General features: G+C 38.3%; 2 protein-coding genes and 1 non-coding gene across 7 annotated transcripts; 2 read left to right on the forward strand and 1 right to left on the reverse strand.

Annotated features, from left to right (window-relative positions):
- The first annotated feature begins 1,103 nt into the window (after positions 1–1,103).
- MTFR1 (mitochondrial fission regulator 1) lies at positions 1,104–25,312 on the forward strand. Of its 3 annotated transcripts, none has more exons than XM_066563582.1 (8): positions 1,104–1,119; positions 7,446–7,588; positions 10,799–10,897; positions 16,094–16,212; positions 19,475–19,716; positions 21,490–21,751; positions 21,847–22,015; positions 23,629–25,312. In XM_066563582.1, exons 2-8 carry the CDS (start codon positions 7,523–7,525, stop codon positions 23,686–23,688), a joined length of 1,017 nt encoding a protein of 338 aa, XP_066419679.1. In that variant the 5' UTR covers positions 1,104–1,119; positions 7,446–7,522; the 3' UTR covers positions 23,689–25,312. The 3 variants fall into 3 exon arrangements, with proteins under 3 accessions (XP_066419679.1, XP_066419688.1, XP_066419674.1); XM_066563591.1 differs by lacking the exon at positions 1,104–1,119 and adding an exon at positions 1,175–1,427; XM_066563577.1 differs by lacking the exon at positions 1,104–1,119 and having other exon boundaries at positions 7,349–7,588.
- Positions 13,381–13,453, forward strand: TRNAV-AAC (transfer RNA valine (anticodon AAC)). The gene has a single exon. It is a non-coding gene; the product is annotated as a tRNA-Val (tRNA).
- Positions 25,313–27,837: 2,525 nt separating the features above from the next.
- On the reverse strand, positions 27,838–102,247 carry PDE7A (phosphodiesterase 7A). Of its 3 annotated transcripts, XM_066563565.1 has the most exons (13): positions 102,110–102,247; positions 62,493–62,553; positions 55,265–55,348; positions 42,503–42,654; positions 40,779–40,842; positions 38,424–38,519; positions 35,866–35,966; positions 33,550–33,681; positions 33,154–33,245; positions 32,393–32,537; positions 31,451–31,547; positions 30,380–30,460; positions 27,838–29,057 (listed from the first exon to the last, which is right to left on the reverse strand). In XM_066563565.1, exons 1-13 carry the CDS (start codon positions 102,245–102,247, stop codon positions 28,846–28,848), a joined length of 1,455 nt encoding a protein of 484 aa, XP_066419662.1. In that variant the 3' UTR covers positions 27,838–28,845. The 3 variants fall into 3 exon arrangements, with proteins under 3 accessions (XP_066419662.1, XP_066419647.1, XP_066419654.1); XM_066563550.1 differs by lacking the exon at positions 55,265–55,348; XM_066563557.1 differs by lacking the exons at positions 38,424–38,519; positions 55,265–55,348.
- Between the last annotated feature and the right edge of the window lie 17,175 nt (positions 102,248–119,422).

Here is a 119,422-nt window from a genome sequence, read left to right on the forward strand (position 1 = left end):
ACAAGACATCGAAATTAGATTTGGTTTCATATCGAATCAAGGCATGGTTAAGGCTGAAAAAAACCTCTAAAAGCACCAGGTGCTGCATCTTGATCTTTTACGATGGTTTGGGTCCCCATCAAGGCAAAGGTTTTCTGTTTCCTCGTTCCTCCACATGACCCTCACACCATATTTTAAAATGCTTGAGGTAAAGTTCTCGGTAGTTTCTAAAGCTGAAAACACCCGCTAAGTAATGCTTAAATCAATTCAGCCCGAAGAAACTCTGAGCTCCCCTTTATCACGCCGCTGCCCCACAGCGATCCCGACTTTCCGCCCGGTTCCACAGGGGTCCCGGCCCTCCTTTCCACAAGGTCGTAATGGGACACAGCCAGCCCAGGAGCCACCGGCGGTACGCAGCCGACAGCCGCACCTCAGAGAGCCGCAGGCCGCCGGCAGCCACAGCCGGGGCTGTGGTGGAGTCAGAGCCACCCCGCAGGCACCACACGAGGCGAACACGGCAGCGCTGGCCCAGCGGTGACAGGGCAGGGCCGCTGCCCTTCCCCACCGCCTCAGAATGAGGGAATCAGCGAGGCTATCGAGTCCAACCTGTGGCCGAGCACCACCACCCTGTCACCTAGACCAGGGCATTGAGTGCCACTTCCAGCCTTTCTTAAACACCTCTGGGCATGGTGACTCCACCGCCTCCAAGGACAGCCCATTGCAACATTTAATCACTCTTTTCGTGAACAAATTGCTCCTGACGCCCAACCTGAACCTCCCCCGGCACAGCCTGAAGCCGTGTCCTTTATCCACTTCGCTAATTGCCCGGGGACCGGGACCGGGACCGGGACCGCGACCGCCCGGCGTCCCGCCCCTATTGGCGGGTCCCGCTCACGTGACCGCGCGGGGGGCGGGGCGGGGCGGGGCGGGGCGGGGCGGCTCCCCCGCCCGCTGCCGGCTCGGCGCCTGCCGGGTAGCGCCTCACCCTCGCTGCGCGCGCCACGTCCCGCCTCCCGCGCCCGCCGCCGGGCCCGCGATTGGCCGGGGCGGCGCCGAGCCGGCCGCCGATTGGCTGCCGGGGCAGGGTCGCGAGCGGCCGCGCGAGCAGCGGGTGAGGCAGCGCGTCGGCCGCGGCGGCGGGTGAGGCGAGGGGGGGGGTGGTGGCAGCGGTGGCAGCGGTGGCAGCGGTAGTGGCGGCGGCCGCGGCCGAGATTCTCCCCTTGCTCTTGGGCAGCCCCTTCCTCCCTCCTGGGCACCCCCTTTTCTTCCCCCTGGTCAGCCCCTCTTGGCGTGGCCGATCCCGGGCGAGGGGCGGTGCGTGAGGGGAAGCTCGCCTGGAAACCGCGTACAGGCCGCTCGGGGCGGCTTCGTCGTCCCCGGGCAGGGCAGGTGCCGGCAGGAGCGTGGAAGCGCCTCGGGGTGCTGGGCCGAAGCTTTTGTTCGTGCAGGTGAACTGCTGTGATGAGAAGGTGACAGGTCACGGGGAATAATGTAAATACAAGATCATGTGGAGATAATATGGAAAGTTTTTTTTGAGGACGCTTTAAAATAGAGAGTTGGCATATAAGAGGAAAAATGAACCCTAAGGGGCATGGTGGTTTAATTTCTCTTTTCTGTAAACTTACACTGCTTGCTGTGTGCACCTTTAGTGATACTGGTGCCGTGCTCAAGTTCTTCTGTAGTGGTCATAAATAAGTAACTTGCTGGGTGCGTCTTTTCCTTTTGTTTAACGAGCTGTTGAAATTCCAAATACTGAGGGTGAGTAGAGTTTGAATGCTGAAATCAATCGTAGTGCATTGATCTCTGCCTGACAGCGTCAGCAGTACTTCATTAGTATTAACATGCTGTCCTCAGAGTGCTCTGCAGCTCTTGTGAAAGCAAGACTTAACAAAGATTAAATGAATCGGAATTATGTCTTCTCATCCCCACTGGCTTTTACCTAGGTGATTAAAATGAGTCAGTCGAGTTATCTGCACATCAGGTCTAAAAGTTCTGGTTGCTTGTTGCTGAATGCAAATAATGTGCTTTGTAGGGGTCACTAGGTAAAACATGATTACTATGTGTAGGAACTCTGCCTTGTTACACAGAGAGATATCTGGGGGGAAAATTGGACATTTTAAAATGTTTTTTCAGACAAACACACCGTTTTGTTTGTAAGACTTACCTGCTGTTGTCTCTCAAAGCTGTAGCAGAAAGACTGACATTCACAGCAGCTGGTGGGGAGGTCTGTCTGTCTGTCCGGCAGGGAAGTGCAGGTGTCTGGTTGTCTCTGTCACATAATACCTTGTGGTCTGTAGGTGTTGAAGGGTTTCACTTACCTCTCAGTGGTATCACAGTGCACTGTGCAGGTATAATCATTGCTGAGCAAAGGCTTTTGATTAAGCTAGTGCTGAAACATAGATTTTTTTTCTCTGTCCTAAGTTGACAAGATGGGATAGCATGAATGAAATCTGATTAACAGGGCTTTGCGTGTTCAGGTAAATACAATGGGGCTATATTTTTAAGAAAGCTTTAGCAACTTCTGTTGCAAATATGTATGATTTTCAATTCCTGCTTTAAATTTCATACCAGTACTAGCTTAGATTATCCCTGTAGTATTTACTGACTTTTATCTCTCCATATCTTTCCAAACAGGTGTTTCTGTTAGTACTGGGCTGCTCCATTATTTATTGCTTCCACACCAAAGAACAGACTCCTGTTTCTGGCTATATGACCTCTGCCAAATTCATATTTACTTTGCTTGTAGCTGGTCTGTGTCAGTTTGGGACAGAGTCTGGTCCTTTATCCAGAGATTATTCTGCCCATTTGGCTGTTGTGATAATGTTTTTTTTTTTTTTTTGCTTTATCTTCCTTTATTACTTTTTAAATAATGTTTCCTTGTGGATGTAATTTTATTAGATGGACTTGGGTCATGTGGTAGCCTAAAAGACTGAGGAGGTATGCTTGCCCTAGTTCTTGCTAAAATAAGGAGGAGACTGGTCTCTTTGCATTTCATTTTTATGTGGCTGGTATTCCTTTGAACCTATGCTTCTTTGAAAATTGCAAACTTCTTCAAGTTATGCCTTTTGAATTTAGAGACTACACCTTTCATTTTTCAGATTTCATACCTTTGTTTATTCTTTGTTGAGACTAATCTGCTCCATCAATCCCATCAAGTCATTCTCTTTTATGTTTGTATGGACCTTAAGTGAATGAGAGAAACCTTCAGTAAAAAAAATATGAATATCGTATTTCTTTTAAAGAGCAAGAACTCATGCTCTGAAGGGGACCTGGATAAATGCAACATTGAAAAACTCATAGAAGAATTTCAGTTTGAAAGCAATTGCATCTGCTTTTCTTTTAATCTTTTGTGTGTAGGACTCACTAAAAAGCCTGGCAAAGGGCTTCTGTTCATATTTACTGGATATTATACCTTATGTGCAGAGATTCCAGAGCTTTTATATTTATTTAATTAACTTTTTGTCATTTATCAGTGGTACTATCTCTCAGCTTTGTTGGCTTGCTATTTGATATGAGAGTATTGCACAGAGCCTGCAAAAGTGGTTGGGAAAAGTAGGGGCAAACAAGCTCCAGGGGGCTTGGAAATGTAGATTTCCTCATTTCTAAACCAAGGAATTCCTCTATAGTTCCATATCAGTAAGAAAGTTCTTCAGCACTGCTAATTTCTGGGTTTCATTGAAATGAACCCGTGAAATTCCAACCCCTCATGCTTTATGCAGTGAAATGTAATTCTTTATGTTACAGCTCCTTGGACATCTTGGTAATCTTGTCCACAAGTGCTGCTCATCCTTGTAATACTTTTGCTGAGGCAGAGCAGAAGGACTTGTTTCTTTATGGCAATATTACTATCACTCAGGGCTCTTCATTTTAGTAATTGGATTATGGAAATTTTTGGGAAATTAAACTATTTTTACTGTAGGTAGCACCAAGAAGAGAGAGGATAAATACCACAAAGGTCAATATTTTAAAAGAGGTATTATTCTGTTTACTAAAAGCCATAAACATTTAGCTTCTGCTTCTGAAAATGCTACGTATACAGGGCACGAGAGGTGAATTTGCTAATGATTTCATTCTTGCTGTCCAGCAGTTTCTTTTGGAATGAACCCTGTCTGTTCTTGGCACATAAACCAATTGTGAAATAGTTGAGTTTTGTGAAGAAAGGTATAGTGCAACATAGTTGGAAAGAAACAAGTATGAAGTTTGCCTGGAGATAGTCCTGTAAACTCATAATCTGATAAAAATACACTAAGAAGCATTTTTCATTTAGATAACAGATTAACTGGAGGTTGTTCAAACCTGGTGGTTTTCCTTAGAGCCACAAACTAAGGAAGCTAGTCCAGGAACTGGGTGGTACTCGTGCTCTTACAGATTGATTTCAGTCACTTTCTTCTGCAACAACACACAGGTCATTGAAAAGAGCAAGATGTTGATGACCCCAGTCTCAAATACTTGAAGTATTTAGGCTACAGAGGAAACAATAACTTATAAAGTGTACTATAAATATTCATTTTACTGAAGTAGTTGTGTTGTTGAATGAATGCTCTTTTGTGTTCAGTCATCAAAGTCTTGGAACCTGGAATTATAAAGGGTCACCGTAATATTTTAGGGCAGGATAAGTGTTTTGGACTATTTCCGGTGCTTTGTGTCGTCATGCTCCTTCTTTGATTCCTGGGGTTTTGAATCCTATTGACCAAGTTTCTGAAATTAATTATCAATATTTCAAAAATTACTTTGACAAGTTTCTGAACTTTGCAAGGTTCACTAGAAATTCACTAGATACTGTTGTCCTGGATGCTTATAACTTCTCAGCACTGTCTGTATTCCATGTTAAAACCTGTCTTGCCTGCCACTGTCAGGTGAAAACACTGAATACATACTGACTATCCAAATCACACACTGTTCTCTTTCCTGTTGCATCATGGTTGTCTCTCTTGCCTCTTACTGCTAATACATGTAGGACTGTTTTATGCCTGTGAGATGAAACCCATTTTGTAGCTTGCCTTTTTTAGCTTACTACTTCATATTTATACTATTCTGTCATCCTCATGTTGTGCTACTTTTTTTCTACATCTGGTTTTGTGCTTTTAATTGGTTATCTTGTCAGTTTTTGTGTTGTTCTTTTATCTGTTTGCCTTTAAGTTTCTTAAATTCTTAGAAACTTTCTAGACCTGCTCTGATTTCTTTGGAGGAAGTTCTAACACTCACTTTTCACTTCTGTCCAGATTGTCTTTATTGTTAGACTTGGACCTCTCATTTAATCAGGAACAAAATCATACATTTTCTTCTCTGCCTGGAAGAAAACATGACTGACTTCCTTTAAACCTATGAGCTGGCTGAGAGACCAGTGTATCAGGATACAGTCATTCCTTTTAGTCCTATCACTTGCCTTTCTCAGCCAGCCCTGTCTTTGCAGTTGCTCAGCAAAACTATTACAAGTTTTGTACTTCTTTGTACCCTAGCTTTTTCTTTCGTTTGAATTTGTCTTGATGAAGCTTTCTTTTTTTTTTTTTTTTTTTTTTCTTTTGATTTCCACACTGCTTGTTGAACAAGTCTGGACTTTGGAATGAGGTGGAGTAGATCACATGTAATCACACCTTTGGAACAGGTTTCCCCTTTTAAAGGAGCATTCCTCTCCTTTGTGTAACTGCATGCTACAGTGGCAGATAGGATGCCAAATCCAGTGTGGGGCATTGTATTCTTCCTGTTTTAAGAGCACTGCAGGTGCAATGAGATCCAAGGTCTAAAGAGTGGGTTGTGTAATGGAAGAATAACAGATACCTAAAGGAATAATAGATCAAGTAGATGGTGATGCTTCTCTAATAGACTTCTCAAGCATTCTATAAAGAAGTCCATGACTTATTTATTTACTATGAATGAGTGTAGCTTGTATTCATGGCTGTTTGGTAGCTAGCCCATTATTCTTCCCTATTGTTTTTCCTATAACAGTTGTCATTTTCATTCTAATCTCCTGGTGTAGATTAACAGTTTCTTCTGAGCTTAGTCACAAACAAAACAAAATCCTGTGATGATGATGAGAAACTAATATCAACCGTCTTTTAAGCCTGTCTAAAAAAAGATAACTGTAAGATTGTACTGTTTCTGCCAAGTTTCCACAAGAGGTACGTTATTACTAAGGAACTGTAAACTGTTGAAAAAAATCTGTAATGGAAACAATGATGGTTTAACTGAAGGGCTTGTTTGGCTTCTCCAAACAGCAGAGCTTTTCCATCTCCTGACTTTCCATCTTCCCAAGTACCAGTTCCTTGCTGCTGCATTGCTTTAGTCATCCCTGTCTGTATATAGAGTGACTACAGCAACACCATTGTCATACTACAAATATGTTGCTCGGGATGCATCAACAGAGTGTTGTTTCCAGCCTGCTACACAAAAGAAATGTAAACACAAGTCTGTGGCTTCTTTTCCTGGTTTTGGTGGCATACACTTCTCAGTGGTGTCCAGGTTATGACTGGTGTAGAACACAGTTAAAGAAAAAGTACACTATTTTTGCTAGAGGAGCAATAAAACCATCTTGAGTCAGGGGAATGGAAGTGTGTATAAATAGACAAAATTTGAAATCTGTCTAATCTTATAAACTGCTTGAATATTTTCATGTCCTACATCTACAGTATTTAATGTAATTTTCCTGCATTAGTCATTTTTCCATGTTTCCTTTCTCTCCTTAGTTGTAGGAAAAAGGAAGGAGCAACAAAGCTGTCAGAGAATGTGAATCAGGAGAGGTGATCATCTTTCTGCAGTCTGTTCCTGCATAGAAATGAGTTTTAGATATGAGTATGGCACTTCAATCTTGGTGCTAATCCCCATCTGCAGGCGTTCCATAGGGCTTGATGCTCACTTAGAGTTGTTGAACGCCATCATCTGTCCAAGCTCAAGTGAGCAGTCATTTCCTCAACTTTTTAATTGTTAACTTTACAACAGCTTAGATTTCTTCCCAGTACCTGAAGGGGACTACAGGAGAGCTAGAGAGGGACTTTTTGAAGGGTATGTAGTGATAGGACAAGGGGCAGTGACTTTAAACTGAGAGAGGCTAGGTTTGGATTAGATATGTACCACCATGAGGGTGCTGATGCACAGAAACAGGTTGTCAGAAAAAATGGTGGATGCCCCATTCCTGGAAGTTTTCATGGCCAGGCTGGATGGGGCCCTGAGCCAACCTGATAGTGGAAGGTGTCCCTGCACATGGCAGGAGGGTTGGAACTGGATGACTTTTGAGCTCCCTTCCAACTCAGACAATTCTATGAGCCTATAAAAACGACACTACTAAAAAGTCATTGTTACCTGTATTAAGTAGATGCCTTCTTCTATTAAGTAGAACACCTTTGCTTTACAGTACAAGGTATTGGTGTCATCTGTGTTGTATCTAAAACTTGTCTTTTTAGGAATCTAGCAGTTTACTTCTGTACATGTTCCACAACATGCATCTAAAATTCTTATGTGTCTCATTTCAGAACTACTATGGAACCTTGGCAGCCTTGTAGGTTTGGAAGGCTTAAATCCAAGTTCGGAAAGGCCTTTTCCAGTCCTGATGATTTGCTGGCTGAAGCGCTTAATTAGGATGGCTTTTGAACAAATTGGATTGAACATGGAATCAGTAAGTGTTTCAAACTTCCGTTATGTTTTCAGAAAATAAGGTATAGAAAGCATTTCATGTGGTTTAGTTTGTGCTGATCTAAAAGAACACTTTAGGTACACTCAATACTGGGATGATTCTGCATTGCTGAAAAGTCATCAAGTTTATGACTTGAGCACTGAAATATTGAGTAATAAATGTGTTAAAAGTGCTACGCAGTTCCTTGTGGTTCCAATAAACTGTTTACTTTTTAAACATTGCTGTTCATGCTGGACTTCTGTGTGTGTTTTGAAGCTGAAGGAGAATTCAATCTTATTTTTAACAGTGATTAAAAAAAAATCTTATTGCTTGTTCTTACCTTGGAGATACAAAAGCCCCATGAAACTGAGATGATTATTATTGTGCTACATTTACCTCTTCTGTGCTATAGTTACCTCTTCTGGAGGTGTAACAGTACCTTTGCTGCGTAAACAGAGGAACAGGCCTGCATAGCTCTCCTCTCGGAGAAGACTATATAGAGAGTTTTCTTTGAATGCTTAGCAGAGAGAGACAGAACTGCTACACATCAGCTGCTCTGTCACTGATATTTAGGAAGCTATTTTGAGTACAAATGTTGACCTCGGTGCAGTAATCCCTGTAAGTGAAGTATTTTAATGTTTTAAGAATGGGGAAATCCTTAAAAGCTATGTGTGGTATTTAGTCAGTATTATTGTGGTAGAACCTTTTATCAGTCTTGGGAATCTATGGAGAACAAATTGTTTATACAGTGTAAATAAAGATTGACAACCAGAATCTGTATTTTAGGATTTTATTTGAATTTTGATCTGAGATTCCTTGTAACTTTGAAAATTCAAAGAATGTATTGCATTATAACACTAGTAATTCAGCAATTTCAGCCTAAATAGGGAGAGAAACAAGTTTTTAGTCTTTTTCTCCCCATTCTCTACTTGTATGAAGCTTGTGATAATGCAGTTACATTTCCAAATGTCACAGTGAAGAACTGATGCAATAGCAGTGTATGACTAAGTAGCATTTTGCAGACTTGCTCAGCCAGTGCTTCAAGTCAACAAGACGTTGTGTGAACTTGGTTAGAGCAGTGCTGAGACCTCAGCTCAGCTGAGCAGGGAACTGATTTTACTTGAATCCCTTGTGGCACAGTTTGCATGCAGTATTCTGACAATAATGTCCTGCCATATCTTGTGGTACCAAAACTGAGTCACTCAGCATTTTGGTGCACCAAACCACTGTTGTTGAAGGGCCCCAAGGGCATTTGGAAACCAAATATTTTTGACTGCTAGTCAACAACTTGTCTGTGGTGTGAGCAATATCTGAACAAGTTTTGCTGCTTGTTTAAAATGCATTGCATTGTGTTGGTAATAGAGCGTGTAGTCTAGACTGTCTTGCTGTTGTGGAATTACTTCTGCAACTTATTAAGCCTTCCTTTGACTGGCATTATTTGTTCCAATGCCCCATCACTTTGAGTCTCTTGCCAACAGTTCTGCTTTAATCAGAATCAGTTGTTAATAATGAGACTGTATTACTGTGGTGCTGTTTGTCAGTGACTTGTTCTTGAAGGCCACTGATCTACCTGCTGTTTGCTCAGACATGTAAACAAACAGGTGATAGGCACAAATGTGAGGTCTTGGTTGAGGCAACCAAAATGCAGCATCAATAGACTACTCTGCATTGAAAAATTTGTGTTCAGCTTAGCAGTGTATTAAGCAAGATAATGTTTTTTTATAGAATGGAAAAAAATAGATCTGAGTGGATTCGTGGCAAAGTTGCAGCTCTGTTGTAAGGATGTAGCATATGTGCAGTGCACATTTATTATGTCAAAAATTTTACATTCCAGTAAAGCCAGAGGAAGGAAGGATAGAAATTAGAAATAGGCATGTTTGTGAAATAATCTGGGGATCAATACCATGGAACATAAACTTTCCTTTTTAATAGAACCTTCAATATCTACAAGTAGTGAAGTGATCTTTGCTTAGTATATTAAAATATTCAGCTGTGTGTTATACACCTCCCACAGCACCACTACAGTTATCATACAAGCAATATTGCCATTGCCAATTAGAATAGCCTGGATTTTTCCTGTTTTCTTTGTTGGGCAACCTTCTACCAGGATGTCAAGTTTGCTTGAAGCTATGATATTTTAAAAACTAAAGTCTGATTAGTAAATTCATATTTACAGCCATAATTAAACATTGGCCCAAGTTTTTTAAATTACCATCCAATGTTCTAATTGTTTACTAACAATTTACCCTGTGTTAGAGTCCTCTCATTATTCTTTTTCTCGTTTGCATTGTTTTTGTTGCCTTTGCCTGTGCTGAAATCTTTCCTACTTCTCTCCGGGGTGTTTGCTTCTGTTCTGGCTCATTTTGTAGTGTTCTCCTAGGATTAAACTCCCATTTTATTTCCTTTATAAAGCTGTTGTAAATACTAAATACAACAAAAAGAAGCAAATTTAATCCCTGTTGAAACAACATAGAAAAAATGTAAATTGAAGTAGAAACAGTTATAATGAAGCCTGGTGTGTTGAGCTGCTGTGGGCAGTTTTCTCTAGGTGAATCTATTTTTTTGGGGCAGGAGACAAAGTTCCTTTCGTACAAAAATTTTGTCTTATTTTCTTCATTTTACTTTCCTTTGCTCCTTAATTTCACAGTTACATTTTCATATTTATTGTAGCTGATACTTACTTTCATTAAGAAGGGTAGATGCTATTCCTGTTAGAAGAGCTCTTAAAAAAGAAAAAAAATATTTTGAGAAATGAAGAACTATGTGACTTCAAGGATTTTTAATGATGGAGTGGCTTTTCTTGAAACCCTATAAAAAGAGGTGTCTCTCTGAATGTAGGTTCTTTATTGTCTCAAAAATTTGAATTTTGTGTTTTTGAAGGTACTTTCAGCTCCTGGAGTCTTCTGCATTACCTATTTTATTGTTTTGGCTTTAGACTTAATCCAGAGTCTGTCTTGACCTTAAGCAGCCTGTACAGTACTGTACTGTACTGTACTGATGATGTGTAATGTGTTTGTGCCAGTTTGGGGATAGAATGTAAGGAGTTCACTGGGACAGAATTCAGTGTATAAACATTATATCCTATTCCAGCATGAAAGAAATTAGTAAATATGTTTGGCAAAAGCGTGGTACAGAAGAATAAGGGAAAGCTATTACAATATGATACAAAACTCAGTTCCCTTAACAGCTGGCTTCTCTATTTTTCCCATGCAGGTGCTTTGGTCAAGCAAGCCTTATGGTTCATCTCGAAGTATTGTAAGAAAAATTGGTACTAACCTCTCTCTTATACAGTGTCCAAGAGTTCACTTTCAGGTAGGTGTCCTCAGCAATTTAGAATCTGTTTCTCACTATACTGATAAAGAGATTTGCTCATTACTAGAAGGTTTGTAAAAGTAGAATATGATAAACTAGATATAGGAGAATTACTTAACTTCTCTCTGCTTCCAGTTCAGATTTTTTCCAAATAGGAAAGTTGAAAGAAAAGTCATAAAAGAGAAAAATGATTGAAACTTATTTATATAAACAGAACTTATAAGCTAGGCTTAAGAGGCCTGTAAAGATGAACAGTATTAAAAATACTTGGGAAAATAAACAACTTTATCAGAAATCAAAAAATTAGTTACAAGATAACATGAGTATCCTGTTTGCTTCTGTTTAAAATACAAGGCTAGCACTGTGTAGGTGAAAGGGTAGGGTAAAGAGCAAGTGTAAAAGCTTAAGGAAGAGAAAACCCATGCTTTCTATAATGAGTCTTTCAGGAACAGATGGGAAAGTGGAAGCTGTTACACATAATCTCTTCAACTCTGGTGTTAGGGGTAGGGGGTGGGTATAGAATTGGAGAAATTTAGTGTTTGAAATTCAAGCTGAGAGAGGAATGTTCCGTGGGCTGAGCAGGGGTGGGGAGTGTAAAGATGAATGGAGGGAATCAGCTGCCACACTTAAAATATAATAATTTCCACAGTGCTAAATTTTTCAATGTTTAAATTAATTTCTTTATCATAAATGAAATGTATGAACAATATTTAGACTTGAAATTACAGTAGCAAAACTAGATAGTTCAGATAACCATAGAAGCCTTATTGGTGTGATAGTAAAGGCCATGCTAACATTTTGCCTCTCTTAATTGAGAAATGGGACAGCCATCTCACATTTCTACTGGCTTGTTGAAAAAAAAATAAAGGAATGTGGAGTTTTGTGCAGGTGAGGACAACAAATGGCATGCTGGATTAAACTTTTGAATATATAATTAGTAGGTATTTTGCCAGCAAGAAGGCTCCCTGTGCCTCAGATTTAAAATGTAGTGAAGTCTCTTGTGTGTCTGATTTTCTGTGCTGTGAAGGCCATACAAGGGAAGATGATGCTCGTTTGCAGATAGTTAGCCTAATACTGACTTCTCTTAATATGGTACATAAAAGAGGACATGTCTGGTTTATGTTCTTGCAAGGAATGGTAAGATATATCTGAGGAATCTGTTCCTGATTATTTTTAGTATTTAAGCAAATAAATAACTAAATAAATACATACATAAATATGTTTTGGTCTGGATTCTGTTAAAATAAATATAATATTTGACTTTTTAGTCCTCTTAAAGAGACATTCATTCAGCTTTGTGTGTACACTAAGTATAAGCATTCACCTTCGATGAGATGAAAGGATCCTGAAAACAGAAGTACAGTTGTGAGAGTTGATTTAATTAAAAATAGGAATTCCAAAATTTGAGCCTTGAAACACCTTAAAATGTATATGGTTTGTGTGGACTCTATTTTAAACTATAAACTTCTGAACATGGTAAGTGTGATGCTAACATCTGCTCTTTGTGTCTTTATCTCAGCATTAAGATTCTATAGTGATGTTCAATACTGATCTCAATCGTTTTCGTGCTGTTGCAACTGACACTTTCCTATAGCTGTCTCTTCCTCTTTCTTTCTTACCAGCTTTAGCTCTAGTATGAAAGGACCATGAGCTGAACCTTGCTGTAAGTCATTCTGTTTAAAAAAACAAATCAAATCTTACTTGCATCATCTGAGGGTGCATGTATGGAATCAATGTTTCTAACCCCAGAGCATCAGGCTTTTCACAGGTCTGCATTTTCCTTATGATAAATGGATGAGATTCATTGAAAGAATATCTCTGTAATGTCCGTACATACCTTCTAGCATGCTTTTGTTCAGCTAGTCTGAAAAAATAATAGTAGCCAAACATTTTGATGTTTGAAGTCTACTGACTCTGGATCTTGCCATAGTCAACATTTAAATTAACTGCTATATACTAAAATGCAGCTTACATATTCAGTAAGAAGTGGCAGAGTTTATGTACCTTATCCACTCTATATGGCACAAACAAATGAAAATAGTTCATACGGATCTTTTGTGTGTCATATTTTTTAGATTTATATGTAGTATTTAGGAGATAATAAAATTAAACTTACTAGTATAGCTTAGGTAGATTCAACCAAACCTACAGTAGTGTCTCTCAAGATAGCATCCTTTAACTACAGCACTTCTGTTTTAGTCTCATGCTTCTCCTGTCTGTCTGATGGATACCTGATAACTCAGTGGAAGTCTCCTAATAAATTGGTGGGCATGTTACAAACATCTGAATTTACTGGGCTAATTTGGAAAATCACAGCAAGTTTTTCTTACCTGAAGTGTTTCTGAATGTTTAATACATAACTGTATTAGTAATCTGAAACTAAGAGGTTTTTATTCTGTTGTGTATAAAAGTCTCTGTTCTGTTTGGCACTTGGTGGAGCAAACAAAGAGCAGGGAGCGTGCCCCGCGGTGCTGCCGAGCAGCGTTTCCGTAGTGTAGTGGTTATCACGTTCGCCTAACACGCGAAAGGTCCCCGGTTCGAAACCGGGCGGAAACACTGGCGAGGCTGACTCCTTCTTTGGGAGTTGGACTCAATGACTCTTTTATGTGTCCCTTGCCACTCGAGGTGCCAGAGCAGTACAGTGTGTGTAGTCATCAGAAATCCATGATGGGTCTGCAGCCCTCAGGGTGTCTGTGTGTGCAGCACACATGCACACTAAGGCAGAAAGCCTGGGAAGGAAGAAGTGGGGGAAGCAACTATACAGTTTTCAGAGAGAGAAAAGCAGGCTATAGCACTGATTCATTCAGTTCCTGCCATCCAGTAGAACTGGGCCTCTGTTTTCAGTACTCTGTTCTCCATTTTAGGTGCTGGCAGAGCAGTTGTTCAGGCTTTTTTCTGCTGAAATTGACTGGAGGATAGGGGTAGTCACAGAGGTGTTCATAGGCAGGTCAAAGTTTTGAGAGATGGGTATTGGCTTTTCACCTTTAAATTACAGTAAAAATCTTGCATTAACTTGAAATTCGAATTCTACTGCTGAGGAGGGCTTTGTTGTTTTTAGGGATAGAGAAAAGAAACATCTGTATATGGGGTAACAAGCAGATTCTGTTTACATATAAATATGAATTAAAATTAAGAAGAAACTTGTATCACAACATAACAGAAGGCTTACTACTAAATCTTGGATTAGAAGTTATTTATCTATGCAGGAATTCTGGCAGTGGTAAATATATTCTTTACTGTTGATTTAGAAAATTATTTTTGATTCAAGTATGTGTAGTGTCTTTAAAAGTGGCTTCAATCTTTTAATGGTAATATTACTGCTAGAAAAATCTGTATCACCTGCAAAAAGTGGCTCATGTATTATGGCTCTTTTAAAATTGCCATTAGCATTAATACAAATGCTGTGGTCTTGAAAATTTCTATTCATTTTTAAAAAGAAAAATGCCAAGGAAACCTCAAACAGCAAAAATCCTAACATGCAATATAGTATTCTCTAGACTGCTTTAAAGAGAGGCAGACTGTAATGGTATTAGGCACAACTGTTAATGTGATAAACATATTACCATCTGTGCTGATGCTACCTGGAAAAAACCCTGTTGTTTCCAAATGATCCGATGGTGCCAATATGCACTCCTGGGAGCTGTGATAAAGACTCTCATACAAGTGAGAGTGTGAGGTGAAGGCAACTAATCTCAATTTCTAAGGCTGTTTGCAACAACTCCCAGCCCCAAGCCCACAACTTCTCTCTGCCTGAGACTTCTGTATCCGAGGCTACTACTAAAATATGTGTGGATGTTCTTCTGAAACAGTTTCACCTCATCCAGGCTGCAGTCCTGCTGTGATAGTTCTGCTACAAATTCAGATTAATGCTAACATTTCATAGTAGTTGGCTCTTACAGAGTGGGGTTGCCTTGAAAACTGACCTCGATGCTGATGGTCTGGGTGCAGGCTGCCCTTGCACACTGGCACCTACTGCCACCATCTTTGTCAGTGTTCCCAGCTCCTTGGCCACTGCTGGCCACAGGCAGCACTTGAACAGCTGCAGCAACTCATGCAGATTTGGCTGTGGGTTTGTAGTGTTGGGTTAACAGCTGGACTCAGTCATCTTAGAGGGCTTTCCCCACCTTAAACAGTCTGTGATTCTTTGGAATACAAGCAAAAGCTGGGGCATATATGCATTGGAGATATGGAACTCAAGGTGAAAGACTGAGCAGAGCAAATTACTGAAAGTTGTTTCAGTAGCTTTTATCTGCTGAGATACTGATCCCAGGCTGCTCAGGAGTCCAGTGACTCTGAACACATTCCCTCATCTGACCTGGGGAAGCAGCCAGTATTTCAAAATAGATTTGAAACCATTTTGTTGAGTTGTGACTGTGGAGTGAGTATTGATGGTCAAAACAATTTTTCAAATCACTGTTCAGGTCACTTAACTGGAAATTGAAGAAAGGTTCCAGACTCTGAAACCTTGCTCACCTTTGCCTTCAGACAGCTGTAAAGCTAATGGCCAGAACCATGCTGGAAAATGGTCCATTTGTTTGGCATGTTGTAAATAAGATTGTTAGCACGTAATGTATAATGTTATGATTGCATCCTACCTCTCACTCAAAGTCTTTGTGATTACTGAGCTGGTAGAATTGCCTTTTTGCCTGGTTTTGGGGTTGCTTTGCTTGTTTGCTTTTCCCCCTGTGCAATGTACATACTTCTTATACAGAAGTTGTAGGGAAAGGGAAACTTTGGCAGAATTTCACTTTAAAAATAATATTAAATTAGGACAAAATACTTCAGAAGTATTGGCAGCCTTAATGTCTTTTTTAACTACTGGTCATGAATATAATTTAAAAACATACTATTTGAGTTAGTATAGAAAACTGTGTGAGAATGTTGATGTTTGTTTGTTTTAAAGATAATAATTTGCATTGGATTTTTAGTATTCATTAGCATCATGTGATGGTGTATGTAGTTAGCCATGAACTTCTGTGAAGTGTTCAGCAGAATGGAATTAATAGTTTGAAGTCAGTGAAATGATTCTGGACTTGAGCACAGGACAGAAATAAGTGCTTCAAGTCTACAGATGTGTTTTGTGCATGTGTGTGTTAATAGTTACATGTAGCCTCAGTAGAAGTATTGGGTAACATAAATGTGACTTGGGCTGAAAGTATTGACTCTAAAACCTTCAATCTTGCCTTTAAAATTTAGCTCATTTCTCATGTCGGGGAAGGAAACACTCCTGCTCACCTCAGAGAAGATGCAGTGGCCTCCTTCGCTGATGTGGGATGGATTGCTGAAGAAGAAGGTGAAGTCTCTACAAGGCTCAGGTATGTTTCCAGAATCTTCTCTCTGGACTTTTTAACTTAAAGGAAGAAACTTCACTTCTGTCCTCTGAGACTCTGCTGTGCATTACAAATTAACAGAGAGCACTGGAATGCTAGGAGAAGAGACAGAGGTAAAGTCTGGAAAAGAAGTAGTAGAGGTCAGACTAATAGGATTATGAAACCAAGACTTGTTGGAAAACATACAGGAGATTGACATTATACAAGGAAGCCTCTGGATTTTATTTATTTATGTATTGCAAAGAACTGCACACAATAGCTTCAAGCAATGAAAATGTCTGCTGTGCTATGGCAAAATTGCTAACAGTGATTCTGCAGTTCTCCTGAGATTGTCATTACCATGGGGCAGTGAACTGTACAGCTTCTCATTAGCAGCAATGGTCATTCTGGCAACCCAGTAATTGGCATGTTGTTTTTCACCTTTCTGGTTAAGGCTCTGTAGTCTGCTGAATACAATGAAAAAATTGTGGTTTGTGTTTCACATCTTTAATCTTCATAACAAAAACTGGCAGGGAAGCATGTGAGCACCTGTGTCCAGAAGGCTGGGTAGGTACTGCCGTGTTGGACCAGGGGTTTTGCACAGCATTGTCACTACATGAAACAGTTTGGCTGAAGGGATGAAGTTCTCTATTCCATCCTACTCAGGTTGCTGCTTGGGCTATGCAGAAATGAAAGTACAGTACTGTAGTGCAAAGCAGGTTTTTCTTCTAAACAAACTAATCTGTCAGAGAAGGGCACAGATTGTTGGCTTCAGAGATTACAGGAGGATACTGTTCTTAATTTGAAAGCATAGGTTTGAAAATAGGTTAGTAATGACCTAGATGCCCTCCAACATGACTGGTTACAGTGAAGCTTTGCATAACAAACATTCTGGCACTGCCACATTAATTTCACAAACTCAGAGGGGAGTCACAGAATTCAGCACTTGCTTGGGAAACAGTTTCTGAAGTCTGTTTGATAGGAAGGAAATTAACTGTCCAATACTGCTTTTGTTTGCACAGAAGTATTTCGTTTAAGGATTGAACTGTAAAGCTCTTACATTTAATGGAGGCAACAGGGAGAATGGCTCTTTGGTGCTTCAAAGAACCTATTGTGAAAGATGTAGGACTGCATTTTTGCTAAAACGTCTGCATGGAAAGGGGGGAGCAGGGACAGATGGGTGTGGGATGGGACTAAAATAATCCTGCAGATACATGGTGACCTTAAGGCAAACAGCTTATGATGGAGCACAGGAAGTGAATTACTTAGCAAATATGACTATTTCAGTGTGCACTGTTTATTACGTCTGTGCACGGTATTAGTGGAGCTGGTATGCATTAGGTGTTTTCCAGGCATTTGAAATTCTCTGTTTCGACAGGATCACATAGGTGTTACTGTTCAATATTTATCCACTGTAAAATTTAGTAAACAGTCTTGCAGACATAGTTTTGGGGTTTTTTTCTGTGAATACAGTTTTATACAGGAAGCAACTAAATGAGAAATCATTTTTCCTCTACCCCTGGACAGAGTAATAATGACAACTCAGGCATAATATTTTTCCATAGTGTTAGATTCCAGTCAAGACATCTCTATTAGTGCTCTCAGCAGAAAATACCCTTTGTTGTTTAGCTATTCTGCTCCTTTAAATTTCTGGAAGGCAGGTTTTAAGGAGTGAAATGACCACTGGCTCCTTCCACCTTACTTAAGAGAGCAGGAAGGTGGCTGCTATAGGAGGTATCCTGTTCTCAGCTTGAGTTGCTCTCTATTCCTGTCTAGATAACACCACCTAAATTTCAGCATCTGTAATACTCACTTCTCCTTGATCAAATTTCTGCAAGTTGTGGTGATGGTTTTTGTCAGTGTCATAGAAGACTTAAATGTGTATCTAATCTTGGTTTGATGTGGTCAGAGCACAGGGCTTGTTCTAGCCTTAAATCTTGGCTCTTGCTTTAGGTCTAGCACAGCTGCATATCTAACCTGATGAGCACTCACAATAGCTCAATCCACTCATCCAGAGTGATGGGGCACTTGGGCTGAGTTAGCCTGGAGCCATTCTACCCATTTCAGAAAGCCCTTTTACCAGGCCCTATTCTCACTCTCCTGTTTAAACAAACAATAGAATCCTGGCATGCCTGAGAAGTTTGGGGATTGACATCAAGGAGGATTGAGGAGTTAAGTATGTGGCCACATTTTGTGTTTTAAAGTTTATGATGATTTGTTGTCATCAATCCTTATCAATTCTACTTACAGAATCATAGAATAGCTTGCATTGGAAGGGACCTTTAAAAGCCATCTTGTTCAAGCCCCCCCCTGCAATGAGCAGGGACATCTTTAACTGGATCAGATTCCTCAGATTCTTGAGATAACCAGTTTTAAAATGCTGGTGTCTTTGTAAGGGCTTATTGGACTTGTTTGAGCAGATGCTCAATAATGCCTCAGTGTTTAACATGGCTTGAGCTTTGGTGGGTATTAAGGGAAGGCAACAGTTACATTTTCTTCTGAGAAGCACAGGGGAGGTCATGGACTCTTTAAACTGTATGGAAATTTTCTTCTCTGTAGTTCTAATTATTGTGTTAGAAAACTTGATATGAGACCCTCTCCCATCAACTGGCAAGCAGTCTCTGCATCACTAAGCTGTTTCATGCACTCCATATTTCCCAATGCTGCTAAAATGGGAATTTTTTTTTAATTTTAAAAAAATTCAGGAATCCAAACAGTACAAAAAAAAAATATCATGTGGAATAAAGAAACTCTTATTTCTTCAAAGGAATCAATTACAAATGGATATTTGCTGCCCATGGGGAAAAATGGTAGCGTTTAAGGGAAGAAAAATCTTAATTCAAATGAAATATACAATAGGTTTGAGGCAGAGCAATAGAGTGGGATAAGAAGAAATGTATTCCTTTTTCCTTGCTGAAATATGAAATGTACAATATATATGAAATATACAATATATGAAATATACAATAGGTTTGAGGCAGAGCAATAGAGTGGGATAAGAAGAAATGTATTCCTTTTTTCTTGCTGAAACCAAGGATTCTACAAAATGCTGTCTCGGAGAAGAGAAGAAACACAGCTCATGATGCAAGGAGAAAGGATGTGAAGCTCTTATTTACTTTAAACTATTTAAGGTTTTGGTGGAAGTGATTTGTGTAAAAACAATTCTGAAATCAGGTCTTCAACTTGTACCCCTGATTTGTAGGTAACATTGCTTTAGTCTTTGTCTATTTCAAAGGCCTTAAAACATGTTGTGATATGTTTGTTACAGGTCAGAAGTTTGGTTAAAAGCAGCCCAGCCTCCTCCAGGCGAGGCTCATCATTCCAGGAAGCCCCCACTCAGACAAATGTCCTTGCAGAGCCCGGCGGGAGAGGAGCCAGTGCCCAGGATTGCAGTGATGGCAAACGAAGAAGCAATGCAGAAGATCAGTGCCCTAGAAAATGAACTGGCCTCTTTAAGAGCACAGATAGCCAAAATTGTAACCTTGCAAGAGCAGCAGAACTTGACAACAGGTATTAAATCTGCTGCGCTCTTAGTAAAAATTACTTAATGAATGTGTCCCTTTTATAATTACGACTGTGTTAATTCTTTTTTTGTGAGATACTGCAACACCAAACACTTCTCCATATTGTTTTGGTTAGTTTGGCACAATAACCAAGGGGTACAGAATAGGTCTTGAAGACAAGTGACTTGCCAGATTTTCTGTATTTTTTAAGTATTCCTAAAGTCATTGTGTTTGTCTGTAAATCTGCCAGAGCTCTGAATCTGTGAATGAGTAAAGAAGTATTAAACAGCTTTCAGAGCAAAGCTCATGATAAACATGATGGCTTAAACCAAACTAAAAGAATGTAACTTAATTACTGACACTGAAGTCTTTCCATTCAATGAGGAAATAGGCTCTCTGATATCATTAAGTATTCATACAAGATGCTAATTATGTTTTTGGAATATGTAATATACATCTCAAGTAACAGAAAAGGCAATTAATTGTTTACTGCAGTCATCTCTGGGACCAGACACATTGTCCATATGGAACCAAAAGTGGTGCACTGTTTCTGGTAGTAAACAGAATCATTCTTTTCCTGGATTTTTTCCTCCTCTTTCCATCACCTCTGACTCCTTTCAGTTTTAAGTCTTCAGAGATTAGCAGGAGAGGGCCCTTGTCTGCTGCAGATGACAGGCATTTGGTTGTCACTCTTTCCTAAGGTCACTTCACAAGTACAGCTTTGCCTATGTTTGTGTATAAAATCATATTGTGATTTTTCAGATGCTTCTTTAGCTGTTTACTGATAGGAGTTACTTTATTGTTCCTGAACTGCTCATATTCAAAACTATGAAATAGTTTTAAGGATCAGCTAGTTTCACTCTTGAATTTTATTTATGGGGGGGAGGGTGGGGGCATGTGGAATAAGTATAAGCTTTTTTTTTTCTCCCCCTTTACCTCTATCTATTATGGAAATTAAATTTTTATTTTATCATCTTTATCTCCCTCTTGTGGTAGAACGTGATAATGATGCTGTGTGTTTTCCTACAGATACAGAGTAGACTCGTCTGTTTTATTTCTATAAATATCTTTACACACTTTATACTCCAAGCCTCAAAATTCTGGTTTGATTGGATTTTTTTTGTTTTTTTTAAAGGTGCAATTAAATAGAGGTTTCTTTATTTATTTGTCAGGTTGTTACTATTACTGTATTTATAACACAATTTTTTACCTAAAGTCTACATGGAACTCAAAATCAAGGTTATTGTGAGAATCTCTATGAGTAGAGACAGATGAATAGCTGGCCTAAAAATCCTCAACCTTGGACAGCTTCAATTGAATTAGCTTCAATTTAAGCACTGCTTGAGCTCTGAAATTTACATTGAAAAATGTTGTATGGAAATTTCTTACTTGTGATGATAAGTAGGGAGAAACACTGCTCCTGTGTCAGATTGTGACTTCCAGCTCAGTAGCTGCCTCTGAGAAGAAAGGGAAATACTGGTAACATTAGGGCAGAACATAACCAGAAGATGTCATGGCATCTGTCCCACTGCAGTAAGGACACAAATGCACCTAGAATTAGGACTGGAATTTCAAAGGACACTTCTAACTTTTCAAGAAGGATTTTCATATGTTTTTTTTAGCTGAACCTACTTAGATGGTTTAGGAACGAAGAAGTTAATCTAAAGGCGGTAGAGGGGGCTCAATTAAAGATAATACAGTGATTTTCTTACCTGAGCATTTGTGACGTGTGAAGGGCAGTCACAAGTAAACTGACTTGTATTGCATGTTTGATTTGTAGTTGGGTCAAGTCCACTTGCTTCAGCTGCTGTCCCTGTTGCACCTCCATCACTGCCACCACCTCCTCCTCCTCCTCTGCCTCCACCCCTTCCCTCAAGTCTGGGTCAGAGTAAGTCTGCAATTGATCTCATTAAAGAGAGGAAAAACCAAAAAATGAATGCTGGCCAGGATGTGGTGGAAAACGGGCCAAAGAAGCCTGAAGTACCAAACATGCTAGAAATCCTCAAAGACATGAACAGTGTGAAACTGCGCTCGGTGAAAAGGTAATAAATGTCAATGTAACAAGATTGGCATTAGTGATTTGGTTTTATGACTCAAAACGATTTCAGGGTGACACTGATACCATTTTCTTTTCTAGATCCTTAGAAGGTACAAAACCTAAAGTGTCTCAGCCTGCAGATCCGGCAGCATTAATAGCAGAAGCTCTCAAAAAGAAATTTGCATATCGATACCAAAATGAAAGCCAAGGTGAAACAGAAAAAGTGATTCCAAAGGCTGAAACAAAGACACAGACTGAGGTAGTGCTGGTGAGTATTTGAGTATTTTGATTCTGAATACATCCTTGAACTAAATTACAGTTGTGCAAACCAACCTACATCTTTCTGCTAACATGTGTAGGTGTTACACGAGTTAGCATCTCATTTGTTAGGTCCACAAAACCCTGTGAAGTACAGCTGATATGCCAGGACTTTTGGCAATTAAATGTTTTTAGTGGCAAGTCTTAGGATTGTGTAGTGTCTTGGCCCTAGCTTTAAAAAGTCCTGTTACAGTTTTGCTATTTTTTAAAAAAGAAAAATGTTTTCTATTGCCACAGCATCTGATATTCTGAAAACCATTGCAAAGGGCTCACATCAAATCCAGTCTGAACTGAGTTGCCTGTTACTACCAACCTTAACCATTCAGCTGGTGCAGGTGAAACTTTGAAGCAAGATCCTGAAACATATCAGACATTCCTAGAATTTGGAAAATAAATTGTTTAGAGTGCCTGCTGGATCTTGATTCTTTCTTATAGGGAGTTTCTTCTAATAATTGGAAATGCTGAGCATATGAAAGCAGTTTCTTTATAGTGTGAGAATGTTAAAATGAAACTGTATTTGAAGTCCACCTCCTGGCACAAGTTATTAATGGCTTCTAGTTTATTTCAGATGGATTTGAATTTGTTTTTTAAGCAGTGAACATTCAAAATACAAGTCTCTGTCAATGTACACTTAAAAACCAGCCTGGTATGGATCAGTTTTGTTTGTCAGCAATCCTTGAAGCCTTATGCTGTGGAACCAGACAAGAAGAGTAAAGAGGCTTTTTTTTTCATTTGTGCAATTGAAAAAATGCACATTAAAGTCCAAAAGCTGGCTCTGCTCTGAATTATGTTTTAAGGAAAATAACATTTTGTTGCCACAAATCTCAGGACTTTTGAGTACTTCAGCTAATTAATGTTGACTTACTTGCCTTTTGGCCTCTACTGGTTTATTTCTGTAATGTTCAGGCTGTTCTTCTCAAATAAAAGGCTAGATGTTTCCCAAGAATTAATCACATTTCCTCAGCATCTCTGGTGCATTGAGAAGAAAACAAGTTGGCAATGTTTATTCATTCAGGGTTTTTTCATGGTTTTCTGGTTTTGAAATTTACAATCCACCTTTTGAGGTAAAAGATCATCAAGTCATTGAGAGCTAAGAAAACTGAAGATTTTGATTAAATGATAGAATGTTGATCCATAAGGAGCTAATAAAATCTGTCCATCAGTTACTTACCAGTATCTAACTTTGTTAGATCAGACTTGTATGACAGTTTTGCAAGGGACTTGCACAGAAACACAGGGTGGAGTAAGAGCAGAAGCACTGTTAAACTGCTGCTGGAGCAGTTGGTTGTCAAGGTGTAGGGACAGTGGAGTCTATCTCATTTTACTGTGCTGGAGCAAACTGCTTCCAGCCCTGCTCCAGCAGGTCGTGGGCTCCCTCCTCTGAGCAATTTCAGCTGTTGCTAACACAAGTTTCCCTTTACTTGGTGACATCCACATGCAGAGAAGCAGGTGATAAAGGAAATTATTTCTGCCCAAGTTCTGCTTTTACTGCTTGGATGGATAGATAGTTCAACAAGGGGTGTGTTGAAAGCAATCTGAACATGTTTCTGGTTTTCTTTCCAGTTTGGACCACACATGCTGAAGTCTACAGGAAAGATGAAGACTTTAATTGAAAAATCTTAGTGTTAAAGATTATTCTGCAAAAGACTGTTAAGCTGCTTTGTATAAAATATTTTATGTTGCAAATAGCACTAGTACTGAGAGGTCTCTTTTCTTACAGCCCCGAAAGATCTAAAGTGAAATGCAGAAACGAGGCACTAAACATGTTTGTATGTAGGTGATTTATCAGGGGGAATAAATTGGACCATTATACTCAGGTATTAATTTTGTATTCAAGCTTGGCTTTCCACTCAGATTTATGTGATGGATTTAGTCCATTAACACTAAGTTATATATGCAACATTTTTTGTGCATAACTGACCAGCTTAAAAATTTGTGTACATGTTAATAATGACGGTGATACATCCTTAAGTTAATACCAGTTTTATGTGAGCTCTACCTATAATTTGCACTACAATGTGTAATTTTGTACTGAAATCTTCATGTTGAAGTCTTTCTTTTAAACTTAACTGTAGCAAATTTTTATCCCAAAGAAAACCTAGAGGCACTCTGCTTTTTACTGACACAAAGTGAAAACTTGAACCTGCTGCAGAGGTCCTAAATTAAAAAAAAAAATCTCTAAATTATACATAGTAGTACATTTTTGTGCGGGGTTTTTTGTTTGTTTCACCTCAGCTTGCAAGGGTAAGGGAGTAAAACCTGCTTGCATCATCCTGTGGCCATTATAAAGAGTAAAATCATGCTGTGGGAGCCTCTGTCAGAAGGTAGTCAGGGAATTTGGAATAGTCAGTAAATAGCAACAGATTAAAATAACAAAGAGTATGTGTTAGTTGGCATAAAGTGCTGTAGGTAAGAAAACAAAGGTACAAAGTACTGTGGGGTGCAAGTTGCCAAAAGCAGCTCATCTGTGCTGCTCTGGGTGATGCTCGTGGGCACCTTCTGCCCAACTTGGCTCCCTGGGTACATTTCTGGCAGATGGGGCTTGCACAAGCCCTCGTAGCCCCATGTACAGGGAAGAGATGGGATAAGCTGTTGCCCATGGCCCATCTTCAGGGGAAGCCCTTCTGATGCAGCAGCTGTTTCCTGCCACACCTGTACCAACCACCTGAGCTCATGTTCTCCACAGGTGTAGAAAGGCTCAAGCTGAAAGTACAAGTCAGGGTGAAAAAGCTGCTCAGGAAGCAAGAGCTGTGGCTGAGGTGCACCCTGGTTCCCTGGTTTGCTCTCACCATGGATGAGCATTGAAAACGCTGAGCTTGGGTATTTTTGGTGCTCTAAGCTGCTCCCGGCTACTGGGGGGATAAGTACAACTGCCTCTGGGAGCTTCTGTTTGCCAGGAAAAGACAAAAGCAGCACTTTTTAAATAAAGACAGCTGAATGGCTCTGACAAGGTTACTGGAGATGGGGAAGCTTTGCTGCTTATAACTGGAATGTAGGTTGTACATGGTTTTGTACAAGCTTTGTTTTCTGGTGTGGAACTTGAATGGTGTTAATACGTACACAATGTAACTTCCTTCCAAAGTGCTCTGCCATCAGTCCTACTGATTGGTCACTCAGTCCTTCAGTTCTTTTAAGTGCCTTTAAAACACCTTTGTGAAAAGTTAACTTTGGTTTTAAGTTTTGTATTTTATGCTCTATTGCCACTATATAAAATTAAAAGCAGATAAAATAAAGATGCCATATTTGATTTGTGGTACTCTACAAATGATAGCAGCCACAAAAATTGAAGTTTCCATTCTGTTACAGTGACTATAAATCAGTATAGTGACAACCTCCTTATAGTGATCCTCCAGGGCTGGTTTGCTTACTTTGCTGTGCAGCAGGAGTAACAGGAGGGGTGGCTGTGAAACAGCCCTGCACTGTTGATTCAGCTGCATGCTGGTTAAACAAACAAACAAACAAACAGTGGTTCTCAGGAGCCAGTGGGGCGTTTATGCCTCAGCACAAGGATAGCAGGAAGGGACTTGTTCAACAGCCTCTCCGTCCCCTGGTACACTGAGGGCCTCTGGCAGCCCAGTTAAATACAAACCTGTAAAATTCAAGATGTCACTTGACCTGTTAAACCAGGCTAAAGCATGAGGAACATCCACACCAGACATTGCTCACCTGAACTGGGGTATCCAGCACCAGAAATGAGCTTTAGCAGTGATGTAAAATTACTGCAAAAGAAATGTCATCTGTGCCAGAAAATCAGTAAGTTGCCATCAAATAACTTATCTTACACTGTACCTTAATGTGTATCTTTTTCCTTGAAATTGCACACAGTGCCACTGCCCACAGAAAAACACCTCAAGTGCTCAAACTAAGGCCACTCATGGAGGCTGGGCCCCCTTGGCCATGACCTGAGGCCGGTTTGTGCCTGTGTACAGAACAGTCCTGGGAGCAGATCTGTGGCCTGGAACAGCTGGGAGGCCTGGCCCCTTCCCCAGCAGGGCTCTGGGCTCCAGGGGCTCCCAAGGGCTGTGGGACCCTCGCTCCTGTGCCTGCCTTGCCTGGGCTCTCGGCTCTCACATGAAATGCTGAAGCTGCAGGAAAGTTTTAAGTTCAGTGTGGATTTGTGGAGGGCACTCCTAGCCAGCATGGAAAAAGCATTTTTCTTATTTCAAGTCCAATAACAGACACTTCCACATGCATGAAGAGGTGGGATTAGAAGCAGTCTTTCTACTGGTCTGGTAAACAGACCCCTTTCTAGGAAGGGTGGCTTAGAATAAAACTACTCCTCCCGTTTTACATTTTGACAAGCTCTTCTGGGTCCTGTAAGAGCAAAGGACAGCAAGTTTACAGAATGTTAAAAATCACAGGCTCTTTATAAATACGATGTTGAAATAGTCCATATACCTATTTGTTATATTATTATTACTAATTTTCATTAAAATTACATATTAACATATTCCTGTAACAAGTAGCAAAACTTAAAATGCAGTTGATGCTCTTTAAACCAAGTTCATTTTTTAGAAATATGTCACAAAAGGCATCATCAGACTGCTCTTAGTTGTCATTTTGAAAATAGCTGCAAGTTTGGCACATTTCATTCAGAAAGGTCCAAGAGGAATCAGTACTTTCCCACATCTAACCCAGTTAAGTCTGGCTCTGTACTAAGTTTCTCTCAGTTTCTCTGTGCTATGTTGCACACAGTTCTTACCTCTGTATTCTCCCAGCTTTAAGCACCCTTTCAAAGGCAACCTGTCAAAAATGGCTGAAAATTACAACCAGAGCTCCTTGTCCCATCTGGTCCTTCTGTGTTGGAGTCAACATCAAGAACTTGCACTGACAGCAAAGGAAGGAAGTTCACGCAGGCTCAAAAGAGTGGTTTCATTAGAAATTTATTTCTTTAAACATGGCCACTTTGAGATTAATGATACTACTTCAGGGAACATGAAAGAATAATAAACAGTTTTAGAAGGGAAACAATCAGGTAAGTCAGGATTTGCTTTTCAAACAGTAAAAGGCCAAGCTCCAAGAGGCAATAAATTTTGGCATATGAGGACTAGTATTTTCAAATCCAAAAGTTGGCTTAGTTTTACAGTGGAAGCTGACTGCAACCTTAGCTACCTTTCCACAACGCTGGACTCAGTCATAACTTAAATGTACAGGAGCATAATGTGAAAAGATTTTGTTTTATTAATTAAAAGTTAACAGCAACAGGCACATATTAAAATGAATATGGCAAAGCCTTTACAAATGGCTTTACGCTGAAGCTCTCTTCCAAAAATGGCTGTTGCAACAAACTGTAAACAGAATTAATAAACAGTCTTTTACAATAATAACAGGGAAATACAAATGAACTAAAAGAAAGCACCAGTTTCTCAAACTAGATTACAGTTGTGCTTACTGTACTTAAAACAATGTAAAACAAATTACAAAAATGGAATGTTTTAAAGTTTAAAATTAGTCCTTTAATTTTGTCCTAAAAAACATTTTCTCCTTTTCCCATCAAAAATCCATCAGTGGGTAATGTTTCAGTAGAGGGAGGAATACGTAAACAATGCACTTTTTTTTATTATTTTTTTTTCAAATCAAAAACAAATTTGGTCACTTAGCTTTGTGCATAGTTTAAGGCATCTGTAGCAATTTGTTACAGTTTCCTCCCCAGTGTGGCTGTTCATGAAATTGTCACATTCTAAAAGAATAAATTAAAAAAAAAAGAAAAAGAAAAAGAAAAAATGTTGCCGTTCAAACCCTTCCCCGAGCCCTCCCGCCCTCCCCCGTCCCAAACGTACTCACACACCCACACATACACACACGCTGCAGCGAAAGGGGCATTTGTACCCTTGTTCTGAAGGACACGCTTCCCATCCCACTTTATTTCAGATTGGCAAATACCCTGAGCTGATTATGGTGTTTAGACATTCCACCTTTTTCTTGCATGTGCAGTTCAAGTGTACAATAGTGAGAACAACATGCGATGTTCCCACTGCAGAATCGCAATGCAGTTCGGACGCTTCCCCCCCACCCCTTCCCTTCCCAGATTCAGAAGTGTTTTTTCGCTGTTAAAAAATTGCATTCCCATACAGCACTGGAGTAAAGCTTGGCTGTGCTCTATGATGAATGCTCAGTTCCCAGTGCACAAACAAAATTATGGCAAATGGGAGGCTTTTCTGGCATCCAAAGAAACAAGAGCTGCAGTCTCAAATTTGATCTTTTTCTTTTAAAAAAGCAAAAAACCCAAGTTAGTGGTTCCTTCACAGCCATGCGCAAAGGTTAAGTCTAGAACCGACAGTTTCAGAGTACATTTGTAAACATCGAGTCTTGCCAGAGGCAGCAGAGGATGGGCACTTCACATTTCCGTATTAAAACAGGGACTGAGTGGAAGGTATGCTTTGAACACATTTATGCAAGTCTTGCTAAATTCCAAGGGAGTGGAACAATCCATGTCAAGTCTTAGATTTGAAGACCGTATTCCAAATATCATGAGAAAACCCAAGCCAGGGGGCACGGCGATGCTTCCGTCCCGTTGCTCCGAGGCTCGGTCGCTGCTGTGCTTTGCATATTCGAGGTTCCGAACGACAACCAACTGAGGCGGGTGCATATTGCTCTATGTTCAGGTCTGGTGGCTTAAAAAAATTCTGGGTCAAATGGTCTGTGTCAAAGGAAAACTTGGAAATAAATAATGCTGGCATCATTTTACCATTCTACCAAAACCTTGGGCTGGCATGTGTCTCCTTGAATCCAACCGTGTGGATACCGAGGGAAGAGGCAGTTTTGTCATGGAGATTGAGGTCAGGACAATCGAGGTTCCTGAGGTAAAATGTCTGAGTCCATTTCCTCAAAAGTGGGGTCAACATCGTCACCGCTGCCCGACTGTTCCCTCTGCACTCCCTTCCAGCTTGCCTTGTTCAGTCCCAGGTGGCCAAGCATTGTCTGAGACAGCCTCGTGTTGGAAAACCGGGCCCATTCCCCAAACAGTGGTTCCACTAAGTAAGTCATAAAACCTTCAGAAACAAGCAAACAGGCAGATTAAATAAAAAAACAATACAGAGAAAAAGTAAAATACTCAAACTAAATACTTTAAATAGCATTTAGTAGCAAACAATAAATGTGTTAAACTACTATCCTCCAATGTGCATTTAAATATTCATGTAGATATTTTGGGCATCTTTACAAAAAAATCTCTCGAAATGTAAAAGATTTTACTAATCAGAAGAACATCAATACACTGCATTACAAATTACCCTCTCTTTCACAGCAATGACCAAATGAAGACAAATACTGGACAATATGGAGGAGGAGAGAAATCTAAACTAAGTCAGACAATTTAGGAAACCTAAAGTTCTAAAAGATTTTATAATTAATTGCCCTTCAGTGTGTCTGAATTATACTAAACAGGGGAAAAAGAATATATTGTTTTCACAATCCTGGGGTGACTAAAAATAATTTAAAATACTACCTTTAGAAACTTTTTAAACAAGGCCACAAATCAATACATTCATGTACTTTTTGTGTATGCACATGTTCATTTATTTGTAATGTCTATTTACATGAAGCAAAAAAATCAATGGTAAGATAGCCAAAACTGAATCTTTTAATTAAAAAATATATAATTTCCTAGCATTCTAAATTAAACAGTGCAGCTGATTGAACACATCAGCTTTTGTGTAAATCTAAAGCATTAATTCATTCTGTGCTTGTTGTTAAATTTTTTCTTTTCTTTTACTATGTTTTTAACTGAGTCCCACTTTACCTCCATAATCAACTTTTATTAAAATAACTATAAAAAGACATTTTACTATTTAAATCCAAGTTAGGTTAGCAAAAACTATTAATATAATGGCTATCCACCATTCTCCATCACATCTCTGCCCACCACCCTCCTTAAAGGCTGTATTTAAAGGGAATGCTGACATTCCAAAAAGCTAAACCCAGCATGCCCAGTTGTCACAAGCTCACTGCAAAAGGCACCCAAGACTATATGGCAAGGGCAAGGGACCCTCCTCTTCCCAAAACACCCTTCAGATGAGGAAAGTTCTGGGCAGCAGTGTGGAGAAGTCAGACAGCTGCCTCCCACACTGAACCTGCTCTGTGAGGAAACAGAGGGGCTCCAGGACTGTGAAGGGCTCCAGGACTTATGAAGGGCAGCGCCATTCATAAACAATCCAAGAGAGGTTATGTAGCAAATAAAAATAAAATTGCTGTTTATAATGAAGTGCTGCCATACACAGAGTATGTTCAGCTTCTAGGAAATGTATCCAAAAGGTGCTTTTTTTCAAATTACATGCTGAAAGAAATCTACTAATATGAACTGAATTGCAGTTACCAATCTGGATGTTGGCAATAGTTTCTGTCTGTCGGTCACAAAGTGGACTCACACCCAAGTGATATTTTTTTTCAATATCACCTAAAGAAACAAAAGCATAATGCAACAATTAAATCATCAAGCCCCAACCAAATCAAACACTAACAACAGTGAACTGTGAGCACTGGCTAACAAGGATACTACCCTACAGCTGGTGGAATGCATTTAGTTCTCTTCCCAACTCCCAAAAAACCAAGCAGATCTGTCAGACTAACAATACTTACAACTACTGTATTTAAATACTTGGTATTTTTCATCAAACAGTAATTACAGAAACCCCATAGAACCACAAGTTTCCTGAAAGATTACCATCCTCTTTCTTGCAAAACCTACACTGTCATAGAAACGACAAATTAATCCCCCCCCAGCAATATGGAAGAGGATAGCTTAGCTTTCAGAAATTTCTTGCTAAAGGCAATTTGTGTTTCTGCTTCCCCATCACCTTTATCTAAGATTACGTCTCACATGATTAGCACCGAATAAAGCAGTCTGTTCCCCATTTACCATATTCACGTGCAAATTAGCAGGTCTCAAGTCCACCAAACTACCCTTAATTTTATTATAAAATAATTTAATAACAATGGAGCAAATTCACTCCATTTGCCAATGAAAGGCTTTATTAACTCCTTACAGAAGTAGTCTAAACTGCACAGTAACTAAAAATCTCCCTGGCTCTTACCTGATTACCAACAGGCCTCACAGCTGAAGCTTAAATATTGAAGACACATGATGAACATATTCCATAATTTGCTGAAACCACTAGGGCAATTTTAAAGTGGCCATAATTATTAATCTGCAGCACCTTTCAGCTGAAGGATGTATTTTATCAGCCATGCTAGGTTCAGATTCTAAGCAGATTCTCTGCTGAGTTTTAGTAACTCTGACCTTTTGCAGGAGACACAACCCATGGAAGTAAAAAACTCCTATACTGTACATCTCTGTTAGTGCAAAATATAAATGGACTAGGGCTCATGGACACTCTCTCCACACTGAATACATGATATACTAACAGATACTTCTACTCTTACTTGCCTTGATGGAAGAACTCCTCCGTTACTTTCTCACTCCACTGCTTGCTCAGCTCCCATGTCCGACAGGGGTTACAAATATCTGCACACTTCAAAGCCATCTAACAAGTTAACACACAGTGTTAGATCATCTTTTCTTCAACTCAAGTGCCTGTAATTACTTAACTCTTGAGAGCAGATTATTTTAGGTTTTGTGAATAACAAACCTACCTACCACTTCTGCTCCAAAGTTATGTTCTGTAATATTTAAAAAACACTCAGGGAATTGTGAGATCTCATGATCATCCCTGAGTAATATGGAAATTCAGTCAACTCAAAGTATTTCAGGACCACTATATTTAGTATACTCACTGGTACAGGAACCAAAAATAACTACAGAAAAAGAAGCATCAAAGTAAGCAAGCCGTGGTTTCCATTTCTGGCTCTCATGCATGTATTTTTAGGAATAGTTTGCACAAGACAGAACTTCTCATCTGTTTGTCCACTTTCTCTTATAGCCCACAATATGAACCTAGTAAGAAAATGCCGACAAACCTAAGAAGATTCTCAAGGCTTTTGTTTTTAATGTTTGCTAAAGCTCACTAGCACAACTGCAAATTGATTCACAACAGCAGTGTTTTCCTTCTCCAAAATATGTTCTGACAAAGCATTTCACAGTTCTGAGGCTGCAATGGAGTTGTTAGAAGAGCTAAACCTTGTCTTGGAAACACCTTGATTCAGCAGCTCCAAGTTATCAGACGTACCAACACACACCAGCACTTGGGAGAAGTGCTGGCTGTGGGAACTAAAGTGAACAACCTCTTTGTAATGGAACAGAAAGACTAAAAGACACTTCTGCTCCGTTTTGAAAGAGGAGAAGGCCTGGCAGAAGCAGTATTTAGTATCTTAAAGCAAATTAGTTTTTCCACTAAAATGCTGTTTTCAAAAATACGAGCAGGAAGTTTACCTGTAAGATGAAGTGACGATGGTTTGCGTTCTCCAAACATAGATCTCCTCTATCCAAATGGGATCGGAACATGGACAGGTACTCGTTTTGTTGGCTGATGTCTGTGGCAAGAATGAGATCACCTATCTGGCTCTCCATCAGCTGCCTGAAATAACAAACATTCAAAAGCATATCATTTAAGAACAACAGTCATCACTAGATCTACTTGGCATTTTATCATATTTATTATTATAGAAATACAAGCTTTATAATAAGCCTTTTCACTGAATTGTTTGTTTTCTTTTCCTGAAAAATTCCTGCAACATTCACAGAAATATCAGAATATTTCATTGGCAGCTTTCAGAAAGACTAAAACAGTTTTTAGCTTTTTTCCTCCCCCTCCTTTTTTTTTTTTTCCCTTAAAAATGCACGAACTGATTGTCTCAAGATTATTTCTTGTCAAGAGTAGGTGAAGATGGTCTATTTTAAACTACAGTTGTGGTGGCAGAACGAGAAAAGACTGCCAAGTTTAGTCTGAACAGGTGCTTGACTACATGAATACACTCCTTCAATGTGCTTGCAATACATGTTATTTTCTGAGTATCACGTTGCACCATGAACTGCTCTACTCTACCAGCACAGTATCCAGGAATTCTTAAAATAGATCTCTATATTTTGTACTCAAAACTGCTGTGCAATAACTTATCTTGTTTTGCAGGGTTGTCTTAGCTGACAGATTGCTTCTATCTGAAACTAATCTATACTGTGTGGTATAAACATACCTGTTTTCTAATGACATATGTGCAAATAAACCAGATTCTCTCAGCAACCCCACTGCCGATCTCCAGTGATGGTTCTCTAATACTGAGGTATTCTGTGAATTAAAAGGGAATAATGCATATCAGTAAATGCCCTTTTCTTAGGCTGAAGAGCTATATACAATTTGGCTGTGTTTTGGGGTTTGTGTTTTATTTTCTTCTCTTCTTTTTTGTTTTTCCCAGAGGTTAAAACCCACAAATCCTGAATACTTACTTAATTTGCACAATTTTTTATCCCAGTGCCATGGAAACACTGTCTGCATTCCATCCTACCACTAGCTAAACACATCACAATTTATACTCCTTTTCTATACTCCTCTCCAAACCTGTTTTTAACAAAACAACTGATTTTATCCTTACCTTATATAAAGTCGCTAAATAATGATTTGTTTTAATTAGGAAAGGTTGGTTAACGCCTGGGTGATCCAAATCATGTGTGGCAGCTGCTATTAAACTAAGCAGGACATCCCATGGAGTTAAAGACTCAGAAAGCTGCAAGACAAACCCAAGAAATGTTAGTAATGCAATAAGGCCTTAGAAAAAGTGCATGAATGTTTTCAGTAATTAACAGCCAATAGAAATTTGGAGAAAATCTTGAAGATGTAAAACTAACATTCTACTGACTTTTCACAGTATTTCCCCCCACAAAAGCTACAAAATTTCAACAATGGTTTAAGCATTATTCTTTCTGAATGGCAAAGTCCACTCATAAAAAATGCCAGCACACAAAATCCTTTGTGTCTGGTAAGGAAGCTCAATTCCTAACCAGACCCCATAAAAGCAGCAAATTCTTAAAATTAGCTCTCCCTCTCATTCACCAAGTCCATTTGTGTCTATTCTGCTTTAAACTCATACTAAATTTTAAAAAGCATGAAAACCTTTCCTCCTAAGAGGAAGAAACTAATGCTCTGGAAGACTTGGAACTATTTAGAATGTATTTCTACTCTTATGCAAAATTGTATTTCAAGGTCTACCAGGACCAGAACTAAAGGAGGAAAATCTGCCACAAATAAATATTTTCAAAGAGCATGTCAATTAACTCAGCATGCATCTACATGGACTTACTGTCACTGTTCATAGGTGTTCCTTCTTGTGGTAGAGAGGTTTGAAAGTTTAAACTCAGTAACAAAGTCTAGTTTGCACTAAAACAGAGAGGACAGTTCTGCCCATATAAAGGTGAACTGCAGCAGACACCCTGCAAGGACAGAAGTTTATGTTCCCCGTTGCTTTTGCCATCTATCACACCTCACATGTTTATTATGTACTTTAATGCAACAGAGCTGCAGTTCAGTACACTGAACTGTAGCTGCACATGTTACTAAAAATACCAAGCCTATTCTTGTATCTGAAGCTTTACAAAACTTCCATCACGAGTATTAAATAAAAAATGCTCAGAGCTTCCAAACTGAATGCCATAAAAAAGCTCATCATGTACCAGCTCTAATCAGCTCACTGCACCAATTGGTCTGAGAACAGCACTGAGAAACTGAGTGGGAGGAGTGGGCAAAGAGCCTCTGAAAAAGGTTTTCTGGAGCCAAAATTTACTTGTTTTTACCTCAGAAGCAGAATAAGGAGCTATTCAAGGGAATACCAGATTGGTGATAATCTACAACAAGGTAGATAACTTTTCATCTAGCTACAGAGCACTACAGCTTTCAATTTAATACAGAAGGACAGGACTTTGCCCTGAAACTGTTCAAGACACCACTTGAAGCAGCCTGATAGCAATCTAAGTAGTAGAGGAACAACCACTAAATTAGTTTAGCTCCTTAAAGTCTGCCACTTTACCCTTTCTCAAAAAGAAAGCCAAAGAGAACTCCTAATGTATTGCTATGAACTGCATCTTGTAGAAGCAAACTGTTCAGTAACAGCAAAGATGAGCAAAGCAAGGGTAATGATAATTTATGGAAGAAGAAAACCACCCCAGATGACAAGCACACAGGTTTATTGTTGCCAGCTCTGACTCAGGCTCCAATTCTATATAAATGTCCTGGGGCACAGCACTATATTAAATAGCTGCAACTTTAATTCCTTGCTCTAGTTCAGCAGGAAGTCACACAAAAGACAATGTCAGCTCAGAAGGGGGGACAAAAGAAAAGCACACTAACTGTGAATCCACAGCCTCAGCAACAGGGAAGGCAAGGGAGAGTTCAAAAGTGTTTCTTGTTAGGTTCTTAGGTTTCTTTACTTTTGATAAAACCTGCATGTGCATATACACATAGATACATGCATGTAGGTTTATGTAAGATCAATGACCTTACTGCTCTCTACAACTGCCTGAAAAGAGGCTGTAGCCAGGGAGGCTTGGCTGCTTCTCCCAGGTAACCAGTGACAGCATAGAGAACACAGTCTAAAGTTGTGCCAGGGGAGGTTTAGGCTGGACATTAGGAACAATTTCTTCACTGAAAGGGTGATTAGAGATTGGTATGGGCTGTCCACAGTGCTGGAGTCACCGTCCCTGGAGGTGTTTAAATCAAGGTGTTTAGGTGGATGTGGCACTCAGTGCCATGGTCTAGTAGACAAGGTGATGTTTGGTCACAGGTTGGACTCCATCTCAGAAGTCTTTTCCAACCTAAATGATTCTGTGATATGTGCACACAATCCATTCATATGTATATACACACAAACACATATTTCTTTGTGTATGAGTGATGTAAAAGTGAGAATGCTCCTTACCTTGGGCTCTTTTAAGTAACAGTGCATGGCCTGAGTCACATCAGCAGCATGAACTGCATTATGATAAGGATTTTGACTGTGATAATCTTCTTGAACCATAACTGCAGGAAAAAACCAAATATCCAAATTTAAATAAAATTGCAATTTTTTCAAGGACCATTTTATATGCCCCTATTAGGCACAGAAATATGCAGTATCACAAGTTACATACAATAAAAGCATCAGAGTCAATAAATCAACAGCTGAACCATGATGCAGCTGTAAGATTTTTATGCAAAGAAACAGTGTTTGCTAAAGGAAATCAACTACATGTAAAGTCACCTCAGAGCAAAAATTAAACAACTTGAAATCAATATATAATCTGAGATACTCTGACTTTGAGAACTTCCCAGGGAAGTCTGTCTTTGACAATCTGTCTGAATGGTGAGTCAATACTGAATACAAAATGAAAATTATCATTTGAATTTGAAAAACTCATCATATGAAGTGTTTTTCTTTCCCATTCAGGAAAGTGGTCATGGAAAACCACTTCTATATGTATTCTAGGCATTTTCTCATATTTGCTACTCAAGCAAATGTAAGCCCATATACAATTTAGAAAATAATCTCATTTAGATGCTGGTCTGACTAGCTACACCTAGATTCAATATTCCCTATTTAACTTCTTCTTTGCTTTCCTCCTCTTTCCTCCATCTTCCTGACTGTCCTGGAACATTACAGGCAGAATTTTTTGAAGGGCATCAACATTAGCTCAAGTACAGGGAATGAAAAAACTATAATGTTAAAAAGGATTGAAGGGAAGGAGCACAGCAATCAAACTATATTCTAAAGTCTTGCCTACTATCTCTAAAGTCTTGAGGTTTACTTGGAAGAACTACACATTAGTTCTTCCAAGCAAACCTCAAAAAGAACATTTTCCTGTCTGACTACAGTCTGTCAGTCCCACCAAACAAGCATGCCCACAAGCTTCTTTTCCACTCAATTTACAAGGCCAGAGGATCCATGTAAGTGTGAATGTAATGTTACAGCATTACTGACATGGTGTTTGTGAAATCTGAGGTTCATGAAAAGTCAAAATACTGTCACCACCATGTCATCTCAATAGTACTCAATGGATAGGTGACAGCTCATATGAAAAATAATGAAAATCAATATAAATGGCTTTAGGCTTTATTAACCTGCAGTAGAACTCTCTCCCACCTATTCCTCACATCAAGTGCATAAATGCATATATCCCTGGCTTTCCTTTTTAATTTTATTATGGCTTCATAGGCTGATCCAGCTACCTGAACTTTACAATTTTCCTAACTTACTTATTTTATTAAAGCAGATCTAGGTCAACACTTTGATCACAGTTTGCCAGAATCAGAGTAGCACAACCACCCTGTTTTCAGGAATGCAGTACTTTGCATTTTTTCTCCCCTGGTTTAGGTCTGGAATAAGAACCTGTAAAGACACAGTAAGAAGATGCAGATCTCCAAGCAGATCATGGAAATCACTGAAAGACTCTGTGTGTGTGTGTGTGTGTATGTATATATACACATACACACAAAAAAAAAAAAGAGTTAAGATCCTATAGAGGACTAAAATCAAGATTTCTCTGTTTAAAAAGATTCCAATAGATTCTCATATAATGTGAATTTTGTGTAGCACTGGAGCATTTGAGCTGTCCTAGTCTTCCAGAACTAAGTTGTGAAAACAAAAACATTAAAAGACTTCCAAATGTGATTGCTCCCGTTAAGTGACAAACTTTGTAACCACAGAATTGCTTTTCTCTGAAACTGTGAAAAACTGCTGAAAGGGACCAGAAACTTGTTTCTCCTGGTCAGTTAAAAAAATCATCCCAGTTCACAAAATTAAAGATACTGTCACAGAAGAACCAAAGGAAGGAGGTCTCATACCAGCACCTGTCTATGTGTTGGGATGCAGACAGCTCTGTCAAGTGAATGTAGCACTTGGTTTGAATATTCTACATTGCATTTACAATTATTTTCAAAGAAGCATTCCAGTGACACAGGCCCAGACGTTAAATTAAAATTGTCCTGTACTCTGTCCAGGGAGAAACTATGTCCACAGTGCAATGCTTACTTGTAGGAGAATTTGAGCAAGCAGGGGTAACACCAAACTGGCACCAAAACATATTTCTGACATATTCCATACAGTTAGGAAACTGTATCATTGGAAAAAGTAAAGATCAATATAGAACTAAAAATCAGAACAAAGAAAGGAGCTGTCTAGCCTTTCCCAATACAAATGTCACACAATGACACATATATTCCTGATTGTTTAATAGATACTAAATAGATTTAATAAATAGAATACAGCATCAGCTATGAAACTATTAAACTTCTTAATACTTATTTGGATTTAACACAGAAAATTGTATACTCATAAAAACTTTGAGAGATCGTCTCAATTAATATAATTTAAATCACTGCACAATGTAGATTGCATCAGTACCCTTCAAACCTTATTGCTAAACTACAACCAGGACTTCAGTAAAGGTATAAAAATGCAGATAAACAGCAATATTCATCAAAATAAAAAGCCGTATTTACCCAAAAATCTACGAAGTTTCATCGTATCTAATTGGAAGTGTTCAATTAGTCCATGTAGATTAAACAGATGAAAGGTTAAGCTGACTAGACTGTTTCCTAAAAATAAGATGAAAATACTAATTCATTGGAAGCCATGAAATCAGTGACTCTTCCACAAGAAATGTATTCTGTCAAACAAATTGGTCACAAAAATTATACAAGCAAACTTCTCTACACCAAGTCATGATATTCTACATCAATTCATAAATATTAAATCTTACTACATGACAAGTTTCCATTAGCTGTCTCTAGTAACCAGTGGTTTTGCTTAATTCTAATGCATTCACCAACTGTCCAATGGCAACTGATAGGAAGAAAATGTTACTGAACATTAAAAAACCTGTTTCAATATGCAAATCTATTATAATTATATTCCATTTTATAATTATATTTATGCAACATATCACAAACACATATACAAAATACAAATGTAATCAGGCAAAGAGAAAAGCTAGGCAACACTACTGATTAGAGGACATTGCAAATATGCTCTCTCTCATTTTCATCATGTATTTTGCTGGACTTCTTATTTTACCTGGAACTCTACAAAAAATGTATATTCTTACAAGCTTATAATATATGTTGTCTACTCATAGCTTTATTACAATGTTTTGCAGTGGTAAAATAAGTAAAACCATAAAGAGACACAGACCACAATGTTTATATGTTTATTTTTTAATAGCTTGTCTATTATTTGCTCTGCAAACAATGTTATGGCTGAGAACCTTCATTTAGCACTACAAAAACTAGCACAGACAGAAACTGAGGTACAAGGACACAACAATTTCTTCTAAATAAAGTTTATTACTAGACTAGAATTAATGTATTCTCATGTCACATCTTCACAATGATAATACGCAATTCTTGGAACAACATTTACTGGGGAAATTCCTCCACAGAGGTTCATCCAGGGCAGCTCATCCAGCAGCTTTATATAAAGCATTCTGCCCTTACAAACTTTCAAGAACAAGCCTGCCTCATCAAAATTATTTAATTAGGATGCAAAATGGATGGTGATATTGTAAGGCTTCCACAATAGAAGCTCTTCCGGTAGTACTTTAAATGTATTTGAAAAAAGCACATCTAAAAGGTAGAGAGGGCTCTTATGAGAAGGATGACTTCAGACTTCTCTCATTTGATAAACTAATCTAAAGAAGCTATGCTTACATGTTAACTTGTACACATAGCTTTTTTTTATTCAGTTATATAAAGTTTATCATTATCTATATAAGCATTCCATTTTTACAAGTCCTTGCTATTTTCATTTTTTTCTATCCAACTTCTGTATTAAATATAACTGTGAGGTTACTACTTTTACACTTGATTAAGCCAAGGACCCCTTCAATGAAACAGAGGAGAAAAAGATCTTTTGGCGCCACATTCTCCTTTTTGAACTTAATTTCTTGTTCTGGCAACTTTAATTGCAACTTTGCTACCTACTCCACATGACTGCTGCAAAATCTGCAAGAGCTGCCCTCCATTCTCTTCCCACACTGGCACAAATGTCACTGTGATATTGGACTTGCTCATCTCCTCCTTCCATTCTGCTCAAAACCCAGCTGCCATTGCTGAGATTATAACGCAAAACTTCACCCTGCCCAGTGCAGCAGCCCTCCCTCCTCCTTCCCAGCACATTTACACATCTCTTTTCTGCCTAAAAATGAACAATACTTGGGTTTTGTTTTTTTTAACCAACTATTCCTGTAGTTCCTACTGCTATTTGTAATGGGCACACAAAAGTCACCAAAATGGTCTCTTCCTTTTTCTATGTTGTGCAAGCGATGTGTACAGCAGCCTCCCTCTGCTCAACTCCCAATTCTCCAGGTATTCTATGTCATAATTATAATGGATTAACACCAACATGCCTCTTACAGCAGTCTAAAGTAATAGAACTATTCTATCTAACACTACATTTATCAGAAAAATACTTGATCAATATAAATGACCTTTTGGACAGAACCATAAAAATTACCGGCACCTCATAATCGAAAAAAGAAGTCAAAGATCATAAAATTTGTCAATTTGTATTCAAATTACTGCTTTAAATTACTAAGAGAGAACAGCAACCTATAAAGTACATAAATGGCCTCTTCTAAAAACTAATTATTAGTATCAGTATTGACAGTATCATTATTTTAATGGAGTGACCAGGCAAACTAGGACTCAGATTAAAAACTATTAAATCGGTAAGTAGTACCTGATGAAATTTGCACTTTTTTAGCAAACAAACAATCACAAACAACACTGCAACATAAGTGTCATAGTTAAGTTATGCAAGAAGATAAAGCACAAATGAAATACCAAAAGTAAACTCACCATTTGTCAGTCTATCAAAAAGAAAAATATCAAAATTCCAATTTCCAACCTTCTCCAGCATACACTGAAAAGAAACACAAAAGCTGTCATTTTTTAATCAGTATATGTCTATCTTCCTGTAGCTCGGAGGAGTATTTAAGATTTCAGAGACAGATCAAGTCTTTAGAATTTCTACATAAAAAATAGTAGTAAAAGAATAATTAAATTTGTCCGATAACTGAACAACACCACAGATTTACAAATAAAAAGACTGGAGGGAAATAACCAAACAATAAGTGCCTTGGCAGAACTGGTTGGAGATCCTTCTTTCAACTTTCTGTCAATTTCTCAAAAGACAATTAAAAACAATTAGGCTCAAATCAGAAATAGTATGGCAGAATGACTCTGCATTCAGACTAGTAAATTAATCTCTGTGTAGTTTTTACCTTTTCCTTTTTTCCCCTGCTTACAGAACAGTATCTTTGTCATTCACTAGATATTTGAGCCACTGTATAAGCATTTTAATTTAAGAACCTGGCTTTTGACTTTTCACCCCACTCAACTAGCACATCTCTATCACATCTGTTCCACATAAACTGCTCTTCCCACAACAGGAATGACCAAGAACAGCAAACAGTGCAAGAGGCCTCACCAGAGATGAGCAGTCCCAATCTTTGCCTCCCTTACCAGTATGAGAAATACCTGTCCAGCACATTTTACAACAGAGTCCTGCCTTCTCCTATTCTCATTAATTTGGTAGAGCTGTTTTGTGACCTAATTATTGGTTCTAGCTTTTCTCTACCAGCTGCTAAAACTCTGCTATCAGAAGAAACAAAAGCATTAACAGTATCTTTTTATTATTAAATTGCATGTACATTTTTAAGATCCATTCTCCGGGTTCTCCAATATTTTTGTACACCACAGCCTGATGATATTCAGCATGGATACAGCCATTGTATTGTAAGTATATTGGTATATTGTTTTTCTGTGTCAGATGACAAAAAAGCACTGCATGCAGTGACACAGCCTTTGAGATATTGAATAACCTGAATAACCTTTGCCTGTTCAATCCCCTTCAGCACTTTCCATCCTCTGTGGCAAATACAGCAGCCTTTCATCCAGGTAGCTGCTCCCTTAGCACCAACTCTCTTCCCAGTATCTGCTTTCCCTGCTTTAGTGCTGAACAAGTGTATTTCAGCTATCACATTTCTTCTCTAGAAGTGCCTACCAAAGAAAAAGTCAGTTTGACATAAGCATGTCCTGAGAAATCCATTTACTGCACTTTATTGAATTCAGGCAGTCACTCTTCCAGTTGTTCACTAGTGAGGTTGGACTAAAAATCAAAGGGAACAATTGTCTAAATTGCTCCATTACATTTCTTAAGTACAGATACATTTTCCTCTCTTCATTTTTTCTTCAATTATTCAAGGGCATCCTTAATTCACCAGTTATTAAAAAAAACCCAAAAAACCAACAAAACAACAACAAAAACACTAGCAACATAAAAATCATCCAAGTAAACTTGTGGGCAGTACAGGAGTTTGCTACTGACCATGAAATTTTGTCTCAATTTCATTACAATATATACATATACATATATATATATAAACACATAAGAATACATACACAAAAAATATGCTTAAAATTGGTGTTTGGTTGCCCTTTTAATGTGTGATATAGTTATATATACCAGCAAGCATTTAGAAAAACATACTTTAAAAAAATAAAAAAATCAAGCAACCAACCTTTGCTTGTCCATTATAATCATCATCTAAAATGTTTGAAGAATTTGGAACAGTGATACCACGGAAAAAACGGGAAGATCTCAGGTATCGCTGGAAACTAAGCAACCTTCTCACATTTCTTGCAGACACAGAGACCTCGATTTCAGAATTTGCTACAAAAAACAAGAAAATAAACACTCTCTCTAAAAAACCTTTATCAAAAAGACAAGTGCTCAGGGAAGTTTGGTATAAAGATAATGCCCTTTTTTGAGTATCAAACATTTCAGCACAAATACAGATATTTTTATTAATACTAAATACAGAGCCACAGATTTGAAAAAAATATGTTCTGTGTAAGCATCCTGTGAAGAAAAACAAATACTTAAATCATAGCTGCAACTCATCTTTTTAAGGAACTCTGTTATTGAAAGGACAAAAATATTATTGATATTGTTTAAAAACACACACAGTACTGCAAACAAATTATTTTTGGAAAATTGGTGTCATGGATACATATCCAATCCATGTCCCTAACAAATCACCTAAGATGACATATACACCAGCAATAAAGTATCAGAAACTGAGTGGTGATACAGGAGATACAAGTAGGCTTTGAGCAAGTACAAATTACTTTTACACAGTTTAGAGCTCAGAAAAATCTCTTAACTCTACTATGCTGAAGTTTTAAACACACTCAAGTAATTTTGGTGCTTTTGCAAATAACTACACTCTTCTCCCAAACAATTATGACATTTATGTTCACAGCATATCTAATTCTGTTTCCCAGTATGGGGAAAACACAACAGAAAATTATTTCAGCCTCTTTCCAAAGATTAATCCAAATATTTTGCTTTACTTGTATTAGGTAAACTGATTTACACAAAGGACCAATACTAGTTTATGTCCAGTTCCATTTGATATACCTGAAGTGTTTAAGAAACCCCAGCATCAAACTACACAGAGCTACAGCTCCTTTGTAGCGAGCCAGATATTCTCATTTTGAATTACATTAGGCCAAACTCAGCCTTGACTTTCTTTTCAACAGTGCCCCCCCAATTGCAGTTTTATATAACCAACAGAAAGCCAAAAATCTTATCTTGATATTCACTCAACCTGCCTGAAATGACTCGTGTTAAATAGTAAAATTTCAAACAAGAGGTATTAAGTAAGGAAGTCAATGCCAACATGCTATTTTTTAAAAATACAGATAATAAAAAAAATTATCACAAGTCTGTAGCACAGACCTCTTGTCCTTCCAAAAATGAGACATATTAGAAGTTGCTGAAGTAAGGAGTTACAACTTTTATTCTTAAAGTCAGTCTAAAATGTACACAGGAAGGTGTGGCCTTATTGACAATCTGAACTAAAAGTCTCAGTGATTCCTAGTGACAGCAGCTTAATTCTGCATAACATAAATCTTTATCCATTTTAATTCTTCTCCCTGCAGAAGTTCCAATTTGCTTTCTGTTCTATGGTAGCTCATAGCAATTACAGCAATTACATTAATATATTAATTCCCAAAATACACTAATAAAACACCTCTAAATAGAGCTGACAGTGGCATAGAGTGATCATAGAGTATCTAATCAAACACAGCACCATTCCCTACCAATGGTCTGTGTTTACAGAGATTCCACTGACACAACTGAATGTTCTTTCAGACATGCCTGAAACACTTCATCAAGACACTGAAGTTCAGGGCTAACACAGACATCTCCACATGAAGTACCCTCCTTCAAGCTATCATTCTCAAGGCCAAGGGCTTTTCCTCTGAAGACACTGGTACCTATAATATATCCCAGGGTTTTTTTATTAAGTAAACAGATGTACTACATATGATAAAGGTTGCTTATAAAGCGACATTCATGTGTACAGCAGGAAAATAAATAGATTCTGTCATGCTACATTACTTTACCAATATTTCTAAGCATATTTGTGACCATGATGTTACAGTCTGAGCACTACCAGCCTGCATAATAGAGAAGGAGGGAGCAATACAGCTGCTGCTGCTAATGCAGTGTATGCTACCAGTAAGAAGTGTCTCTCCCCCACTCTTGATCCATTTCCCTCAGAGCCAAATTTCAAAATAGAAATTATTGGGTTGAAAATATAATAAAATAAAATTATTATATTTAGGTTATAAAATTATCTAAAATACCCACAAAGTCACAAAGTATAGTTAATTTTCTTGTTCTCAAGTGGTCTTCTACAGATCTACAGTTCACAAAAACTTGTTTTTGTTGTCATGCTACAAATTAAGTTTCCCCACACAGGTACCACCCGTTAATCTTGGAGGGAATAGTACACTGTAGGTACTACAAGGAAAACAGCAGCTTCTGGCAGCAAAATACACAACAGAACACAGAAATGCAATAATTTGGCAGTACAGGCCTGTGTTCCACCTATACTTGTATTCAAAGTCATTTAGGAGGGGTTGCACATCTTCTTGCTTCAGGATTTTTTCTGAAGATGATAGAGGTACAGAGGCAAATGAGTTACTTGGTTTTCTGTGAAGCTGAACCGTTGTTCTCTTCACAATAAGCTATTGACACTTACTCATCTTACAAATATGTTTAAACTCTAAATTATCACCAAATTTGCCTAGCTCGTAAACCACTTCTACTATGCATTAATCCTAGGTTTTCTACCCCTCATTTAAAAAAAAAAAAAAAAAAAAAAAAGCAAAGCCTACATTATTCCAGCTTTCCTAGCAGCAGTGCTGCTTATTACAGAATCACAGCACTGGTGAGGCAGGAAAGCACCAGATGAGGTTCATCTGGTCAAACTCCTCTGCTCAAGACGAGTCACCTAGACCAGAACCATCTCCCAGAGGCTTTTGTGCATCTCCAAGGATGCAGACCCCACAACCTCTCTTGTGTCAACACTTGGTCACCCATCCTCACAGTGAAAAAGTGTTTCCTGATGTGCATCAGTTTGTGCCTACTGGCTCTGGTCCTCACACTGGGCACCACTGAAAAGAGCCTGGCTCTGTCTCCTTTGCACTTTCCCTTCATGTATTTGCATACATTGAGAAGTTTGCCCTTGAGCCTCCTGTAGGCTGAACAGTTCCAGCTTTCTCAGCCTTTTCTCATCAGCCCTTTAATCTTCCTCACCCTTTGCTGGACTCTCTCTGGTATGTCCATGTCTCTCTTTTCCTGGGGAGCCCAGACAGGGACTCCAGGTGAGGCCTCTGATGCTGCACATAGGAGAGGGATCACCCCCCTGAACCTGCAGGCAATATTCCTCCTACTGCAGCCCAGGATACCACTTGCTTTCTCTGCAGCAAGGGGATATGGCTGGCTCATGTTTAACTTGGTGCCCACCAGGAGACCCAGTTCCTTTTTTGCCAAGTCACTTGAGGGCTGCCCCTGCTTGTGGTGGGGCTGTTCCTCCCCATGGGCTGGGCTTTGAGCTTCCCTTTGAGCTATTAGTTATTGCACATGGATAGCCCAAGCTAGATAATAACACCTTAACTAAATAAATGTCTTTATCCTTTAGATCTGAAATGATCAGAGTAACTTCCAAATTAGAAAAGAGATTTTGAGCATTGCCATCCCTCTGCAGCTCCAGAGCACCTGATTTGTGGGACTACACTAAGCCAAAAACTAAATTTCTCTCTTTAACAATTAAACATTTACCCCAGGACAATTCAGAATAAGCAAGTCAGATGCAGAGGTCTGACAGGTTATTAATTTAAAGGGGAGGCTGAAACAGAAAATAGCTGGCTTTCAAGGAAGGGGGTGAGGGGAAGATACATTCTCCAGCTGCAGGAACACTGATAGCTACTGTGCCTGCCTTTTCCTTTCCCTCACATATCAATTATTATTAAGGACACAAAAACCAAGTGCTTTGTGGTTTTGGCAGATCAGCTAAGGCCAGTTAATGGAAAAGACTGGTAAAATGAATGATACAGTTGTGCAATGGAAACTTGGCATTTCTCTCCTGGCACATTCATTCTCTTTAGATGCATGATTAATATGAGAATGACAACCTCCCCGCTTCTATCACGAGTCATGAAAAGAGATGCTAATTTCAGAGACACTACCAAACCAAGGCTCAGTAATGTATAGATTACGGAAAGAAGACTAAAGAATGAAGAGTGCACTGCATTTGCTCATGAACAAGCATGCTGCAAAAACATCTCCCAGCCCAAACATCTTTACTTTCATTTGGAGCCTTCAGTGTGCTAAATGCCCTTCTAATATCTAATATTGACTATTTGCTCACAAGGACAGTTTAAGGACAAATAGAACAGTAAAATAAATTTGATATTTACAGCTTTTTGAACTGAAAGAGAATGAAAGCAAAGTTGGGATGATGGGCAGGTTAAGAAGGACACTTTAGCATTGAGAAGTGCTTTTGGTGCAAGGAACCAGAAGGTGAACTGTAGGGCTTAGTGCCTACTCAACAGCAGCTGTCCTATGACTTCCTCTTGCCATTCCTTTGTAAATTCAAGTTATCATCCAAAGCATTAATCACAGGTTTTGGGGCTTTTTGTTTGTTTGATAAAAATGGTTATATTCTTGTTTCTAAGCATCTTAAGTGAGATGCTGGTATTATAAAAAATTCCTCTCTCTAAAATAAAAAAAAGAAGCAATTCTGGTTATTAATATCAGTTATTTTGCTAATGTGATGCATATATAGCAATAAAATAACACAAGTCGCCTTCATGCAACAGATTTCATCTGTATTCCGAGACACTAATTTTAATCTCTTCCCACTCCCAATCTTTTAACTTCATGAAAACCTAAAATAAAATGTTTTAGCACATTTCACAAGGGTATTAAATATTTATTTTTCTCATGCCAATATAAAAAGCTGAAGTAAGTAAAGACAAGTGACAATCACTTAAAAGATCCCAATATACTGATGGATTTAGCCTCAAAATTATTCTATCTTTTGTATATTAAGGACAGTCCACAAAAGGAAGAATGACAATTATCACTTGGTTTAATTATTAATGGAACCTTAAACCCTAGCAATGTACTTCAATTTTCTTATAATGCAAAGACTTACACCCTCTGACAGCAATCTGGTTAAAACAAGGCTATCCAGGCTTTAAGAACTTTACCTCCGTTTCTTCCTTGCTACAGCCTAAAAGGCAGATAGAAAACTATCCATTATAAAAAGCACTGAGTTTTGCTACACACCAATAAAAAGGGCTTAATTGAGGATCTTGGGTATCACTACCACCGAAAAAAAATGAAGGAAAAAAAAAGGATTTGAGTATTTGATCCTTCCTATGTTTGGATGTAAAAACTGAACTTTGAGGCGAGCATTGGCCCACCAGAGAAGGCTTTTCCCCCAAAAATATGAAGGAATTACCTTCTTTTAACGAAGTGATCTCTCGTGAATTTTCCATATTAACCCAACTGCACAATTAACAGTTTGACATGGCAGATACTATCACTAAACCTGACACATCCTCTGAAAATTTCCACTACCTGTAAATATTTGTTGGAAAGAAATATTCCATTTTAGATGCCAATTAAAACCATCTAAGGATGCACCATTCTAAAGATCCATCTTTCCAGAATAAAAATAATTTTCAATTTATTAATAATTTGAAAGTAGGATCTAGCATTTCCCACCACTAGAGGGACCCATAACCATTCTAATTTCACATCTATTCCCATCAAACCATTAAGAAATGCACTATATTAGATCCATGAATGTTTGTGGGTTTTTCTAAATTAAGTCCTGCTATTTAACTCCCCTGAATGTTTACCACTCATGGTTTGAATTTTAAAATATTTTTACAACATTCAGTATTCAAGTGTTCTAGAAAACGATTACTTCATTTGGAAGATATAATTTTAGTAAGTATTTTAAAGTTACATAAAAAGACTAATTTAGATTATTGGGGTCTAAATTACCTCCCTATAGTTCCTGTCTTTCTTAGAACCACTTAGAAGACTAGCATCATTGCAAGGCACTACACTTCATCTTCTGCTTAAAAAAATATTAAGCCATACAGTTTTGGTTTTAATGTAGTACAATATGTAACTATATACACATTCATAAATATTTTTTTATTTCCAAATATTTTCCATCGTTTTCCAAATAATAATGACTGCTGGAAAATATGCTGTGGGATAAGGATTAATGAAATAAACATGGCTTTACAAGTGTCTTCTGAGTGGAATCAGAAAAAAAAATAAGGTTTCAAGAAAGTCTAGCAGTACCACGACTATCTTAAAAACTCTAGTGGTTTTCATCGGATGGTCCCCAATGGAGGGGAAGTGCTAGGCATCACCACCACCTAAAATAACTTTTTCTGAAGAATCTTACAGAGCAAAAGGATCTCACTGCCTTAGCAAAGCACAGAACCATAGAATAATTTAGGTGGGAAGGCACAGAAGAGACTTCTGAATGTCCTTTATTCCAATCCTCTGCTCAAAGCAGAGCTAATTTAAGGGAATTTGCTCAAAATGAAGGGATTAGACTACTTCAGTATGAAACAAGTGCCAATTCTCCACTGGCACTATAAGTCACTGCACAGGGGTAGAAATGTAAAAAAAACCATCATGAAAAGGTATCTACAGGACTTTACTAATTTACCTCTTTTGAATTTTGGCTCATCTTAGAATTTCTGTAAACACCTCAGGAAAGATACAAAATTAAGTGAATTAAACACTGCCATTTCTGTGCTTAAATGAGTAACATTTTGCAATAATCTCAGGACTACGAAACTACATACAAAGCAGTCTTTCCATACCAGTTTACTGAATCATAAGCCCAGCAATCCTGCAGTTGTGTTTTTGGGGATTTTTTAACCCTAATCCACTCATAGGGCATGACAAATCTGTAATTCACAACAGCATACTGTAAACTAAGAAACCTTGCTGAAGCTAATTATTTAGAGGAATATCATCAGAACATAAATATACAAAATATATACAAACACAGCCTTTTACAAAATGGGTTATGCCATGTTAATCAAGATACTGATCCTCCTGAAGAACTTGACATATAATGGTTCCTAACTCTTTTCCCAAAAGGATAATATATTTCAGATCGTTGCCAAATCATTTTCTTGCTGTCTTCCCAGAAAAGCCCACCTCTCTTCAGTGTCCTAGAAATCTTCAGTTCTACAGTAAATGAATGACAGAACTCTCAACTCATCTTTTTTGTCTATTTTTCATCATCAGAAATAAAATAAGAATTGAAAACCAACCCATCATGGTTAACAGAAAATGAATTTCCTTTACCAGCCTTTACTTTACTTTATGATGGTCAGTACAGAAAGTCAAACTGGGAGCGCAGATGAAAACAAAAGAATTTTCAGGTATTTTCTACCAAATTGTCCAGCATACAAGAAAAAAAAAAAAAAAAGCCTTTCTAAATAAGGTACTAGGAGAAAGAATACATTGGAGAGGTTCAGAAGAAATGGGGGAAAAATAGAATATATCACTGTCTTCTTCTATGGTCAAACTTAAGCCAGCAATGAAATACAGAGTGGCCTGTACCTGTGCAAGACTCCAGAGCACACAGACTATTCTACAGTACCTTGGAAAGAAGAAACAGTAGGTAAAACAAACATCTAGAATAACAAAAGAAAAAAAACCAAACCTGCTCTATATTCTCAATTAGAACTTTTTATCCCCACATCTTCCTTAACCAAGTTCACTTCAAGCTCACTCTTTTCATTTGGCCAATACAACTGTATTTGGAGCATTTTCTGATTTCCCCTTGTGTAACTGCATTCTCCAAACTAAATCAAAGTCAAAATTTCTCTCACATTGTGGAACACAATTTATTTGAATAATCCAGACTGTGAATAATTAGAAGACAAATTCAGTATTGTATTATTCACAGAAAGGCAGCTTTTGAAGTAATCTCTCAAGTACAAGCTTTTTACTCCTCAGTGATGGCATTTTCAAAAGGAAACAAATACTTCAAGCTATGATCACATAAATCTTCCTGCATTACTTTACTCATTGCGAAACTCACCCTTCTTCACAGTGGACTGCTGAACAAGACAGATAATTCCTGTCAAACATAACCAAATAGGTAATTCCTCTATTTTCTGAAACAGAAAGGGCATTGAAATTAATCTGGACTCTGCTTAGTTTATCTCAATCTTTAGATGGTATCACCAAAAGCATCATTAGCTGCTGCTATAAGGATTTTTCAAATTGTTTCAGGCAATCCATTTGGATTTGCACTCTTGTCTCTTCTTTGAATTCTGGAATCTCAGCCAAGGGAAGTCTAAACTCACTGTTCAAGGTAACCATTTTCAAATGGTACATGAGCTAAGAACCAGAAAGTTAAAAGCATCCTTGAAACAGCACATGCTGACATTTTTGCCAGATCTCAGAATAGCTTATAATACATTCCATAAATGGTAATTTCCAAGTAAACAGTCTGAAGGTTGTATAATAAAGGTAAACTCTGAAATTTCATCATGTATTTGCACTCTCAAGGAAGAGAATTAGATTTATCCATCACCTATAAAAGTATCTCTTCCTTTCTTTCCATTTCCCCCTAAAAAGGTTCCAATACACAGCTAAGGAGAATCATCTAAGTCTCGATGAAGACTTATACTGTACCATTACACTGTCTGCAAGCAACTATTTTCTTCAAAATTGAGCATTCCTGAATGTTACCAAACACATACTGACTAATTCAAAATCCCTTCTTCTTTCTAAGATATTTTAACTCACAGATGTGACAGATTTGGTTATCTATAAAACACAAAACAGAGGCCGCCCATGTAATGGCATCATCATCTCCCCACAGAAGCATGCTCAGATGAGACTGGCATGAGAGAATTCTAAAAACCTTTTTGACAAGATCTTACTTATTCTAGGCCAGGCATAACAGGAGAAACAAGAAGAAAACCATGTTTCTTCTCTGCAAAACCAAAGTATTCATTGTCCTATGTGGTTCCTCCAGACTATATCCAACAATCCTTTCCTAAAAGGAAGCTTAAAAGCATTAATTTCAGCTGTATCGGCATATGACATTTCTCAATATTTTTTTGTTATCTTAATTATTCATTTTATCTTTATTCATTTTGGCTTCACTTCCTCGCTATAACATACTGTAGATATCACTGTGCACACTCACTGTTTGGGTTTTTTTTCAGGAGAAACAGAGAATGATTAGGGCACATTATATATGCCTTTCTTTGTGCATGCTAGGAACACCTCCAACAATCAAAATTTCTTATGTGTAGTGTGCATACATACATACATATATAAAAAATAGACACTATTGACAACCTCTCAATAGCAAGAAAGCAAAGCCTAAAACTTTATTGCTGGTTTACTATTTCTGAAATAAAGGATTATTTTTATCTTGTCACTTACCAATTCTTCTATCAAAGATTTTGTTTCACATTAGCTTTTATCAACATATTCTGACAACACTGAAGACTGAATTACTGGATATGATGTCTCAAGTAATGTAAAGAAAATTTTGAAGTATTCGTGTAAACCACAGCCTATTGGTAAACCAGAAGACAGTAAGAGTGATTATAACCACTGCAATCACTTCTTCAATAGCTTCCCTGAAAACCAAACAGTACATGCTGCATTCTCAAAGCGAACTGCAAAACTCCCTTCTTGTTTCTCAGGGAGTCAAAAGTAGATCCAATGCTCTACAGTCACTTCAATAAAACATTACAGTGTATGCATTTTACTGTGCAACAGTGAATTCAGAGGAAGAAAGCTGAGGAAGAAATTCAGAGGAATAAAGTTGGCTGCTCTCTCCTTTCCAGAAATGGTGGATTTAAGATGTCATCTTGACGTTATGCCCATGGTCCCACACAGGCATAACCAACAGAACACAGTAACAGAAAACCTACTAACTGATAACATTAACCAGCTGCCAACCAACAAGAAGAATATAATCCTCACTTTGCCTATTCACCAGGAAGCTGTGTTGTTAAAACAAAAATTTATTAAGCTATTCTTCTTGGTAGTTCCTGCAATTACCTATAAAAAGGAGACTGCTGGAATAACAGATAATGCATTAGGAAAACTACCATCAAACAAAGTTAGCTTAATCATCAGTGAAATCCTGTATTTAATAAAGCTCAGATATTACTCCCATTCCACTGTCCTAACAACAACAATATATTTCCAACCATCTTCCTAAAATCAAACTTCCTAAAAGTTACTCTTGAGAATACTTCTGGACAGGTTAGAAACTTGAATATTCATGTATCAATTACAGAATTCTGGGATGAAGATAGTGATGCTGAGCTTATAATGCCTAAGAAGATACAGAAGTAATCTTTAGAAATAAGTGCTGATAAACTTCACTTCAGCAACACTGGTTGAAGCTATGAGTTCAAATAGTTATGAAGCAAAGTAATGCATTTAAAATTCACTACTCTTCCAACCTATCAGTAAAATACTGGTTAAGAGCCTATCAATAAATATTAGAGAAGAGACTGGTCAGCATATTATTACCTACCCCTCCTGAAAGATATTCAACCTCTTCTCCAAACATCATTGACAGAAAAAGAAAACAATGCTGAACAACCAAAGTTAGCTAAGCAAAACACAGAACAGCACTAATGCTTCAGCACTGTGACTGACATCAACTATATAAATCCTCTGCAAAACACATAAGCAGTGATCATTGCAAACAATTTAGAACCACAGAATATAGCTAGTGGATAGTACAAGACATTTACAGTGGAACTATACAAACACAATGGAGAAAGCATGTCCATGCATTACTGATGTTCAGGATACAGCTGTGGTGGGGAGGAAAAAAAAAAAAGCAACATTCAGATGGTTTAGTCTGCTTCAGCTAAAGAGACCCCTTCCAGTTCAGTATTTGCCCCAAGGAAAGAAGAGATGACTGACTCCTCTCACATGTTATTGCTCGAATGGGTGAGTATTTTTCAGTCATTTACATTTTGCCACATTTACCTCTGTGTGGCAAAGTCAACTCCTTCTGAAGTACCCAGGAGAGGGCAGGGGAACGGGCAGGGAGACTATCCTAAAAATTAGGTCAAGTCTGATTCTTGCAACTTCTCTCTACTGGCAGTCTCATAGTGCATTACTAAATCTCTTAGACTTAAAACAATTAAGGAAACACTGATCAGGACTAAATTATCATTGCATTAAAAAAACATTTTATGGATAAAAAAGAATCCCACATTTATGTAAAGTACTAGATAACCTACTAATATGGTGAGAGATTGTGCTGAATTCCTGGCTTTGAAAGAAACTCCACAATGTGGCAGGAGCCCGGAAGTCAAAGAGCACCTCTTCAACAAACTACAGTCCTGAAGTGCAAAAAATCTGACTATAATATGACAACTCTGAAAACTAACAGACGAACTGACCTGAGAGGGAAGTTAAAGCCAAAGAAATTTTTGGGCCTCCTAGCAATATTTTTTGCTGTCATTAAACACCACAGGTGGTGTTGCTAAAAGCTGGTGGCTGTGCCTCAACAAGTAGGGGCAAGGAGAAAGGGTGTGAAAGTCCTTTTCCTGACTAGTCATGATCTGCCTGATGCACAATCATCAGGATAGAAAGAAAAAATGTGATGAGGGCCATAAAAAACAGTTAATCTGAAAACAGCAATAATATCATATGTTGACTGCCTTTTAACAGGCAGTTATTTTAATACTTGTTAGTATTTTCCTATATCAGCATGAAATGCCACACAGATATATATATATATATATATACACAAAAAGACAATTATGTACTTCATAAATTGCATGCTATTTCTGCAGAGAATTTATTATACTCAATCAGGACTTGAGATGAAACTCTTATCCTCTATATTGAAAAAAATCTACATAGCACACTCTTCAAACTTTGTTTTCTCACCTATTTTCATGAAACTTTTGAACAAAACTAAGAGTTTAAGAGTTTTAGAAATTATCTACTTTTAAAAATTATAACTTCAGTTAAGATCAGAGTATAAGACCAGTTTCTGCCACTCATTTTTATTCATAAGGTAATTACAATAACCACACTTACTACCATAAAATCGGCTTTACTAAATCTCTCCATTGCATTCAGAATAGTTGGAATTGTGCTGATACAATGCTGGTATAGATCCTTTATGACACTTAATACCTTAATTATTGGCATAATTTAATTAAGACTCAGATCCCCTGCATTTTTGCTGCATATTGGTTTGATGGTGTCAAAACTTTATATTACAACTTCTGACAAATTTAGTTGTAACAATATGGATGGATAATTTAACTTTTTTCTCTACAAAAATATTCTTCTTGTAACACTTCTGAAAAAAATAAAAGATTCCTCAAACACATAATCAAAAGAATTTAGGCTGCCACTTTCTCCTAGAACTTTAATTTTTATTTAAGATCTGTCTCTGTCCAAAAATTTAAGTCCTAGCTACGCACCTGAGTAGATGTAAATGTTCATTCATTATGATGAAGTCAAGAATATTGACATTACTGTAATTCTGTTCAATCATCATCCTGGACAGGGCCTTTCTAGTGCTTTATAAAAACAGAAAAGTATTCTCCTCAACTGATTGTGTCTGCCAAGTAAGCACACAGCACACACATCAGTAGCTGTTTAGAAGATCCATCTTCATTTTCATATGGATTCAGGTCTAAACTCAATGAGTTTAAAATTATAATTTTTTTTAAAAAAATATTTAGTAGTGAAGATTTTCCTCTTCTACATTTGGTAATGAACTAGAATGAAAGATTTTCCTAAGAAGTATAAAAAATCATCTTGCTGTAAGAGCTGCTAACTTTACTTTAGAGGCTCAGTTTTTAAAATTGATGGAAGCCTTTGTTTATTTGTCATTTATCTGCTTTTAAATACTTACAGTGAAAAATACGGAAATCAATGTATGGATGAGAACCTCTTCTCTCTGTTTCAAATCCTGCCCGACTTCTTACTCGCACATCTCCTAGAAACAGGGTCAAGAGTGAAATAAAAGTGTGGAAGAGTGGCAGAGATAAAATGCAAATGAACATAGCCTGGAGGGGTAAAGATTCATGTTCTTAATGGAGGAGAGTAATTCAAACAATAGGCCTACTTCAATGCTTTTTGTTTTAAAGGTGAAATTCAAAACAAAGTTTGAAGACTTGTTAAACATGCAATCACATGCTTTCTTGCCAAAATCTCTCCTGCCTAAGCATACGTTGCCAGAAGCATGTGATAAGCATTCAGATGAAATTAGGAAGAGCTTGCTACACCAGTATGGTAAAAATGCACCTTAATATGACAGAAAACAAGAACATTTAAAGTTGATTTGTTCCTCAGTAACACACATACAACAGTAACATTCTGTAGAATACAAAAAAGATTCAACTTCTAGAAATGGTAGCTTTCAGCAAAGAAGCTAGTTACAATATGGTTTTATATTATATAATATTTTCCCACTAGCATTTACTTACTTGCGCTCAGCTGTTTGAATATTACACAAGAGCCTATTAAAATACCAAAACTCAGTATTAAAATTTGATCAAACTATTTTGCACTGTAATTAGCTTCAACCTCAATCTTTTAGCATGCTACTTGATTTCTACTTATGCATTTTACCAACTGAAAGCTGATCAGTATTCTTTTGTTAGATAGTTGTACGTATTAATATAAGCAGTTCACCTGCATTAAAACTTTCACTTAAAATCCTTTTGTAATTACAAATTTGGAGAAATCTTTGAGAATCAAATGCAATACTGTTTCCCTCCTCAAACCCTAACAAAGATAAATTTAAGATGTGCAAATGTTGTGGTTTCTAATTATGAAAATCTATCAAGTGTCATATTCGCCTCACTTCAAACACAGCACTTCCCATATGAAACCAAAATAAGTAATTAACAAAAAGCACTATGATTGAGTTTATAAGAACTAAATAAAAATACAGCTATTTATTTTTCATCAAGTCATAAGCATCTTGAGAGCATTTTTTTCCATTTTTTCTTTTCTAACCTGCAATGTGTAGCACTGAAGCAGTCAACTTATCAGAAAATAGCTAAAGGTACTGACTTACACTTCAGTAAGCATGCTTTTAAATACCTAACAGGTATCTTTCTAGAGATACATATCTATAAACACTGACACATCTACAGTGATGCACTTTACATGAATGTTATCTTGTGAGGCATGCTGGAAGGACCACAAAAGGGTAAGCAGGCCCAGGGCTCCCTTAAAGTTTACACATCAGTAAAAATATAGTAAATACACGTGCCCTTCAGTTATTAATCCTTTTTTATTTTATCTGAAAACCCTAACTGAGCTGCAAGGGGAAGCAACCCAATTACTATCTCCAAGTATTAATTTTCAGACCACTTACAATATATTACTTATAAAGGCTTCAAGCATTCATTTGAGCAGAGTGCAAGAGACTCGTTTCCTTCCAGGCAATACAGAGGCAGCAAATTGTAGAACTCTTCTGTTAGGCACAAGCAACTGGTGAATTTTATTTACAAAATAAATTAATAAAAATGAAAAAGAGAGGAAACTTTGGAAGAGAGGGGGCAAATGCATTAGTAGCTGTAATGAAAATAACAGGGTGACAGAGGAAAATTTGACTTTCATTACCTTTCACTCATATTTATCTGGGTAATCAGGCATAGCTACAGCTGTGTGAATGAGTTCACCAGCTAAATTAAAAGAAAATAAAAGAGGTTTTTTAGTGAAGCTAATTTTTTACAGAAAAGGTGACACAGATTTGTGATTTATTTTTAGTTTAAAATGCAGGTTTTTTACTTTTAAAATTTACAAACCACAGTACCAATCAGCAAATAGTTTCAGACAGTGTATGACTAGGTTGTGGCAAACAATTTGTTTTAAGTGTCAAAAATAGGAAAAGTTTACAGAAAAATACCTGAAGACCAACATGGAATTCTGCAAATAACAAAATGAGCAGGTTCATCTTATAAATGATGTCCAGAAAGTTTCTCTCTGCTTTGTTCTTTTTCATTTACTACCCTTGACTAACAGCATAGACTGAATAATAGTATCCTTGGTACCCTTGAAATGCCTGCAATGTTGAGAACTTTAGGGAGTAAAGCAAGAAAAACTGTAAGTAAAATGAAGAAGTGCAACTGACTACATTACTTTAAACAGGAATGATTAGAATATCTATTTACAGGAATATTTAGCCAAAGAAGGAATTGGATACTAAAAACACACATGGCAAACTAAGAAAAAGGCAGCTGTAAAAAGAAAAAGCTAAAATAATTGTATTTACTTGCATACATATAAAATGAGGAATTCCCAGCAAGGAAGGTAAATATTTTCATTACATAGTTATTGAACAAAATTCTCTCTCCCTAAATCATGGTAGAAGAAGCGATTAAAAAAAAAAGAACAATATCTCAACAATTGATTATTTTTTTTAGAATACAACTGGATTTATTCTGGAAAAATATACCCCTTCTACAAGACTGGAATTCATTACAGCAAACAAAGCAGAAAATTCTCTTGTGCCAAAACAAAAGCAAAAGAGATGCCTCCATTATCATGGTACAGAACTGCTGCATTTTTCAAGATTTCAGACCATAAATGTACTTGAAAAATATTGGTACAAGTGGAATTTGATGATACCATACATCCATCTGAAGTTTCTAAATAAACAGAAGTAGAAAAAGGGATAACTGGCTGCACATTATGAAATAATGTGTTATTAGCACAGTGAAACTAATCTCTAGTGCATATGTATAGTTAGTTCCAAAACATCCAGAAATACTGGATCATCATTATGCATTCACTCTTTGGTTAATGTAACCTGCAGAAGATTAATGGATCCCAAATGCACCCACTTCATTGTACCTTCACACAACATAACATGTTCACATCAATTTGCTTGGGAAATCCTGCACAAGTGTTTTGCAACCCTGTGACTGTGAAGTTATGCAGAATTTAATTTTAAGAGACATGTTTATCTTCACAGAGAACTTCATAAAAAAGCAGAAGATATCTCAGATTTGAGATTACTTTTATCAAACAAAAGGACACTGTTACATAATTCCTTCAAACAGCAACAGAAGTCCAACCGCAGAGCCAACCATTATTACAGTAGCCAAAAGACAATTAAAATTCAACACCTAAAACAAAAGAACTTATGAATAACTTTTGTTTATTTAGACCCTTACAAACATATTTAAATGCTTACACAATTTTTTAAGCCATCAGATCCCACAGTTTGCTTATAGGTAAATTTTCTTGGGGGAGGGCAGCAAGCTGACTGACAGCTTTTATCTGAAGTATCTCTTCTTGAGCCACTTTCAGCCACACTGGAAAGATTCCTGTGTTACCTCTATGGAACACATTCAGGTCCAGCATCTTAATGATACTGGACTTCCAGGGACAATTTTTTCCCTCTTTGAGAGTTTTGCTGATTCCAAGGAATCAAGAGAAAGATTTTAAAAATGCGAAGCTTTCCTTTCCAACCTTTAATCTGATCACAAAAATGATACAATATCTGATGGCTGAGTATTTAGCTACACTTTTTTCCAGAATAGTCCTGCATGATCAGGATCACTTGCATTTTTAAGACAAAGATCATACTGGCAAAAATTTAATTGAAGACTAAATCAATCATGGAAGAAGGAATGTAAGAGGGAGGTTTGCAGCTATAACTGAAAACTGAAAAGTAATTAGGGCTGTAACAAAACTTACCTTGAAATAGATTGTTTAATTCCTGCCCCTGTCTCAGATTCCTGCTCACACCACAAGGACAGCTCTGATACTTACGAGGCAGCTGAAATGCCACAGCTGACATCCCTGGGCGTTAGGGTTACCCAGCACATACTTGGTGCTGCCCTAACACTGCAGTGTGGCACAGCAACAATGCAGCAGCTGCTTGGGGAGCTGAGGCCATCCAGAGCAGGGGCAGAAACCTCAGAGACCATGGAGGACAGCTGGGAGCAGATATTACAACAGCCACCTCAAGGTAAAGGATTCAAGTCAAAGCCATGAGGTTGTGAAGAGCAGGATTTTCAGACAGAATTAATAACTTCACAGATTAAAATTCCTATTAAATTTGTTGGAGAAACAGATGACAGGTCAGCTGAATGTGCCAGAATTAAAGCAAACAGAAAACATAAAAACAAACTACCAGAGAAGAGCGTGCACAGTACACAGTAGTTTTTCTCCAATGATTCCTATTTGAAGTGATCAAGACCTCTAAAGGAAGATAAATGCTCCAATTGCAGCTGAGAGGTGCATGCTCACCAATACAAGCAGTCAGTGTCTCACACTTTCTACCCCATGCACAGTAGAAAAACTTTCAGTCAATATAAAGCAGCAAGAAAAGGAAACCAGAAAAGCAACAGAAAAATCAGAAAAGTATCAAGATTACACAGAAGCACTTACAAGATATTTTGAGAATTCCCCATAGTTGCTGAGAAAAGTGGTTGCGGTGATGCAGATGTTTTAGCCTTTTCAAGGTCTTAAAAGAAAAATTCTACAATGCTGCATCTGTATCTATATTTTAAAATAGTAAACAAGGCACACGGGAGTGGCTTAGTGTATATTTTGGGAATGGGGTATGACAGATGAGTCATTACAGTCAACTCTGCCTGTTTATATCGACACACTGATGAAGGCAGTTAGGAGTGAGCTTTTTATTTTGCATACTCCTAAAACAGGATCTTTTAAATTGAACCTGGACACACTGCCATAGCACAGGACTTCCTCATTACTTATTGTAAATGAATTTCCATTGGATTACCATTGGAACAGCCTGAAAACATTGAATGAAGCAACTTCATGGCCAGCACAACTAAACAAAGGCAGAGGGAGTTATTATAGATACTTTTAGCCTTACATTTTTGGTCTGCTAAGATAAACACCTTATCAAGGTACATTTTATTAGTAGATACATTTATTCCATTAGTATGGAATAAAACCAACCAAGTAAAAGGCAAATCTGCCGATGACTGTGCCTAAGTTCCCATTAAGTTACAGCTGATGATTCCTTATCGATTATTTCGCTCAAGTGCACTAAGATAAATAGAACAAAAACAAAAATCTAATAATACTGCAGGAAAAGCAATGCTTCACATTTCTTGCAAAAATTGTAATAGAATATATTAACCCTTGAATCTACTCTAATATGAATGTTTCTAAATACTGATGAGTCCAACTGTTCAGCTTTCAGGCTGGTCTTTTTTACAGTCGATTTACAAGTACAAAAAAAATATGTAAATAGTTGCTAACTTGTACAGTATAGTACAGATAACATTTGCATAAACCAAATGATATCTATTAAGTGAGAAAATAACACAAATTTACGACACAATGATTCAAACATGCCATGAGCAATTTTTTGTTTGCTTGTTAGTACCCTCCTCCCCCACCTAAGTTGGAAGTCAATCCTTTAAAAGATTTACTGCTTCTGAATAGCAGAACAGCATGAATGAATTATGCCAGCAAGAATTATACTATTTATAACAAACATCAATCTCATTATGTAATAATTAATTTCAATGAGAGTACAAATGAAAAATTAATTTACTTAACATCATGTTCTGAATATTTTCCAGTTCTACCTATGAGAAGAGTGGAAGTTTTCCAAGACAAATTAAATTTTTCTCTCCAGTCAGATGCATGTATCAAAAACTAGAGGAAGCCATGTTTTGCTTCTGTCTAGATTTACTTGAGCATTATCACAAATCCTTCTGCAGAAATGATGGGCATAACTACTTCATTTTAAGTTCTGAAAACAAAATAAACCTATTTACAACAACAACAACCCAGCACCTTTTTCAATAAACATTTAGAACCCAGTATTTTCTGTTCTCATCTTAACAAATCCCCAAAGTAATTAAATTCTCTGATCAAAACTCCTTCAATAGACAGTCAGAGCTACAGTATTAACAACTACACAAATGTAAAAAATCAAAATAACTGGAAAAAAAAAGTGAAACTGCTAAGTCAAAATTGAATTTATATGTATATATGACCATATATTCCTACATATGTAGGTTAGGACTATAAATTCTTATACACACATGCATATATCTTACAATTTTAAATTCAGAGACAATGCAGTTATGAATTTCTGGGGACTTGAACATGTGCAGTATACAACTAAACTGAAAAGACTCAGGGCATAAAAAGACATGTTCTGGCTGATTTAGTTGGAGATGGTTAAGAATTTGTAATGAGTAGCTGCTGGTGTTCATTGAGCTGCGTGAGACATCATGCAAGCATTCATAGTCCATTTCAACACAGATTGATAGCTCAAGGTGGCTTAAATTAAGTGGCATCACACAGCAGTGGAACAGACTTAGAGCACATACACAGTCCCCATGCCATCTGCACCACCAGCAGCCTCCAGAAGAGGTGTGGGAAATACTGAATCTGGCAGCCAGATCTGCAAGAGCCTTCCATCTTTCTCCTCTCAACAAATGACCTCAAGTCCTTCTGTGCACTCACTACCACAGAGGGTCTCCCCTAGATGCTTTCCCCTCCCAATACCATTCTTTTGTTTGAACTGGGCTTTACCCTTTATCTCCCTGCTACTCTGGAAGACTCCTCAGTAAGTTGACTGAACTACTCAGCCCTGTCAAGCACCCTTTCCTTTCTCAAGTCACCTTTAGGATTAACAAGAAAAATATTGTTTAAAATCACATCATTATTTCAAGTACACCTGGCACATTTCATAGCCTCAGTACTGAAGTTTTTAAGAATGTGTGGTAAATCTCCAATAAATGTTCTCTAAGCTACAGTTTTAACTAGAAAGATACAATGCAGAGGTGGTAAATTCCATTACAGAAAGATCAACCATGAGTCACTTAGAAAACTTTACTTCTACCAAACACGTTGTGTTAATTATAATACCTTCCCTTTTTCTTCAATATAGGAGTAAAACATCCTACACAATGTTTAACTCAGGAAAAAAGAAACTAAAAAAGGCAAACAATCAAAAAAAACCCAAGTCAACATATAAGAACCCAAACTCTTGTAGAGATTCTAACCAAAATATTATCCAGGAGAAAGAGAATGCTAAGTTTATCAATTCAACAGAGATAAAAAAAGTTATTATTTAAATCAATCACAAATGTTGGAAGTTGCAATATAGAAAATGGTATGCTTACCTAGCATACGAATGTACAACGCAGTCTGATCTGAGCTGTCATAGGAAATTGCTCCACGTCTCTGAAAAAAATAAGTGTATTTTAAGCAAGTTAGAAGCAAATAATTTTTAAATTGAAATGAAAATTATTGACCATTTCCATTTTAACTCTTAATATTAATTTTAGAAATTGTGTGTCTTTCATGCAAAATGCCTTTTTCAAGTATATGTATCGACTGATTTTGCTTTAAGAGGGAACAAAGGAGGATAGGAATTGGTAGTGAAAAGATTATGAAACACGAGATCAGAGTGTGGTTAAAAACACCCCCATATATTCCTTTCCAATGTTCCTCAATCATTCCTCACAATAGGAAAGCCATAGAATGAGATTATGCAGACACAAGAAAGTGCTCCTCATGGCCTTCTAGAACACCATATTGAAACAAATACTTTCAGTTCCTGGTTCATATATCTACCTTTACCTATGGGATATTTCCATCTTCTAAAGGTAAGAGATGTAATAAGTGAAATTACACCATTACTGCAGCCCTAGGATGCCACATGCTACTTTCATTCTACCTTGTATTTTCTGTAGGCAAAGCAAGGTATCACTGAGGTAAGATGCATAAAGGCATTTCAGAGAAAGCCAGCAAGTAGTATTGCAAATTTGATGATAAAAGTTCAGAAGAGTCATCAAGTTATCCATGCACAAGACTGAAATACTCCCACATAAACTGTATTTTTTACCTACATGGGACACATTATGTGTCATACATATTCAGCTACTGTGGTGGTTACAATCCAGGAAGTCTCCCACGAAGTGGTGAACTTCTCCTCTAACAGTTAAAAACTGGAGGAATGTTCTCACTGGCATCATACAGTCTGCAAAGCATGACTCCACCTAGCACCCAGCCTCTCACTGAGGCTTTGACCATCTTCTGCCCCTTCCTAAGGCCTTCATTAATGTTACCTGTTAATCCTAAGATGCGAGGATCACCTTCACAATCAGACCTCCATTTTTTCTTTACAGAAATAAGATTTTTTGTGGGAGGTGCACATTAGAAACTCCTATGACCTTTCTCTGCACACTACACTTCTTTCTTACACTGAGGACAGTGAAGTCCTTGATGCCACCAAGAGTCACCACACGCCTTTGAGAACTCAGATAAAAGTCAGCCTGGTGGCAAACACAATCACCCATTTTTCTATGTACACATCAGGAACAACACTAACTCGGGGACACACAACAGCCTGAAAATGTGCAAGTTCAAAAGATAAGAAATCAAATCATGTTAGGAAACAGGATAGAAAAAATAATGTTGCCTATTGAGAAGAATTTTGAAGGAAATGAAGGAAAGAAAAATTACATGGAAAGGCAAAAAGGCAGAACTGCTGATATGCATCTATCTACAGAACAACCTAAATGAACTCAAAGACAGACTAAAGATGAATAACCTCAATCACCGTGATCTGTACAAGTGAGGTGCTAAAACTCTAAACTCATAAGTTACACTTATTCCTTTTAATATTTTTCATGCCAAAACAAAAATTAAAACCTTACACTTGAAGTTGTAGAAGCTTTTTCCAAAAGTAAGATTAATATGCAATTACAGAAGTGACCAAAAGACCTAGCTCCAAATGGGGTCCAATAATAATAATGGGGCCCAAGCTGTTGTAAAGACTACAAGGAAGAACTCCCTGTACAGAACTTTTATGTTGTCTCAGCCTTTGTTCTATATTTTCTTGGAAGATCATAAACCATGCAAATAATTCCTCAATATATGTTTGTACAGCATTTCTCACAGCAGTATGCCTGTCCCGATGGGAAAGGTAGAAATACAGCTACTCAGCCAGAAAATGATGCTGATTTCTCACTAACATTTTCAATGTTTTTCATTAAACTTGCCTTTGAGTTTCAGAAAATCTCAGCTGAATATATTTTCCATAGCCTGGAACATTTCATATCACTGACTAGGCACAATCAGTGATGTAATTTAGTGCTAACTTGCAATTTGCACCTGTCCATCACAGCTTTCTGGACATGTCCAATACAGTTCTGTAATCTAATACAGGAGAAACCTAAGCACACATGCAGCTACAAGACCCACATACAACTGGAGCATTAGTCTGCAAGAAAGAAAACAATATACAAAAATTTACTGAAAAAGAAATCCTTTTGATATGTTGATTCTAAAATATTACTTGCTCCCTAAAATAAAATATTGTTAGATAAAGCAGTATATATAAAGTAGTGCATCCATGTATGATATCAAATACAAAGCAGATTTTTAAAAACATACAGTAGTTGCTCATATGGACAAGTGATTTTGCTCTGCAAGGACATATTTGAAACAATCAAATCTAGTAAAATTACATTAGAAAATTTGGTTCTCTAAGGAAAAAGAGAGACAATTTATTGTATAAATTTCACTAGCAATACTACACAAATAGCAGGACAATTTCAGCTAATTCCTCAAAGACACTTATTCATTGAAATTTGTTAAATAAAATATATAAGAGGAAAACATGTATTAGCAAGTTCCACCAACAGATGTTTGGGGGCGGGGGGGGGGGGGGGGGGGGGGTAATGAGTGGTCAGATCTTTTATCTTTAGACCAAGCTAGTAAGTGAGGTACAGAGAGTTGAGCACTGTGGTGGGCAGTCAGAGACAAAGGACAAAGCTAATGGTACAGAGGTTTTTTAGCAACTTGTGGTAAGTAAACAAATAATATTGCACTCACCCAGACACAGATTGCTTTGTGTCAGCTTACCCTGCAAATAGGTAACAGACCATCTCCTGCAGGCTGTGGTGCATCACCTATTTTCCCACTTCAAATAACACTGACAGTGCATGTTATTCTACCCCCTATAGTACTCCAGAAAAATTCAAGGAAAAAGGCAGAAAGAGAGAAGTAATTTAACATACCCTCTATGGGGTTCTTTAAGATATATTGTCGATTCCACTACTTAAACTCAGCAAAGAGAAAAACCAGATTTAATGCTTCAGTTTTTCCTGCGATATGATCGGACAGCAAATTCATAAGAAGAAAGACAAACGTGTCTTGAAGAACTAAAGTTACTGCCAAGCACCAAACTGTTCAAACAACTTAATCAGCAGGATTTTACACTTGTTGATGACCAAAAATGCCACCCTCTTCATGGCTAATCAAAGGCCCATTCTCTGTAGCCTACACCAAGACACCAACACCATACTTACCCTAAAAATATACCTTACTTACAAAGTTGAAACAACCATGGCATACACTGAATAACCCTACAGAGACCTTGGATCAGAAAATATTACTTGTTGTCATGTTATTGTCAATATTTTTAACTCATTTAGCATAAGAATTTATTTCTAAATCTCTGCACCACCTCTCTGGTCTACCTGAAGATTTGTACCTGTTAATAACAATACTGACCCTCTGTAGAAATATCAAACAAGTAAGCACCATTCCAGCAAGCAGACAGAATTACTAGTGCTCAAAGACAAGACAACCCTCATGGGTCTGTGTTTAGGCAGGTTCCATTTGCAAGCACAAGGACAACTTGGTTGGTGGGAATGTGCTGGATCCTAAGTGATTCAACAAATTCCTCAAATGATTACCTGAGGTTCTCAACTGCTCTGCTCCCTTCCAGGCACGAGAACAGCCACCTGACCTGGGTGGGCTGATTTGCTTCAGCCATGAAGATGGATGTCAGAAAGATGACTGGGAAGGGTAGTTTATACTGCACTTCCACTTTCAAAGCCTCACCTTAAACTTCAGTTTCACATTAGAGTATCATTTATTCTTTAGAAGGGTGATACAGTCAAAAAGCTTCCTTTTTTCTTCTCCTTTGAGACATATTTGTGGAAGGTGAATGGAAGAAGTTCAAACTAAATTGGAAGATCCATTAATCCTCTAACAACACTGATACAAGGACTCTGCAAAAACACGCAAAGGGAGTATCTACCAGAACTTAGATTTAAGTCAGATCTCTCTGAATATCTTTTCACAGAGTATAGAAAGTTATTAAAGGCCACGCAATGGGAACAACGTGCCAAAATAGCACACAGATACATCTTCAAAGGGAAACCGCTTCAGTGATGCTTGGGAGCACAAGCATTTGCATGTACCACTTGGAAACGGAGCACCTGCTGCTGTTTGTGTCAAACAGAAATGTTTCCATTGATGTATCAGTTTTATCGCAGACTTCCCAATCTTGCTGAGAGCAGAGCACCAGCATTACTGCTGGGCACTTCATTTCAGCAAGGGCCAGCTTGCAGACAGTCTAGCAAAACAACTCCTGTTCTCATTCTCTAACGACACCTGCTAGAGCTGTTGGCCTTCAAAATTCAGTACCACCCATCAAAAGAACCATCCATGCTTTTTGATGGACTACATGACCCTCATTTTGCTACTCAGTTGTTTATACAGAAGCTGGGAAAGAAAAGACAGGACAGAAAGCAACACAGGCAGGTGTTTCTACCTACCTGACTTTCTAGTCCAAGCTCTTTCCTGAACTATCAGAGCATTTATCTCAACTGCTCTGAAGACAAGTGTGGAGAAGTTGTTATACCAATTGCAATGCTACCTCAAATATACACCCTTGGAAAGCATTTAAGATCATAAGACCATTTATGAACTAAAAGTCTTGAGAATGACAAACTAGTTAAGACCTTACATCTCCAACTATTATTAGATTTCAAAAGCAAGACTGTCACATATCTTAGACTTATTTCAAGTATTTGAAAGTTCCATGCTAAGAGTCAGTTTTCCAAAAAGCACCATCAAGTTTTTAACTCACTAAAGCACAGAAAAATGCTCTTCAGAAGCACTTAAATTGACACTGAATTCAGGTAAGCCACTGCAAAATGGTCCTACTACTATTTAAAAATTTCACTGCAGTTCAAAGCATTACTCTGAAAGTTTACCAGCAGTAAGAAAACGTCATTCATACTGCCTTTCTGAAATTTAATCAGCAATAAGAACCACACCTTTCCTTCAAATATTCAAATGTGATAATTTTAATATTTTCTTCCATATAAAGCTATTTCACATGATCAAGACAGATGGGAACCATCTTTAAACTTAGCTATCATTTGACTGATAGTTATCAATGTTAGTGATACATATATCTCACAAGCATCTGTAAGCTATTTTTTCTTATATACCTCAGATGTATATCATGTGGCATAAAATTTACCCAAAGCTTTACCAACATTAAGAAAAAATCAAGACTTAAAAATATACAAAACAAAACCTTGACAATTGATCAGAAAGAATGTACAGTCAAAAAAACCCCACAAGCAATTGGTTTTATTGGTTTACAGGGGTATTGCCTAAGGAAACTAAATCAGAATAGCATCAAGGCAATGGCAAAATAAGTAATTGAATGAACACAAAAGCACTAATTCTTTAAAAGAAACCACCACTAGCACATGCAGAAACACAATCATAAATAGCAGGGAATTTTATGCCTAACTGTATTATGTCAGCTACCTGGAATTTTTCTTTTTCCCCACCTTAAAACAATCTCTGACCAAACTGGATTAGACATAATCCTTGAACAGGTTTTTTCCAAAAAGCCAGCAGTTCAACAATATACCAGCAAAATGCAGATGAATTACTGGTCTAGCACACAGGCTGTAAATCTGTAGAATCTGCCTTCAGTCACAATTGAACATCCACTGGGCATCCTGGTCTCTTTCTTGATGTGACAAAAGTTGTCACAAGTGCTAGCAACTAAGCCTGACCATTTTTGCTTTTAATAAATTTAGAAACACGTTATTGGCAATGACTGAAGAGTACAGGCATGGGTGCCTGGCAAAACTTGTTTTCACAACAAACTCAAATTCATGCTTGTTCATATTCTCCTGTTAATTGTACAAAAATTTTAGAAATGTGTTTCAGTAGCAATAACAAAAAATGATCTATTAACGCAGGAACTCTATTTTTTTTTCAGTTTCTTTAATTCTCTCCAATTATTCTGGCTCTCCTTCATAATGCTACATTTAAATTTATTCCTCCTTCTTGCAGTGAGCTATGCTGAGAAGAGCCTGGTCTCATCTCCAGACACCAATCTCACCTATATTTACCAGCACAAATATTCATTATGGGGATACTTCCATTCTTTGGAATGAGAGAGTAAAAATCCTACCATAAAGCATGCATTTTGCAAAACACAGGGATCTCAAACAGAAAGGCTACAAAGTAAAGTAGATATTTCACATAAGCAAACAAAACTGGTATTTCCACTCCAGCAACTCTGAAATCAACAATACAAAAAGGATATCCTGTCCAGGAAGCAAAATACACTAATTCGTATTATTCTCACTATGTTTAAAATTGTTTTTCCTTATTTTCACAAAGGCTTCAAGGTGCTGTAAATCTGGAAATCTGTTGGTAACACAGGGAAGCCAACTTCTGCCATTCAGAAGCCATTTCAGATCCCTTTTTTCTCCTCTCCTAACTGGCACTGCTACAAACACACTCCTTCCCACTTCAAGGCAAGCGAAAGTCAAGAGCTACAAAATCATGTATGAACACTTAAGAAACACAATCTTAAATGGCAAATGATGTTTCCAAAACAGATTAGATTTAAAAAGGAAAAAATAAGTGCTTGTGAAGTTCTTAATGACTTGTTTTCTCTCGGACTACTTATAAACCCAGTTAGTCAAAACAGATTTTAAAAATGGCCTACCTTAGAAGTAATCCATTTGATAAGGATCAGAGCTAAACACCAGATCAATGCAATTCCCATTGGATCACCCCAAATAGCTGAAGCATACTCTCCCCCCGATGGCCGCCAGTGCTGAAGGCAGCAGGGCACAGCAGTGAGGCACAAGGCAGGCAGCAGCTGTCACCTGACAGCCCCTGCAATGTGCTCTGCCCCGCTCCTCTCGCTGCCAACGCCGGACTCAACAAGAAAGTTTTACAAGCAGAGGACATGGCAATTAGTAAAACCTTACTAAACCCCACAGAAATGCCAACGGAAATGTAAAACCATGATTACATCCTGTCATCATCTTTAAATACAGCAAAGTGTGCCAGACAATAGGATCAAACTCCAGTAGTCAAAACACCCAAGCTAAGTCAGGATACTGCCTTGCCTTGAAATGCCATGAAGAGCCTGTTTCCAGCAGATTCCAGCATTTGTGATATTCACAAGCTCCTTTTATCTCTGCCACCTGGAGAAATGCTAAGAACTGAACTTCAAAACATATTTCAAATTTGCTTTTATAGCAACGTACTATAAATAATGTTAATGAAAGTAAATGCACCGAATGTGTGCAATTGTTCAAACCAATTGTCATTGTCTAACTTCTTTTGTCCACTAAATACCCATGCCTGAACTGGAATGGGGCTTTTATCTATTGCTCCAAGGGTTGAACTTGGCTACAGCCTCCCCAGCCCTTCCCAGAGTTGGAAAGCAGTCTAACTTCCTCCAAGAACACTGATTGTGCAGCAAAGTGGTCCTATATGCTTGGTGCAGCCTTGAGATTCATTCTAATTTCTGTCATTTTAAGCTGACAAAAGTGTTTCATTTCAAAGATACAAATAAATCTCAAATACTTAGGAAAAAAAGGAGCTACAGCGGGGGAGAAAAAAGAACAGTGTAGGATAATGAGGAGTTTAAAAGGATGACACTGAATAACTGAAAGCAAATTTATATGAAGAATCTGCTCTTCCTATATTTTCTGTTTTTTGCAAAAAAATCAATTCCAAATTCCAATATGTGCACAAAACACAAAAGTTAGCTCAGAGCACCAAAGGAGTAGTTTTAACATTAAGAAACTAATTTCCTCCCTTCCACAGGAAAAGGGGACACACACCACAGCAGATGTTTACTAAATTAAGGAGATTTGTTAAGTGGGATAGAGCTCTTTGTTATTTTATATCACGATTCCGAATATTTATGATGTCTTTTAAGTTATAATCATGTTCTCAGCACAACCTGTGAATCCCTACAGAACCATTACATTCCAAGCATTTATCTTCTGCCCTGTCCCCATGCCCCAGAAAAACAGTCAGATCGAAACCAAAGGCAAGAACATTCAGAATGGGCCTTTTGGTACCTCACTTCATGAATGCAGCACTTATCTAAAGCTCTGTAAAGTTCCACATAAAATACCAACTGTCACAGAGATAAATTTAAAAACATTACCACCTCCAAACAGTTGACAAGGTTAAAACACCCTAACAATTAATCACCACTAGTCTGATGTTTCTTTAAAAAAAACAAACCCACAATAAATGGCATCAGGCTATATTTGCATTACAATTTGGCACAACTGGAGCAGATCAAAACACACCTGCTGCTCAGATCTTTACACCTATACTATATGAAGCCCAGGAGTTTTAATTTGTTTTTGAAGGCCATATTTACTCCAACTTCCTGAACCAGATCCTACTACAGGAGGTTCAAAGCTGCCAAAATATGATCCAGTAACTGATCAAACCCCTACAACCTTACCGAGGTTTAAGGCCCATTAGGTGCACACAATGAGTGAATGATTTAGTTTCTTTTGGAAGAAGCCTGGTTAGCACATACCAAAACCACTCCAGAAAACAATCAAATGAGCACAGCAAACAGGAACAATGAGGTGATTTGCTTCAAGACTGAACTCTCCTCTGAATAAAACTCAAGCATAAATAACCTTATACTCTGAAATGTCAAGCATTCCTCTCCATCACCACTATTATCAATCCTCCCTGACAAATCTTGTTTTCCTGTCTCAAAACACACGAAGATGTTCTTGGAGTGTGCACATAGTCTTGCCCTAGGTGTATGGAGCAAGACTTTCTCCCACCAATTTCAGAAATACATTATCTAGCAAATACATTACCTAGCAAACAGAACTATACAAAGTGATCACCCTTTCCTCTTTTGTCTTCCACCATTAAGTGGTTTAATTAAGAAGCCTTCTCTTACTGGAAGTTATCTTAAAACTGTCTCATGCATAAGTTTAATATGAGAAATAAAAGTATCTGACTGCTTGTTAAGCATCACTAGACCATTATTTGTTTTAATTACAGCTTGGAAATGGAAAGATTGTTTTGGCAATACAATTCTGGAGACAGAGTAAGATCAGAAAGTGCACTGGTTTGTGTGAGAAGTTTAACAAATCAACACAGAAGCTCAAGTGCTTCTTTTGGATAAAGTGCTGCTTTGAATAACCCTACTAACAAAAGCAAGGTGAAAGTGAAAGAGATTACATTTTATAAAGAAGAAATTATTCCAAGTTATTAGTAAGTACTGTAAACCTGCAGGTAGAAGGCAACATAAAAATGTGGTAATACTAAATTCCCTCTGTTAACTACTCCCTGTTCTACTGCCTCAGTTCTGGGACTGCAGGGACCCTTCAGCTGTGGACACCACCATCAGTCTCAGCTTCATCTTGAAACTAAGAAGCACACAAAAAAGAATAGCTATCATACATTGCATTGTTTGGTTGTTTTTTTTTTTAATTGGGGAAGTTGCTAATGCTGGTTCATTTTCTTTCTTCTCATTTTCTTTACTGCTTTCTAACAGATTCTTTTTCAGTTTTTCTAAAACCCATTTTCTTGATGTCTGCAGAGACACCACGTTTGGTAAGGCATACAGTACCTAACATTCCCATACAAGTTGTTACCTATTCCTCTCTCCTTACCATCAGCTCACACGTACAATTGCTGTCTCTTACCATTTCTAAGGAAACAGAAATATCCCAATGGCATCAATGTAGACTTGATGATATGCAGTAATGTAGATGCATTCAAGCAGTCAAAGGCATGTTTTGCTACAATTTTTGCATTTACTGAACAAACCTCTCTGTGCTATTTCTGATAAGACAAGCATGCATTATCAATACAGCAGAAAGCAACTGGGGTCTTGAAACAGTTGTTACAAAGATTCCACTAAGGAATTTGCTAAAGATACCAGTTTGCTCTCATTGGGAAACAGGCATCACATGGGACCAGCTCCTACCCATTCAAAGTAGCTCCCCCATTAACACACCATGATTATTTGTAAGGCTCCAATTATTTCCACATACACTCCTAGAGATCTGCAAGGCTCCATGTGGAAACCCATCATTTCCTGTTACATACTCTGCTATTTGGAGTACCACATAAAGGATCCCAATTTTACTTGTGTATTTCTAAATACCCATCTATTCCAATATTTTCTGTATTTAGTTATTTTCCTGAAGTTCATCAGCCCTGACGAATGGCTCAGGGTTACCTTACAAAGCTTAGTAACTACTGTTTGTGCAGAAGTGCCTTTAAATGCTCTAACCCCCAAAAAACCATTTCAGTAACACCTACAAGAAATCCAGAGTTGAAGCAAGAGCACCAGATTTCAGATACACTGCTGGGTCTCAATGTGGCTCCGTTTAAATACAGCGGGGCTTTGTCGATCTCCATCACCACCTGAGTTTTTATGCTCAGTTGGAGGCATAAAGTTGCTTATCACTCCTACTTGCCAGAATGACCTGATTTCATGTGCCTGCACCTGTACACCTGGCCCAGAAAAGAAATCTCCATGGAGTCTCCTTTGCCCTTCAAACACCCCCTTCCAGAACAGAGGCCTGTGGCACACTGATTTCTACGATACACTCCTGACTGACCTATTACTTGCTGGGAACTTTACTATGTCAACAGCATGTAATGACAGTAGAGGAATAAGCCTATCATTTACAAATTCATCAGCACACAGTGGAAAAAAAAACACAACTCATTTCCATCTTTTCTTTCCTTTTCTCCCTGTCTCATTATGTATCATGTGTGATCTCTTTCTCCAGCAGACTTCACTCAAAAAGAATAATTAAATGGTAATCTATAAGTATTCTTGTAACAAGTGTGGGTAGCTACTGCTGCAACCCAACCCAACCACTAAACACTGCTCTCAAGGGGAAAAAATAAGAAAATGCACCATTATTTTTATACTGATATAAGATACTGAGAGCACAACTTCTAGAATTTCACAGTGTATACATGATAACCAACTTTTACAAATGCTACTTCTATTTACATCTTATTTTAAAATGTTATCTAAGCAATTTACTTCCAATTCAGCTTCTTATTTAAAAGATTTGCCATGTTAGCCCAAATTGCAACTAGGTACAAGATTCCAACTACTCCAGCTGTTTATTAACAAAATCATATAATCATTTAGGTTGTTGAAGACCTTTAGGATCATCAAGCCCAACCGCTAACCCAGCACTGCCAAGTTCACCACTAAACCATGTCCCTAAATGCCACATCTACACATCTCTTGAATAATTCCAGGGACAGTGACTCATCAACAAAGCTACATATGAGCTAGCAAGGAATAAGCAAACATGAAAATCTAAGAAAGTTAGCAAAATTCACCTTCACAACCACATATTAATCACCATTCCAACTGCCTCACTTGTTGCAACTAAACTCAAAAGGCTGGTTGATTTTAAACCAAGGGCTGAGAGCTCCAAAACATGAACTTTGAAAGTCAAGGACAGCTACGGATCCAGAGGGCAGAAATGAAACCCTTAAAAAACACTTTTCAGTTTTAGAAATCTTCCATTTCAGCCCTCAGTAAGATAAAAAAGGAAAGAAATCCCCCTTAGAAAAGATACAATCCCAATGAATGAAAGAAGTCAACAACTTGCATTTTAGTACCATCATTGTGCGAATTTTCTATTGCTACTGCAACATAGCAATAGAAAACTATTAGGATCATGCTGTGTCCTTTATTTCTAGAAGGGATGAGAAGAAGTCTATATTTTATAAAGAAATCATATAAATCTTGTCCAAAAAAGCACATTATTAAACATTGCATTGTTCTGCTGGCTGTTTTAAACCTTTCCTCTTATTTGCTCAACATCATGATTTTGCAGGTTGACAGAAATGGACATGTAACACTGAAAAAGGCAAAACCATACATATTGTAGTTGAGGGGTGTATAAAACACCTTGAATCGGTTTACTTCTTTTTAAAATGATTCTTTTGTGATACAAATTTGAACACTCTCACTACCTCTGTCATATAATGAACTTCAGCTTTTTAACTAGATGTGTTTTCATAACAAAAAATGTTATATGGTATAAACTGTCTCAGTGCCAAGCAATCCAATTTAGATCATTTAAATATGGAAACACTGAAATTTATTGTTTTAGGTAAAACAAATCACCACAAGATTAACTGAGGTTCTACAATACAGTAGTCTTCCTCTGATTTATTCAGACACACGCTTTCAAAGGATACTTACTTACTATGGCATTTTAGGACTTTGCTTAAATTCACAGAACTAAGATTTCTGCTTTTCTCCAGAGAAGAGATTTTGGAAAGGAGTTATACACCACTTTTTTAAAAGCCTCTTTAAAGAACAAACAAACAAAAAAAAAAGAATGAAAAAGTAAGGACAAAGTTGACACACATGTATTTGTCATTTATTTTTTGGAAATATTCATTTTTAACCCTTGGATATAGTGAGTCTTGTCACCTTGAACAGAGAACCATATTAGAAGTTGTACAGATTCTCAATCAGGACTGGTCTACAGCAGCCTGCATCTGCCCACACCTGTTGGCAGGTACTGCCAACCTGCTCATTCACAGCAGAAACAAGGCCCAGTTTAGAGTTCAATACAAACACCTTCATCTGTGATTTCAAAGAGCTGAAGAACTGTACCATTGTTACAAGACAAAGTTCCACCAGGGTCTCAAGACTGCAATCCACCCAGTAAAGGTAGATTTAAAACTCAAGAAGTTGAGTTTTATCTACTCTCAGTTACTGCGTTTCATGCTAAATACACCTTCTGCCAAGACTGAATGGTATACTGGAAGCAAATCAACAGTAATTTCAATTCCCACGTACTTCACATATTGCAAGTAACCCAGCAATGTGAGAACAGTTGAACACTATCGTGTGACAAGAACAGCTACCAATGTTTTAGACTTTGGAATAAAAAATTTATGTTCTATTTCTAAAGCATATCCTTTGAATGGTGAAAGATCATCTTACTGTGCTATATTTAAATTGGAATCTAAATAAAAAACATTGAGTTTACAATCTTACAGAAAGAGAGCAAAACTGTCAACACATCACAACAACCAGAAAAGAAAATTACAGAACTTAAAGTCACACAAGTTGTATTTTATAATTCTTTACAAACCATCAATACAAGACACAAAGGACACAACAAGTCTGTGTTCTAAAACCTCCAGGATTTAAGCTTTTTGCCTTGGAGAGAAGCTTTCCCAATAACTTTTACACTTATGTGAATACCACGAGCTCACCCGTGATGCTTCAGAGCCTCCAGAAGGGTGTGTGTGGAAAGGGGAAGCACAGGAAGCACTCAGGGCCTCCCCACACAGCAGCTCATGTATGAATTTCTACAGATGTGTCTGTCCAGCTCATGAATTCAGGGAAGAGAGCAATGCAGTGCAATAAGTGAAGGCTAAAAGGCACAGGGGCAGGGTACAATGTGAGATGCTCCTTTTCCTTTGCTCCCTGGGCTTCTTTCTCATTCACACGTGAAAAGGAAAAGGAAAGAAATAAAATTTATTGTAACAACTAAAAGCCTCTATTTGACTAAGTGATGGGTACTCCCATAGCTATGAGGGCTCACCTCTCCCTAAGCCTAGAGGAAGATCTTCCTGCCTGGTTCTTGTCTAGCAAGTTTTCCTAATCCAGCACTGCTAAAAGCTCCCTTTAACCCCTTCACGCACACTTCAATTCACTTTGGAGGAAGCATTTAAAGAACAGCTTACACAAAATGAAAATATTCATGCTTACTAAGACTCCCCAGGCAACACAGCTACCAATTACTTTAAGCAAGGATTTTCAATTTTCAAATCTCATTTTAAAAAAATTAACAATTCCCACAGGGAAAAAACAAACAAAATAAAACAAAACCCAACACATTTCAGCAGTTCCCCAGGCACACTGGCATATGGTAAAGCTCTAACAGTTTATATTAAATATTAGAAAGACAGTAATAAAATGGTCTTTGTTTCTGTTTCCTTGCTAGCCATCACATAAAAATATTAGGTTGTCAAAGAAGATTATATTTCAAGGGGAAAGCTGGAAGATTCACCTTCACAAATTAAGCAGAGAGCACAAAATATCTGAAATAAATAAAGTCTGGATTTCATTCTCTTATTTTGTGATTATTTCCATTAAAGTAACTGAAGAACCACAGAGGACAAACACTGAAAATGGTTACACCATTTGCTGTCAAATTCACAAATCAATATTGTATTTAATTTATGACAGTAAATGAAAATAATAAACTTTAAGTCATCACAGAGTTAATGAAGAATAAAGGGCGTCAAAGAAAGATCACCAAAAGGCAAAGCACAAAACTAAGAAGCCACACATGGTATCATAGTACAGTACATGAAATACAGAAAAGATAAACCAACTACATTCAACTTCCTTCACCTCAACAAAACCCCTAACATTTTAAACTTAAAGAAAACCCAAACAAATGAAACTAATGAAAAACCCAAAATTATCAAAAACCAAACAACAGAAAACCCAATACACACCCTCTACAAACCCAAACCATAGCAGTTAGTTTCTGCTACAATGTTCTTCCTAGACAAAATTTATCTAGAGATGCATCTGCACTAAACACTTATTGCAGAATTTGCTTGCCCACCATACCCAAAAATGCTTTTAGTCTTCCAATTAAGGATAAACTGACCAATTTCAACTGAATTGGATAGGCAGATCAATTTCAGCTCAACCCCTTCAACTTGAAGAAGTTCTAATGAGACAGTAAGCTGAAAACCCTAGACTTCCCCATGGCATACCACTTGCCATTTCAACACCCACTTTCCAGGCCACAATATATTATTGCCAGCTTCCCAATTTTCATTTTATTGAGCTACCAATACAACCCTTTCTTACTTCTCAATTCTCATTCTCTGACCTGTAGCAGATGCAGATTTCTTATAGCAAATGCTCTAAAAATTTGACAATGAAGTTTAATAAAGGGACTTTCATACAAACCTTATGTTTCATAGACATCTACACAACTTTAAACATGTAATTATTGCCTTGCATTAATATTCTGTCAGCATGTAGGTGCCAGCAATCCATGCATCCAAACAGTTTTCATCAAAACCCAAATCTTCTTATTTCAGCTTCTCAGATACACTACAGATAAAGCTGACCCTGAAACAGAGAGAGCTTTTCAGTAGTGTTGTGCCGCATGTCTGCAGGTGTTGAACTGAAAAAGACTACTGTGTTTGAGACTGAAATACACTGAAAAGGCTCAGCTTTCCATTACAGAGATGTCAGTGTAAGAAATATTTTCCTGGACATAAAAAAGCATACTTGTTTTTGTTTAGTTTGGCTTTTTTTCTAACAGGTCAGTACTAAGAAAGAAGCAGCTGACAAAGGAACAGAAGAATTATAAGCTCAAAACTAATATAAAAAATTCCAAGGCAAAAAACAATGTATGACTGTAATCCTGTTAGGGGAGGCATGGAAGGAGGTATGGAAATAGGCATACAAAGGAAGTGTTCTATTAATAGATTAATACATTTTTGATACACTTCACTGCTGACATATTGACATAAGAAAAAAAGGTGGATACTACCACTAGTATCTTTCTACAGCCTTCTCTCAAGAACTATATCCTTGTACAGACTCCTCATTATTCAACCTGAGTGTGCACTTTATCACATTTACAACATTCCAAGACCTCCTGCAATTAAAAACCACTTTCAAGTAATTTTTCTTACAACGATTTCACAGCAGTACACCTCTGAATTTAATATGCCATTTTTGAAGGTAACAAGATGCTGCTTTCATTGTCAGGATTTTAACACTAAACAGAAATTGAATTAAGCATAAAAAAGACGTTATTTCAATAGGATTTAGAAGATCTACATTTGTAAAATTACGTGCCATTACCATTTTACTTCGTTATCCTGCAGGGATGCTGAAAACAGCCCTATAATTATTACATTGTTTCTTAAAGAAGCAAGAATTGTAGCACTACCAACAAGAATGTTTATCTCTGAAGCTCCTTGCCACCCACTGGACACCTGTCAGTCTTGGCACTGGCCTTTATGTGCCCATGTAAAGAAGATTTTGCATGGCATAGCCCTCTCTTGACCAAATTAGGCTAACCTCATCTGCATTGACATCAGTGCCTACAATTTTGGAATCTCATCGACAGAAATAGCTTTATCACAGGGCCCAGCATACAAATTAAGCATCTGTATAGGGCAGGCTGAACTTGTGGAAGTGATAAAAAGCTGTAGTGGAAAAATCTTAGCATATACTTTGAAGCTGTATCTAATTAAGGCAACAGTTAGCTACTCTGGGTGAACTTACTATTTGAAGTCTGGGGTTTAGTCCGCTTGCTGTATTCTCTGTTTGCACACAAGCTAATGATAAAATCTTATATTGTGACCAAGAATCATGACTAGTAGCTCTGCATGTATTTCAGGAATGTGGAAATCGCACACATTTTTGATATCAGATTCCAGTTTTGTCTTCAAATTTGGCATCACTAATCATCCCATTATTCTGCAAGAAGCCATTTCAGCTTGCTACAGGATTATCTCCAGGACTAAACTTCTGCTGCCTGCTTGACAAACTAAAAATATCAAGACACAATAATTTCATTAATTTTATATTATTTAGACAGAAAAGGCGAAATCTGGTATATTGGATCATAATTTTCTTATTAATGTAGTGAACTAATTTTACAAAGGAACTTTTGGAAAGGAGCAGAAGGACAAAGCAAGCTAGACAAGCAACTCCCAAAACACAGTTGGAAGAGGAGGTAAGAAAAGGAGAAGAGTAGCTTGTATGACTGCAGAAAAATTCCAGGCTTCTCATCGTTATGTCAGAGCTGGGAGCTCACAGATCAAAAGGCACACAGCATCAGTCGTCCCGTTTTCCAGGGGAAAGGAGGATCTGCTGTCAGTTACTTCATCAAATATGATGGCAGACAGACACAAGACCTCAATATAATTAAAGCCTTTCTCATTTTAACAGAATTTGAAGACTGGTGGAAATACAGATGATCATGCAGAACAAAAGAATAGTAGAAAACATTAAAAACATTTTTTTGCTTTAGAATAAGTTACTGAATATGGATGTTATTGCTCCTAAAGGGAACAATACTGGAAGTGCAAAGACTACTCCCAAACACATAGCTATGAAATATACAAAGAAGTGCAACCCAACCTGTAGTTCAAGATCCCTGGGTTTTTGGAGTTTCCATGGGGAGCCAGCCTGTGACACACACAACAGAACCTTGCTTCCCATGCTGTGAATCAGCCTACCCCACCAAAATTGCCTTAATGTCTTTCTTACTGCTTTCTACACAAAATTACAAATTGCCCTCATGCCTCTAATCAAAAATTTCCAAACAACTCTCTCTCATTCTAATGTCTCTTCTTTTGCATCATATTCCAACAAATAGTGTAGGAGAACAGGAAAAGAAAGGTAGCACATGCTGTGGCTAACCAGTTAGCCTGGGTGAAGTCCTATGGCATACCACACCAGAGAATTCCTTGAAATCGCCAGTGAAAAGCCCAACTCTCAGTCTTTCATTTACTTTCCAAACTATGAAGAGCAAAAACGTCTCAAATCCTAGACATAATAAAGTCATTTTTAACACTGAACTTTTTATTTGGCTTTGAGATACATAAAGCAAGTATTTCCATTAAGTATTTAATAGAAATAATATCTCTAATAAAGTATTAATAGAAAGTATTAAGTACTTTCTATTAAGTACACACAAGTATTTTTATTAAGTAGTTTTTATGTCTCTCAAGGAAGTTGCAGACATGTACTTCTAAACAAGCAATACAAACATTTTGGAAAATATCCTGCATTGAAGGTATATTTGGCAACAAATCATCAGCCAAAACATTATATTTTTTTTATTATAATCCATACTTATGATGCCCTTAATTTTAAACTCACTTCAAAAAATATGTATTAAAAAACCAAAGATTACTAGCAATTCTCCTACAGCATATACTCACTGTTGTTGAATAGACCAAGAGTAAGATTATATTTTGATTTTTCAGAGTTCCCAAGTCAATTTATGCACATAGGTTGTTGCTCCCATAACTAAGTCATAATTCTTTATTTAAAAAGTGGAAGGTCTGAAATGGCAATAGACTCCACATACTGCAAAGGGCTCAAACTCCAAAGGAAGAATTAATTTTTTCAGTGGTTCCCCTAGAGCATTCATCAAAACTATCAGAGGATTTCACAAATTGATGCCCAGAGAAGTTGTGGATGCCCCATTCCTGGAAGTGTTCAAGGCCAGGTTGAATGAGGCTTTGAGCAACCTGGTCTACCGGAAAGTGTCCCTGCCCCTGGCAGAGGGGATGGAATTAGATGATCTTTAAGGTCACTTCCATCCCAAACCACGCTATGATTCTATGATAAGTATTCATCCTCAAACTCCAGCCCAGCATCAAGATCAGAGCCCCGATATCAGCTCTTCTGGGCACACAATTTAAGATTGCTACAATTGTATTCTTCAATTTTTTTTAATCACATGAAGCTTACACATAAGCATGGCTCCCGAGCCTAAGCATCTCCCTCTTTAGAGGGGGGTGGAGGAGAGGAAGAGGGCAGGAAAGGCAAATCGGGCTGCAAGATCTCACATCAAGCATTCAACAAATGAGAAGCATACAATCATGATGCATATGTCCACACTAATAAGCAATTCCAAGATGGAAGCATGGGAAGTATCTTTTCCTCCAGTGGCATTTAGCTGTCCTTTAAATACATCCAATCCTTCATTCTTCCCAGACAAAAACCACAAGGTATGGTTAAAATGCTTTTCACAACAAAAGCAAGTACATTTTTAGCAATTAAAGGAGGCAGAGATTTCCTGTAAAACATTTAAAAAACATAAAATCTCACAATGCATTCATGTAAGGATGTTAACATGGAATGAAGAGGCAATTGAAATGCATATTTCCTAAATGCTGTAATTATCTTTAGAGTTATATCCATAAGGGAAGAAAACTTATTTCACAGCTCTTCTGTTTCGCTTCAATTGGGAAAAAAATACAAAAAAAAACCACACCAAAAAAAGAAAAAACACACAAAAACAAACAAACCAAAAAATCCCAGAAAAAAAACAACAATCAAACTAAGAAGCTATTGGTCAGAACATAACTTAAGAGAGAAATTAAAAAAACTCTACAATCATCTCAGAGACCACTTCTGGTGTTTTAAGATACAAACTACATATATAACTCATAATTTCTAATTATAGAAAAAAATCTGTTTCTAAAATTAACACAATTAAAATGTATCTTGAGCAATAGAGAAATCTTTATACAGAGATATACAAATATACTCAGCATGCAAGCTGGAACCAAATGCACAAATTTAAAGCAATCATTCTTAACCAGGGAGTATAAACATTTTACAGAAAATAGTACAACGCAAAAAAACGTAGTTCTGTAAACTGATACATTTTTATCCTAGACCTGAGATACACTTTTCCAGGAACAACTGAACTTTCAACACTGGATTGGCTATTTCTATTATCTACAAACCCTATAGCTCAATAAAAATCTAAAACTGTGGGTTTAGAAGTAGTCTGAAGCTGTTTCCCTAGGCAGACAATGCCTACTAGGGTTGTAAGTAGTGTAGTAATCAGGGCTAGGTGTGGACAGGGCATTAGCAGTAAAGCAATCTGTCCTTAATGATGAGAAGAAGTTTTCAAGTGCACAGTTCATGCCAAAATGCCTTTGATCCTGAAAATTCAACACTGTACAAAGCTTTGAACCGGTTAGCCAAAAAGGCACTGCAGAGTGCTCGAGAGTCTCCTCCTTTATAATAATTGAAATGAGACTAAACACTGCTCAAGTTTCCTTTTTTAATAAAAATAACGGCTTGATGTCTTAAAAATCCCCGGGTATAGCACAGTTTATCTGAAAAACTGATGCCTCATTCCCAAGTTATGGTTTTTTAGTGGTACAAGAGTACTCCAAGTACTTCCCAACCCACCTTGAACTGAGAGATTGCAATGCTGCATGGGGTACAACAGCCAGGGCTGGCACTGACTGGCACCTCAGTGCATGGACCTTGCTGTATCTTCTTTTCATTCCCAAATTTTGCAAAACAAGTTTCAATGTAACACTCAACCTCGGAGAAGCAGAAGTATGAGTAATAAGCTGAACTCCTTTCCTGGATCCAGCCTCCACCATGCCATGGGCACATGGTTACAGGAGGCTCACTGCCCTTCAGCTCTTCACCTTTCAGCCTTTCACTGAAGTATGGCTTGTCCTAAGGCAATATGTATTATTCCACCTCTTCCTCAATCCAGACATGTTGTGGAGGAGTGGGACAAGCTCATACAAATGCAAGGCTCCTGAAATGAGGAACTGGAGGAAAAAAAATATTTTTTTTTTGCAAGTAATGTTGGAAGACCACAAAAACACAGCTTTGAAATCAGAATTGTAACTATTCTTATTGTATTACAGAAAAATACTGTTTGAAAAGCAGTGTACATTTGTAAAAGCACAAGATAAATTTTAGTTTGCATCAACCAGTACTTTTTTATTATAATACTTTTCCCTTTTTTTGCAGAAAAAAAAATAAAGACAACTAGAATCTAAAAAATGCCTTTGAATGCAAAGTAATAAAGGTCACAACAATACCCCCTACAAAACCACATGAAGGGACAATAAACTACCTTCCACTAGCACATGAGATTACTGGAAATTCTCACAATATTTTCATGGTAATCGCTCCATATAAAATGGTTTTCCTAGAAAACACCCAAAGCTTAGCAACACCCAAACCCTTCCTCTCTATATTTTAAATTACATCACAAACCCCTTGAAAGAGGAATTTAGCTTTTAGCTTTTATTCTCTAAACAAATACCACAGCATACTTATTTATTTTGCTTTAATTTTTCCTAGACATTTTGTACATAAAATATATTCTGACAAACTCCCTGATGGATTACTTTGCTATTTTTTTCTCCTAACAATTACATATAAGCCATTCTGATAAACTCCCTTAAAAACTGTAAGAGTGGTAATTTCCATAATTTACATATAAGCCATTCTGATAAACTCCCTTAAAAACTGAAAGAGTGGTGATTTCCATAACTGCTAGTATTTTTATTATTTAAAACATAAAGGGTGAAACATAAGAAACCAAATGACCAACTGAACAGAATCCTTGCTACGCCGTGGATAAGACTAAAAGTAGGAGAGAAAGCTTAACACCAACATTACTTATTTTTGTTTGCTTTTAAGACATGAAAAAATGGCAGGTGATGGAGGTCTGAACAAATCTTTGAGACAGAAACACAATTTTCAAGGAACCACAATTGGATTTGCATCATTGCCGAAGCTGGGGAAGCTTGGCTTGTAGTGAGGGACAAGAACCTCTCCTGAAATATGAGGAGCAAGCATTCTGCAAAGCCAGAAGAGTAACTCACCTCTCCACAGAGGCTGGAAGAAGTGACTGAATTCCTAAATCTCAATGTCAACAGCATAGGTATTCTAAGAAAGGGGAAGACAACATTCACAGGCTTTTCTTTAGCTCATGACAATTAACTACTTGCAGGTCAGAGCTAAGCATCACCACCACCTGCTTAATCCAGAAGAAACCTGGGCTGCACTTCACAGTCCACACAAACAGGGATCCAGAAGTGAAGTCAGACATACTCCTGCCTCCCTCAACAAGCAGATTATTTTTTCACCTCTGATTTTACATTTAGGCATGCATATGCAACCGCACACCAGTTTGGGCAAAGTTTTTTAAAAGTAACTATCCGATTTTCCTATATTTATCAATCTGAAGTGCCAGATATATGAAAATCCTTCAGAGAGCAACTTGGCATCATGCTGAGCACAGCAGCAAGTTCTGGGCGCTGAGATAATTTGGTACTACAAAGTCTAGAACAGACTCTCAGCTTATGATTATGGGAACTGCCTCCATGTATGTGCTAAAGCCGTGCACGTCAAAGCCTGCTACATGTGCAGGAGGCTGCTCTGATTCCAAACCCCTCTCTCCAATAGAAAATACATACATGCATGATCGCAATGTAGGTAAGAGACCTTTTCTTTCCAAAATGCAGGTGGTGTCAAACTCCATCAGACCAAATCAATGGCATACCAGTGAGTCCCTTAGAGTGACAACAGTCCTGCTAACAATAACTTGGCATATTTGTTGTCAATACATGTTTCTGAAAAACATATGGGGTGGGTTGGAGGACACACGGACAAACAGTTGGGAGGGAGGTAATCCTGCTTTCTAGGCCACTTTTTTGTAACTGTGGTCAAAACTGACAGGCAAGCTACCAAAAAGTATTCAACACTAAAGTATGAAAAAAAAATCACCAAATCAAGAGGAAAAAAAAGCTAACAAGTGCATAATGCCAAGCATTATACAGATTGTATCCTGAGCTTTGCAAATAGCCAAGAACTATGATACTTCTTAAAAGGCAAATCAATTCTGTAATTATTAGCAGTGAAGTAACATTGCCATTACATGTGTTGATATAAAAGGATAATTCAGTACCTATAAAGACAGTTCAATCTTTAACAAAACTGATAAAACTATCTGCAGTATCTTGATATAGTTGCCATTTAAATCTACAAAACCCAACTCAAGTAGGACATCATTCTTTTTTTTCCCCCTCACGCTCCTGTCTAGATTTCTGCAACAATCAACAGCCCACAGCTGAACTCATATGACACAATGAAGGCCTCCAAGACGTCAAGGCTGCCAGATTCTGAAGGTGTGTGATGATTTTACATTAGGTTCTTTATTGTGCTGGCAAAAGAACACTCTGTGTGCTGATGGAACTGACATCATTAATACCCACAAAAAGTTTTTCATTACAATACAGAAAAGATGTAGTCAGGCATTAACTAGCAAGGCTCTTTCCATCCCCCAGCCACCCCCAAAATGAAGATCCTCAAAGTCTCTTCGAAATCTTCTATCAAGGGATGCTTTCAAGGATAGCACCAAACCATGCCAAAATACTATCAGAATAATATACTTGGTCCTAATGGAATGGCTAAGATAAAAACCTGTTTTAAAAAGCACAAAACATTTGAAAACATAATAATCACCCATTAATATTACGACACAACATCTACCTATGTTTGCAATTTAAAGGCATTAGACTTCCACTTTTTCACAGAAACAGAAAAATACTAACAAAAGTTAATTGTTACAGAAATACTGAGAATTTTATCTGAAGTATTAAGGTATTGAAAACATGCAAGCTTGAAATAAAAGCTAAAAAGTGAGGGACTGGATAACAACTGACCTCCACTACTAAGAATAAAAGCCTAGGAACAAAAAAAAAGTAAATTTCAATAGCTGCATTTATGATGCTTCACCTATTGTATTTGAATGAAAGCAACAGGATACAAAAATAATTTTTATTTGCCATGATGCAAAAAGCATTTTTTAAATAAAATTATTTAAATCATTCTAATCTGAAAATATAATGAATTCATATTATGTAACAGGTATAAGGGTTAACTTCTAAGGAAAGTATTTAACTAGTTTATGTGACCTTGGAAACTCTTAGTAAAAAAATATTCAAGCTGCAAATGGAGTTGTTACATTTGTCAGTCCAGATACAATTTCTAGAACACTGCTCTGTAGACTTTCTCTGCATGGCCATGCTTATATTCCAGACAACACCAACAGAGGTAGTACTACCCATAAAATCAGTTACTTCACTTCTCCAAACAACAAGTAACAGACACCACCAAAAATTACCAGCCTCGAAGTTCACTTCAGGAAAAAATTTCTTTTTTTCACTTACCTGCATACCCTGAAAACAGTTTTCAGAAAGAGACAAAATACTGAAAACATCATGGAGGTCTCATCTGCCAGAAAGGATCTTAATCACCAGGTTATTCAGCTTTCATTCTTCCTGCTCAGTTTCTTACAACCACACTTTCCTTGCCTATACATGAGGTACCACAAATTCTTAAGTAACTGACATCATTTCCAAAGACAAATCACCTAGATGGCCGGACAAAGCTGATTAAAAAGATACAGTACATCTATACCAGCTTCATTTGAATGCGTGGGAGGAACCGACAGCCGTGCCAGCACATTTATGTAATGTGGTCACTGCAGATGTTCAGAGCTTTGAGCTGTCAGCTGGATTTGGAGATACACATCACCGAGCAGACTGGCAATTTAAAGAAGAACCCTCCAGGTGGTATTGTGTGGATTTTAACATGGTGAAACATCTTGAAAAACATGCTGGGATATCTACCATAGAGAACAGGTTTTAAAAACCTCAATGACACATTCCACCATGGGCTAATTAGAATTAATTTGTGCCCCATAGCCTCAAGAGCTGCTCTTGGAATACCTAAAACTCCTTAATCATCTTTAAGAAGGCACCTTTTTGCCATACTTTGATGATTGTAGGACAATTTAAAGTAGCAAATCTGAAAATTCTAAATTCCAAAATTTCTTAATTCCAAAACTTGTCCATCCTCATATACCAAGTTTTAATGCCTTTATTTCTTGTTGAAGTGTGTGCCTAACAGAGAGAATGAATCAATAACCTCATCTGTCCCTTTACCACTGTCAACAGAAGCCAGAGGGCTGCACTTAGGCCACCTTTGTACCCTTACAATGAATCAAAGGACAAGAGCAAAGAATGTACAATTCTTAACACCACTACACAGGAACTCCTCTCTCAAGTATGTGAAAAATCTACCCATGAAAATCCTCTTCCCCACCTATATTTTTTTTCCTTTTAAATTACACACTCATCTATGCCTTTTGCCTGGCCTTCCTACTAGTTTTACACATCCAGGTTTTTTTCTCCTTCACACTGCTGTGGAAATATTTTACCTCAGTGTTTTTAATATCAAAAAGTACAGCTCACACTTCTAAATACCACGTTTGCTTGATGAATTCTAGTTGAAGTTGTGAAGTTAAAAAAAAGACAAACCAACATTCTTAGACAAGAAAGTAGGAGATACTAAATTTATGTGCTTCATCTTGTGAGTAAGAAGGACAGATTATTGGAGTTTAGACACATGATGAAGACTCAGCATTATCCTACACATCTGTCCACTAGCTAGTTTCATTCAAACACTGCTTGAGAACCTTAAAAACAAGCAGCTTGACAGTCCTTTCCTCAAAATGGTTACTAATAAGTCAAATAATAAGTTGATACTTAAATACTTGAAATATACTCAGGAAGGTGAACATTCATGAAAGATAAATGCAGTTGCGTATCATGCCAAGAGTATTTTAATGTTTATTATGAATTACTAAAAAAAGTTTTAAAACCAGAGATGTTTTCTAGTCTAAAACAGAAAAAGAAGACATCATGTTGCTCTCCATAGCAAAAAACATTCCCAGTAATCAGAATAACCCATGATTGCTGCTGGAGGCTTAGAAAGTCTTGGAGATACAGCATAAAAAGGCTATCATCAAAGACATGTCCTTCTCTAACAGAGCAATTTTTTGCAAATAAGCCTAAACACATTAATTTCATTCAGTGAAAAAGCAATACACTGCAGTTAAAAGTGAAAGTAACACTAAAGAGGCCAGCACTAATGCTTATTGCAGTATGTGCCCCAGTAATTCTCTATTACTGGTTCTGGGGCTCCCATTTACATGCTCAGACCCCAGAGTATTTGCGTTCATGCTCAACTCTTTTCCATCTCAAACAGCAGCATCAAGCATGACAGACTAACCAGACCCTTCTTCCCTAAGCATGAGTCCCTCTTCCCCTCAAAAGTATAGGAGCAGAAGAATTCCCATTTTCTACAGTAGACAAAACAGCCTATAGGAGAGCCAGTAAGACAAGGAAAGGGAACTTATGAAAGAGGAGAGATTCCAAAAAAATCTAGTGAAAGGATGCACTTCTGTATGTCTGTGTACTGAGGCTGGAACAGAGATGCTGAAGGAGACGGACACTTCAACAGTGCCTTTCAACCAGATTACACAGGACATGAGAGGTCACGGCTTTCACCGCAGAGAAAACCACATCCCCTATCTCACCTACAATCTTTGTTTCTCAGCCGTAGAGCAGAGCTCTAACAGTACTTTGACTTAATTTTACTGCAGCATTATTTTTCAGAACAGTACTGAGAAAGATTTAAAATGCAGACAACCCATGCACATTTTAGCCAAGTAAGTGTAACTAGCTAGTTCAGAAATGCAAACTGGAAAAAAAAATTTCGATACATAAGGGTTAGACCTGCATACTAGAAAACTAAAGAACATAATCCATTCACTAATTATCTATGTTAACTACACAACCATTTCACCTGCCTAGCAAACTGCAAATCTCCATCTTTGTTTAACCCAAACATTACAGTCTTGAAGGCACCAAGGAATTGTCACTAACATGTTTCACTTTCCTGAAACAGAAAGTGTAGGACCATGGACTCATAGAACAGTGAAAACCTGCAGGATGCCTGGGATTGAATATTTAAAAAAAAAAAAAGGTATTGAGAATAAGTACTGCAATGACAGGATATGATATTAATTCCCTTTTTGCATATAACCAAGTTTTGTCAGGTCAAGGATGAAACTTTACTTAGAATTATTTCAGCTTGTTATGAGTCTAATTAACCCTTATCAGAAGCTTCCTCTGGATATCATTGCCTTGGTACTTTTACCAAACCCTTTCCAATTGCTGATCTGTGGGCTAAGGACAAAATCACATTTCCACAGTCTCCCTTTGTAAGCTATTTCAGGCCTGTATTCCCTATTGGTTGATTTTGATGTTAAGACAGCAGTCAAAGGAAGAGTATGGTTTCAGAAAAAAAATACAGAAAATAGAAACTATAAACAAAGTCTCCATCTGAACTTTCAGTAGAATGAGGCCCACTTCCAAAACCAGGATTCTCTCTCTTTCCCCATGCCCTTGCTTTTGCAAGTCCCTTCAACCCTAAGTAAAAACTACCCCTCTCTCCAAATTACTAAGTACTTTAACAGCCACACTGAAAGATCCTGTCACCCCATAGTTAAGAGTACAGTTCTCACACCTGCACCCACCCAAAGTCAGCCTGCCATCCAGAAGCAGGACTGCTGAAGCCGCTGGTGAATTATGTGCTAGGCACACCTCAAATATGGCCCCTTTGTCCCAGCTGCATGCAGGCAGCAGTCCTGGATCTGCTGGAATTCGAGACAAGGCAGCAGCACAGGGGGCCCAAACTGAAGGCAGAGTAATAACAGCACCTATGAGAAAACACCATGGACCAGACACATGTGAAGCTGTTCACATCCTTGTGAGGACCCACGAGAGGCTTAAAAGACCACTGGAACAGAAGAGTAAAATCTGTCACACTGCACTGAAAGTTTCAACCAGATGAAAAAACTAATACAGAGGCACTGAACACTGAAGAAGCAACTGAGAAGCAAGCCCAATGTTGGAAACTGTAACTCAGCAACTACTGCCTCACTGGGGGCCTCTACTGTGTAGGCGCTGCCATACTCAGCACACGATCTTTTTTTTTTCTCATTCCCTGCAGAAAATTAGCAGCACAGCCCATATTCATATGCAAATAATCTCGGGTCACAAGAAGCAGGGATGAAAGCATACACAACTATTACACACACACAAACACACCTAGGTGTCTGTGGAAGATTTAAAAGCTCACAGCTTTCTCTTACTGACAAGAGCCATTTCCTTCTGTTTCCCAAAGCACTGATCCGTGGAAGCCCTAAAGAGCAGAAACCTGCTTAAAACCTTATCACATATTACTCTAACAAATAATACTTTCACAATAGGTCCATCTTCTTTATTTACCAAATACTTCCATTGGCACTTTTAGAGTGAAGTGAAGCACCAGGCCTCATAAAGACACCTAAAACTTTCAGGGAAGGTTTTAGAGAGGCTGCATCTGGGCTTAAGCCACCATGTACGAACACAAAGAAAGCAATGCTGCAAAGCAGGCAGCAGAGGGAAGAGGATACAATGGATGAAACAAATGTGGATCAATGTGTGCATTCAACAAAACCACATTGTTTTCACAACAATCTCATGCTGGGGTAATATTCTGCTATCACGCACGTCACACAATTATCTGATCTTCACCTTCTCCCAAGAGGAACAAACCCCAAAAGGCAATGGTGGCACATCTCTCATAATGCCTTTTGTCAGTCCTCAGTCTTTGCTCTCACAAATACTACAAAGGAGATTTCAGGCATAACCTGAAATCACAAGGTATCTTATACAGCAAAGATGAGGAGTTACTAAGAGAAGACAGCCATGCACATCACCTTTTCCATCCTCAAGTTTTACTTCAGCTGCGGAGCCATCATCTGCTACTGATCCATTCTCTTCTCAAATGCCAGCATGCATGACATAGAAACCAATACATTTACTGCTGCAGCTTCTTCTCCTCTATCACAATCCAGCAAACGTATCAGGCAGTATGGCCTATTTTATCTCCTGTATGTTGACAGCTCTCAGGAATGTTCTCCTGGTGCCACTCTGGGCAGACTCTGGGCATGTGCCATCCCAACTTGCTCAAGGCACTGCTCCTAGGCCAGGAGTTGACTTCCCCACAGGCCTCTAATGAACCCACACACAAATACCTCCACAGGACTGAATGCACTTCAGGACACGATTCAAAATAATTCTGCCAATCAACATAATCAGCATACTGTGATCTCTACTAAATTCAGCAGAAATGGATGGCTGAACAACTGTGCACACATGCACACAGTCAATCCAGATTTGTTTGACTTGGCAACTCAGTAACATAAAGAACAGCTATTGTGGTATGACTGTCCTTGGCCTAAGACATGCTTCAGGGCAAGCTCTACTAAGTTTGAAGGAGATATCTAACAACATGTAACCTGGAACCAGGAAAACCAAAAGGACTAAGAAGAAGAATCCCGACAGTTACCTGACATCATCCTGAAACACTCCCAACTGTAAAACAAACGTGTCGTTCTGACCAAAAGCTTCTAAAACCTCACTATAACTGATAAAGGCTGGCAATCTAGTAAGCAAAATTTCTTACTTAAAAAGATCAACTGAGAGCAACAAATATTACCAAAATTGTCATCTTGAGGATATAATTTTGTCTTGTGACTTGATGGAGACAGGACAACATGGAAGCAAATGCTACAATGAATACTGTTTTTTACACTTTTCTGAATCTACACAGCACCCACCATATCCTTATTCAGTTACTACATTTTCATATATATCAATATATTTATTTTCATATGTATATATTTATATATATACACACTCACTCCCACATACAAACACACACTAGCAAGCCTTTTAAGTATGCTAAACAATTCTCCAAAGACAAATGACAGGATTGAGCCTCATGTTCTCACACACTTAATTTATAAACTCTAGCAACCATAGCCACTTTTCTTTAAAAATATGCAGAGAGGAAAGACACTTTCAGTTTCACAGGAAAACAACCTTTCATTTATACATTATTTCTAAATTACTACTCATACAGACAAGAAAACCAAAATCTTTCATAATTTGAAGTCAAACAACCCAAATTTTGAAATTGGATGTTTTACAGGTAAAAAAAACCCCACAGATTCTTTTGACTTAATGTACTTAATCAAGTACAATCAATTTCTTCAAAAGTTATCAATAGTCCTTTTAAAATGTTCAAACAAGCCAAGTCTAATACCTGAAACGCACAGAACCATGGACTCACCTAATAAGGATGAAATTACAGATTTTGAAGCCATGTGAATAATAATATATAAAAGACACAGAGTGCACAACGCGTCTTTGGAAATACTAAATACCTGAATACAGTGCATTACTTAATTTGAATAACACCACGGAATTAATGAGCCCACTCTTGTTTGCCAAGAAAGTGAAACAATTCCACACAGTTCAGCTGTTCTGGACATTCCTCCAACTGCAATGGAAACAACTTGAGTCAGTGTTGCCACACACTCTGGGTGGCCTCTGCCCGCATAACCCTGCTCCTTCCCGTGAGCCAACACTCCTCAGATCCTGCAAGAAAACCAGGGAGAGACAAATGAGCAGAAAATTACTGCTACAAAAATTAAAGGGCTTTCTGCTGCTGCAGCTTAGCAAACCAGCTTTCCACAGGGTCAGAGGAGTGCAACTGTCAGCACTAGAGCAGGAGTAAAGATAGGCAGCTAAAAGCAATTACTGCGCAAGCAATACTGCCTCTACATTTAACACCAAAAGCACCTTGGAACTATGACTGCAGACATTAAATAAAACTCATACCTGAAAAAGAATTTCCATTTAAAATAATATTAGTAATAAAAACGAAGGCTCCTGTCAACAATAATCATCAACCACAAAGCCTCTCCAAGCATCAAGCACAGCATTACTACATGTCAAGGCAGAATTAAAAAAACTGCCCTTCTCTTTCTCATGACACATTAAACACAAAAATCATTGTACTTAACGTTTACAATCTTAATTTCAGGAGTGTCAGAAACAAAAACCTTCTGTAACATGTATTATTACACTGAGAAATGAGCTCAAGATGCATTTTCTAGCCTTACTGACCTTTCTCTTCTCCCACCTTAACCAGACCCTTTGTCACCCACGCTCAGCATAAGAGAAAAATTTGATCTCCTGACTCACAAATTGCTTCCAAAACAATCAAATTTTTCAGCATATAGCTTCTTTCCCATGTTCTCATATAAATACAACAATATTAAGAATTATGAGAAATGTCTTAAACTTCATTAGTCTTAATTGTTTTTTCTATTTATTCAGCCAATCATGAATAATTGCTCCTTGTCTAATCCTCTCAAATCATCTTTCCTAAAAAGCTCATGAAAATGGATTAGCCTTGTAATGCACAGCTGATTATTTCACTTACAGTCTATTGTATCAAAAGGTGATAGGTGAAGAATTTTAACCAGAGGCCTTTAATTAAAACAAACAAAAAAAAATCCCTTCAGGTCTGAACTTAAGATGGAAGGACGTGGCAAAAATAACATCACAATATCAGAAGGAAAAGAAAAAACACAAGGTAACCATAACTTCAACCATTCAACACCCGTATGGAGATGAAGCCTTTCTCCTCCTTAAAAGAACCTGAAAGTCAATACAGATCACAAAGTACAAGCCCAACACAAAACTTCAGGAATTTAGTACCTGCAATTTGCTAGGTTTGATTTCTAGTCTTCACTTATGGTAGGTTGCAAAACTCCTGCAATAATCTGAAGTGACAAAGACATAAGCAGAAGGACTAGATGCAAAGGACAACCATTATCCTTTTTGAAAGAAAAAGGAAAAAATATTGAGGGGACAACAAATTTTTTAGCATTTGGGACATTATGAGCTTCTCAAGGTTAAAAATTCAAGATTATTTTTTGGTTTTAATTCAGGCAATAAAGCTTTACCATTTTGTCTACCAATTTGTGAGCTAAACACTGTTTTATCTGGACAAAAATATAATCAGTTTATTTTGTCCAAATGAAAACAAGTTAGGACAAGCGTATTAAATATATTGTTTAAATTAAGTGGAAAGTGCAGAAATTCCTATTATCACCATATTAAAAGAAATGTAGCTCAGACTTCACAACAGAAGAAACAGAACAGTGGCAGAACTCCATAACAAATGTACAGTCTAAATCTCATAATATACAATGCCATCAAAAAACCTGACCTTTACCATCCATATATAGACATTTATTATTTAGCAGGTTCACACTATGTTTGCGGCTATAAAAAAACTACAGATTTTTTTTTTTTTTTGCTCAAAACCTGAAAAAGCTCAATTATTGCAGCTGAAGTCTAAAATTCCACAGGTAATAATCAAGGAAATTTAAGTGTTACAGGCTTTTTGAAAACTGGTTACAGGACTTTACCATTGCAAAAGAGAAGACAAGGCACTACTGATAAGACACACACCCCTGCCACACACACATATTTCAAGAGATTACTGTGGCACATGAACTTTACTGGAAAGTTTAAGAAAATGGAAGTGCAAGTTCATGCCTGACTAAACATGAAACCTCCTCCTCTGTATGTGATCAACTGCAGCATCAATATATGGGGTGTATTAGCTACAAACACAAAGCAAGAAGCAACACAGGCCAGTGGCACTCCTGCCACGACAACTATGGTTCCTCCACTACCAGAGTATTCTATTCAAAGTAGTTTTTGTGAGAGTGTTAACTTTTTCTGATCCAGATATAACTGAGTCCCTAGGGAAGTTACTTGCTTGCCATCATCCCAACACCACAAGTACCTCCATTCTTAAGACAACTAAGAACCATCACATCAGACAGAAAATTCATGCAGTTTCTAAATCCTTTCTGTTCCAAGGCTCATCCACCTACTGAAGTCCAAGTTCCCATTGTGATTTTTTCCTTCACAGCCTTGGAATAAGTTTCTTATATTTTCCTTTGATTTTCTTTATCCCGTGGGATAGAATTTGCCCCTTTACCCCTTGCCCTAAAGGGGGCAACAGGCTGTATTTCATGTGTATTAAATATCCAGTGTTATTAGTCAGAGTAGCCTCAAGCTACGTCTGTCATGGGAGGAGAAACAGGAAAAAATCCCTGTGACTGGTAGAGGAAACAGTGTATTTCTTTCCTCATATCTCATCTGGCAGATAGGAGAGGAAGAAATAGTAAAATATTCTACTAATACAGACCTTTCTTTATTACTCTCATAGCTGCATATTCCTTCTGATGCTCACACAGGCAGAGGAGGAAGGCCTGCTGCAAACCTTGGCTCCTTCACAACTTCAGCTACAAGCTGAGAAAAGAATTCACCCTCCACCTTGTGATAAAAAGCAGACTCCAGGAATCTCTAATTATAATTATTGTGGGAGTGTGGTCAGGAAGATAATAAATCAGATTGCCATATCAAAGGTGTACAAAGAGGGGGGAAGTGGGAGGAAAACAGGAGTCAGGCTGCTGTAACAGAAGTAAAAAATTCTCAGGGTATGGAAGGGAGGAGGGCAGGGAAGGCAAGATAACAGCCACAAATTTATTTTCAACTAGAGAGAAAACAAAATATTTGGCTACAAATTCCTTACAATACAGCCAGGACGCAAACATACAAATAAACAACACTCCAACTAACCCCTAAATCTAGTTTCCCATAACTGCATTTTTATAATAAGACATTTTTTCTTTGGCAGGCTGCCTTGTTGGATTACACAGGGTGGTTATTTACACTGCAGTTACTTGTTAATGACATAATCAGAACAAACTGAAGAAAAATTCAAATCCGATGAAACTCGAACTCTTTCAACGTTTCCAGAGAGGATTTTGTGCATAACTCTGAACTAGAACTTGAGAAGTCTGTGTTCAATTCCTGGTCCCAGACACATGCTTCTTGTGAGACCCTACATGCACGTGCATGCCCACACCATGTATTTGTGCTTGCTTATATAAAAGACTTTTTTCAAGCAGAACTGAACATTTCATTCAGCTGTGAATGCACAGGAATGATGATTTACACTAAATGCTTTATGTAATATGACTACCAAGATTAAGATTCCAATTTTTAGCCTGTCCATCTTCATGCCTTCATTTACAAAGAAAAGACATTCTAACAGAACACACTACATTCCTTCAATCATAAGATACATGAATCTGTATCTTAGACACACAACTGTATAAATTCACATGAGGAAAATACTGACATGTGTTAACAAATATTTACACAGTAAAGGACAACTAAGCTACTCTAGTTCCACATTTCTGGGAGGAAAAAAAAAAAGGCAAACCATCAAACCAACTTGAGCTGTCAAATTACTCATTATTCCCATGCAGGTGCAGTGAACAAAAGCAAATACAACAGGTTCACTCCAATCCAAAAGGTGTTTCATATATACGAGCCATAACCTAGCATGACTTGGAAATGTAGTCATGAATCTGAGATCTTCAATGCAAGAAAATTACTGAGTTAGGGTAGAAATCTACAATTTCAGCAGAAAACCAGTGAAAAGTTGCAGATACCAAGTGATGAGGGAAACACAAGAAAACAAGAAGCCAATGGTCATTGACATGATAGAGAACTGTTCTAACAAATCACCATTCTATTACCAGCATTTTTTTCCACTGTAGGCTTTTCAAAAATAGAAGAATCAAAGAAATAAAGATTCATAATGCAGATGTCCTCAGCATTGTTTTTCACGCTCCAAAACTGCAGAGCAGACGTGTCTGAAAAATTACATTATTTTATGATATGTTGTTAACTCAAAGCTGAGCTTATGGACTCAGAATTAACTGAGTTTGGACACTGTTGCTTTTCTCATCCAACCTAGAAAAACACACTTACCTAGCAAACAGGGATTTTTTTCAGGAAAACTGCTGAAACAGACATCCCACAGAAAACACTCCGAACTCCAACAACCTGTATTTGCCTGCTATTAATATATAATTAGTTCATATAGAATATGGAATATTCATATACTAATGCTGACTTCTTGTAAAATTGCTTTATGGTTAAAGTTCAGTATTTCCCAACTTGAGCACATAGCTATAATCTCTCTTTTCAAATAAATTTCTCTTTAAAGACAGCATCTTAAAAATGAGGTTCATACAAAGCACAATCATACTATTACACAATCTGGACAAAGGAGAATTGACTTCTGGTGATTTAAGACAATCTAATTAATGGGGACTTTAAACTATTATTCTGTTTAGATCGTACACAGACAATTTTAGGCCATAAAAGAAGCTGCTATGACCTTTTTGCTGAATGAAGTACCAATGTTGCTTTACACTAGAACATACGAAAAAGTTAATTGGTCATAAAACTCGGGGCATTTTAAAAATGAACTGCCACATAAAATTACTGTAGTGTATGAAAGCCTCAATCAGAACTTGTCTGCGCTGTGCGTAGAGTCAGCGTCAGTCTCTCCCTCTCATATGAATAGATGCAATCTCAGCAACCAGACACAATAAATACAAGATGAAGGGAATGGCAAGCAGAGCAGCAACACAGAATTAATTCCAGAGGCTAGGAATCACAATGTGAAAATTATTTCATTATTTTAACTCATTAATTATTCATGCAGTAGAGATACAGGAAATGGCAGGCGAAATCTAATGAAAGAGCCAGCAATTGAGAAGCACTGATGAAGAGGATTAGAAAGGTATGGAAGAAAAGTTATGAAAAATGGTGGATGAGAAAAGAAAGGGGCTTAGGACAAGGTTTCACATTCAGTAGTAGGGCCAATGAAAGGCATTCCTTCTGCTGCTCTACTGCTCACTACTCCTAGTCTAGCATTGTAGTGTGCTGCTTCCTCCTTATTAACAGTCACAATCATTTATGAAACTGTAAAATGAGTCAGCCATGGCTGAAAAATAACCTGATCAAAAAAAAAAGAAAAAAAAAAAAAAGGGAAAAAAAAGTTGACACAACTAAGAGGAAGATGCAGGAGTAGAAATGAGCAGCTGCAAAGGAAAAATAGGTCATGCCAACACTTCTCTCAGCAAAAAGGTGCAACCATGGAATTAAAGACCAGTGTCTATGTCCAGACCATATAAATACACCTCTCAACTGCATCTTTTAACTTACCCTCCTACATGCAGAGCAAAACACGTTTGGTTTACATCAGGTGACAGTGACAAGAAGGTGGTGACAGTGACGCAAAAAAAGGTGGTCTAAGCACTTTGCTAATGCTAGGAAAGTGGAAGGATACACCTTTCACTGAAGAATCAACCAATGCAGTATATTTCTAGTTGTTCTTAGTGACTTTCCCCCCACCTCATCCCCCAAGTCAAATTCCATAGGATTCCATTTGTGGGATGTACAATCTGTTGTTCAGGTATGAGAGTCACCAAGTCTGACACTGCATTGCTCACTTGCATGAAATGGAGATGCAAAGAAGAAGGGTCGTGAAGCAGGCTACTGAATACCAGGCTGCAGGCCATGGTACTGCCTGGTACACAGCAGCACTTGGCACTTCAGGTGCAGACAGTGCCTACATTTCTGAGATTCAAATGGAGTCTTCTATTGTTTGCTCCATTCCCTCTTCATGCAATTTCATCATTAGGACATACCTTTCTTTGTCATCATCAATTTCAGTAATTTAAAAACAGAAAGCCTAAAGCTAGATCTTTACTTCTATTCAGACACTGCTACTAGATACCATTGATGCCATTTTGGGAGGAACTAAAGAGACTGCAGAACCAGTTACAAAGTAGAAAGATGGGAATGAGTCAAAAATAGCAGGTTAGGCCAAAGTTTTCTTACTCATTTATGATATGTTTATGTCAATTCAGCATAGGGTGAGGGGGAGTGCAATGCAGGACAATCTAAAAGTAGCTTGCAGCTACATTTGTGAAGTGGTTTTCATTATAAATCCTTATTCATAAAATGCAGACTAAGAATTTTCACACTAAGTAAGTACAATTCTAGAAACTTTTTAACTTCTATTAACAACCCAAGTTAAAAACTAGACGAGGCAATAAATCAAAAATTGTTCTCTGAAAGCTCAGCTTTAATTTGAAAAAGATAATTTTGTAATATATGGAATGAACACCCTGAATGTATGATCCAAGGTACTAGTTAACATTCACCTGATCTCACAGTGAACCTAAATTCAAATCTCATCAATGTGAAATATCCTGGTAATTTCAACACTTACACATTCAAATGCCCTCAAAACCAGCTTTTAACAATAACACTTAAAATTATTTCAAATTTAAAGATGATTATTAACTGAAACATTTGTATATACCCATACAACAGCAGCTTTTTACCTGACTGGATTAAACAATAAATATCACAAATAACCTCCAGGTGTTACCTTTATTATTTTTTTTGTAAAGACTTTGAAATTGACAAAAATTAAGACTACAGGGAAATCATTAATGCATAAAAGAAAACTACAAGGAAAAAGGAATAAGCCTTTCTCTACATTTACTGCATACAGTAAAAGGTGTAAATCACCACATCTAAGACTTTCAGTATTAAGAAAGAATTGTTTTATGACAAGAAGTGTTAAGCACTATTAAGAACAGTTGACTGGTGAGATTGAGTAATTTCTATTATTTAAAGCTTTTATGACTTTCAAAAGTCTAGTGGTACCATCTTTTCATTTAAATCAGTTCTGTAAAACTTCAGTAAGCCTGTTTTACTCAAAGTGATGGCAGGAAGCTACCAAGTTTCCTGCTTGTGTTAGTTTGGTGCTGTTTTAGTGAACTGAATGAGCAAACACCTGACAAGCATCAGAGATGGCATAGAGGAAGCAGTAATAACACGTTCCCAATGTCAGGGCTTTTAACCTTCAGCAATAATGAGTTATGTCAACTCACTGCATCTCATAAGACTATATCTTAAAAAATAGATTAAGCAAACAGATTAGACAAACATCTGCCAATAATGCTGCAAGTACAATTTATCCTTCCTAGGGCTGAGAGGAGTAAACCAGAATCCTCAAGATCATTTCCAGCACCACTTTATTTAAGCTTTAAAAAAGCAACATACATTTTGAATTTTGAAAACATTTTGAATCCATACAGAGAAACTTCAAGAAAACTGAAATTCTACTTAATAAATTAAGAGATAAATATTTGCCTGCTTAGGTCTGTCCAATTAAATGCTATGTCTAATGTAGTGTGCATTAATCTCATGTATGTTTCCCATATAAAATACCTTCTTGCTGGAAGGATAAGCCTAAAACATCTTATGACTCAATCATGTCAAGTCACTTTTAATCTGTAAGTGGGAATGTAATTTTCAAGGCCTTACATTTTCCAAGAAAACCTGCTAAATGTCTCTTAGTTGTAAAATGCTGGCTGTACATACCAGCTCCTTGGGTACACATCTCCAGTGCTACTCCTATTGCTCAAAGCTATCTGGAGCAGAAGACTGAAAATGACAAACTGCTAAGGGTTCAGCACTCTTTGGACAGAAGTGAAACTGGAATGTCTTACAAAAGACTTGTAAGGTGAAGCTACATTCACAAGTTACACAGAATCACGAATCTCACTAGTGATGCTTCTTAGTCCGTCATTTACACCAACCTGTGATTGCAGGTCTGGCAGACCTGTTCACATCCTATTGTTTGCAGGAGACTTCAAGGAAAGAGGAAAAAAGGTAAAGCTAATCAGATGTCGGATAACAGCAAAGGCTTCCTCACTTAAATATCCTAATTCCTTATTATTGCATAAACTTGGTTACTTGTTGGTTTATGCAGACAAAATACTACCTGGTTAAGCACACATAGTTTTCCCTTTTTACAGGTTATCCAAGTACCTCTTCTTTGAGCGGCATACTAGCCTGAAAATAGGGAATTCATTGAGAAGCTTGAAAGTTAAAGAAAAAGCACTTTAAATGTCAATACCAGATGTAATTTGGTAAGCTTGTGTACACTTCATGCACCACCTGTTCTGGAGATCATACAGAAAGAAATACAATGTATCACCTTGACCATTCTGCCTATTCCTTTTCAGAAAATCACGAATGCTTCAATTATCTCCACAGAACGAAATGTGCTATATTAGGTTGGACCTTCAAGAGGACTTATATATATGGAAAAGCCACCATCACCAAGTACAGCTCAGAACAAGCAGTACAAATGGAAAAGATCCTAACGTGGTTGCTATAAAATTAAATTTGCTATAAAAATTAATTTTGCCATGGAAAATTAATTTGCCATAAAACCAAAGTTTTTTGGCAATTATTACATGTATATCAGGGAAGGAAGTATTGCCAACATATGTTCATCTTCATCTGCTTGCTAATAATTGTTTCCACATGCATTCAAGTTCCTGGTCATTAACACAGTATTTTGTTGATTTTTCCTACATGTGCCTAATGCTCACACACACACAGAGCTCCACTGCTACGGAACAGGGGAAGAAGCCAAAAGCGACTGGCAGCTCTGTACTTTCTACAAAGACGTATGTGTAGCACAGCAAGTCATGAAAAAAAAGTAGAATAACTTAGTAAGATACACCAAAAACGTAAAGAACAAAAAATTACCATTACACATGCAAAGACAACATCTTTGTAAGGACAACATACTTCCCAGCACTTAAATAGACCTTTCAATCTCGACATAGGAAATCCCTCGAAGCCAAAACGGGCTGATTCCACTAAAACATATGCTTTCCACCATAATTCCAGATTTTCTCCAGAGACTTCCGCCAGAATATAATTTCATCACTGGGTGCTGGGAAACCATACTAACGCACATCCAGAAATTTAGGGCAGTGTTCACAAGAAAAACCTGCCTTTTGTCTTGAGAGTTATAATGACCTTTTTCACAGTATTTCCAACACGATCAGATGAAACAAAATACAGTACAGTTCACATTGTGACTGATGTAATACGGGCTGGGAGCAATACCGTGGAAACGAAAAAGCCAAGGATCTTTGTCTTCTTCTAGACAAATTGCCAAGCCTCAATACTTGGAGAGAGAAAAAGCAGAGCATCCCAAATAAAACACTGCAGTGCATGTTCACCATTTCAGTAAAGTCGCTGCAGCTTTTGGCAACCCCACAGGAAATTTGGACCCTTCAAAGAAAGCCCAAGCTAATAAAAGAGATAAAAAAGAGTCCTAGCTTAAAAATTACAGGATAAAAAAAAAATAACCTACTGGCTGTAGAAATAAAAATAAACCCCACGGAACTCACCGTTAGCATCGCAAGCGATGCTAAATAAATAACCTCGGCAATAACTAGTCATAAAAATATTAAATGCTGCATTTTCTCGCCACCGCGCCGGTATTCGGGGGCAGGCGCGCAAGGGCGGCGGGCCCAGCAGCAGTGCCTACCTGTGAGAGCTGCCGGGGGTTGGGGCAGCCGAAGAGCGCGGAGCTGGAGCTGAAGCTGATGGCCCCTCTGCGGCTGAGGACGTGCTGCGGCACCGGCCTGTCCAGCGGCAGCACGGGCAGCTGGTAACATACTTCCATTGACGAAGCCTCCGTGCGCCGGCCCGCCGCGGGGCAGCGGCCTCGCCCGCCGCACCTGCCCGCGCAGGGCTCGCCGCAGCGGGGAAGGACGGGCGGCGAAGCCCGCGGGGGCCCGGCGCCTCCTCGCCGCCCCCGCGCCCCCCGGGGGGCCGGGCCGGGCCGCGCCGGGCCCCGCGCCTTTGTGCTCCGCCGCCGCCAAAGCCCGGCGGGAGCCGCCGGCGGGAGCGAGGGGGAGGCGGCGGAGCGGGACGGCTCTGTCAGCGCCCGGGGCGGCGAGTCCCGGCCCTCAGCCCGCGGCCGCCGCCGCTCCCTCCCTCCCTCAGGCGCGCTGCCGCCGGCGGGAGCCGCTGTCAGCCCCGCTGCCCGGCGCCGCGCATGGAGGGCCGGGGGCCGCGCTGGGGGAGACACGCGCCGCGCTCGCCCCTATTGTCCGGCACAGCCGGGAGCGGGAGGAGGAGGAGGAGGCGCCGCTCTGCCGAGGGGAAGGGGCCGGGCCGCCAGAGAGGGGACCCGGAGAGGAGGGGGAGGAGGAGGAGGAGAACGGAGAGAAGGAGGAGGAGGAGGAGGAGGAGGGATGGCGCCTCCGCCCCGCCCGCGCGCGGCGGCCCGGCTGGAGGAGCAGGCACGAGCCCGGCGGACCGTGCGTGGGTCGCGCGGCTGGCGACACGCGCAGAGCGGCGTCATAACGTCACCGCTGCCCACACTCTCCCCGTCCGCGCGCACCAGGCAGGGGCGGCTCGGCGGGCCCCGCGCGCCACGCGCATGCGCCCTGCCCCCTCCCCCTCGCGCCTTCGCAGGGGCGGGGGGCGGCACCGCCCTCCTCCCCTCCCTCCCTCAGCTCTTCTCAGAGCCACGGAGCCGCGGAACGGCTCGGCCCGGAAAAGGCCTGAGGGGGCATCGAGTTCAAACTGTGACCGAGCACCACCGTGACAACTAGACCATGGCACTGAGTGCCAGGTCCAGGCTTTCCTTAAACACTTCCAAGGACGGTGACTTCACCGCCTCCCTGGGCAGCCCATGCCAGTATCTAGTCACCCTTTCTATGAAGACATTCTTCCTAATAGCCAACCTAAACCTCCTATGGTGCAGCTTAAGACTGTGTCCTTTCATCCTGTCGCTGTTTGTCTGGAAGAAGAAACCGACCCCCATCTGGTTACAACCTCATTTGAGAGAGCTGTTGAGAGCTGTTATGTCACCCCTGAGCCTCCTTCCCTCCCAGGGGCCTAAACACTCCCAGCTCCATCAGCTGCTCCTCCTAAGATTTGTGCTCCAGACTCTTGAGCTACTCCATTCCCCCTCTCTGGACTTGCTCCAGCACCCCAATATCTTCCTAAATTGAGGGGCCCAAAACTGGATACAGTACCTGACATGCAGCACTGCTTGGGTGAGACCCAAGGGGTCCTGGAATCCCTGGGCCAGAACGGTGGTAAGTGGGGGTTTGACTCAGTGTCCCTGTGTCATAACTTCATCCCCAAGAGAATGGGAGGAGGTTTGTCAGGAGAAGTTTAGGTCAGATATTGGGGAAAGGTTTTTCACCCAAAGGGTGTTTAGGCACTGGAACAGGCTCCCCAGGGAAGTGGTCACAGCCTGGCAGCTCAACAAGTGTTCCAACAATGCTCTCACCACGTGGTGACTCTTGCGGATGGTCCTGCTGTGCACAGGAGTTGGACTCTGATGATCCCTTCCAACTCAGGATGTTCTGTGTCCATCAGCCCTCAGTTCCCCATTCCCCATCTCACAGGCTGTGCCCGGACACTGGGGGGCAGCACTCGGTGGGCTGTGGTGTCACCAGGGCCAGATTTGGATACCCTGGCTGCTCCTTCAGGAGGCTGAGCACCAGTCAGTACAGCCTGGCCTTGAACAGCTGCTTGAAAATCAAACATGGAAAGATAGGTTTGTTTTAAAATGCATCATCCATCAAATGCAATACACTGGGGAGTTTGTATTTGCATTTGAACCCTTGTGGTTCATTTTTAGAGTGGGGAGAGGTGGGATTTTTTGCAGGACAAAGAGGTAAAACCATGTAATTTTTGTTAACCTAAAAAATGAGGCTCCTGCAAACCACACAATCCCACAATTCCAAGAATTGCACTTTAAGGGAGAAAAGGAATAATCCATGACGTGATCTACTAGCCCATAGCTATGTACATCATATTAGCTGGGACACCTAGAAATAAACTTTGCTATTTTTTTTTTCTTTTAGGACTAAGCCTCCCTTTGTCTCTCTGCAACTGCTTTTTTTTTTTTCCCATCCTTTCATCTCTTTTATTTCTCCATCATAAAAAAAAATCCTAAATATAGCATGATAGGTAAGGGAACGTTTCTGTTCTTTGAATAATATATGAAGTGCCTGTACCCACTTAAAAATCAGATTTTGCAAAATGATTCATATGATTTAATTTTGCATAATACATTGTTCTTCTCAGTGCTTGCTTACTGGCAGAAAGGTTTAGATTTCACATGATAGTGGTTATTTATAGGCAATGACACAGCTTTGGAGGAACCCATTTGGAAAGAATAGGTGGTTTGTATGGAGGATTTTCATCTATTTGAACTAGTTCTAGAAGCAAGTAGTTTTATACATGTGGACTGATGGCCATTTCACCTTGAGCTGTGAAGTTAACAAATGCACCTCATTCTTTTGCAGAGCTGTAATCCCACTTTGTCTCATGGATAGCCAAAAGAACATAGGGACACATGAGGAGGACACTGAATCAACTGCTGTGTCTTAAGGGCTTTTTTCAACTGTTTTTTTCCTTTTTTAAAAAAATTAAAATCTCACAAGCATTCCCAGTATGATTTTATAATGCATGCGCACAATATTTCAAGATACAATAAGCACATGGTAGTTCAAAGTAAAATAACGTACTCAGCTCTTTTTTTTCCAGTAATTAAGACATGTCAGGTTTTCTTCTGCATTCTTTGATAGTTTACTCATATTTGGCCTGCTTACATTAAATCAGCAGTGCATCTGAGTTACTGATAGGACTCCACCAGCTTCACTAGTGTCAGGATTTCCCTCTCCCAATAAGTTTTCAAAATCACTTTTTGTTCTTTTCTACTGAAAAAGAATTTGTTGTCTGTACTCAGGTAGGATGGATTTTTATTCTAGTCAATCTGAAATTCACTTCATCAAAAATATGTCATGTTTTTAGGGGAAATAAAAAGTATATTCTTACTTTACAATATAAATAGTGTATATTGCAATCCTATATGGTCAAACTATAAGTGAAGATTATTGACAGTGTGTTTTAGGGCTCTGTCAGCTCTGCATACTTTCCATCATTTATTTGAAATTAGTTCTTTAGGGACACTTTAATTTTCAGTCTGACACAGTGTATCCTTAAATAACATACCCAGTGTTGCCCCTCAGACTATCTTTGATCTCTAATTAAAGTTACATAAACACCTTTAAGGAAACTGAAATACATTATTATGAAGTAAGCATAGATTTTCTAGGCAGTGACTGTTTCCATAAGTGAGATATTCTCAGGACACAAATTACTATTTTTTAATAAATACAGAAACTATTAATATTAGCCTGATGTTGATTTCTTGAGAAAAACTCTTAGAGACTCATAGAATGGTTCGGGTTGGAAGGGACCCTAAATATCATCTAGTTCCAATCCCCAATCTTACCTCAGGATGACAGACAAAGCCTTAAAATTATGGGGTAAGTCACATATTTTCAGCCTAAATATGTTTGTTGCAAAAAGAATGCATATTCTGTGACTTACATTCTGCCAATTCTTCTGTTGTCTTCACTTGCCACTCACTAAGATCTTGTAGAAAAAGAAAGAGGGTTTTATTGATTTTTGTCATAGAGGTTAAACAACTCCAAATTATTTATTCAGAGCATTTTGTTTGAAATAAATTTCAGCCATGGAGTTCTTTGAGTACCATGGTGGTGCACGTCTTAAAAGCATCAAAGGATATTATGAGGTGCCATAGTTCAGCCATGTAAGCCCTGTGTCTTATGGATTCTTTATCATGGCAGATACAGCTATTAATTAGAATATTCAAATTTAGGGAGCATTAATAATTTTTCAGTGTTTCTTTTCACATTTGCATTAATGTCTTTTACACATCTTTATTATTTTCAGGGTGCTATTTAGCAAGGAAGAAGCATTACTGATGGCCGTATTTATCAGAAAGAGCAGCACTTGTGAAACTGGGGAGATGGAAGATCACAAAATCAGAGTTAGTTTAGTTTCCTGGTTACAGTAAAAAGATGAAATCACACAGGTACTCCAGCAAGACATTCTGCAGGATTAACTGCACGGCACAGAATGCCTCTCTGGGGCACACCCAGCTAACACGAGCAGAACTGAACAGTCTGAGCAGAAGAGGATGCTTTTCCCGTGTTCTCTCTACAAAATGGAAAACAAGCATCCTCAAAGGCATAATGTGCTTGTATTTTGAAAACATCCTGAGAACAGAGGAAATATTTATTTGTACAGGTACATGATCAAAACAAGCACAAGACGCTTTAGCTTTTCTTCTTACCTGAAGAAGTTATGTAGTCTAAAAATCAGGGTTATTCTCTAGACAAGTAAAAAGTGTCTTTGTTACATCCCCAGTAATGCATTTTTAGACATTGTTTTCGTCATCTCTTTAGTCCTTTTTTTCTACCCAGAGTTATTGTCTGAGTGAATACTGTACATTTCCATAGGAATTTCAGACATCTGGCAGCTCAGTTGAAATGTACTTCTCTCCCTATTTGGTGTGTCCCTTCCCTCTGCCTTGCCCTGGGTCTGCATTGGGCTCCTTTGAATTGTTGGGCAATACAACATTCTTGTCTCCACTTTGGTTTGACATCCCCTGCACCCTGGATATTTTCTGCAGAACTTTGCATCATCCCCTCAGTGTGTTCATTCTTCCTGAGTGTGATAACTCGCACTTGCTTTCACCTGAGTGTATTGTGATTTCCTCAACCCATTTTTTTGGTTGGTCAAGATTGAATACTAGTCCTGTCCTTCAATATGCTTTCAGAATTTCCTGGCTCTCTGTCATCTGCAATTTTAATAAGCATGCTCTCAAAACAGCTCAGCAGTAAAAATTCCATGAATGAGTTAGTCTAAGACCTGGAAGAGATCTGAAGAATGGTATTCAGTATATCCTGTCAGCTCATGCTAACTCCTCTGGGAATGTTTTACAGTCATTTTTTGCACCCGTATTGCAGTAGCTTTATCTTTTCTAGGGCCCAGGTTCATCATTCCTGACTTTAGAGGCTTAACTTGGAGAGTAGTTGCCTAAGGCTAATTTCATAGTCAATAATTAAGGGAAAGACAGCAGGCCCTTCAAGTTGTTCTTTGAAGTTGTCTTTCTCTTTACTGAAAGGAAGGAACATGGCGTAACCTTTCTCCTAGTTTAAGTGTGCTTCAGTTAGTGTCTGTGAAGGCAATCAGATGAAGTGGGGTATGTGATGGTGTTTATGGCACTGTCAGGGTGGGCCGTGGCGAAGGACGGCGTCAGCAAAGACAAGCTAAGTCACGTGTGCTGTGTTCCCATTAGCTACAGGTTTTGTCACTCTGCTGGAGAGGCAGATAAAGTTGGTTTGACTTGTCTGGGCAGACTGCTTGTTTGCTTTTGCTTCAGTTTCTGGTATTTTAAGTATTATATTGAAACCTGTTCAGAATATTTTCAATGTTTGTAATAACTTCAATTTCACTAAGCTGACAGTGGCTAATAAATATGTACCAATTCTACGCCAAAACCAGCAAGCTGGAGCAGAAAGTTAAAGAGTGATCCCAGAGCATTTCAAGTTTTAATTTGCTTCCAGCCCCAAGAATCATCCTCTATGCTTAATTTAAGACTGGAGTTTTACTGACAAGTTATAGCCTCCGGGAACAGGTCTGACTGTGGAAACAGGCTAACAAAAGTCAGTTCTAAACACAGCTACAGACTGTCACAAATTTAATATGGGTTCAAAGCCAGCTCTTTCTAACTCCACTGAAGATATGACTGGGAATAATTCTTTCTAAACGCAGTTCTAAAAAGCTTTTGCTAGAGTGCACACAGCTTAACTGGTCTCAGTCAGTGGAGTTCTGATGATTGCATTTACCTGGACAAAAATCCTTACACTACAGTTTAAATAACTAAGGGCGTTGGTGTCAGCATAAGCCTGTGGAGAAAGCTTCTCTTTGTGTCATTTTTACATGAATAATAACAGCTGATGTGCAGAATATTTTTAATATCAGAGTGGGAGGATATGAGAACCCCAGGTGCAGTTTCCGAGGTGCAGCTTATAAGTTTAATGGTGTTATTAGAGTCTGAAAATTCACAGCTTTTTATGTTGGTAATGGAGGTGGGTTTGGACCCCTATGAACAGATGTAGCAAATTAATTGCACATTCACCAGATGAATCACTTCTTAGCATGCCACTCAGTGTACAGTACCTGGCAGCCTCCATGATAAACTGTAGAGCATCAATCTCCCATTCTATCTTTAGAAAATCTAGTGATTTATTTTGATTTTGTTTGGTAGCTTTTTTAATGTTTTATGCCTCAATACCTCATTAAAACTGCACATCCTTCTAAATTTCTTTACATGAAGGTGTAATTTTTAGCACAGTCTTTGCAAGGATTTTCTAAAGCAATTTTGACTTTTATTTTATAAAAAATTATCCATAATTATGGATTAGAGTTAGGTTTGGATTTGGAAGTCATGTTTAAGTTCAAAAGATTCCTGATGCTACAGCTGATCCTTTACTGGTCTATTGCTATATACTAAAGATGTCCTGTAATATTAAATCTGAGACTATCAAATGCTGACAGAAGTGAAATAATGAGCTAAAGTTGCTGCTTACCACCTAGGCTGAAGCAACAATGTTTTTTTAATCTCATTGTGTTGTGTTGTTAAAAATCACAGGAAAGCACTTTGCTGTTTATAGGTCAAAAATTAGACCTTTTTTGGGGTCCTGCCCTCTTCTAGGGCAGAAGGGGTTTTCTACTGAATTAATTCTGCAGAAAGTTCTGTAGTGAAATGAGCCCACAGGAGAAGCAGCTAATGCAATTCCTATTTAAAAAAATAAATAAATCAAGCATGAGCTTTAACTAGTCCTGGTTTTTATAGGACCAGTGCTGGCAGTAACACTAGAATTTCTTCAGACAAAGAACATTTTAATTTATGTCTGGTTGTATTAAAGATCAGCACACTCACTTGTTGCAGAAGCTTATTTGTATGAAAATGTAGACTAGTTGCTTTTTTATATAGGCTAAAATTAATGAAAAATTTCTAGCAACAAAAGGACACTTTAACAACAGTCTCTCTTTGGTGTATGAAGCAAATCAGAAATGGGAATTGGAGTAACTTGCAGCATTTGCACTTCTGAAAATTTGGATGACTACATACAGGAACCTACAGTCTTTCTCTTACACCTACATTCCTCTTGCATTTTGGCTTTTTTACTATTCAATTTTATTTTTATTGAAGGGCTATTGTGTGCAATTATTCCCTCACAAAAAAGTTAAACTGAAATTAATATTAACTACTATTAGAATTAACAATCTCATTCAGAGGATCACTTTAGTAGTAAAACTGGATACTAATTAGTATTCAAATAAAATGACTTCATTATATTCCAAGCAGTTATTTTTATGCTTTTTCAAAAAATGCTTAAGCATACTACCTCAGTTTCTCCATTAAATTTGAGCTTGCTTCAGAAACTAATCAGGATTTAAATATTTTTCTTCCTTTTCAGCTCAATGGTGGAACTGCTCTTCTGTCAAAACCTACAGCAGTAGAAGTGTGAGGATTAAAATTTGAAGCTACTCTTGTTTTTCTGCCATGTAGCATCCTGACATTTCTTTGTGAAGGAAAGAATGTGTCAGGGTTAGCATGAGCATGACTTCTCCTGCAAGTCTGGAAAAACATCTGTCATTCTGCCAGTCTTCCCATTAACTACCTGAACAAATGCAGCAAAAAGAGTTCATTACTTTCAAGAGACTAGCCCTGCTTTTATTTAGGTTTATTCTTTGCTAGACCTTTTGTTTTCAACAATTGTGAAAAGGTGACTGGCATCCTGTCACATTTACAACTCACTAAATTTCTATGTCCTTAATGCAATTAAAACTGGAAGGAATATTGCCAACGTGTCAACAAAAATGCAACAAAGTGATGGGAGGGTTAGTTTACAGAAATTCCTCAGCTCCTTTGTCTTGACCAAAAGAAAGAAAACTGTTCTTGTAAGACTAGGGCGTACTAAAAGGATTAGCTCTGATAAACTTTTATGTTCAGATAAAAGAGAGTCTGAGTATTAGGAGAACATTTTTTTCATCAATTTCTTAAAACCAGCTTTGCAGTTAATTAGAGACAAGTCTCGTGTTTTAAAAGCTGTATGGGGGAGGGGGTGGGGAAGCGGGGAGTAGTGCAGTAAAACAAAGAGGCTGAGCCCTGCAATGGAAGCGCACTGGAAATGTGGTTTTAAAATGCACATTTTGCTGATACACGTTGTGCTAAAGTAGATCCTGCTGTGCAGAGAGGCCATGCCCCTCCATCTCACTCCTCCTGGCTGTTTGCTCCTTCCAGTACTGATGCTCACCTCTAGAGAAAGCCAAGAGAGTTTTAGAGAGTTAAACTGGAAAAAAATTACTCTTAGCCCCACCCCTTCCTCGCCCCCCCATAAAACGTGGGACCAGCCAAACAGCACAGCTGGTTCAAGGTGCAGGTATGTAACTAGCAGTGGGAGTGCCCCTTTTGGAGTCAGCCTACCTTAGACCACATCATCTGTATCATAAAAACTCACCTACATGGTGTAAATCAGTGTTATGTAAGGAGTTACTCAGATACCACATAATTTAAAAAGTGGTTCATTTCAGAAAATCTAGTTTTAAAATCTCACAGAAATATATTCATTGGAATACGTGAGTAACATATTGAAATATATAGTAGATAAGAGCAATATGTAATGTATGTATGGAATATATTACATATGTTAAATATTTATGTAATATATTTTTGATACAAGATAGGCATAGCAGAAATTGTGGTGAAAATATGGGTTAATTGGCATAAAGTGTTAGTGGTATAAAGCATATACTTAATTTTATGCGTGTTCTTACATGCTTTGCTGAGCTGGGATTATGGAGAGCACCCTCTAGTCGTGTCAGAACATCAGTTAAATCTACATAAATCAATACCATGTCAGCAGTTTTCTAGATTAAATTACATTACTAGGAGTTTCTAGACTACTTTTCTACAAGCATAGGCCTAAGAAAATAAGCAGCTTTTATAATGTTTCATCTTACCGTGGACTCAGGATGTTTGTTAATAGAATTCTTTAGTAAGAAATTTCATACTAAAATGTATAAAATCTGAACAAATGTGCTAGTCTGCAAATTGTTCCAAACCTGCAAGGCAGCATGTTTTATAGAATACCTAAAACCAGGAAAAACCATAATGTCTGTTTAGTTCTATGCAGGAGGTTTTACTTACACACCCAACTTCTGACTACACAAAATAAGTAGAAAGCCCTGTCTTAAAAGACAGAATGAGTGTAAAACCCCAATAGAAGTGCTGACATTTCTGCAGACTATGAAGAATTGCGAACAGGCCCAAAAAGCTTAATTTGGCGAAAGATTGCTTATCTTGCTGTGATCTTGAAATAGATGATCTGCGGGCAAATGACATGTCATTGCATCTGTAGCCAAAATAATCAATTCCCAGATAATGGGAGAATTTAATTTGTTGGAAGTTAGAATTAATACTAATACACTGCAAGTCAATACTATTTGCAGTACAAGTGCCTGTTTTATTGCAAAATGTAGATAAATGTACAGTCTGAAGCTATGCTCCCAAACAGCAAATATATTCAAAGCTTAAATTGCTTTATAATTCAATTTTCAGTTATATTTTTGTTTTCTTGTCACTTTATTATATCTGTATGCATGAATGTCCATTTGTGGAAACAATTGATGAAATAGATCTTTCTAAACACTAGTTGAAAAATTATAAACAAATGTTCATCAAGCAAACTTATTCATAATTGCTACTTATCAAATGTAGGAAAAAATGTTGTTTTCCATGCAATTTGTAACAATTAATTTAAATTTCATGTGACTTTCAAATTAAATAGGAAAAGGAAAATGGGTGAAATCTGCTATTGCCTGGCACGAGCAAAGGAGATTGTGATGTGAAACAGTAGCAGCATATATTGACCAAGTAATGTTACCAAGTAATACATAATATGGATCCTGTTCTCCTTGGATTTGACATGCACTCTGCAGCAACCCATTTCCCCTTTCTGTGGCACAGACTCCATCCACTCCCTGTAAGTCTTTATAATACTGCTACATTCCATCTGGTGGCCAGTTTCTACTTGCTCTAAGGGCTTTTGCCCTGCTTCCCAGAAAAAGCTCCACAGCTTCAGATTTGTGATTTTGGAATAAAATTAATAGTGGAAATCTGAGAGTTACCTATTATTTGATAGTCTAATTTCCAGTTGTTAGGATTGTACAAAGCTTCATGCAGAAGCTGCTGCAGGGTTAACCTTGGCTGGGGACTGATGGTGCAGCAGGGCAGCAGTAGTTCCTATGCCTTCTTAAGTAGCTTAGGAAGTCTGCTGCTAGGATACCAGAGTTTGGGAATCCCTGGCTAATATTTGCAAATTGTTTTGAAATAATGTTTTGAAATAACATGTAAAAGTTTGAAGAGCTATTTTTTAAGGAAAGCAAGAAAATGAAGTAACTCACTTCCTCTGAAGTGAATCATCCTCCCCCTGCCACATTTGGAAAAAAAAACAAACCCCACACTGTAAAGTTTATTGTGAGTAAAACCCATAAGGTTCCCCAGTCATGTACAGTAATTTACAGAAAATTTTATAAATAAGACTTGCAAATTATTGGGTGCTCATTTTCTGTCAATCTCAGCTGTGAGTTCTGTCACTGATTTATAGAGGGTTGGGATCTCACATTCAGAATCAAAAGGACGTTAAAAATTATTTTGTAGAGTTTATAACAATCATAAAAATCTTTATTGAATTCTGGACAATATCCATAAAGCCCATAGGACTCCCTGATATAATAAATGCCTTGTAATCCACTTGACTGAACTAAGAAATACGAGTTATGTTAAGGCCTGTGAATATTTCCTTCTGAAAATTGTTTTCAGGTAAAGTGTAATTTCTCATTTATTGATAGCAATTACCACTGCATTTTGTGGCCTGAATTTTCTATTGCAATCAATAGATAAATCATAAAGTTGAAAAGTTCAAGATGTTCTTTGGCAGAGAATAAATGCCAGCAGTCTCTATGTTTATGGTTATGTTGACCTTATTATGGGCAAATCAGCCGGCTTGAAAATAAGCAAGTGCTAAGCAGTGGCCTTAATTTCAGTACTGTTTTCTTGCTCAGAAGGACAGCCCGTGCTCTGTTGTCACAGCTGCCTAATTGAAATTTGATCACACAGCTGGATCACTGGTCACGCACCAGTGACCGCTCAGTGGCTTTGGCAGCTCTTTGCTGTTACACTAACTTTTTGTTTCCCAATCATAAGCAAATTAAAGCAGGCAGCTGCAAAATCATCAATAGGTTAAATTCATTAGCTGTTCTCACTATGAAATAAACAGGAAAATGAAGCTCTTCTTGGTCTTAATTAGTTCTTATAAAAGTTGGCAGGGAAACAAAGACATTTGTACACTCCTTTATTTTTATAAGAGACTTGCCCGAAAGAAAAACCTCAGACGTGTAATTTCCTTTTTTTTTTTTTTTTTTCCACTCCCATGCTTAATGCTCTCAGTCAGAAGCTAACCCAGCACTCTGCCTCTGAGGGTAGAAAGAAAGGTGGTTTGGCAAGGGCTTGACTATGGCTCTTTTGTGCGGATCGGGGCATGTTTGGGGGAGCCTGCACAGGCTGTTTCCACAGCGATAGGCCACACTCGCTGTGTGCAGTCTCCTGCACGGGCAATTCCTCTGCAGGAGAAGCCTTCGCCGACTGCTGTGGTTCCACAATCATTACTGCTGGCTCTGGGCCATGCCACATCACCCAGCAGTACAAATTTGATCTGGATCAGGTGTGGGCACATGATTACATTTCTGTCAAATTAGCAGAGCGCTCGGTGAGGATTCTCTGCCGCCTGTCTGCTTTTATCCTGGTTGCAGAGGAAATGCACTGGGCCGGAACCACAGAGCAGTAGGGCCGTGTGGGCAACCGATACCTGCTGCAGCACTAATCCTGCTGGGGCAAAGGTAACCTGCCAGAGTTTTGTTGGAACAAATTGAATTGGCAGAGCACATTTCAACTAGAACGGCACCTTGTGTCACGTACGATGGCAGTGTTAAGCTGGCAGCAGAAGTCTCCAATATGTTTAATATATAGTTAAACATTGGCCTATCCTTTAGCCACAGACTAAGTCCAGAGCAGTCTTATTTCTCCTTATTCATACTATTTTCCAAAGAATTTACTTGTGCTTCATGCATGTATGGCGTTCTGGCTCCTGTATCCTTCTGAAGGTGCAGTTCTGTGGTGAGCTGAAAACAATGTAAGGCTTTACTGCTGCTGAAAAGGTGTGATGTCACCACTTCCATTGCATCAGCTCTAGTAATGATGCCAGTTGTGGAATGAGTCAGACTAGAAAGCTGATTTTGCTGAAAACTAAGGAAAAAAATAATAGCAAGAAAGAAAATCAGTGAAAGTTTGCACCACTCCTTTGCTGGCAGCCCTAAGATTAACTTGAGCCAACTGTGATCCCATGGATTCAGACTTTGAGTTTCAGCTCTGACTATTTTCCAGCTGAGAGGTCTTGTCATAACAAGGTGAGGTAAAAAAACCCTTAAGAACAGCTGTGATAAATGTTTAACAATGGAGCTACTAATTTACTGAAATGTTAGTCTTCTGACCATTGCGAAATATTTCCAGTAGCTATGTGCACAATAACATTCATGTTTATGGTTTTGCTTATTTACTTTACTGGTGAAATATTTATGCTAATGAAATACTTAAAAAAATTTTTAATTTCTCACAGTAAGTAACATTCAGGAAAGAAAAATATCTTAGACTTCTGTCTTCTCATCTGTTAATCTGTAATTCCCCAACTGGGATTGCATTTTGCTTTAATTCTTTGACTTGTAACTCAACCACTGAACAGGCATTCCTTTCTGGCTCTAGATAAGATAGTTACTCATCAGCACTTTAGAAAGAATTTACCTTTCTCAGGCATCAATTAAGTGAGCATTTCTAAGACAGGGCAATAAATCCAATGTGGGGATTAATGAAGCTTTAGAGAGAAATAGCTACTGCCTGCTATCTCCCCTGCTGAATCCCCTCCCTCCTGGGAACTATGTACGTAAGCAGCCAGCTTGCAGGAATTTTGGAGAGAATAGTTGAATGGTAGGTGCAGGGTAGAGAAAGAGCTTGCATAGACAAAGACTGCAGGAGATGTCAGAGGGTGAATTATGAAAACTATATGAAGGAGGAACAACTGGGGAGAACTGTTTGGTGCTGAAGAAATGTTGTATTTGGTGGAGAGAACAAAAAGCAAGTCTTGATTCCCAAAGAACAGGTACTGTGAAGATGTGGTACTGCTATTTCCTAATATGTTTCTGGTAAAATAGCCTGAGAAATAGGTCAAGGCACTTATTTATACCGTTCAAGCTAATCTTCCTGAATCTTTGCTGTAGCTGATTAGGCCATGCTAAAATGAATAACCTTGCTACCAGAACTGTGGATTTTTAAATTTACTATAGGAAGTTGTAAAATACTGCCTTAAAGCACTACAGCTGCTTGCAAAATAAATTACCAAAACACTGCCTAAATAAAGAATTAGGGAACTCTCTTACTTCACTTTTACTCAAAGACCTAGAAAACTCACCTCTGAGTTGTCAAAGCTAAATAAACTTCCTAGTCTTTGCTTTTCAGAAAGTATTTTTATTTAAAGATGGACATATTATTGTGATTTACATCTTAGTTAAGGCTACCTCCATAACACACTTTAAATTAGGGAGAATATTCAGAACTTTCCATAAATTGCAGATGGAAATAAAATTCATAAACCCCATTTCAAAGATAGCGGTGTTTCCTGAGTAAGTTGTTGAAAAAGTTAAGTCTATTACTATTACTTAAAACATCATGTCAGGGGCCTCTAGTTTAAATTGCCAGGAAAAAAAAATTGTTTATGTCTTGTCACTTAAGTAGTCTGCCAAGGCTTTGAATTGAGTTTACTGGAATGAACAAGGAAGTTGTAGGTCTGGATTGCTTCTTTGTGTCAAACTGACCATGGAAAGGCATGAGAAATTTAAATATGTAACTGACTGTTCATTTAAGGCTTCTGCTTCTTGAGTTTGCTACTTTTTTCCAGTACTTCAGTTAAAGATATTAAAAACCCAAGATATATTTAAATTGAGATATTCTATGTGAATAGTAACAGAAGGTCACAATATGTTCAGAGAATTCAAATATATGAATGTTCTCTTATGAATACTTACTTCATGTATAGATGGAGTTGCAGATGGGTTACCAGATGGAATACCTTCCTTCAAATATAGTTTCATGTATTTAAAAATGGATGCAATGCAATCATATTATTTAAATCAATTCTGTTATTGCTTTTGAAGCCATAATGACAGTAACTATTCTGTAACGGAGAAATGAGGCAAGAGGAATGTAACTTCTTGCTGTAAAATTGTTGGGCTTGACTGACATCTAAAAAGTCTCTCTCTGAAGAAGGGACCTTAATCCAGTGCTCTTTTCTTTGGGAAATTGTTGGAATATGTAACACCATGCAGTAAAGTTCAGACAGGGCACTAGATGTCCAGGAGCATGTGAAACAGAACTGGATACAAAGAAATTATAAGAAGAGCATTTGGGGACATAGCAATTCAGAAGTACTCTTCCTTCTTAACAAAAATCAATCCCCATGCCTTAACCAGTGGTCCAGCACATCTTGGAAGAAGCATTTTTTTTTTCACTGTCTCCGTCATTTTCCCCTTGACCATCTTGCTTAGCTGAATGTTCCAAATATTGATATCACCAGAGCATAATATTAAAATATAAGACAAAGGAAAAAATCCTGCAAAACTAGAACACACTACCCCTGTATACACCCTTTCTGAATTCACATATTATCAGCCTACCATACATCACTTTACTCATGCTTTACTTGTGTTGGGTCTTCTTTTTCCAGACTGCCATTCATTCACCAGTGAAAAGTCATCAGCTAGCAAGAGTTCTTGTTCCAGTATCCTCACCTGCCTTCTTTCTCTTGGCATGTCTGGTCAGTCACCAATATAAATTCCAACATCCTTGTGGACCACCTCTTTGTTGAACAAGGCACAGAAATTAGCCGTAATAGTAATCATAGCAGGGAGGTTTTGGGGAAAGCAAACAGGGACACCCAGAGCCACTTGCCCAGAACCATGTCCAGCTGGTTTTTGAGTGACTCCAAGGATGCAGACTCCCAACCTCTCTGGGCAGCTTGTGGCAGTGCTCAGTCATTGTCACAGTGAGGAAGTGTGTCCTGATGTTCAGAGAGAACCTCCTGTGTTTGGGGGTTTGGAGTCTGGTCCCATTGTCTCTGGTTGTGGCACTGGGCACCACTGAGAAGAGCCTGTCTCTGTCCTCATTGCACTGTCCCTTCAGACATTTGCACACATTGATGAGTTCCCCCCACAGTGCCTTCTCCATCCTGGACAGTCCCAGCTCTCTCAGCCTTTTCTCACAGGACACATGCTCCAGTCTCTTCATCATCCTTGTGGCCCTTTTTTGGACTCTCTTCAGTATGTCCATGTCTCTTTTGTACTTGGAGGCCCTTATCTGGACCCAGCACTCCAGATGTGACCTTACCAGCTGAGTAGATAGTAAGGATTATCTCCCTTAACCTGCTGGCTTCACTGAAGCATGTCAAGACAGTTTATTTCAATCACCAAGTTCCTTAAATTAAAATCTGAGATTTTCTTTCCCTGCCACAACTGGAAGAAAGAGTAAGTTCTCCGTAAAGGTCAGGAGTGCTTTATCTAATCACTTGTATCTCCTACATGCTTTGATGTTGTCAGTATTAACCCTATCAGATTCAACAAACTAAGAATATAATTCAGCTTTTAAAAATTGTCTTTCCTTGCCTTGGAAGTTAAAATTCACACCACTGTTGAACAATGACGCCAGTACCTTCATGCATGTATGTAGTGGTTTGACAGGAAATGTGTTTTTTGGGATGCTGTGTTTTGGGCCAATGGATATTCAGGCTTTAATATTGGCATTTAACCTGGCCATTAGGACATGGATCTGCCTCTGAGAACACGGGGTTAAAAGCAGAGCTCTCCCTTGGGAGGGTCCTTTTGGGTTTCCGGCGGGAAAGAGTTCGGGTCTCTGCCCCGGCCCAGCTGCTGGCTGGGCAGGGGGAGGGGAAAGCCATGTGGCCGAGGGAGGTAGGCCTGAGCCCGGGGGTGGAAGGGTGGAAGAGAGAGAGAGAGAGACCGGGAGCCACTGGGCAGCCCCCCCAGAGAGACACAGAGAGAGAGAGAGAGAGAGAGAGAGCCGCTGCCTGGGACTGTAACTTTGAAACTGGATAAACATGGGCCTGTGCCGGCAGCACGGCTGGGACGGAGAAGGAGGGGGGGGTTCAGCCGGCCGCTTGTAGGAGCTTTTAACCCCTTTTCGGAGAATGAGAACTTTACAGATCATTGACCTCTCCTAGAAGATAGAGTGGAAGATGAGGAAGGAAATGTGCAAGTGTGAGAGAGGTCTGGGCGAGTGAGAAATAGTGGAAGAGTAGAGAAGAATCCTAGTGGGAAGAGATGATGGAGTGGCTTTTGCTGGACTCTTTTTGTACAGCCATGGACAGACCCATGTTCCTTGTGACACAGAGACTGCATCTAGGGGGAGGCAATGCCTCAGAACCAAGAGGGTTCAGTGTTGGTACCCCTCGGCCCCAGGGGGTGAAAAAATGGGGGGGACAGGTGTCCCAAAGGAGAGATTGTGGGGACAGGTGTCCCAAAGGAGAGACTGTGCCTTTTTTGGATCGGGACAGAGCATCCTTAAAAAGACAACCCTAGAAGCAGCTCTGGTCCGTGTTCAGTGGTGAGAGCACTGCACATGAAAAGGAAGAGGTCACAACAGCAGATGTACTCTGGGTGATGCCACGAGTGACACAGAAACACACGAGGCTTCGACTGTGTTTCCAGGGGAAGCCCATGGTACAAGAAGGACTCCTCTCCTCTTGATGAACTGAGGATTGATTGTCTA

Source organism: Molothrus aeneus, chromosome 1 (assembly GCF_037042795.1).
Source record: "Molothrus aeneus isolate 106 chromosome 1, BPBGC_Maene_1.0, whole genome shotgun sequence".
Lineage (NCBI taxonomy): Eukaryota > Metazoa > Chordata > Aves > Passeriformes > Icteridae > Molothrus > Molothrus aeneus.

Excerpts from the sequence above, each read along its gene's own strand:
- PDE7A (XM_066563565.1), bottom strand. The coding sequence starts at position 102,247 with ATGGAAGTATGTTACCAGCTGCCCGTGCTGCCGCTGGACAGGCCGGTG. Across the intron at positions 30,461-31,450 it reads GGAGGAGTTCTTCCATCAAG|GTGATATTGAAAAAAAATAT; the intron begins GCAAGTAAGAGT and ends TTGTTTCTTTAG. Across the intron at positions 29,058-30,379 it reads TATTGCCAACATCCAGATTG|GTTTTATGACTTACTTAGTG; the intron begins GTAACTGCAATT and ends TTGTTTCTGAAG.
- MTFR1 (XM_066563577.1), top strand. The coding sequence starts at position 7,430 with ATGTGTCTCATTTCAGAACTACTATGGAACCTTGGCAGCCTTGTAGGT. Across the intron at positions 7,589-10,798 it reads TTGGATTGAACATGGAATCA|GTGCTTTGGTCAAGCAAGCC; the intron begins GTAAGTGTTTCA and ends TTTCCCATGCAG. Across the intron at positions 22,016-23,628 it reads CACAGACTGAGGTAGTGCTG|TTTGGACCACACATGCTGAA; the intron begins GTGAGTATTTGA and ends TTTTCTTTCCAG.